Raw genomic sequence first — 141,563 nt, forward strand, 5'->3', positions numbered from 1 at the left:
CTTGCAGGTTAGGGATTTGCTTTTCTGCATCTCTATGTCTATATACATGTAAGTTAATTTTACACTGCATTATAGACTGAATCCCTAAAAAAATAAAGTTAAAAGGAAATTAATTACACATAAATTGATATGTATAGGAGCGCAGGGGGAAAGAGAGAGAGATAGACAGAGAGAGATAGAGAAAGAGGGAGGTAGGAAAATCCAATTTCCCGACTTGATATTCTATTAATCAAGAAAAAAAGGAGAAAACTTCTTTTCCAATGATAAATTATCTTGTTCCTTTGTCAAGAGTTTTGGATAATTCTGTACTCAGACAAATGTATAGCATTCAAAGTTTGTGAGGAGATCTCGATGTCTTTGCGAGGACGTAAAGATTAGTACAAGAACATGTTTAATGGTCTTCGATTCGAGCAACAAGTAAGGAAAGAGCACTAGTCAAATTGAATGTTTGAGAAATAACCATTCTTTCCATTTGTAGATGGTTCTGAATTCTAATGCTTTGTCAAATGTCTGCTTATAGTTCATGGCCTGTCAAGTGGGAGCGAGGATGCTGAGGTCTGGTTTATTAGTGATGGAGAGTGAAGTCTCTGAAAGATCATGTAAGACTCTCAAAGCGTATGCAATGCAGAACTGGAGCAGTGAGCTGAATTTTAGTGGACATACATCAAAATTTGGCGTAAAGTCTTTCCCTTTTCTCAGGAGGAGGTACACTTCAAACTTTTTGGACATTGAGATTGTCACTCAAAGGGGATTTTCTTTATTTGGATCCATGACCATGACATTGTATTGCAGTGTTCACATCAAGATAGTTAAGTATCAACACATAAGAAAATTCCGATAGTCACTTATTAGTGGTTAGTGGTTTTGTGCTACATATAAGACTTGGGCAAACGTCCTTCCTTTTAAGTTGGGCCCGGTCCTGGTATCAGTGTCGAGGTCATGGGCCAGAATGGCTGACAGGTGCTGAGAGAATTGTTGGAATTGAGTGGATAAGTGGATATCTGAAAGGAGAGATCTTTAGGTTACTCATAGAATCAGTTCAAGCATGACCTGTTCATTGATTTGAGGACTTTAGTGGAATGTGAGTTGGTCTGTTACTTGGTTTATTGACATTGCATCCTGTTCGTTTGATTTTTTTTTTTTTTTCCATTTGCTTCATTGGGTATTTTTCTTGTATCAGTGGACTAATGGAAAGGCATATGGATTATGATTCTATAAACATCCCATTCCTTACCTACTGTGGCAAATTAGGTTTTTACCTCCATAATTGCAAACCTGTTATGAGATGTTTGGTTTAGTATCCTGCACATTTATATCATGCCACTGATTCTCCTGCTTTGAAACAGGCTTCAATTGAGAAGACATGATTGGATAATACCATTTGCCTTGAACACAGGGGGGTTATCTGGAAATGGTGGACAAGAGAATCTTGATGGTGACAGTGGTCTTGGTGGCACGCGATTGGGAAGGATAGTAAGTGCAGGTGGCCAACAGCTACTACAGAAGCTGAATTCGGCAAGAAAGAACTTCCCCATGAAGATATTTCTCGTTCTATTGGGTTTCTACACCGCAAATGCACTTGCTACAATTCTTGGACAGACGGGTGACTGGGATGTATTGGTCGCAGGTGTTGTGGTTGCTGCCATTGAAGGGATTGGCATGCTAATGTACAGAAAGCCCTCTTCTCTATCCACTGGGAGATTGCAGTCTTTTGTAGTGATGATGAACTATTGGAAAGCAGGAGTGTGCTTAGGTCTTTTTGTGGATGCATTTAAATTAGGTAGTTGAACTCCTCTTCCTCATCCTTCCCCTTGAGGTTCTTTTTCAGACAATTTGACTGTTGTATCCCTAGCAATTGATCAGTTATCAATAATCATGCTTCAAATGTAATTATCTTTCACATTTGATTGATTACCTCTGTTGCTGTCATTGTTCACTGCACACACGAACACAGATTCCGGTTTATGTAGTTGATTGGAGTCAGAATTCAACACAGATATAAGGCCTTTTGACTTGGTATTTAGGCTGATAAAAGAGATTGAATGCCATTGAAAGAGCATTTGATTAGTCACTTTCAGACTTTATTTTGTTAATGCATTTTGCATGGGTGCTTGTTGGTGTTATCTCTGTAGGCAGGTCGATGATTAATAGATTGCAACTTACTTTATTGAAAGCAAAATTATCTTACAACTCAAAATATCTTTAGAATGCATTTGTTTCATAAATCTCTTTTACGTCAACTTTTACTTCATTTTTTGTATTATTAATATATGGGCATTGATTCGTTAGTGAAGCTGCTATTTATTCGTTTGTGGTAATTGACAATGTGGGCAGGCCACGCTTGTACCCATTTCACATCAATGGTTGATACCAGGCTTTTTCTTTCTTTCTTTCTTTCTTTCTTTCCCTGTTAAATTTTGGGGAAGGGATTGGTTTAGTTGGAGTGGGCACTCACCATTGTTTTTGCATCATCATAATTTAACGAGGAAAAGCAGACATCTCCTTGCTTTAAACCACCAAACAACATAATAATAATAATAATAATAATAATAATAATAATAATAATAATAATAATAATAATAATAATCCATATATTGCTTTAGACGAGCAACAGAATTCTGGTATTTCATTAAACAGCAAAATAGTAGACATTGTAACATTAAACTAGGCCTATATTCAAATTTGCAAAATTACACTAAATTGTGGGTGAGGTGGAGGAGGAGAAAAAGAAAAGAACGAGTAAGAAATTAGACTTTGTGCATTACAATGCCAAAGCTACCTCAAATTTAGATGGCTTTTTGCTTCAGACTCAATCTTGTTTACCTTTTCTACTATGTACTGAATGTTTTCTGACAAGCCTTGTGTGTGCTCATCAATGTGGTTGAAGAGAAGATTTATAAATTCTCTGAGGGAAGTAGACCGTTTTCTCTCCATTATCGGCTCTTGAGTTAGTTGATTGACTCCTTACAGCTCAATGCAATTTGAATCGTAAATATATGCAGTATGAGAAATTATTTAACAAAATCTTCTTACCAACAGCACAAACAAACTAAATAATTGATGCTACAGCCACCAAAACGATACCCGAAGGCGAGCAATGTATAATTAAGTAATAAGTAATGAAGCTCAAATCTGGTCCAAGTAACAACAAAGTACTTGAACAGGATGCTCGGACACTCGGACAAGAGTTACTCGCTCAAGCATATTCTTCAATGCTCGGACCAAGTGAAAAGATAATTCTGACTTCACAAATAGATAGGCATCTAACTATTGCCAAGAAAGCGCTCTTTCTTTTTACCACTCAAGTTTCTGGAAAGATATTGTCACGACCCAACCTATGGGCCGGACCGGCACTAGGACCTGGGCCAGCCTAAAGCCCCCGAGGCCCGTAATAAGCCTAACTGTTCATTTACCCAATTCTAAGGCCCATTTGGGCCCAATTTCAAGAAAACAAACGGACAGAGTCCGGCCATAAAATGGACTTTCCAACGGGGAGTTTTCGACTCACCCGACCTGTAAACACAATAAATACTCAATTGGGGAGCTCAGCTCACCCTCCACATACTCATCAGCATAAAAATAAATGGGAGCTCAGCTCCCTCATCCAATCCATCCAACATGCATAGAATATTAAGTTTACAGGTCCAAAAATAATAATTTAGTTTACAGACCCAAATCAAATAAACATTTCTAACACATGCGGAAATTCTAAGATTTAACAAGTTTATACAAACAGTAATAATTGACCTGCGAGGGAGAAAGCAGGTTAACCTCAAAAAAAGTATCTTCCTGTGGCCTGTAAAAATTTTTGAACAGGAGTGAGCGTTCGACTCAGAGAGTAAAATATCAATTTTAACCATAATCTCTATAACTATCTAAAACTAATGCACCCTGTAGAGTGAAATGCAACATCAACATCATTTTCACATCATAACATCAAAAAGGTAATTTGGAGCACTCACACACCCTGTAGTATCAATCATAACATATGGGAGCTGATCCCCTATACAGCTCTCTTAAATCCAACCTGGTGCCAGCGAATTACTCAAGCTCGGACTTCCACTTAATAACCAAATCGAGGGTCCCAGCGAATTACTCAAGCCGTGACTACCCCTCGAAGGATCGGGTCCCAGCGAATTACTCAAGCCGTGACTACCCCGTCCTATCCATAGTCCACACCACATCACACGCACGCCAACGCACGCACACTGCTCCAAATTACCACAACAACATCATGACACTTTAATAGTTATCATGCATCATAAATCGTGCCTAGAGTTTAACTACATAAATATATGCATATAAGTGATGCATGGGCATGCTGAACATATAATAATATCGAAATTACAATTAAAATTAATATTTTACTCACAGACTTGACGATGGTCACTGAGGCGGTTGGGCGGAGGAAGAAGGCTGTCCCGGCTCACCTGACAATTTTATTACAATCATTTAATACAAATGACTCAATACAAATCAAGAAAAGACCCAATACGTCCTAAGTCATGCCGAAAATCGCGAGTCTCCCTATACCTAGGACCTACCCAACCTGTAAAAGGGCTCAAAACACACTTCTATATCCACAATCCATATATCCACAACTCAATCACATCACACAGCCCCTCCTGGGCCCATCAAATCAATCATCCATCACAATATGTAAAATTTCAATTTAGTCCTTATAATTGATCATTTTTGCAAAAACTGCTCAAATAAGCTCTAAAAATTATAAAACTCTGCCCCGCGGTCCTTAGAAATATTACTAAACTATTGCAAAAAAAATCGTAATTTTCTAAGCTACCACGAATATTTTATGGATTTTTAATCCTATTTAAGCACTAGAAAATTACGAAAAAGCAAGGTTCGAGTTTACCTTTGCCGATTCCGACTTCGGGAACGTGCTCGGGATGCCTAACAATGGTGGGGTAGCCAAAATCTCGATCCAATTCGGAGACTTTTCCGTAGTGGTAGTCATTTGGCGGAAATTCACAAATCAGGACAAGCCGAATTTCCGAATTGAGATACCTACGAAGCCCAATAATAATATATAAAAATCAGGGGTGTTACATTCTTCCCCCCTTACAGAAAATTCGTCCTCGAATTTTACACAAGGCAGAATAAAGTATATGATTACACATTGAACAGATAAGGGTACTTGCTACGCATGTCCCGTTCTGACTCCCAGGTGCACTCTTCCACTGACTGGCTCTTCCACAAAACCTTAACCATAGGGATTTGTTTTGTTCTTAGCTGTCTCACTTGGTAGTCCACTATGGCTACAGGTTGCTCCTCAAATGTCAAGTTCTCTTTTAGCTCTATCACATCCGGCTGCAGTACATGAGAAGGATCTGGAATGTATTTCCTGAGCATGGAGATGTGAAACACGGGATGAACGTGAGAAAGGTTGGGTGGTAGCTCCAACCGGTAGGCAACTGCTCAAACTCTATCAGTAACCTCAAAAGGTCCAATATACCGAGCTGCCAACTTGCCCTTCTTTCCAAATCTCACGACTCCCTTCATTGGAGAAATCTTCAGGAATACATAGTCGCCCACTTCAAACTCCACATCCCTCCGTCTGGGGTCTGCATAACTCTTACGCCTCTTTGAAAGTTTTGATCGTTCCCTGATTAAAGGAACTACCTCTGAAGTGTACTGCACTAGGTCTACATCATGCACCTTCGCTTCCCCCATTTCCGTCCAACACAGAGGAGACCTACACTTTCTTCCATATAGTGCCTCATAGGGTGCCATCCCTATGCTGGAGTGATAACTGTTGTTGTAGGCAAACTCCACCAAAGCTAGCTGCTCATCCCATTGACCTCCAAAATCCAAAACACTCATGCGAAGCATGTCTTCCAGTGTTTGGATTGTCCTTTCAATTTGTCCGTGCATGCATGCGAGGTGGAAAGCCGTACTAAAGTTCAGCGTGTGCCAAGTGCCTCCTGCAACTTTCTCCAAAACCGAGAAGTGAGCGGGGCCCTCTGCCGGATATTATGGGCAGGAACTCCATGCAATCTGACTATTTCTCGAATGTAGAGCCGGACATACTATGCCACAGAGTATGTAGTCTTTACAGGTAAGAAGTGAGCTGATTTGGTCAAGAGGTCTACAATTACCCATATCGAATCATATCCTCGCGTGGTACGAGGCAACCCAGTCACAAAATCCATAGTGATCATTTCCCACTTTCCATCTGGGGATAGGGAGCTCTTGCACTTTCCCTGACGGTCTCTAGTGTTCAAACTTCACCTTCTGACAAGTCAAGCACTTGGACACAAAGTCTGCTATGTCTCTCTTCATGCCATTCCACCAGTAGCTATCTTTCACATCATGGTACATCTTGGTGGAACCTGGGTGGACACTATACAGTGTGTAGTGTGCCTCTCGCATGATTTCATTCCTGAGGTTGTCCACATCGGGCACACATATCCTAGAACCTTGCACTAGGGCGCCATCATTGGCAAATCCAAACTCACCACCTTCACCTTGCTGTACTCTTTCTATAATCTTCATTAATTGTTGGTTTCTGTGCTGGGAAACTCTAACTCTGCCCCTCAAGTCTGGCCTCACTGAAAAGTGAGCCAACAATACCCCCTCATCTGAAAGATCTAGGATTAAACCTTGATCCATCAACTCATGTACCTCCTGAATCAACAGTCTCTTCTCTGCTGAAATGTGCGCCAAACTGCCAGAAGATTTTCTGCTTAAAGCATCTGCTACTACATTGGCCTTCCCAGGGTGGTACTGGATGGGGCAATCATAGTCTTCCAGAAGCTCCATCCATCTCCTCTGTCTCAAGTTTAAATCCCTCTGTTGGAAGATGTACTTCAAACTCTTATGGTCGGTGTATATCTCGCACACTTCACCATACAGGTAGTGTCTCCAGATTTTTAGTGCAAAGACTACAGCCGCCATTTCCAAATCATGGGTGGGATAGTTCTGCTCATGCCTCTTCAGCTGCCTTGAAGCATAAGCCACTACTTTTCCATTCCGCATCAAAACACACCCTAGGCCAACTCTAGAGGCATCACAGTACACGGTGTATCCTTCACCGCTCATAGGTAGTGTTAACACAGGGGCAATGGTTAGACACTCCTTATCCTCATCATTATAACTGACTCTATCGAGCTCTCTTCCTGTCCTTTGCATCTTATCCACTTCCCTTTTCCTATTTTTGGTATTGTTGGTATCATTTCAACCTGCTGTACTTATTCCTTAATTTTAGTCCTATCTCATCCTTACACCTTTTCCTTCAAAGATGTCTATCCCATCATCAACTTTAACTTTCATTTTGTTTCTTAGTCTTATCTTGATTACTAGTTCTATTACTTCAGGAATTCTAACCTTACGATTTACTCCTACCAGCACATTCTTCACCTTATGTATCACTTGTAATTAACCATAGAAAATTCTTTTTGTATTCCCTTTTTCCAACTTAACTATCAGAACATTATCATTCCCCACTAACCTCAGTAGGAAATTGCTCATCCTGGATGGATAGGAGCCCCTGAAACTATAAGTTCCTTCTGAACTAACACTGCTATGGAAAATGTGTGCCATGCCTTAATTCTAAACAAGATACTTCACATGTTCATTCTCCTTAATATAATCACGTATACTGCCCATAGCTTTCTAAACTTCAACCTCAAATTATCCATCAGCAACAATTTCATCTATTGAAACTCATCCATAAATAGTACTTCATCTAGCTCATGGTTTAAAACAGTCGCAAGCCTTGGTAGCTAACTCAATTTAACTCCTGCCATTACTCTGATCGTCCTTTCATACTTAACATTAGGTATGCACTTACTGTCATTCTCATATCACGAAATTGTATATGAATTGGTGCTTACCAAACTCTCAAATAACTAGGTCTCCTTGACTCAGTCTCTGTTCCTTATATAACCTTCTAGAACGAAAAGCATAAGCTAAACTTGAAAAGAAAGAAAAATATCCTCTTATATTCAACTACGCCCGATTGTCCATATAATAACGTTTAATCTATGTTTCTTGGTCTTTCTCTTCAAATTTCATCATCTCTTAGCACAATTGTGCTCTACCTATAAGATATCATCTGCATGAACACTTTACCGTACCATTGTCCTTCCTGACATAATATTTTATAATTTATTAACTTTACTTATACTCGACCAATGATTCATATCTATCATCGTTTATATTGTGCCCTTAACTTTTGTTGATTCCTGAAAGATTTCTCTCACTAATAAATTCTTCCAACACTAATTCCACCCTTATCTATGGTCATTAATTTGATCCTTGAACTTTCTAGTGATTTATAACCACCCAGACTTGTCACTTTTCGTTCTACCCCTACTATTGTCCTGTCGTTATTGCTTCACTACAAAGTGATTCTATTAATCACACTAACAATGTTTGCCTGACATTCATAACGAACCTCTAACTACCTTCTCACTATCTCAAAAGTCTAAACTAAGCATATGTATCATTATCTATCATTCTTTTCCTATCATCATACCTATTTGATCCCTTCGATTGACCTTTAATCAACTTACTACTTACTAACTTCGTTTTCTCTGCCTAATTAGGTAGTCTGCAATACCATCGCATACCTTCTAGCATTTACTCATTATTATTGTATTCCATACCTCCATCACTTTTCTCACTAATGTGGTCCCATTTTGGGTTTTCCATCCTTGTCATTCTCCTTGCCAAGAATAACGCTTAGCCTATCCTATATCTTAACTTTGTTCCTTTTATTATGCGCTCTTTAGGTTGTCCTTTCATTTATTTCCTTTGTCTTACCCAAAATAGAACTTGACTATTCTATCCCTGGTTCCATTCTTTTTCCTAACATAATAGCAGTACTTGCTAACTATATCTTTCAGAGTCTCTATCGCGTTATCATATGTCTGTGCTACTCAGATTTGGTCCTTTGACCACTCTAGCTAGTACTTCCACTAGCATTTAGATTATATTGTATCTACAATCACTTGTCCAAACTTTCATTCTGCACTTTCTTTATCCATTGGCCTTCTGTGATTTATCTTCGCTAATTTATTACTCTTAACACTATTATAATTATTATTTTCCATGTTTACTCAACTAGCCAAAACTTAAGATTCCGGGCACCCAAACCTGTCATCCAATTCAAAGGACTTACATCCATCATGATCTGATTATATATGATTCCTATAATGGAACTTGTATCCTCTCCAGGATACCCGAGCCAACTACTCTCTACCACACTCTACAGTCCCATCTGGGACACTATTTTATTGGTCACCATTATTAGTAATAACTTTCGATCCCTTCTGAAAAGATAGGACTATACCATAACTTGCTGCAACAAAGGTACTACATTTACCACCTTGCCCAAAACCATGTCAAATTAATGTCTCATTTATTATATCATAGCTCCGTAAATCATCAATTCATAGTTTCGACCTTCCCTAGGTAGTAGGGTTGTACTTTATTCCATACTGATACACACAAAGTATACTATTCTCACTCTATAGGTATCACCTATACTATGCAACTAGTCCGAAACCTGCAGTCCGATGGCAACTCTTCTTGTAACTCTAGCTCATGCTAGGGTAATCGAGTCACCGACTCTAGTTACCACCCAACCGTGACCTTTCGATATTCTAGCTCTAGGCTCTTAACCAGGAGTTCCCAACTCCTCTGCAGATATAAAACTCTGTTCTGGTATTACTGTACCAAAACAGAGACTGCCTGCAACATCCTCATCATAAGCACTACAGGGAAGTACGCAGCTCTACACAATAATCTCATGTCGATGCATGTCTGCGACTACGAGCGGACATCGAGAACATTGTATAGTTACTACGATACGTCTTGACAGACTAGGTCTCCTAATTTCTTATCTCTCCTGAATCTTCTATTATCACAAACTTATTCTGACTGGGTCATCTACTGATGACTGCCAGTAGTGGTATCCTCATCCTTATCTAGGGCAACTGTACTTTTAAGACTCACTTTTATGTACTCGTGCCTTACACGAAATGGGCACACCATTTAAACCCATACTGACAAAAATATAATATTTCTTGGAGTACGTATCCTCATGATAGACCTCACACGTCTACTAACTCTATTTCACATTTCTATGTACTCCACGAAAATCAAGACACTAACTGAGGTAATCTTATATTTCCCGAGGTATAACGTAGAATCTAGAAACAAAGAATTACAGGAAAAGACGAAACAGAATCCTATACTCCGCATGTGACTCCTAGTAGACTCTTCCCAACACTTAGATGATTTTTCCCTATGAATCTGGAACCTGGCTCTAATACCACATCTGTCACGACCCAACCTATGGGCCGGACCGGCACTAGGACCTGGGCCAGCCTAAAGCCCCCGAGGCCCGTAGTAAGCCTAACTGTTCATTTACCCAATTCTAAGGCCCATTTGGGCCCAATTTCAAGAAAACAAACGGACAGAGTCCGGCCATAAAATGGACTTTCAAACGGGGAGTTTTCGACTCACCCGACCTGTAAACATAATAAATACTCAATTGGGGAGCTCAGCTCACCCTCCACATACTCATCAGCATAAAAATAAATGGGAGCTCAGCTCCCTCATCCAATCCATCCAACATGCATAGAATATTAAGTTTACAGGTCCAAAAATAATAATTTAGTTTACAGACCCAAATCAAATAAACATTTCTAACACATGCGGAAATTCTAAGATTTAACAAGTTTATACAAACAGTAATAATTGACCTGCGAGGGAGAAAGCAGGTTAACCTCAAAAAAAGTATCTTCTGTGGCTGTAAAATTTTTGAATGCAGTGAGCGTTCGACTCAGAGAGTAAAATATCAATTTTAACCATAATCTCTATAACTATCTAAAACTAATGCACCCTGTAGAGTGAAATGCAACATCAACATCATTTTCACATCATAACATCAAAAAAATAATTTGGAGCACTCACACACCCTGTAGTATCAATCATAACATATGGGAGCTGATCCCTATCTGACTCTCTTAAATCCAACTTTGGTGCCTGAATTACTCAAGCTCGGACTTCCACTTAATAACCAAATCGAGGGTCCCAGTGAATTACTCAAGCCGTGACTACCCCTCGAAGGATCGGGTCCCTGAATTACTCAAGCCGTGACTACCCGTCCTATCCATAGTCCACACCACATCACACGCACGCCAACGCACGCTGCTTGCTCCAAATTACCACAACAACATCATGACACTTTAATAGTTATCATGCATCATAAATCGTGCCTAGAGTTTAACTACATAAATATATGCATATAAGTGATGCATGGGCATGCTGAACATATAATAATATCGAAATTACAATTAAAATTAATATTTTACTCAAAGACTTGACGATGGTCACCGAGGCGGCGGAGGAAGAAAGGTCATCGGCTCACCTGACAATTTTATTACAATCATTTAATACAAATGACTCAATACAAATCAAGAAAAGACCCAATACGTCCTAAGTCATGCCGAAAATCTGGCAGAGTCTCCCCTATACCTAGGACCTACCCAACCTGTAAAAGGGCTCAAAACACACTTCTATATCCACAATCCATATATCCACAACTCAATCACATCACACAGCCCCTCCTGGGCCCATCAAATCAATCATCCATCACAATATGTAAAATTTCAATTTAGTCCTTATAATTGATCATTTTTGCAAAAACTGCTCAAATAAGCTCTAAAAATTATAAAACTCTGCCCCGCGGTCCTTAGAAATATTACTAAACTATTGCAAAAAAAATCGTAATTTTCTAAGCTACCACGAATATTTTATGGATTTTTAATCCTATTTAAGCACTAGAAAATTACGAAAAAGCAAGGTTCGAGTTTACCTTTGCCGATTCCGACTTCGGGAACGTGCTCGGGATGCCTAACAATGGTTGGGTAGCCAAAATCTCGATCCAATTCGGAGACTTTTCCGGTAGCTGGTCTGTTTGGCCGGAAATTCACAAATCCGGACAACTGTCGAATTTCCGCGAATTGAGATACCTACACGAAGCCCAATAATAATATATAAAAAAATCAGGGGTGTTACAGATATATTAGTTGACATTTAAATTTTGAACAAATTCTAACACTGCTCAGATAGTGCTTTACTAGCATTGGAACAAAGCTAACCACGGTGCACACATCAGCAAAATTTTGAAAGCGCCCGTGAAAGGTTGCAAGGCATTGATACAGACTCAAGACAAGTCCAAACAATGGTTCATCCTGAATCCAAAATTAGGAACTAGGGGAATGCAGATAAGAAGATATGTATCATTTCTGATTTCATAAATTTTAGTCCTCTTTGAACAATTCTAGCTAATCACAATTTTATTCCAGCATCGTTTGCAAATAGCTATTTTTCCGTATATTACTAAGACAAATCCTAAACTGTTCTACTTTATATTTGAAAAAGAATACAGGCGTAAAAGTGTGAATCAGCCAATGCAGTTTGTGTGTGTGAGATGGATTAGAACTGGACATCAAAACCATTCATTATATCCACCTATCATGCATAGTGCAAACTAAGCACAGTGATTTAAAAATCAAAATAACTGCAGAGGTAAGAACTGACTGGAATTTGATACACCGTGCCCTTTGATGTAGATCATCAGTCAATGGGTGAGAGTGCTCCTTTACCAAGCTTCTTATAAACCACTTCCCTGTACGCTGCTTTTGAGTGAAACCCTTGCTTTGCAGCCCACTGTAGTAGGAGTCAGTCCGTGTTCGTCGAGACCTTTTATATGTCATCTCATTCCTATTTTTGGGCTTTTGGTAACCCTCTCTACTACAAACAAGTGTTCGTGAAATGACAGATCCATCACGTTGAAAGGTTTGTTGATCCCTAATCCGGGTTAGTAAACCTACACGCATGGCATACGTAGAATAAAATTCAAGTGCAGCAGCTTCCGATTCAAATTCTTGCCCTACAGATGGTTCATCTACTGTTAAATCTGGCTGTGATACTGCTTCAATATAACTTCCATCCATCACCAGCAATATGAGGATTACTATCAGTTGAGTACTTCACTTGGAACATCTGTACTACGTTCAGAATCCACAACAGCACAGGAATTGCAGATGCAAGAAAGTAAGGGAATATCCAATGAAAGAACCAAAAAGCACATCATATTCAAAATTCAGTATTTATGCATTCAACAATGAAGAGAAACTGCAAAAGTCCAACTAAAGCTAGATACCAGTATCAAAACTTGGTAAGGCTAAGTCAGTGTTCAAACTTGGTGGTGACATAATTCTTTAGACCCATATAAATTGATGAATATAAGGATGAAAATAGAATTAACGTTGAAGATAAACGGGGAAAAAGTTGGATCATGCTTGAGCTAAAAAATTCACAACTACCAAGTGGCCAGTAAATAAATTATCAATTAAAAAAAAGGTACAATTTTCATGTAAAGAAAAGTCATCAGCTGAGATGGTTAAAAATTCATCATGTGATCAAAACTACCAAGGAAGAGAAAGATGAGAAAAAAGAAAATCTAAAGAATTGACTAAGACACTGTTTGGCATTAAGATTCCGAGTTAAAAAAAGCATTTTGCAGAAAAAGTTAGTTTAATTTTTTTTTTTTAAATAAAAATTTGTATTACAAGCTAAAGAGATAAAATGTCAAGCAATGCAAGCCCAGCTATGAAAGGGTGAACCTCTTCCATGAAAATCAACTCATCAAGGATAAAGCAAATTTGGCAATGGAATCAGTTATCACATTAGCAGCTTGAACTATGCGAGCAAATTGAAAAACATCGAGGGACTGAGCCTCATAAAACACCATCTGCACCCTGGAATCATAGTAGGAAGAGAAAAAAATAATTAAAGAGATACCAAGGGAAAAAAAAAATACCTTAAATATGTTAATGAAAAGCTATTAAAATTATTTTTTTATTAATTTAATTTATTTTAATAAATAAAATAAGCAAGTAATCCTTGTATTATATTTTTTTCTAAATACATTTAAAATAGACTTTTTTAAAAAAAAAATAGATTTTATTCTAAAAAAAAAAAATTAGATTTCAAACATCATGATATATAATCACTTTACTGTAGTTGGATTTGAATTCTAAATCAAATTATCTAATTCAGAATAAAAATCAATAATATTTAGATTAATTAAAAGTAAACTTTGAATTGAATCAAATAGATCAATTGATGCAGTTGAATTAAAATAAATTTTTTATGTAAAAAATTTTAACAAGCAATTTATTAAAATCAAATAAAAAATAAAGATCAGATTGAAACGAAAACTGAAATGAATAATTCATAATAATCTTAATTAAACCCTAATCTTATTAAATTTGAAATTAATGTTTTCCAATCAAAAGTTAGTCTAAATCCAACCACTAGTTATATTTACACAATACATGATGGAGAAACAGAAATATAGTAGCTCATTAGAGACTCAATATATAATATATACATGGTAAAGTCAACATATTTTTTTCTTGAGTTCATGATAACGACAAATGTCAAATCAACCTTTTAATTCTCATCCACATGCCAATTTAAATTACAAGGTATAAATTCAGGATCAATGTGCAATTAATCTGATATTAAAACTTAATTATTGTTATGCCATCCATTTCCTCGCATAATATTATTCATCAGCTTCAGAAATCCATAACATGGCCTTCTTTTTCATTACAAATTTGGTGCAGATTTTCATAATCTTTTTCACCACATGCAATGCTTCCAGGCATGTTCCATCTTCTTCAACATTCCCTGCCATTCTCGTCTTCGGTGATTCAACAGTCGACCTTGTTCTTTTCATGTTGCTAGGTAACTACTGTCTGCACGCATAAAAAGAACATAAAACAGCATGAAAAAAAAAAGCATAAAATAAAGTGAAGATGAGCTTGGATCTAGAGTACCAATGCATAACGGGATCAACGACATCTTGATGCAAAGGATCTGAAAGCCATAGTTTGGCAAGATGTTGAGGAGAAGAGAATTGTCTGTGAAACTGTTCAACAACCCAAATAGTAGCTTCAGCTTTAGCAGGATCAATAATATCTTCCAATGGCTTGTTTTCCTCGTTTGAGCCAATTCTTGATTCATCCCACTCTCTCAAAAGCTTGTGTGTGAGATAATGCAATGGCTGTTCATGCTTTTGCTTAATGGACTTGGCTAATCCTTGCCAGCTGATGAAGGATATTTCTTGCACCGTACCACTTGCTGGAATTGGAATCTCTTTCATGCGTTGCTGATATTTTTCTGCCTTTCTTGCTATCACTATTTCTGCATTGTTACAAGCTTTTACCAAAAAAAAAAAAAAATCATGATAAAAATTTTCTTAACAAATATGCTAAGATATGTATATATATAATTTAAAATTGCCGTTAGACAAAATATTAATAAAATGAATTATGTCTAAAAAAATATGTGGAATCAGTGGGACAAGAATATTTTCAGGGTAAATTTAAAAATTTAATGAGGCAAATCTAAAATGTTAGTGGGGCAAAATATTATTAAAATGAAATATCTATATCTAAGAGTACAGTGAGGTGAGATTATTTTGGAGCTAATTAATTTAAAAATTCATAAAAGCAAATTTAAAATATTAGTGGGGTAAAACAGTATTAAAATCATATATTTAAAGAAATAAGTAAGATCAATGTGAGTGAATTGGGACCATTTTTTGATTTGTGAATTCGTTGATGCTGAATATTTCTGTTGATTTTGTTTAAGTGAATTGGGAGCATATCTTAAAATTCCCTCTTTCTAGTTTTAATTCAATTCCTATTCAATTTAATTCGATTTTCGTTTAATTCAATGTCATTTTCAAAACCACATTGATCATGATCATATCAAATGTTGGATTACATATATATATATATATATATCTTCACAATCACCACACTTGATATAAATTTGTAATGATCAATTTTTACACTAGAAATAACATGCACAATTAAAAAAAAAAATCTCACTTACTTCCATTCCTATTAAAAAATTATTTTAAACTTAAATTTTATGAAAAAAAGGAAAAAATTTTCCAATATATTAAGAAAGGTAAATATTTTTTTAATGTTAAGCATACATGGACATTTTATCATTTAATTATGTAAAATTTACAAAATATTAATTAATGCAAATAAAAAAAAAAGATATCAAGTGAAAATTGATATATTGATACCTGATTTGTCCTCCAATGCTTTCATGTCCTCTTGATTTTCCTCATCAATAATAATCCCCTTCTTATTTCTCTTATTTTTGCATCTTTCCTCTCCGATATAAATTCCTCTGCTATTTCTTTTTCGACTCTGAACATTGAAGTATCCACATAGATCATCAGACTCTGTTTCTGAATCTGTTAAATAAAGATGATTATTCTGCAAAGGAACACATCTCCTCAACATTTTCAAATGATTGAAGTTATATGATCATCAAACTGATCAATATAGCATTCTTTTTGAAGGCTTATAATCACCAACAAGATAAAAGGGGTAAGTGAGGTCCACCTCTTCTGCATGTTCTACAAATGTTCATTATAATTATTAGCATTATTTATTTTCCATTTTTTTTTAAAGACTTTACTCTATTCCTTATGGATTTTCCAAGTTTAGGATCCTTCACCTTACAATAAGTAAGGTCAGCTATTCTTTTCCAGTCCTTAGTTATTACGTAATCTAAAGTAATATTCTATTAATGGCTTGGATAATGATCGTGAGTTATACAGTAAAAGATAATTTTTTTTATCGATAATATATATATATATATATATATTATTTTTAACTGCATAATTTCAATAATAATATTAAAAAAAAAAATCTAAAAATGGTGTATTGGCATCATCATGAGTAAAGACATTGATACAATGTGCATATAAAGAGATGGGCAACCATGGTAACCTAATAACCTTACTTAATACATTATTTTTTAAATAAATTAATGGTAATAATTTTAACGTTTCCTTTTTTATATATTATTATTATTATTAATTCTCAATCACATATTATCATTAAATTTGAATAAGATTATTAAGAAAATATATATATATATATATATATATATATATATATATATAAATTTATTTAATCTCTATTTATCCAAAATATAAATATATAAATTTCACTTAATTTGAATATATAATAAATTAAATTTTATTACATATAAATGTGTTTATTATAACCTCTCCCATAAATATATATTTTGAAAATTATTAATAAAAATTACAGATGATTCACAACTTGAATGCATCGAAATTATATTCTTATATTATTTTACACTAAAACTTCAAAGTTTTAATTAATTTACAGATTAATTTAATTTTGAAGTTAAATAACATCATCATATTTTAAAGTCATCTTGGTTGTGGAAGAGATGAATTCGTGATTGCCATGAACGCTTTTATATGTGGGGACTTGGTAAGAACATTGTTTACTGTTCTGTTTTGAGTGCTGAGTTATGAACAAAAGATTTAAGCTGGCGTGGAGTAGAGGTTTTCCACAAGTTCGGGTTCAACGCCTATCATTTAAAAAAAAAAAAAAAAAACTTATCAAAATTTGATATATTATAAATTAAAGACTTAAATATATTTATATGAATTTACCGAATTTTACATATAAATCTCATTGTCGTGGGCTCATCATAGATCTAATTTAGATAAGAATTTCTTCAAACTTATTTTAAATCCATCCTTTTAATAGTTAGCTTAAAATCAATTCATTAATTTTTCACTTAAAACTTAATTTCATCTCTATATTTATTAAAGAAATTCAATTTAGTTATTTTAAACTTTTTATTTAAATTATTTTAAAAGCTTCAATTTAAATTTTATATAAAAAATAAAAAAAATCAAAAAATTAAACTTTTTTTATTTTTTAGACTTAAATCAAGGAATTAATAAATTTAGCTTAAAAATAAAAAATTAAATTTCTTAATTTTTTATTTAAATCAAAAAATTTAGATCATAAATTTTAATTTTTAAGCTAAATTGAAATTCAATTTAAATTTTTGAGATGATTTAGGCAATAAATTTAAATTAGGCTAAATTAAATTCCTCCTATAAATACAGTGACAAAATTAAACATTTTGGCATCAATTTTATGCTCAATGAGAGAAGCGAATAATAATAATAATAATAATAATAATAATAATAATAATAATAATAATATTGAAGTTCTGGATAAGAAAAATGCTTTTCAAAAAATATTATTTTAAATATTATTAAAAAAATAAGTGAAAAAGACATCACTAATTTTAATTTTATAAGCTTTTTGTTTTTAATATTCATGATTGCAAAATTTTTCTGTAAATATAAGTTCATTTTATAAAGTAGTGATTTATTATCTACTATTATAAATATATAATCATTTTTATTAATTAATGATTTATTTACCTTTTCAATTTATATAATTAAAATAAGAAAATATAATATGAATATAAAATATAAATGTTTAAATTAAATTAAATTAAATGACAGTACAAAACTAAATGACTAGTTGATATAATGAGGCAAGCTCTAGTTGCTATGCAATTAGTCGTTTTAATATATCCTTGGCCCCATCTCATCTTTCTCTCTTCCCCTTCGTATATATATATATATATATATATATATATATATATATATATATATATATATATATATATATATATTTATTGTAATTCAAGCAAAATCTTAATTATGTATCAATTTAGCATACCCACAACATCAAATGGTAAGAGGGAAAGTCTTAAATTTGAATTTTACCTTAATGCGATCGTATATTTACATTTAATTAGTTTTATTTATGAAAATATTTTAAATTTTAATCTTGATATAAGTGTAAAGAGTGAAATTTTTTCATAAAAATATATTATCGATCATTACTTTCAATTCACAAAGTCCATAATTAAATATTAAATATAATAAAATATACATTAAACGGATTAACTTATCTTTACCACCACTGCTATCGATTTCATTACCCTTTCCTTTATAGCCTTCATTGGCTCTACTATCCCATCTTCCTCTACTGCCATGCACGATAGATTTTATCAAAACTATGCATGCATGGTCATGTGAATGATTAATACAAAAATAAAAGGAATTTAATAAGGCACCACCAAAGCAGCAATACAATATTAATAACATTTATGGCTATCCTCTGCCTTTATTTATTTCCCACTTCTGGCTGCAGCTGCCGCTTAAATCGCTCTGTAGAGACGCTCACCTAATTTTACAAGCATTTTTATAAAATTATTAAATTTTAATTTTTTTCATAAAATTCACTTAATTTCAATTTAATTTTAAAAAAGTTTAACAAAAAATTAAAGATTTTCAGATTAACCGGCTGACATGTTAACTACTATACAAATAAAATTATTTAGTTAGTGGTTTATTAATAAAAAAATAAAGAAAAAAAAAGAATTTAATGGCGAGAGAGTGACTGGATGCTTTTTATGCATCTTATTTTTTTTTTAAGAAGTTAAGAAAATAAAATAATTTTATTTATAAAATAATTTATAGATTAGTAGGTTAACCTGAAAATCTTTAATTTTCAGTCGCAATGACTTTTATAAAATTAAATTAAAGTTAAATGAATTTTTTGAAAAAAAATTAAAATTCAATGATTCTTATAAAAACACCACCGCGTGTGATATTTATCCATCAAATAGAAATACCCTTGATTTCTTCCATTCATACCAAATTGCAAGGTTTTAAAGGATATAAGACCTAAAATTGAAGCTAACTTAATAATTGGATACTCTTTTCCCTCCTATATATATGCATGGTGCCCAGATGATTATGAATGTAAGAGAGTTTAACTAAAAATGGCTGCCCCCATCAACTTGTGCCTTGTATGGGCAATCTTTTTCTTCTGCAATTGCAATTCTTTGCCATCTTTCCCATCCATCCTCATCTTTGGCGATTCGCTGGTGGACACTGGCAACAACAACTACATCAAGACAATTCTCAAGGCTAAATATCTCCCCTATGGTCAAGATTATCCAGGCAATCTTCCTACTGGAAGGTTTTCCAATGGGAAACTCATTCCTGACATTTTGGCTTCTGCTCTTGGGATCAAAGATTCTGTTCCACCATTCTTGGATCCAACACTTTCAGAGCATGACCTCATTACTGGTGTTAATTTCGCATCAGCTGGTGCTGGATTTGATGATTTAACAACTACTCTGTCCAACGCTATCCAAGTTTCAAAGCAAATTGAATTGTTTAAGGTGTATGTAGAGAAGCTTAAGGGAATTGTTGGAGAAGGAAAAGCCAAGGAGATCATTAATGGTGCTTTGGTGATTCTAAATGCTGGAACAAATGACTGGCTTCTTAACTACTATGACATCCCTACAAGAAAGCTGCAGTTCAATGCAACTGGGTACCGAGATTTTCTTTTGAACGATAAGCTTCAAATCTTTATTACGGTAAGAGACGTTACTCCATTACCTTTTTTTTTTTTTTAATTAAACTCCATTATCACTGAGCCAAAACTCGGTTCCATCACATCTTCTTTCATGTACATTTGCTTTACTAGTAACCTGTTCACCTTCAGGAATTGTATGAACTTGGTTGCCGTCGGATGGTTGTAAGTGGGCTTCCTCCAATTGGCGTGATACCTTTTCAAATGAAGACTGTAAAACTTGAGAACCCATTAGCAGGGGAAAGCTGGTTGGAGGATCAGAATAGAGATTCCGGAGTTTACAATGAAGAGCTTGTCAAGCTATTAACTCGATTACAGGCGACTCTTCCTGGTACCAAACTTGTCTATAACGACTTGTATGAACCAGTAATGGACATGATTACTCAACCCGATAAGTATGGTAAGTTTAAAGCAGATGACTATCAATAGTGAGAAATCATGAGACTCTGAAAAAGTTAATTATACATTAATTAATTAATACGATGAACAGGTTATGTGGAAACGAAGAAGGGGTGCTGTAAAAGTACGATATTGCTGTGCCATCCGCTTGCCTCAACATGTAAAAGCCCTTCTAAGTTCCTGTTTTGGGATATGATTCACCCAACTTTTACATCCAACCAATACCTTGTTAAATATATATTGAAGAATGTTATTCCCAAGTTCTTGTAGAATTAATCACAGCCATGCCTGAGGCTGACGGTTCTATCAATAAATATTTTATTAATAATTTGTTTATTCAAACAACGTAACTTGCTGCAGCATATGCCTTAATTGTATCGTATATTATTAAATTATGTCCAAATTAAAATTTGCTAATAATTTATACACCCTTTTATTTTATTTTTCTTTTAATACTCTTTATAATATGATTTCTTTCGTTGCATTTATTTGTTAGAAGAAACAAATTTTATGCATAAAATCAATAAGATCATAGAGTTTTGCATTATCCCAAGATTTAGTCATAATTATTAGTTACGATACTGATGTTGTTTTCTGTTCCAGAAGAAAATTTGTGTTGTTTTAATCAATGAATTTTATTTTAATAATATTGATAGACTAAAATAAATAAATAAGATGCATCTACTATAAGTTCAATCCAACTTTCATATGAAAATAATTTAAATAAATGTTAAATTAAATACTTATATTAAAATTTATAAAAAAATTAATTAAAAAATATATAATAAATATATAAATTTAAATACAAATATTTAATCTAATGCTCTCTATCTTACAAAGATAAATTTACATTTTTTTCACATGGATTAAGAAAATATATTTTTTCTTTTTTAAAAAGAAGAAAATGTAGTTAATATGGCTATGGAAATATAATTATTCTTAATATTTTTCTAATATATTATTCACCCATAATACTTCATTAAAAAATAAAAAATAAATTTTACTTTTTCAATGAATAAATAAGGGTATATTAATAAATTATTATTGTAAAAAATAAAATAACCTATAATTTAAAACAAATAAATAAAAAAAAAGTAAGAAGTAGAGCACGAGTTTTCAAATAAATATAATTTAATTTCGTTAATTATAAAACCTTTGCATTAAATATTGAGACTTTTTATGTTAGATATTAGGTTATTAAATAGATTGAGAATACTCTTTTAATTCCTAAAATGCCCGTAATATATTTCTTTATTTGTTGTTCTATTTAGATTTAATTAAAATTTGAACATCAAAAATAAAAGTGACTGCAGGATGAAAAGCTTAAGTTTTTTGACATTTATATGAGGCTAATAATCTTTTTTTTTTTTTTTTTTTTTCAGTATATGACGATAAAAATAGCCATTTATTATTAGCAAAAGGATTTTATAATTCAAATAAAAAATATAAAAATATTTTCGTTCCATTTTGAAACAACAGAAATTTAATAATAATTTTGACTAAACTATATATTATGGGTGAATATGAGTGCTTTGGTAGTGAACGACATGCTGTTTATCGTTTTAAACAAACTGCCTGTTAGAACTAACTGAGTCTTGGCGATAAACGACAACTTTTCATATTGTTGTCGATGTAGGGTCTATTTGGTATTGCTGTTAAAACTGCTGTTAAGAAAATCACTTTTTTAAATATACTAGTTAAAGAGTATTAAAAAATAATTAAAAATTAAATTTGATCAGTTTTAATAATAAAAATACTACAATAACAAAACAGCTTTTTCCAAACTGTTTTTTTAGTAATATCTTAAATAGTACTTTTATTCAAAAAAATAATTTCAACTCTAAAATTCAATGTCAAACAGGGCATGCTTGTACAGGAACGAAGTGCTAACTCATGGGCTGGGCTTTACTCAATTACTTTACCAGTGAATAATGTATAATTTTGAAGCAAAATTAATGTTTTTGATATTAAGAAGTTATTGGAAAGTTGATTTTGTATTTTTTTTAAAAGCTGTTAATTAAGATTATATATTTTAACAGTAACTCAATTGGTAATGCGAAATAGACTTTGTATAGATGAAAGAAATTTAAAAAAAAAATTCATTCATTGTTTAATATAATTTTATTTAAAAATTGAAAACACATCATTCAATTGATAAATTTATATTTGAATCTGTTGACCCCGTGTAGCTCAAAATGAGCATTGATTTTGATGATAACAAAACTCAAAGAGAATCTATCTAACCCAACTTCAAAGTGATGTGTAGATTCTTTGTCTTATGCATAAAGAACCTTTCAAGTTGTATCTAAGGAGAAAAGATACTCAAAGGCATTTCAAGACAAATTCAAAATGAGAAAAAGACTATGGAAGCCAAGACTCAAAGAAAATGTATGAAAGGCATAGTGTTAGAGTCTTAGGTCTTTTGTGAAAAGAATGGATGAGAATTTAGTCATATGGAGCTCAAAAATGAAAATTTATTTTCTGATTACTTTTTCTCATCATGACCTTGAACACAACTACTGAAACATTTTTTAAAGGTCTAAATCATTTTGCATTGCAAGTTGAGACATGCAGCTGTTGACTTAGTTTCCTAACTGGTTTGCTAAAATTTTCTGTTTGCTAATGTGTTTGCTAAAAATATTAGTTTACTAACCAGTTTACTGACTGCTACTAAAATTTCATTAGTTTGCTAATTTATCAGAGCTGCTCAACTTCGCACAAAAGGACAAAATAATGGCTATTTTGTCTTGGGCAGTGTGTATAACGTTCCAAAAGAGTTTCAAACGGTCTAAAATGATTTGGGACTATAAATACACCTCCTTCACTTCATTTATACTTAATGAAAGCTTACATTTGAACTCCAACATTGATTTTTCATTTATTGCTTTCATTCAAGAGTTTTAAAGATTTTGAGTTTCCATTGGCAAATCAACTCATCTCTTCTTTATAGTTTGATTTGTATTGAGTAAGAGTGAGTGTTGAAATATTGAATTGCATTCAAGAGAGGTTGTACAAGCACCTATTGAAGCTTGAGAGAGAAAGTGCTTGTGATAGCACTTGTGAAGGTTTCAAGCTACCTTGGTGTAAAAGCTTGGTGTTGAGAAATTGTAAAGGGCTTTTGGTCTCTTGTCTTCAAAAGAGCAAATAGTGAAGAGAAGACTCAAAGAGGGTTCTTTGAGAGAGTGGATGTAGGCTAGTTAAGCCGAACCACTATAAAAATCCTTGTGTTTGATTTCTCTAACCCTTACTTCCTTACTTTTGTGCAATTTTAAATTTTCCCTCATATACATGATATTGAATGTTGGTTAAATAGATTGAGTTGATAAATTTATTGACATTTTGAGTGACTTGAGAAATTGGTTGTATATTGTATGATAAATGCTTTGTTAGATATTGCCATATAAATTGATTGAGGATTGAATTGAAACTTAGGAACACATTGTTGAAGCACATATTACTTTTATTTTACATAGAGAAACACCTAGTTGAACAAAGCCACAATTTTTCATTAGGCTACAAGCAAGGGCCGAAAAATTATTAAAGTCCAATTCACCCCCCTCTTGGACTATTTTGGGACAACAGAATCTATTCTCTTATTTTTTTAATTAAAAAATAATAAAAAAAAAAAAGAAAATCACATTCATTCTTTGTATATGTTATTGAGCAAATGCAAAATTACAAAATCTAGTGTCAAAATACTATTCCGAGGATCTAATCAATTTGAAGTTCCCCAAAATTCATAGCAACTGAGAATTTTAACCTCTCATTTGCTATTGCTGAACTTCATCTTAGACCCATTCCTTAGAGAATTGTTTTCCTGCCACATTAGATTTCAAGGAACCAGCCCATGATCTTCCTTATAGGTCTATTACTGAATATAGAAGGAAGAAATGAGCAACAAAAATCAAAATTAGGAAAATCAGTTGTGTATACAATCCCATTTCCTTTACCCATCTCATTTTCTCTTCCAATCCAATCAAAATATCTTATTATTATGTATCATTCCACACTGTAAAAGTTGAAGCTCCATGGCAGACGGCCATATTGCTTGACCTTGGCAGAAGTGTAGGAACTGCTGTTGGCACCCAATTGTTGCATGCTGACCCCTGATCATATGCACTACCCTTCACCACACCTCCTCCTCCTCCTGCTGATTGCTGTGTAAGATAGTACAAATTTCTAGCATGATAAGGATCTGATGTTCCCAACATATTTTCATACCCAATTGCCTTCACTTCTCCATCTCCAAAACCATTCCCTTGATTTTGATCCCCATCATTGTTGCCTATAACTGTAGCCATTGGGATTGCATAGCTTCCACAACCCATTCCCTGATAGCTTCCATTGCCTCCACTATTACCATCTCCTCCTCCTCCACTATACATAATTGAATTAGACCCTGAGCTATGTTCCATTGAAGAAGAATCCATGTTCATCAGGTTATGAAAAACAGAAGGCTGAAAGAAATTGTGGGTGTTTCCCAATTGAAGTTGATGGAGATCTTGGAAGCTGTGGTTATTGGCTTCAGTATCTTGTTCTTGCTTGCACCAAAGCCTTTGCCCATATGGATAGTGCATGCTAAAAGGCTGATGATGAGGTTGTTGAAATGCAACAGTAGGCCAGCCATGATGTGCTGTGCCGTAGCTGCTGATTCCATCTGTAAGCTGTGAACTTATATTTTCATTGTCTGTTTTCTGAGTACCTATAGTCATTTCTGCCTGCTCTGCATCTTTCAACCGCTTAGCTGCTCCGCCAATTGGCAATGCGCTGCTCTCCAAGATGCTATTAACATCATATCTGCTCATGTCGAAGTTGGTTACTGCATTCAATCCACGAAATTTTATGGCTGCAATGTCATAGGCTTCTGCTGCTTCCTCTTGGGTGCCTTGAAAAAAAAAAGGGAATTTCAATCAAATTATATTTATTTATTCAAACCCTACACATGCAATCTATGTTGAATAATTTTGGTATACTGTTTAGCAACGCATTTTACTTATTTGAAAAGAAGAACATAAAGAGAAATCAAGAGAAAAATTAACTTACTGAAAGTTCCCAAGTAAAGGTCTTTGTTCCCAGCAACTCTTCCAATCCTTGCTTGCCATCTTCCATGTTGATGGTGTCTGATATGAAAACACAAATTACCAAGAAAAAAAACCATCAACTAGTATTTCTCCAAAACCAATGTTAATTTCTAGTGATAATAAATTGAAGTATAGTTTTTATCTTTTTTTTTAAAAAAAAAATAAAAGTATAATTTTCTTATAAATAAGGGCAGTTCGTTAAAATTATATTTGGGTAGATTTAGTTTGATTTGGAGTTAAGGTTTGAGAGGGTAAAAATGTTTTTTTTTTAATATTAATTTTTATAATTAAAACATATTAAATTTAATTTTAAATTAATTTTAATACCATCTAATTATTTATATATTAAAATGATTTTTTTTAAAATATAAACCATATTAAGTATATAAATCATATATATATAACCTGATTAATAAATTATAACCATATTGTTAAACAATTATAATCAAAATAATACAAAATAAAAGGGGTAGAAATCGAAGAAAAATACCTAGTAACACCTCGATAGATGGATGCACCCCGAGAAAAACCACTACTCTTCCTGCATTGATATAGAATTCCATGAGTGATAGTGTGAATTTGACTTTGTAAATTGAATTAAAGGAAGAAGACGATGGCATTTCTAAGTACCTTCGAAGGGATGCAACGTATTCCTGCCTGGTCATGTGCTTCATTTCTTCAATCTCTTTTTCATAGTTGCTAATCTGCAATTTTATTTACAAAACAAGTTCCAATATCACTAAACACAACCCAAATAAAAATCCAAATATTAATTTCTTCTGTATTAATTAGGACACATAATCCCTGTTAATGGGGTACTTTTGGGGAGCACAAGAGCACAAATTAAGTGGGTTGTTTTCAATATAATACTACTTCAATTCTCCACTAATGTGTCACATAATAGGACTGCATGTCAATGCAAATGCCTACATATCTGCCAAATTCTATACTATTCTTAGTGTTATTTCCCTGCAGGGTCTTTTTTTTCAAAAAAAAAAAAATAATACTACAAGAAAAAAGTGATGTTAATGGTTCAAAATTCCCTAAAAAGGGAAGAAAAGCATAAACTCACTGGGAAATTTGTCGTGGTGGTGGTGCCCCAGTACTTCAGTGCTGCTAAATCATATGCTCTTGCTGCCTTTTCTTCTTTATCATATCCACCTATAATTAAAAAATCAAGGCAAAAAATTAAAGTAAAGTATTTCAAGATATGTAGAATAAAGATCATTTAGAAGCTTAAATATAAGTATGATTTTGTTAAAATTTTTCAAAGGGAGAAAAAAAAAAAAGAACCTTACCTAAATAAACTGCAATGAGATTTGGCAATTAGCCCCACATCAAGATTTGTGAACATCCAAAAGGAAAATGCAAGTCATGAGTATAAGGAAACCATAAATAAAGGGGCAGAAAGAAGAAATGATTTTTCATTTCTACAGAATCTACAGATATGGAAGTAAAGTTTATTAATTATATATATGTAACCCCATACCTTGTCTTCCCTTTCGAGTTTGTCCTTCTCTTCTGCAACTATTATCCCATAGATGAGCCTCATATCTACCTGTCCATCTATGTCTGCAAAAAACAAAACCCAAAAATCATTCTCGCATATTAATTAACAACTAAAATGTAACAATAAAAGGAAACAAAGTACTTTAAAAAAAAAAAAAAAAGAACCTTTCATGTTTATAGAAGCAGAAGATTCATGGGTTATTGAGAGATACCTGGTTACACCACGGTATATAGAAGTTCTTTGGCCGAAAGTATCAATAGATTTCCTGGGAACTGCCTCAATAGTACTGGTTTGGCTATCGAGACCTGTTGTTGCCTTCTGCTGCTTGTTATCAGAAGAAGAACTGTGATCTCTACCATTATTGTTGCTTTCTCCAGTATTTGCTGCGAGAAGTGGCAAAGGCGAAGCTGATTGTGACCCAGTACTCATAGAAAGAGACAAACTTTGTGCAACACCGCCATTGTTGTTGGTCTCTTGTTGTTGTGTCGGTGCAGGCTGATTCCTAAGCCATGTCTTGATCATGGACAACCCGACAGAACTATTATTACTACCAATATTGATACTACTGGTATCTTCCCCGTTGCTTGTTCTATCATTTGGTATAGCTTGTTGCAAAGAGCAATTTTGGAACATATAATCTCCTGAAGTGTTGTACATAGTATTACAACCAGGAAGTTTGTGATCATGACTGGCAAGGGAGTGGCCGCCAAGGAAATTTTCCAACTTGGGTTCTTGGTTCTGATCAAGGTTTTGGCTACTGCATGAAGTACCCATGAGCATAGAGAGGTCTGAGTTTGTTTTGTAGGTGCTATCTGGGTTCATGCCTAAACCTTTCATATTCCAATCTGTGAAGAAAAGGCAAAGAACAAAAAGAACACGTTTTAATTTATTGCTTTAAGATTCTGAGTTCTGAGAAGTACTGCAAGGGTAGAAAAAAGAACTTTCGACCATTCAAAGATGCAACAGAAGACAAGTCATTTTCAATCTGTTATTTTCTTTTTAGTAGCCTCATGTGCTTTCTAAAAACTAAATAGAGTTAGGGTTTTAAAACTTTATCTTTCCAAGTAATTAAATGAGAATATATCAATTTTTTTGGCACAAACCTTGAGATTGATTGTTTCTGAAAGCTTCAAGAATACCAAAAGAGGCAGCGAGGTTGAGAGAAGGAGCAGTGGAGTCAGAAGCGAGATTGAAGCACTCGCCAGAGACATCTGTACCAGAGATTTCATCCGAGTGGAAGCCTAAGCGAGAGGCTGTGTTTTGAGAGTGATCTTGATGATGATCAGACTGTGATGAGAGTTCTTGAGGGTAAAGAGAGAAGCCCAACCAGTTGTTCATGGAGGCCATATATTGAAGGACGAAAGAGCGTGCAAATTTTGGGTTTCTTATAGCGAAGTGATAGGCACAGGGAGATGAGGTATTACTTCATGCATGGAGTAAGAACTCAAAGAAGTGATGAGAAGTCACCATGAGTTAAGAGTAGATAAGGGAAAAGAGGGAGAAGAGGAAAGGTCAAAAAATTTTGAAAGAGAAATTAATCATGTCTCCCAAAAACAAATGAAGATTCATATGAACACACACTCTCTCTCTCTATTTGAAAAAACCATAAATGGGGTACCTTTCTTAATGAGAAGGCACTTGAATCTTTCACCTTACAAATAAGAAAATGAATATATACAGTAGATGCTGGCCTATGGACAGTTGTGTATTTTTGCATGTAGCTAAATAAATAAATAAATAGTTACCAATAAGAAAGAAACAAAGTGCCCCAAATGACTTTGATAGTATGAAATCTCTCCGCCTAGCAATCTTTTCTGATTGAGGCACCTTCCCTATTATTGCACCAAATCCACTCTCTCTCTCTCAAATATATATATATATATATATATATATATATATATATATATATATATATATATATATATATATATATATAAATTGCTTACAAAGGAATGCCTAATAAGCATAAAAATAATAAAAAGGTGCACGAGGAGTACATAATGTGTAATGTACAATTGTAAATAGTTTAAAGGGCAGTCTAGATCATTTCAATCTAAAATTAGGCAAGTTGAACTTATCTTGAAGCCAGCCTTTGATATGGTTTAACTTATTTTAACAAGAGAGAGTATAGTCATATAAGGGCTAACACATGAGTCATGAACCTATAAAGCATGAGGTTTCGTAAACTTAAAACAAACCCTTTGAACATTCAAAGATGATTTAATTAAGCGTACAAATAAAACAAAAACTCTAATACCCTTTGCTAAATATCATCTAAACATCAAATGAACTAATCATGCATGTATAGCTATATCCATCATTTGCTTTGCTGTAGAACACCTGCACAAGATGATAGAGAAGAGTATCTGACAAAGTATATATGAGAAAAAACCCACACGCACCCCCTCCACTCTACAGACCCATTTCATTTATTCTTGCCCAGTTGGACACAAGTCATTTCATGTCAGTGCAACCTCTCTTTTCAATATATTTCTACCAGAGACTCCTCAGCCTCTGCCTACAAACACCCATAACTTGCTCACATTCCATCCATCCATGCTCTTTTTTTACCATTATCTCCTAGTCCTAATCATCAATCAGCTCCCCCGCCAGAAACGGGAGTCCCTCTTCTCTCTCTGTTCTGCACATAACAATAATTCATGCATACAGACATATTTTTTTTCCTATATTTTTTTTAATGCAGGGGAAGAGTCCTGTACACTATTATTCGTATTTCTTAGTAGTATAGTAATAGAAAGTAAAAATGAAAAACCCCACTTAAAATAAGAAGATGAGTACGCTTCATGCACCCCCATAAGAGGACATTAACCCCTGTCTTCCGGGTCCTTTTCCTTTGAGGTTATTTCTTTTCTTAATTTTCTTTCATGAGAGGGACAGATTGGAGGAAAATCTAATTTCCAAGGATCCAAATGGAATTCTCAGATACTTATCTCCCTTTTCAATGCTTTTGTCAACTGCTTGTCTCTCTCTATTCCCTCTTGTGTTCATTTATTTACATAATGTAACAACCATATATAGCTCATAGTTATTCTACATATATATACTATATGAACATAAATAAATATATACACATTCAAACATAGACTGTATTATTATATAGTATGAGTGGGCATGTAATATTAATTAATTACATGCATGCATGTACAAGTTTGGTTTCACATAATATATAGTGTCGTGGAGGGAGTAGAGTAGGGAAGGGAAAGGAAAGGAAAAGAAGGAAAGAGATTGATCTCGAAGGGTGCAAAAATCACAGTGCAAGTTTGACCGACTTCAAGAAAGGAATCAAAGAAGGGAAAAACCACATGGGCACAAAGATGTTAATATTATAGTATTAAAAGCCTGCTGCCTCCCATTGTAAAAAAAAAATAAATGCCCTCGGTAATCTAATCGTATGATCATACCCAACCTCTTATCTTAGACACGGAAAGTAAAATTAAAGTTTTAGACTTTTGACCTAGTAAAACCCTCTTTTAGGGTTGCCCTTGCCCTTCCCCTCCCTGCCCATTGCCTTACTAGTTAAGGGCATTTTCATTTTTCTATAGTAATATATATAACCCTCGTGTGTACGTGCTATGGTATGCACTATGCAGTATATATGCACCTGAATCATGTAAAGGGACTGACATTATATGAAGCCAAGAGAATGAATGACATGTGTTCAGATTGGGAAGTTGCCATCCCAAAATAGAATGCCATGTGTTCCTCATGCCAGTAGCTAGCTAGTCTTCTTCCTTAGTGATGTTATGTTATTTTAGCACCCATTTTGGATGATGCCATGTTGGTGTCCCATAATATCACTTAGTACACTATACGTAGTGCCCTAAAAGATAAGAATTTTCAGTGTCATGGTGACATGAACAAATTAATGTATGGCTCCATTCCATATATACTTGGGACTTTGAGATATATCCATGTTTTTTTGGGCAATGGCCATCAAGCGTTTCCGTTAATTTTTGATAATTTTCCTCCAGAAGAATGACAACAATTAATCATGGGATTTTCCCAAAGGTCATGAGAGACCAAAAATATAGAATACAATTAATACTATATAAAAATAATTAAATAATTAAATGTTTATAGTATAATTCATACAAGATATAATAGATGTTAATTTCTTCTGCTTTATATTTTTGAGCAAGATGTAATAATTAAAAATTTCAAACATATATGAAAGATGTTTAAAATAAAATTATATAATACATCAAAATATATCTTCTTTCACTCACACACATAAATAAGAGAATTATTTTTCACAATTTATAGAGTGTACATTTTTTTTATGAGTGTAAGAAATACTAAAATTTAATGCTTTGAATACATCTAATAATTTTTTATTTCTAATATTACAAAATTTCAAATTTAAATTTTAATAAAAATCAAATGAATAAAATAATTAAAAAAAAACTTTTACACCCTATATTTTTTCATATTTACTTATACATATGGGTATAACATAAATAAGATATGGGATGATTTAGTGCCTGTTTGGTAGTGTAGTGTAGGGCTAAGGCCTTTTTTTTAATTATTTTTTTAATTATTTTAGATATTATTAAAAAAATTTATTTTATACTGATAAAAAAAGTTTTTTTATTATTTTAATTTTCATTATAACTGCTTTATTGTTTTAATATTCTAAATACTAAAATTTATTAAATTTAATTTTAAATTATTTTTTAATAAATCTATTTAAAAAAATATTTTTCTTAAAAGACAATTTTGATAATAATTCCACTCAATAGTCATATAGTGTGTGGTGGTTTTTTTTAATTTATCTTAAAAAAAAAAAAGTAAAAAGAGTGGAGGTTAAGCCCATGACGTATGAAGTTGGGCCCCTGAGAGATGGGTTAAGTAGAAAAGCGACGTGTAGCGTAGTCCATTTACACATGGAGCCCATGCTTATTTCTCAGACCTTCTGATTTTGTGGGGCAGGCTCACCCTCCCCTCCCACCTGACTACTCCCTGACAACCCACCACTACCCATATTCTTGAATTAAAACTTGGATTAAATTAATTACAGTAATCAATTTTTATTTTATTTTATTTTATGAGGACAAAGTTAAATATATTTTATATACATTTTTTTTTCAGTGGGTAGCCGTAAAAATATTCATCCATTATTGTTAAACACATATGTACATGAAATTAATTAATAATTATGCACAAAACTTTCAACCACAAAGTCTAAAAATCATTGCCTTGATAAATATAATTATTTAGTGCAATTATTTTATATATATTATACCAACATTAAAATGGTTATAAATCGAAATTGATAGTTTTGAATTAATGTTTAAAAAGATCAAAATTAAATTGTAGATGTCTCAATCTCAGTTTAATTATGGTTTTGTTTAAATATAATGATTATTTTTCTAATTTTTAATTTGAAATTAAATCAATTAATTCTAATTTAATTTGAATTGCAATTGCATTGCATTACCAAGACTCAAAAGGAGAAGCATCTTGCCACCCCTCTCCCAATCTTCATCGAACTAGACCGTCGATGTGGATGAAAGCCACCAACAATCAAAGGTTTCAAAGAGACCTTACACAAGCACCAATCTTCATCAAACTAGACTGTCGACGTGGATGGAAACCACCAACAATCAAAAGTCTCAAAGAGACCTTACACAAGCACCATGGACCCACAGGTTCAAACCCCATTCAACAATAGACCTCCATCTACTCCACATGCATGGCCAGGAGAGGGACGCGATAGAGCACTCCCGTGTTCTCAATCTCATATAGCCTTCGTGATCACTTTCAGACAAAGAGGAAGGTTATAACCCTGGAGATACCGACATCAAGACATGTAGATACCCATCCCGTCAAAGCAATGGAAACTTCTAAACCCAGGATATAATAACACAACTAGAGCTTCAACTCAGCTTTTTCGTATGGCTGATCTTTCCCACTGTTAAACTCCAAGCCAAAATTAAAATAAGACTATCAACAACTAATCGGAGATGGAAAGGGAAAGCAAATCCAAGTCAGAACAAAAAGGGATAACCCTCCCCTATATAAAATTAAGGTGAGGGAAGCAACCAAGACCCACTCGACTAAACCCAAAAAAAGGAAGGAAATCAAAAGAAATTTGAGAGTAAATTCTCTCCCTAGAAGCCTTGAGTGAGACCCGATTCTTACCTTTGTATATACAATTAAAGGATTATTGATGAATTATTTGATTTACAATATTTTTAAATAATTAATTAATGAATCGTTTTGAAGTTAATTGGGTAGATAGTTTAAAGTATATCACATACGGCTTAAATGATGATTGCCACTCTCTCCACATACGACAAAAATTAATATTCTAATTTCCAATTTCTAATCTGCTGTATGCAAACACATGCACTTTAATTTGTAGTTTTATCTCTTTTATTATTATTATTATTATCCAATTAACCTAAAAAACAACAGAAATTCAAAAGTAGAAGAGAAAATCATCATCACCAACCCATTGTTTATTTATTTTATAACAAGCAACATGGTATTTAATTTCTAGTTAGTAAATTTATAAATGTAGAAAAGTAAAGTCTGGCAGGAGTTGGAGCTGGAAATTGAAAGGCTGTCACACAAGCTAATATTAGAGTTTGCATCTTTCAACCTTTTTGCATATGATTGTCGACAGTTTAATTAAATTTGTCATAACATGGTGTTTTTAGTTGAAACTCTATCTCCCAGCAGAATAAAGAAAGCCAGGGAAGAGTATGCCAATTCTTCTTTTTAAATGGAATACTTTTATTAATTTATATATTGGGAAGATACACATTCGTCTACTTTTGTGGCTACACATGCACATAAGACTACAAGGATAGGATTATATATATATATATATATGAAAGGGAAGGTGGGAACTGGGATATTGCATTGGAGAAATCAGCGGAGGAGCACCCATGCCTCCTTGAAAATAAGGCAAATTTTAAGATAAATTTGGTGTAATAAAAAATAGTATATAAGTTATTTATATAAATTCAATTTCTTCATAAATCATAGAGAAAGAATCGCATGTACTTAGAGCACATAATAAGTTTTTTAAAAAGAATTATATCTAATATCGAGTTTCAGTTTAATAATATTAAAGCCTAACCTGTGAAGTTTCAAATTTAAACATCTCAACAATCCCTTCCCTCTCCTTCCCACTAAAACCTCTCTCCCTCTGTCTTTTTGCAGCTGCTTTGCTTGCACCCTTATCCATGCAAGCATGTATTTTTCTTTGCATATGAAGCCCTATCGCTCAAAAGAAACAAGGGATTTCCAAGAAAAGGTGTACTTTATCAAAGCTGGAATGGATTCAACCCATGTCTTGTCCTCCATTTTTAATTCTTAAAAATGATTTTGCATGCATGGGTAATGGGTGTTGTTGAATTTGTTTATGGGATTATAAGCATAATATATAAGGTCAAGTCAAAGCAAAAGAGAGATTGATTTGGCTTATTTGTGGGATTAAAAAAATGGAAGCCTCATGCGTGTCTGTGATTGTCTCTCTCTACTCTCTGAAATAGAATCCTCTCTCATAAGCTAAAAAGCCCTAGGAATGCTCATTCTCGTCTCTTTCTCGGTGTCGCTCTTACTTTTCCTTTTTTTTTTTTTAGCCCAAAACCCTAAGTAGGGTTAGAAACTGTTTGGGATTCAAACCTTTTTGACTTGGACCTTGCTATATATCTCTCTTATTGCTTTGAAGAACCTATTAAATAAATGATGAAATCTATTTCTTGGATTTAAGAGTGTGTGTATATATATATATATATATATATTAATTGGTACCCCATGTTCTAAGTTGATCCTCTCTCTTCATCATGTGTGCCAAGGTAGGTGCGGATTGTTGCGTGTGACTTAGGGTACCATCTCCCTTAATGCTTTGATAAATGTTGAAAATTTCTTAAATACACTGATGCATCGAGCAATCATATTTTGTCCATATTTTGTAATAGATCAATGTTTATTGAGTGTGTGCATACACCTTAATATATATATATATATATATATATCGAATTAATACAAGTGCGAAGTCCAACTTTTTACTTAGTAAACAAGTGAATTTTTATTTTTTATCAATTAAATTAACCCTATTTAATATAAGTGTATTGTATAGGTTGCATATGTGCATGGCATGAATGTGCGTATCCATGTTTGTGTTCCCTTTATAAAACTAAACTAATAGTGGGGTGTATTCATGTCACGATCCAAACTATAGGCCGGACCGGCATTAAGATCTGTGCTGACATAAAGCTCCCGAAGCCCGTAATAAGCTTTATTGTTTTCAAACCCATGATCAGACCCACAATTTAGACCCAATATGCATATAAAATAATTTAAATTAAACTGTTATAATTTTATTTCGGACCAACTTAACCCAGTAATTATCAGAAACTAAAATTAGGGGAGCCCAGCTCAACCCTGTTACATCATTTACAAACTATTTAAAACTCATAAAAATTTTTCATTTGTTAATACAAAAACTTAAATTCATGCAGTCCCTGACAAGATTAATGCTACTACTAGTACATGCGGAGTTCTAAATTATAAATTTAGATAATAATAATAATAATACAGTTTAAGTAATTTTTTTATAACTTGCGAAACAAGGAACAGGTTATTCTGAAAAAGGTCTCCTCCTATAGCCTGGAAAAATATGGTGAACAGGAGTGAGCGTTCGACTTAGAGAGTAAAATACTAAATTTAACTACAATTTCTATAGCTATCTAAAGCTAATGCATCCTAAGTGAAATACAATACTATCAAAATTTTCATACACATCACATCATAACAGTAAAAAGGCAATTTGGAGCACTCACACACCTAACAATATCAAGCAATACATATATGGGAGTTGATCCCCTATACAGCCCTCTTAATCCAACCTCTACCAGCGAATGTCTCTCAAGCCAGACTTTCGCTTAATAAACCAAATGCAGGGTCTCAGCGAGTGTCTCTCAAGCCGTGTCTACCCGTCCTGTCCATATCCAATACCATACTACACGCACGCCAACGCACACACACTACTCCAAATTATCACAAACAACATCCATGACACTTCATCAATTATGAATGTAATATAGAACGTGCCTAGTGTTTAACTACATAGATACATATTTATAAGTAATGCATGAGTATGCTTGAACATATAATAATATCGAAATTATAATTAAAATTAATATTTTACTCACAGTACACCGATGACTATTATGGTTACTAGATGCAGGAAAATAGCTGACATCGATCACCTAATAATTATATTATAAATTTATTAGTAATAAATCAACATAAAACTCTAAAGAGACAACAAACAACCTAATTTATGCCGAAAATCCGGCAAAATTTCTCATGTACCTGGGACCTACCCAACCTGCAAAAGGTTTCAAAAGACACTTCTATATTTACAATTTCCACAATCACATCTCATTAACGTCATATGACCCCTCCTGAGCCCTCCAAATAAGATCATAGTCATAAACTTGAAAATTTACATATTAGTCCCTATAATTAACCCTTTTGCAAAAACTACCCAAATGAGCTCTACAAATTCAAAAATTTTATCCCGTGGTCCTTAATTGGGTTATAAGACTATTACAAAAAGAATTATAATTTTATAATCACCCATGAATATTTTATAAATTTTTATTCTAAATCAGTATTAGCCGAAAATGAGCAACTTGGAGTTAGGGTTTACCTATGCCAATTCTGACACTTGGAACGCGTCCAGAACGTCTGAAAATGCTATGATTGACTATAATATTAACCACGTTTTGATATGGGCCGTCAGGCAGCCGGATCTGACTGAAATGCAGTCCCAACGCCGGTGAGCCATCCTCGATCCGATTGCACTTAAATTAAGTCCAAATTGTATTAATAATTATCATAAATTTATTTTTAAATTTTTGGAAATAAAAAAAGTATGAAAATCTCACCAAGTGATCTGGATCATCCGATTATCACATTTATCAAACGATGTTCGATCGGAGCCGGACTGGTCCTATCTTGAAGATTTCGCCGTCCTGAGTCCATCGGTGGTCTCGAATTTTTTATCCGATGGTCGGATAGCCAGGGAAATGGTCGGAAAGCCACTGCACAATTTTTTTTCTCTCCTCTTTCTCTCTCTTCGAAACTCGCCGGAAACCTCCATGGAACGGAGCACCGCTGGTCGGGATGGGAAGCCCGTGGTCCCAGGAGTCAAGCGCCACCCTCCACTGGCCGGAATGCCACTAGAAATCGTTGGAATCACGCCTAAAAAGGACGCGGCGCATTGAGGCCTCCCTTCGCCGTCGATCGCTGTCCATGAGGGTTGCCGGCGCTGCTAGGAAACTGCTATAAGCTCACCGAACCTTTGGCGACTGTCGCCGGCCACTGGGTCGGCCGGAGACGTAGTGAACAGAGAGAAAGAGGGAGAGAGACGGGAGGAAGAGAGAGAGAGACATGAGGGGGGAGCTGTTTGCAAAATTTTTTTTTTTAACTCTGCTCTTTTTTTTAACTTTTAATTTTATTAAAATCCCTAAACTTTTCTTGTTTGTTCACATAGGTCCCTAATCTTCCTTTAATACATTTAAATTGATAATAATAACAATGTTAATAATAATTATTATTATTGTATAAAATTAATAATAATTTAATTAAACTATATTATGATAATTGATTTAATATTAATGTATAAAACTAACAATTTCAATTAAAATTGGACAATTTAGTAACTATAAATTAGGTGAATACTATTAAATTAATATTTTAATATCATATATAAAATTTTAAAACTTGTATTTTAAAATTCAAGTCATTACAATTCATTAATTATGACAATTTACAATCACCGACCAAATACAGCATGCAATTTATAATCTATTTCTCTACTAAACACGAGATCATCAAACTAATTGCATAAAGATTTTCTTGCTAATGTAATGTCAAAAATCACATGTATACACACTTTCTGCCAATGCAAACAACTTCTAATTCTTCTGGAGGTCCGGCGGCCACAGGTCTAGGCGGTTATGGTTCTTGAAACTGAGAACTTGAGATCAGACCACACAGGATTCCTTGATTTTGATTCAATTTGATTTGAATAGTTAAAATTTTTTTTTCAAATTTATAATGCATGTTTGAATCTCGATTCAAGTTGAAAGAGAAAAAGGTCCTGTTTTGGATCTGCACTGAATCATAGCCGGTGTAATTATAGGTAAGTTTCTCAACTAGACGCAGATTCTTTAATCTTGATGTGCTTTTAACTTTATAAACAACAAATTTTTGCCAAACTTTAACACCAGGAATCTTGCAATCAAATGTCATATAAATTTACACTACTCTGCAGTATTTGAATTTGGAATTCCAGCTCTTTTTCTCCTTTTCTTTTACTACAATATGTACATGTTGAAGCAGAACAACATATTCATACCTTAACATGTGAAATTAAAGAAGCATCCATTACTCTGGATGTCCTTGAATGCTTAGTGAGCTTCTGCTCAACTCCCAACCATTTCTGCATGAGTTGAAATACTGTGTTGTCTCGTAGCAGTCCACGGTGAGTAGCTATAACTCCTACTCTCTCAACTGCTTCAAATCCATCCGCCTGTGCAATAGAAAGATCATTTAGAATTTAACCCAAGTGCAGGAAAAACCTACAATCTGGGAAAAATGCTTGCATTATGCAGAACAAAGCTAATTTGATACTTAAACAAAAAATATGAATCACAAATTTCAATTCTCATATGAGATGATGTTAAATTAGGAGAAAAGACTGAGGGTTTAGCAGTAACTAATTTCAATACATGCATATGAATAAACAAGATTTTAATGGAATAGTGGGAACTAATTTCTAAAATAGACACGAGAAATTAACAATCTGGCGTACAATAATCCACCTCAAACAAAATTTTTTTTCACCTACTTTGAGTTATTTTAGATGATTTCCCGGCTAGACCGTAGGCAAAGATGAAATCTGGAGGCTGCCATTGCTGTTAGGAAGATTAGGTGCCATCTTGTGTTGCAGAATGCAGAAACTATTATTTTATCAGAGTTCAGTTGATCACTGATGTATTTAGGATTGTCAAGTTTTAGAATGATTGTCTTACAGTCAAAAGGATTTTGCCCTCTCATATAATCTTAAATGTCGATCTTTGGTCTGACCATCTGGATACTAATGAGCAATATGCTCCATCATTTAAGTAATAAGCATTTGAATTTTTCGCAATCAAGAGCCACATCTTTCATCACAGACCTTGCATAACATTGAAGTGAAAAGTTAGAGGAAAAACCTTAGCTGATTCTGCAGGAACTGTTCCATCACCATCCACATAAGAATACAGGGGCTGAGACAAACAACATGTTTTGAGAAAAACGCTAGTCATGAATTAAACAAGCATTACGAAACTGCAGATCCTGGATGTATGATAACTGGTAAAACAGGGATATGAACTGATACATCATGAGAAAATTAAATTATCAACTGAAGTATGAACTACAAGAATGATAACAATATCTGGAACAGATATAACAAGCTACTAGTTCTAGGCTCATGAGAAAATTACATTATCAACTGAAGTTTAAACTATAAGAATGATAATAATATCTGGAACAGATATAACAAGCCACTAGATCTAGGCAGTCAGAATCAAATCAAAGCTAAAAATAGTAATTTATGTAGGGTGACTTTTAGCAGCATTGTGTACTCATAGGCAAATACTCACCATAGTGTGGCAGACTTCAGACAGATCTTTGACTGGAGATGTCTCTGTACCATATCTGCATTTATCAGATCAGTTTCAATAGAGAAAATTTCATGGTATATTTAATCCAAATGTTGAAGAATATGACAAAGTTATAGATCACATGAATGTAATCCCATTCCCATGCTGATAAACTAAATTTCAGATTCTTCCATAATCATATTTACATGTAGTTTTCTCATTTCCTTTGAAAGAGATGAATCATTCAATAAGGATTTGTACATGCATCGATGGCTTAACCTTAGTTTTCTTAGAAATTTTAAAAATATCTAAGCCCTTCGTCAAATTCAGGAGTTAAACTAAGCAGCTCTTTAGTTATCACAAACTTTTGTGATACATGCGTACAAGTCCAACCAGATAAACACATTCCACTGAACTTGGCAAAATGAACCGTGGCCTCCAAGGTTCTTATGACTTATTTGATAAGATTATTACGATCACTTTAGACAAGTATATACTTCTTAATAGGAAATCATTTAGATGTCTGTATCTAATGCCAATGCAGACCAGATTATTCAAATTAATTAACCTCTAACTAGGTCAGCCCACAAAACAATTGTGTACATACCGAACATCAAAAGGTGTATCGTATGATGTCCCATAAATGTTATAGAAGGAAACCCCTTTTGGCAGTTGCACATCATTTAGAATCTGGCGAGTACCAGCAGCCCATTTGAGGATGTAAAAGTTGAAGGGTAGAGAAACTGTATTTCCATTATAAGTTAGCTGAAACAGAAGGGAAAGATAATCAATCTAGGTGGAATTTTAATAAGAAATGCAAATTACAGATTAAATATGTGGACAGAATGTGAAAAATTGCATATGGTTATCTGTGAAAACACGAAGTCAGATGATGATTGCATGTGGTTATCCTTCTCCCTATTTTTCTGTTCTTTCCTTTTTAACCAAAGTACATTTGCACCACTAATACTGAGGAATAAATCAATAATCACAGGAGCATCATCACAGACTATTTGTGTACCAGGGACATGAAAAAGAAGATTATGAAGCATGATCACAAGGGAAAGAACAACAACTACAACAGCTTATAAAGCGAGGCAATGTTCTTATTAGCCATCATGCTAGCTACATTGGTTACTATATTAACACAAGACATTTCCTGTACAGTCTATCTGCATATATGAATAGCTCACGTTCCTAATCCAGTATTATTCTACTAGAGAAACACAAACAGCATCTCCTGTGGTAGCTGCACTGTTAATATTATTTTACCACAAGAACACTTCCAAGTTCCAATACAGCAATTTGCCTGTCTCACAAAAGTAGTAGTTAAACTACCTACATAAGAACAAGCCTCCCTTCACTAATCCCCTGTGCCCCTTGTTTCTTTTTTCTTGCCTGCATTGTACAAAGTTTGCCTCTTATGTTTTAGCATTGGTTCTGCCAATCACCAACTATAACATCTGTTCAATAAAGATATAAATATATCAATCAAAAGAACATTTCCATGTCCTCAAATACTTCGATGGCTTTTTGTCCTTCTTTTCCTCATTTGCAGTAATTGAGTGAAAGTTCATTTAGCTGTAGCTTAGTCTTTAACTCGTCCTTCATTTAGCTGTAGCTTAGTCTTTAACTCGTCCATCCATCAACTAGAAGTAGATACAGAAATGTTGACATTAACTATATAATTTAAAGGAAACCCTCTAAAACACAACCAATGTAATGCCATGCACAGATCTAAGAATTTTGGGAGAAATTTCATTGGACTTAAGATTGAAGGTGTGTTACCTCATTATTCTTCAATGCTTCCTGAAAGAAAGTGATACTTTCAAGTGGGCCATAGGACTCCAACTTGACCAAAGTTTCCCCATTATCTGATTGCTCCCTCCAAACTTGAATTTGTGGTTGCCTTTCCCACTTAAAATTTGGATTTGCCAACATTTCATAGATTGATGGGCACTCAACCAACTATATGTAAAAGGAAAAGCATGTACAAGTATGAAGTTTTCAACCAATAACATCACACTATAGTATCATCACACACACACACACACACACACACACACACACAGTCACACACACATATGAGCATTTGATGAAATTATGAGATCATCTTACTGCAAAATTACATATCACCAGCCCAAGTATTCATAAAAAGGAAATTACCAGCTGGTGCATTGTCCATCTAGATACAAAAAAGTAGCTCTCAAAACCTTCAACAAACTGCAACCCAGTTAACAGGGAATCATTGATGCATCCTGGTGCACCTGTTAGCATCTAAAATCACTACTCAAGTTTGATTTAATAAGATATGACCAAGAAAAAGGAGGGAAATTTTCAAATTTGTAACAGTAAAAAACTGTAACTAAATTATTGGGATAAATCTTATTGACCTTGCCTACAATTTAGTCAGGTAGTTTCAATGCTAACAAATTACCACCACATACAGGAACCATTTATATAGATTTACCAAGCCATATTGTACATCAAAGGGTTCATAGGCAAGCTAATTTTGAATTTCTAGACAACAGATTATAATTTATGAAAATTGAGAGGTCTCCACAATTTGAAGTCACAGGAAAAGGCCGTTGGAAGTTACCCAAATACAAGAGGCCATTTCATGATTAGTCTAGTTTAATTGTTCTACAAACATATGTCATTAAGGTATATAAGTTCAATGTGATCCTATCCTAAACCTTGCAGTTCATTTCCATCCTCAATTTTAATGGTAAAATTATTTATTAATGAAGAATCAACCCAAAGAAGATAATAATTATATAGTCATTACTTAATTAGAGTAGGACATACAGATGGAGCTAGAAAAGTGCACATGCAGCCCATCATACCCAAGACGAAGAGCATCTATTTTATTGTAGTTTTTTTTTTTTAACCTTTTTTTCCTTTTCCATACAAGCTAATTATTTCATGTTGCACTTCAAAGCAAGTTAGCTCCTTCCTCTTTTGAATAACATTGCATCATCTGATATCACCAATGACCACAAGCAACCACTACAGCATGTTTGATTAACAAAAGGACAGGGTCTTATGAACAACTAAGTAGGAATTCCCAAACAAAATTTAATATGGGAAAGATATTTTAAAGCAACCAATATCTCTGTTTAATGAACAATTATTAGTCACAAAAAATGATGTGATTCATAATACCTTGGAAAGGGCATGCAATGCAGATCCATTTTTTAACAAACTTTGACACCACCTGACAACAAACAAGTTAAAATCATTGATGATGTCCTTGTGGCAAATGAAGGGATTATAATTTTTTCCATGGTATTCCATGAAATTTGATATCATTTCTGTCACCAAGAAAAACTTATGCTTACATCTGCATGAAGTGACATGAAACATGACACCAGCAGTCCACCCATTGAATGTGAAATTATATTAACTTTTCTATGTCCAGAAGCTTCATAAGCTGCTTCCAGCTTTGCTTTAAGCCCTTCCATTAATTTATCAATTCTGCCAAAAAAAAAAAAACTGAAGGTTATTGCATTAAGTACAGATATTATGTGACAATAGTAGTCAGGCATTATGACATTTATGTGATCCTGGGTAAAGGTAAAATCACATGACAAAATATGGCAAACAAAACAACGTCTTATATATAAGAAACAAAACAAGTGGAACATAGCTTACCTATTGCTTTGCCGGAAATCATAGCCATATCCAAACAATGTGCTTCCCTTCTTATATCCACAATTAATGAGCATATCAATCATATCATGGAACTGATACACCTCTGTCAAATGGAAAAATTTTACAAACTGGAACATCAAGGAAAATAAGATCAGCAACATACAACAGGAAAAGAACATACTGTTTGGCAGATGGAGTGACAAAAAGGATAATGGCAAATATAGAAACCAAAAATAATGATCAAGTAAATATTAATAGAACTGCATCAGCATGTTTCGATATGCCAATGGCAGTATAAAGAAAACCATTTCCAAGATCTCAAGAATTAACAAGCATTACAGCTGTACAGAATAGCAACTATGTTATTTCTATAAAGGTTCAACAGTGACGGTCTCGTAATTGGGTAAGTTCAATAATATTTATATGTATGATCACATAGATTCCCCAGAATCGACCATATTATACTTCATGGACAAATACCTTATTTGAAATTCCAGTTCACCCACGGGCTACTTATTATTGACACAGGCAAAACATATTGAGAATATGCATGAGGAGGCAACAAGAGAATTCCTGTTAATCAGGCAGCTACATAGTATACAATAACATGTGAATTACTTCAAATTCATATGGGAATTGGTCCTGCAATTATAATTTCATATTATCATCTAGACTCATCAATCTACAGTGACGATAAGCAAGAAGTAGAAGAAGAAGAAGAAGAAAGATTCCATTTTACTTGATAAATGAACAATTAGCAGGACCAGTCTTGACTCTCTAATTGTCAATAACGCTAGGCTTGTCTTACGTGGATCAATCATATGGTTCAAAATCTAATCATAGATTCATACAATCCAAAATGGAATAGGTGTTCAAGTGCGCAGGCCAAACACAGACATCAAGTTTGACGAAGAGAGAAGATGTATGTAACAAACAACAATTTGAGGAATTGCTAAGTTGAGGAAAATGAGAACCAACAATATGGTCTTACCAATGATGGATCTAAAATATCAATTGCATATAGCCCATAATCATCATCAGGGACCACAAGCTCAGTGCCGTCATCCAATAGCTCTGTATAACCTGGGGAAAAAAATGGAGAAACTTCAGAGACCAAATTGCTATGAAACATGAGCCAAGAAAATGGAGAAATTTAAGAGGAATATATATAACAGACAAGTCTGGTTGTGATCATGTCCCGGAGGATTCAAAATTAAATCAGAGGATAGTTAAACAGTATAATATCTACCAACCTAGGACGTTTAAATTAGATATGAGCAAATTCCATTCTCAAGAACACGCTTCATGCTAAGACTGCCTCCAAATTCTCCCTCCCAAGACACTGAATAGAACGGCATCATGACTAGATAATGACATTTTAACTGAGAAAACATTACAAAACGACAATTTAAGCAGCTACTTGTATTCATTACTTCAAATATATCTGGGAAATCACAAAAGATTCAAACTTTTTTGAATGAAAAAGAAAACCCGAAATATTGCTGATTATAAATATTACAGTAGCAACATCAGTGCATACTATCCAACTTCTTTCTCTCACCAGTTGTCTCTTTATGTACTTTGCTTCCAGCAACCAAAAGACATAAACCCAACTCATTTTCAAATAAAAACAATTCATTTCCTTTCTTACTCTCTCCCTTTCAGAGCAAAGAAATCAGAGATGCCAAAAACATGTAACCACATAACAAAACCGAATCAAGCAGAGAACTTAACAATTATCTGTAACAAGTTCACACACACGAAGTGTAAATGCATTGATAGAGGGAAGCGAATGAGAGAGACCTGTTTTGGGATTATAGAGAGACCAGATTCTCTTCTTGAACTCATAATCAGCTAAGAGAATCCGGACCCATACCCGAGTCTCGAACCCGAACTTCTTGCTCTTCGTCTTCGAATGCAGGATGGACCCTCCGATTCCAGACACTAGTAGGACGGGGTCGCGGTCAGGTTCAGTATCGACCGCACTCCGACTTCCGAAGCAAGGGCAGAAAGAGAAGTCTCCAACCATGACCCGATAATGAGACGGATTCGGGTCTCACTGGATCAGAGAAGGGAAAATGGAAGATTGCAGTACTTGAACTGCTTGGCGTTGGTTGGATACTTGTAATCATGTGAGGAATGAATGTGGATTAAAATTTTCACTTTAGCCCTTGGAATTTTGACTTATTTTCATTTCCTTTTTAATAATTTTTTAGTTCATTTATCTTCTATTAATACTCAAATTCGAAAATTTTATAATTTTAAAAACAGTTTTAATATTATTAAATTCATTAATCTTCTCGTTAGTAATTCATTGCTACGACTTAAATTTTTTTATTATTTTTATAATTTTTAATGAGTATAAATATATATCCATTAAATTTCATTTAATGCATTTTATTTACATAATTTTCATAACAATTTATATGAAAATTATGTTAAATGAGTGCAAATATATATTAATAAACCGCAAATTGTCATTTTCATACAAATAAGTGTCTATTTATAATAATTGAATATGTTATTTATTTTAATTTAAATATTTTAGCATATGAGAGTGTGGTGTCTTTAGATAGAGCTATAGAATAATTTGTTGCTTTTTATTTTCTAAAAAAATTAGAATTATAGATAAGGGGTGGTTAGTAAGCAAAATAAGAGATAAGGGCATGAAAATAAATTACGGAAAGTTAATGGGCTAATAGAGTAATAATTAGAATATGACAGTTTGGTTTTATTTATGGAAAAGCGGCTGCCACGTATTTGTCTGTGCATTGAATTTATTGCACTTATCCATGTACATATTCCACCACGACTGGTAGGTCATAATCATCTACAACCATGTGTATCCATTGATATTAAGATTTTGAAGTAAAAAAAAAATAATAAATTTATTTAATTATCCAAAATCTATTTTCATATTCAAATTATCCATGCTAAGCTGACAAAAAAGCATAAATAAAACCCATCAGATTTGGAGAAGATACCGTATATATGGTTTGGCATATGGATGTTGTCTCGCAGCAGCAATTCTGCCAATTTTAAGTTTTCCTCAAGGAGAAATAGGCATGGCTCTCTGTTTCAGATTCTCCTTCAGATAATAATTTCTAACTTTGAATTTCTTAAATGCACTAACAAAAGTTCATGCATTGAAACATTAAACATAACGATTCCTGAAATCATGACAACATTTCCCAGACAAAAAGAAAGAAATATGAAAAGCAATCATAAAATTTCACTTCTTATGCTTGAAGGCCCTTTGGCCATGAGTTTCAGCTCAGGACTCAGGAGTCAGGATCCACAGGCATTCTCAGTCTCTTGGAAGGCAATCCATTAGTCAGGTTGCCATTTTCATTAGCTTCCTCTCCACTGCCACAACAATAGTCTTCACGGCTTCTCTTGCTATTATCAAAATTATCAGTACAGGGGAAACCCAAATTCTGAAAGGAATTTCTGCATGAAATTAACTCATCAAGATCTCGACTGTATATTGCACGGAACCCACGATACTTGACTCTCAACTGGTTAGAGAAAAATGTAACCTTAAGCTGATTACATGCTTTCCACAAATCTAGACGTATTAAAGAGCTACGAGGCATGTAATTGAACAAAAGTTGATCTGATGTAACACTCATATCCTTAGAGATTTGTATAGTAGAGCTACCCAGAAACAAATCTTGATCAGAAGAAATGCATGCGTGCAAATCACAGGAAATAGGAGAAGAATCTGAAAAAGGCATATGGAATCCAAACTCCATACAAAAAGCAAATCCCATCCACTTGGTAGCCCACCAATATGGAGGCAAATGCAATTCTAACGAAGATCCTGGGGACTGAGAGTTGAACCAACCACGAATTTCACTTCCAGCTAAACACATGGATACGTGAGAACTTGGACTAAATAGTCCCTGCATCAAAACAAGTATTTATCATGTAACTACCTAAGTCTATATGCAGAAAACAGAAATGTTTATGGTGGAGGTGTGTGGAAAGAGACAGTGGGAAAGAGATAGAGATAGACCTGAGAGCTGTGCCTTAGCAAGTAATGCAGATAACTTATCAGCCTTGCAAATTTTGTAATGTTTTTGCTTTGAACCTCAAACAGTTTTACGCAATTTACCAAAGTCAAGGATGAAGGTCTTGTAATGTCTGTTCCGAATGGATTTGGAATGGTTTCTTTTGGAGTTGACCCATCCACACTCGGATATAAAATGCTTGATGAAAGACCCGGCAATAACTGAAGCCTCTTGCAATCAACGGCAGTGCAAAGATTTTCAAGTTCAAATTGTTTGCTGATGCTTCTAGGTAGCAAACTTTCCAAGGCAGTGCAACCATCCATACTGAGATATAAAATGCTTGATGGAAGATTTGGAAATGACTGAAGCCTCTTGCAATTAGCAAATCGAAAATCTTCGTTTAGAAAGTTGGTTAATGCTTGAAGGGATGCTAACAAAATCATTTCCGCTTAGATTGAGTGTTCTCAATGATGGGAAGCAGCTCATATCACTAGGAAGTGCTCCCTCTACCAGACTGTAGTAACTTAAATCTAATGACCTCAATGATCGTAAGACTAATAAAGAAGGCAACATCATAACCATTGGATTTGGATTTGAATTTGAATTTGGAGTCTTCCATGGCAAAAACCTTGAATGGAGAAACAAACCCCAAAATTTATTTAATGCAAGTTGTCTTGTACCAATTCCACCTGCATAAAGCTTCTCCAAGCTTGTCATATCACCCCACCCTTCTGGCAATTTCTCAAGTTTTGAGCATCCATGCAAATTGAGAAACTTAAGGGACTTCAAATCACATATGCTATTGGGAAGCCTTGCCAGGCTTTTGCAGTCCTTCAAGTTCAATAAAACAAGCCTTTCCAGATCTCCAATGGATTGGTGAACGTCTAACAGTCTTGTGCAACCTTCAAGATTCAACTTTCCAAGGTTGGGGGCATCCTGAAGTCTATGGTCTTAATTAAATTAACAGAGTAACTAAGATCAATGACCTTCAACATCTTTAGTGGCTGTGAAAATTTAAACATATAGAAAATTAAAATGGATGAAACTCTGAAAGGTAGCAATCTACTTCTTTTTCCTGGTTCTTTAGGTGATTCTTGGTGAACAATTTCTCGACCTATTTCTTGAAGTAAATCATGCATCCATATTCTCTCTTTTGAAATGGTTATTAGAGATTTATTGATGAGAACATTTATCCCAATATCCGGATAGAAACCACAACTTCCCAATACTTTCATCACAAGATCTTTATCCTCTCCATTGAAAAAACAAGCAATATCTCGGAATATTTTCTACTCAATGTCCTCTAATCCATTGAAACTTATATAAAGCTTACCCAAAATCTCTTGATTTGGAACTTCTTTCAAGGCAACAATACATTAAGTTCCTCATATACCCGTTTAAAATCCATAAAATAAGCTGTGAGAGACTTATCCTCTTTCTCAGCACGGTAGAATGCCTTACAAACATCATAAATACGGGAGATATTCCCTTTACCAAAATACAGAAAATCTAAGTAATCCATCAATTCCTTAACAAATTCACAGTGATTAATTAAACTAATTACCTCACTATGAATCGAGTTCCGAAGCTGCAAAAACAACCGAGCATCCTCCCTTAGCCAAGTTTGTCGTGTATCATCAATGGGTGGATCTTTAGTAAGGTGATCATCCTTATCAATGCTACGCAAATAGACCCTAACAGTCTTACTCCACTCCAGGTAATTCGAACCATTAAGTTTGTGTTCCGTGATCTTAGTCATCATCGGAATCACATCAGAAATAACATTCTTATTGTCTGCCATTTGTTGAGACAAAGAAAACTAATCGAAACGCTAATCCAAAGTGCTTATAGCAGCAAAATAATCCAAAATCACAAATCAAGCAAATACCGGATCTGAGAGCCAAACCTCAGAAGTCCTTTAATGGTGTACTGGATCAGGCAACAGCACACAGTGGTGGAATGAGGGGGTTGAAACGACGCCGGCGATGTTGATCGGGGTTGAAACGGCCGATCGGCGGCCAAGGTCTCTCCTGAGCTGGGTAGTGAGAACAAATAGTCACCTTAGATTGATTGATGACCTGCTCTGATACCATGTAGAAAGAGATGATTCTCGTTGATTTCAATTAATCTATATATGGGTATATATATACAATTGATTCCTATAATTGTGTTCTACTAATTAGGAAGAAATCCTAAATAAGAAATCCTAAATAAGAAATACAGAATACAGAATATACAGAGAAATAATATAGTGATTGACTTTCCATAACACTACCCAATGCACTTCTCCACTCATTTACAGATTTACCAACCAAAAAGGAACCAAGAACATCCAGAGCTAATGGAAGGCCAGTACAATAATTTACAAAGTGATTGCATAGCTCCACATAATCATCTGCAAGATAACCACTTTTAAAGGCTTTCAAACAAAAGAGATGAAGGGCTTCATCATCACTTAATCCCTCCTCAGCCCTATATATTTTATCTATTCCATGACATATCAACAAATGTTCATCTCTACTTGTTATGATTATCCTACTTCCCTTCCCAAACCAATCATGCATACCAGCTGGTAATCTTAACTGCTCCAATTGATCGACATCATCAAGAACTTTAAGGACTTTTTTCAGATGCAACCTATTTCTGATCTCATTGGTTCCACTATTAGCATCCCAAATAGTTATGTTTCTATTTAGAATTTCACTAAGAAGTTGTATTTGTAAAGGAACTAAATCATGCTTTTCATGAACTTCCCTAACATTTGCAAGGAAACTGCTACCTTCAAATTGAGAAGATAGTTCCTCATAGACAACCCTAGCAATTGTTGTTTTTCCAATACCACCCATGCCACAAATCCCTATAAAATGAACATCATCAGTTTGCTTCATGTCTAAATACATACTCATATCCGTCAAAAGTGAACTCATCCCATCTAAATTCTTAGCTGCACTTGTTACTAATCCTTCTCAATTTGCCTAGCACATCCTTAACTATATCTTCAATAAGCTCTGACTCATGCCTGTAAAGTAACAGTTGCTGGAATTAATGCTCACACAACAAGATGCATGATATATAGAGATTGAATGAGAGCCATATCTTGAGACCGTTCCCTAGAAAGAAAAGTTCACACAACAGAAGCAATTGATGTTTCTCATAAAGGGTTATTAGATATGATAAAATACAGGGTAAAAAGCAACAGTATCAGAAAGGATAAACCCGAGCCATTTTCTTAGCCACAAAGCTCAACAATCGCAAAAACCAGGCTTTCATCCGTAGATCAAACGATTGTCGAAATAAAAAGGAAAAATTAAATGATGCAGGAAATACCTGTCCTGTAAATCCCAACCGGAGAGATTAGCCAATTCAGTCATAGCAATTCTCCATTGTTGCACCTTCTGCAAGTTGTTGAAACAGTGTTCATGGTGAGCAAATGATATTCCATATGAACCTGTCTGTTTTCGGACGTCCGTTGGATTCACATGGTAGAAAACAGGCAAAACAGTTTGACCCTGGTTTTTCATGCATTTGAAAATCTGTACAAGCTCATCCAAGCACCAAGAGGAAGAAGCATAGCTTGTTGAAAAAACGACAATAGAAATTTTAGAATCTTGAATTGCTCTAAGTAGTTCTTGAGAAATGGTTTTCCCTCTCTTAAGTTCTTGATCATCCTTGAAGGTGATAATTCTTTTCTGACGTAAACCAGCAAAAAGATGGCTAGTAAAATTTTTTCGAGTATCTTCCCCTCTGAAGCTGAGGAAGACATCATATTTGCAGAAAGAAGAAGCAGCGGAAGCCATGAACAATCAGGAGAAGAGCATACAGCCGCTATCAGAATTTAAACTCTTAATACAGGCACTCAATTACTGTATTACAAGTTAAGTGAAAGAAATTTAAGGAAATGAAGCAGAAGGAGCGTATTAATGTGATTGTAATGAAGGTGTGCAATGCATGAGATTTATATACATGAGATTTATCTCTTTTGGACTAGAGGAAAATTATTCAATATAACGGTGTAATTTAGAATCAAAATCCAAACATTTTTAATGAAGAAACTTAATTTCTTATATATATATAGTTATGAGTTTTTATTGCAAGTTGCGATTGTATATTATAGAATTGTTTGGATTGGTGAGAAAGGGAAAAAAAAATGGTGGCATTCTGAGCGGACAACTTTGAAAGCGTGTAATAACCTGTTGAAAGGTCTTCAAATTTCTGTACGCATCAGATATTCTTCTAGGACTAGCTGAAGCTAGGCCTTGCTTTGAATTGATTCTGTTTTAAAGATATTAAAATTGGTGGTACAACTTTCTTTAATTTTAATTAAATTTAACTGTTGCATAACTCTTTTTTTTTTTTAACCCAAATTTGAGTCAAAGTCAGGTCAGACTGACCAAGTCTAATCTGAGTTGATTTCAATCAAAGTTTATACAAATCCATTTCAATTTCAAATTAAATCAGTCAGTTCAGGGACCTAACAGGGCTTAGCTTCAGCCTCAGGGCACCTACCAATGATATTAAACATATAATTTAATTAATTATTCTTGGAAATACTTTTGCTGCAACTCACATTCATTTTATAATCATGATTTTCAGCAGTATCAAGGTGTTGTCATACTATAGAATTAATTCAGCAGGAAAGTATGCACTTTCGTATCAATCAAGATTGAATTCTATTCAAACTATTTTAAAATCTAAATATATCAAATTGATACACTCCGAAATTATTGATTCTGAATGCAATCTAAGAGAAGAAATGCAACAACTGGCCATAGAATCAGCGAATTTCCAGTGCTTTCTTTACATAATTTTTTTCTTTTCATTGGAAAAAATGCTACATCCAGGATTATTTTCTTATGTATCTCATCCAATCTATCAAAACTTACTTTATCTTAAAATTTCTGCACTTGTCTATCCAACGCACTCTTCCATTCTTTTTTTACAAGGCCAAACCTAAAACACTGAGAGCTAATGGCCACTTCTCCTGTCATTGCAGCACTTAACTGTCTCAAGTTTTGGATCGTCGGAATAGGGTTTGCCCAGTGAAATTTCCTTGTTGCCAATCCCTCACCTACCTTGGAGATATTGTAAATGGGATTTTTGTTGGTGTGTGGTTGTTCTCTGCATGCTTTCAGGTTTGAATTTTAGAGAGAGGGCATATTGAAGACCTAATTTTGCCGAGCTCGATGAAGAGGTAATAGCGTATGGATCCAAGGAGGAATCTTTGTTACACCACAGCTGAGAAGGCCATCCTGTTGACATAGTTTGCTAGAGCTCTATTGCGGGTCCTTATTCTTTCGATCTCCGTCCTGCATCTCCAGGATCTCCTTCTACACCACGGCAGGAAGGGCCATCCTGTTGGCATTTTGCCAGAGCTCTATTGCGGCTCCTCTTCTCAATGCATAGTGTTTTCTTGTCCCTATTGTAGATTTGGTAGGCTCAGGTTGTTCTGTCAATATGCTGTGAGTGGATAGACATCCTTCGGAGCTTCTCGCATGACTTTCTTGTGTGGTCTAGCTTCGGTCTGCTTGCTGCTCGCAAAGATGGCAACTGTGTTTAGGGTTCTGAATTTGGGATTTGATTTGCTATTGTGAGTTTGGTTGGGTTGGGTTGGCTTGTATGTATTGTTTGGGCAGTTTATTATAGTTCAATATCGACGTCCCCTTCTTTTTCAGGACTTAGCCCAAATTGTATCTGTTTGACCTATGGGCCTTTAATGGATGCCTTTTCAAAAAAATGTTTTGGGTCGTCCTTAAAAGTGATGATTCCTTCCTGACACGGTTCCGTTAGCGAGACAACCACAAGCCAAAGCAAGCCCAATGATAGTCCACGACACGTTCACACTACCACTTAAATAACATCTTCTCTTGTGTTGTTGATTTACTTTCGACTAGGTTATTGAACACTCAAATAAATCAAGTGTCCCACCATCAAACTTGTATATTGTCATGCAAACTATACGAGAAAGATTTGAAAATCTTAATTTGCTTTTTAATTTTGAAAAATGAATTTTCTTTTCTTAGAAAGTAGGGGAAAAAATTGGCAATCATTCTCCCTTGGAGAAGGAATCAAAGACAAAACGAGAGAAATACCAACCACCAATTTGCAAATACCTTGTTGACATTCATAAATGGGAAAAAAGTACAAAGATCATAATAGCAATAAATCAAGTTCAAAGCATTAAGGAATTCCTATTAAGCTCTCCAACAACTCAAGTCTACATTCTCATGACAGGCATCAAAATATCTGACCACCAAAATCAAGAAAACATTTTTCAAAGAAGAAAAAACCAAGAAAGGTATAAATATTAGATCCTTCACTTCTCATGAGGCCAAAACTCAAGTGAGTCTGTTTCTTCACAGTTCTTGGACACTCAAACCTACAAACAAAACACATGAACAGATAATTAGACACGACCTCAAGCAATTTTGGAAGACCACAAAATCAACCCTCCCCACTGTCCAGGGACCTCAGAGCGAGAGAAAGACAGAAGCTAAAGAATAGTGAAGTTCTAAGCCAACAATCTATTGCTTTGAACAAAAAGAAAATAAACTACAAGCAAATCTAGCACATTTTGAGCATGTGGATTAAATTCATACATGTAAAAGAAGCTATTTGAGCTGAAGAAACTAGATCATAACAAAATAAATATCATGATCATAGAACATTATACATCTAGCTATTGAATCACAAAAATAAAATAAAAGGGAAAAAAGACGGTACCAGGGGGAAGAGACTGCTTCAACTTGTCAGCCTTCTCAGAGTCAAACACGCAAAGTGTGTAAAGGTACTTGGAGCAGCGAACCTTGAACTTCACCACATCTTTGCTTCGCTTGATCTTGACAGAACGGGCATCCTTCCTTCTTGCTGTGAGAAGGAAATCCTTGATTTCATGGATCTGTTTCGGCTGTTGAGGAGAAAGCAAAGCATAATCAGAAGGAATTAGAAAATGCCGATTATTGGGTGCTACAAAAGTTTGATAAGACATTGGAAAAAAGAAATAGCATATGTACAAAAAGAAACTATCAGGAGACGGTGAAAAAGCAAAGCATTTGTTTAGCAAGTAGCAACCACACAGAAATGTCATCAGATATTACATAGCCAAGCCATGCTGCAAATAAAAAAAAAATGTAGGCTCTGCTGGAAGGGTATCCAATTTCCTCAAGAAAAACCCATCTAACATTTGGCTTACTTAAGGCACTGCATTTGGGCCCTATCTTGCAGTTGTTGAAGCTTTCTAACTATGATTATAGAAATAACATCTTGTTTAGATGAACAGATTCCAAATACTGAAGCGAACTGAAATGTAGCTCTCCAACAAGAAAGCTAAATTAGCTGAATCAAACCATTTCCTGAAGCTCATTGTTTGAATCATTACTTCTAAACCCACTCACAACAACGTTGCCTTGATTGCATGTCAACTACTAGCATTGAGGAAACGTCAAACTACGTATCAAGCTGTCTTCTTCTCATCCAAAATGTCAAATTTCCAAATTAACTTCAAATGCCATCTAAAAATTCCCAATTCCATAAACGTTGATAAAATTTTCACATATCTATCACTTCTCAAGTTAAAGTGAGGTGAAAACTCTTGATGGATATACGTTATTCATACTGTGTTACAATTATGTTTAAACATGATTTCATTCACCAATTGCTCTTAAGAAAACTATATAAAAAAAAAAAAAATCTAGCTTAACTAAGAAAGCCCACAAGAGATAGCACTACTAATGATAGCAACTGAAAGGCATAATACATTTTCACGAACAAATAGGACCAACGAAAATAAAAAAGATAAACCCACCAATACATACAAAAGAACAGCCAATAAAGTTGAAACAAGGTAATGAAAGACCATTAAATGACATGTTCATCACTGTTTAGCATCCAACAAAGAGAAAAATTAGCATAAGGCTCCTGCCAGTGCAGCTTTATCTACTCCAAAGACCTAAACTAGGAAAATATTATAGAATTTTTCTGCTTATCCCAATTATTTTCGCAGCGCAATCACATTAAATAGAGGTGAAATGGGGCAGACAGATCAACAGACATTACCATTTTCTTCCTTCTTGTCGTCAAAAGGAAATCAGTTCGTGAAGCAGCGAAGCAGCGTCGTCCGTTAGAGCTGCTTTCGTATTTAAAGCGAATATATATATGTGTGGGTTAAAACCCTAATTTCCATATTGATATATTTCCGTAAATGCCCCTACTTTATTTTATTGGTTTGGGCCACTACACTTGGCCCAGATGATTATGGATTCTGTCTCATCTCAAAAGGACCTAAATTTCAAAGGCCCAAATAGAAAGTGGCCAAGGTATAGTTTCGGTACAGAACCAGCGATTTCGAGTGGTAGCTTGAAAGGTTTTAAATCAGACCACATAGATTCAATTCAAAGAAGATTTAAAATTCATAATTTCGGTTGGATACAAAAAAATTCAGAAGTCGAATATTAATCTGTTGTTCTTGTAAACATATCTAAAGTCATAAAAACTCCAATGGATGCTATGACTGCAATGATGAAATTGGCAAAGCTTCCATAACATTACCACTGTCAATCTGCTTTATTCTTTCCTCCAAAATCTCTGCCTTCTGCTCCAACAACTTCTAAGTATCCATTAAAGATTCCTCAGGTAAGTAATCAAGCCTTGTGTTCCATGTTTCAAACACTTTCGTCACTGCCTTCTGCTTCTTCTTCTTTTCTTCACAGTTATCGTTCTTGACCACCAAATCCTGATTCTTGTTCTTTGCATCCATAAACGTTAACCCTAGCTGCAGGTTTATGTTTCTTTACGTATATATTTCATGAGAATATCATCAACCTTCTTCTTCTCTTCAGGCCATGCATCGATCTTCCCATCCGGCTCAAAACAGACTAAGCAAAGTGGAACACCGCACAGCGTGGAGAGTTCTTCTGCTTTCCTCTTTAAAGTTCTCTCTCTTCTTGAAGATGACCTTGGGAGACATCGACGCGTCGTTTGGGATTAGGTTTTGCTTACAGCGTCCGATTAGTTTTTTTTTTTTTTTTGTATATATACATCTTTTCTAAAAATATTAATAACGTATATATATGAGAAAGAGTATCAAAATAAGGAATAATTTTTTGAAAACAAATAAAAAAATGAATTTTTTTGTGGCAAAAGGATTTTCATCCTATTTAATATATTTTTTTACGCATAATTACACATATTTTTAGCTATTTTAATAAATTAAGTTATTTTTAAATACATCTTAATTAAATATTTAAATCATTTAAAAATATCTTTTAAATAGTTTTATTAAATAATTATTTATATATTTTTAAATTAACTTATAATATGTGGGAACACATTCGCAATACCATATAATATGTCCGCTCAAAAGTTAACACCAACGCCGTTCTTCTTGGAAAACATTTATAATAAGAATTAAATAGAGTTAATTAATTTTATTTATAAGTTAATAAAAATTATTTATAAATAAAAAATTAAAAAAATAATATTTAATCTAATTTATAAATAAAAAAAATTATTTAAAATAAGTTATTCTCGTGAACAACCCCTCCTCCGTTGCCATTCTTGTGGAAGTGGTTTTCTCACGAGATATAATAACTTTTATGGAATCTTAACAAATTTATATAAAGTGGTTTTTTTTAATGAGATATAATAAATTTCTGATTTTGATTTTCTAAACTATAATTTATTTATTTTAATTTGTAAGTCAATTAAATTTATTTATAAATAAAAAATTATAAATAAATTAATATTTAATTTATCTTATAAATACAAAATTATTTAAAATTAATTAAATTATAAATAAAATACTCACATTATAAAATGTGTTGTGAAATTTTATGTACAAATTTTCATTATCCTTGATGATTTATCATCGGTAAAGAGATTATTTGGTTTGACCTATAAGTAAGCCAAATCTAATTATAAATTAAAAGTTATAAATAAATTATTTGGTTTAACTTGTAAATAAAAATTTATTAAAAAAAAAATAAAACATCATAAATAAAACATCATAACTTATTACTTATTTATTTATTTTAAAATTACCATCTAAATAAGTAAAAAGTTATATTTTCTTAATAACTTTTAAAAATATTAATATTATTATTATTTTAATAATCACAATACTTAATTACATATATTTTTTATCATATTGATAAATTAAATTACTTTTAAATACTTTTTAATCAAATAATTAAATTATTTAAGAGTTACTTTTAAATAGTTCATCAAATAATTAAAAATATTTATTTTTAAATTAACTTATAAATTAAAAATTATATATTTTCAATCAAAAGTTAAAATAAACTATTTTCTCTAAATTGTTGCCAAATTATTGCCACATTAGTGTGAGATTCCTAAAATGCCCTCAGTTACAATCCTTGTGAATAGGATGTAAATGAATTAAGCCACTCATGAGTTACTAAAGGTTTGACTCGATAAAAGCTCAAGCTCGGCTCGATTCGATTTCTAAATGAGCCGAACTCGAACTCAGCAGTATTTGACTCGAATTCAAGTTCAACCTTGGCTCGTTTATAAGTTCGCTAGCTGGCTCATTGAACAGGTTTACAAGTTGGCTCATTGAACAGGCTCGTGAGCTAACTCATTAAATAGGTTTGTAAGTAAGCTTGTTTATAGGCTCATTTACAAAAATATTTTTATTAATTATTATAGTTTTATAATATTATAAATATATTTATTTTGTTTATAATTAATTTTAAAATAATATATTCTTTAAAAATATGATATAAATAATAAATAAAATATATTTATAATTATATAGTTATTTATGCTTTAAATTTATTTTTTTTAAATTAAATTAATTTTTAATGAGAATAATTTTAGAATATTACTATTTTGTTTATATTAAATTACTATTACATACTTTTAGCATTAGTGTGATCTCGCACTATGAAGCACATTAAATAAATCGAGACCCAATTGTGAGTGTATATATTATGGTTTTAATTTTTTAAAAATAATATTTTAATTACAATTGTATAAATTTATTAAAAATAATATATTTGTTTTAATAAATTACATATATTTAATCATTAATTTTAATTTTGATCATAAAATAAATTAACCTTTAAATTTGAAACAAATTTAGTATTAGGGCTTTTGAATAAAGCCAGTGCGAACAAACCCTAGTAAAGTATGTGATTCCATTACAGCTTACAAAGAAAGTTGACAACTTCTTTGAAAAGAAAAAGGCTAGACAGTAATTTATCCCTCTAATTCCAAACCTTAGTGCAAAGAAAACTATAGGTCTGATCCACAAACCACACGGCAAAGGATTTTGGGGATTATTGGATCATTTTAATTATTTAATTTTAATTTATTAAAAAATATATAATTTTATATTCATCTAAAAAAATTATTTAAAAAAATAAAATTATCATAATTTTACTCTCCATCTCTTCTTCTGTCTTACTTTCTCTCTCACACATTTTTTATGAGTAAGTTAATTTACATTTGTTTATTAATTAATAGTTTATGATTATTAATTTAAACTTTATTTAATTAATTTTTTGTATATATCATAATTGATTATTTTTATTAAATCTGTTAATATAATGATAAAAAGCTCGCAACACATAAATTGAGAGTGGAATTTTCTCGATCAATATAAATTCAGCACCCCCCTCATTGCATAATTAAGCAAGAGCATGAGATGGAGATTAAGTGTAAATATTTAAAATAATTATTACATTTATAGTATTAAATTTTATTTACAAATTAATGTATAAAATTTATTTATTTCAATAAGAAGATAAAATGATTATTCCATTTGGGAAACCTGAAGGAACACGCTGACACACCTTCAACCTACCACTCCTGCTTGGTTTCATTCTTTTTTTTTTTAATAATTTTTCTTTAAACACATTCACAGAGGGAGATTGGAAAAAGACCCTTCTGTCACTCTACTTGTTTTTTTTTTGTCAGTCTTACTCCTCTCCCCGCAAGTTCAAGCTACTTCCTTGCTAAGTTGAACGCCCCCTCTACCTTTTTCACTGTTATTTCCAATCCCTTGCTTCATTTCTCATTTTCTTTCTCATTATATGAACTTACCACAACCATAAACAAGGACATTGGACATTGTTCTCTTACTGATCGTTGATCACTGCAATCTTGATTTTCAAGCTCTCTGATCTTCCCACCTCTTGAATCACTTGGTGGGTTTATGTTATTCAATTATTGATTTTTTTTTCTGCTCTTAATTTTCAATTTTACATTGATCATGGGTTTTGTTTTCTTTTTTGGTGGAGAGAAAGAGAGATTGATTTTCTTTTACTTCGTTTTGGTTCTTCGTTTTAATTTTCATTAATGCCGAGTTCATTGATCATTCAGCTGTTATGGAACCTGCCTACATGGACATCGATGATGCCCAGAAACTTGGTGCTGATCCTCTACCCTCTGCTAGAAGGTAAATTCATTGTTTTTCTTCCTTATTCTTCATTGTTGAATGCGAAGACATAAATATTTTTCACTCCTCTGACTACTACATTCATTCAATTCCTGCCTTTTTATTGATCAGGCTCCTATATATTGTTTTGAGGTGTTAAATATGTGGGGTTTTTGCAGCTATCAACTAGAGGCACTGGAGATGGCATTAAAGCAAAACACAGTGCTGTTCTTGGAGACTGGTTCTGGCAAGACTTTGGTTGCAATCATGCTTCTGCGCAGTTACGCCTATCTTATTCGCAAACCTTCACATTTCATCGCTGTCTTCTTGGTTCCCCATGTTGTTCTGGTCCAACAAGTATGCTAAATTTCACACATTCGTCTCTTTTTTCACATAAACTGTATGTGTTTATTGAAAATACCTCGTTTATGCTTAACAATAAAATTGTTCAGAAGGGTAGATGTGGGAGTTGAAGATGAACCTTTTAATGATTTCAAGTCCTTCCTATTCAAATTTAATAATTTATACCTCTAGACTGATGGTTTTAAGATGTTAGATTTGGCAGGTCCAGTGTTGAAGGTGGAATTTTTCAAATTTCAAAGAGTTCTAATATGAGGTTTTGAAAATGTTAGATATTGATGCTCAAGTTAGTTTTGAAAAAAAAATGTTTATTTTTAACAATTTATTGAAATTTGTAGAATTCTCAGATATCAAAGCACTATACATAATTTACTGTAATTTTGGTAACTGGAGGTGAAGTTGTACAAATATTTTACATTCAAATGGAATATGAAAGTAAGAAAAAAAAGGAAGAGTCTCCTGTACAAAATTGTATGTCAATAATTACATATAAAACTAACAAGTTATTGTTATTTTTAACTGAACCGTGTTTCCTGTACGAATTCTACCTCAATGTTAGAAGTCTGGGACTTAGACATGATTACTGGAGCTAAATTTTAAAACAAGAAATTTATTTTCAGTTTTAATAAATTTTCTTCTTCTGTAGCAAGCCGAAGCTGTGGAAATGCACACTGACTTCAATGTGGGTCAGCTCTATGGAGAAAAGGGAGTTGACTGCTGGGATGCTGCTATTTGGAAGCAACATTTAGAAAAACATGAGGTAGTGTTTTCTATATGTATATTAAACCAAATAACTTGGGGAGCAATTCAAGTATTTGACTTAGGAACCTGTGCCCTCCTGGATTAGATTTTTCTCTTTTCTCTTGTGATGATTTGCATTGGATATGCCCCATATTTTTTGTATCTTTGATTTTGTCTTATTGGATCTCCTTCAATTTCTTGGTTTTAAAGTCCCATATTCATTCCAAAATTTTTATCAACCAGGTTACTGTTTGTGTATATTTTAAATCCAGTTCAGACATATGATATGCTGTGACTGTCAAAACTGGTTTAAAAAAATATGAGTAGCCAAAATAGTGTGGTTTTTAAGTTATTGATTGGTTTGCTGATGATTGTTATGAATGAGTAGTGCTGGTTGTGGGTACTGGGCTATACATAAATCACATGGTAATAATCTTGTTACTAATTTCTTTGACTGCTTCTATATGGATATTATATTTCAATCCTTTCTTTGTGACTATGCTCCAGTTATTTCAAATGTGTACTTTGGGCTTTTAAAACATGGAAAAATATTCATAATTCATTCAGCAATGCTAGCCCTATAGGCTGTAGTAAGAGACTAAGAGTTCTAAACTTCTAGTCCGACTTTTATATATCTAGTTACACCTCTACTTAAATTGTGATGGCTGTTCATGCCAATTTAATTCGAATTACCTAAGATTGCTAGGTGTCCATTTCTATTTGGGAAGTGTTTCATGCTTGCGTGATGGTGCTCCTCATCTTGACAGCAACTGGTGTAATTTGTAACGTTGCCTTTGAGTTTATATGTGCTAGGAGCAATGATCTTTTATTTAACACATTTTCAGGTGCTTGTGATGACACCACAAATTTTGCTCGATGGTTTGAAGCATTCCTTTTTCAAGCTAGACTTGATAAAGGTTTTGATATTTGATGAATGCCATCACGCAAGGGGTAATCACCCTTATGCTTGTATTTTGACAGTGAGCACTCTCTCTCTCTCTCTCTCTCTCTCTCTCTCTCTCTCTCTCTCTGTGATCTGTTTTCAAACACAATGATTTTCATTGTGATTAGCTGATAAATTCTTTGTGATGGTAAATGTTTTCCACCCTTTTCTCCCAGGGAGAGATGCATTACTGTTTTTGAGAACTCTACTCCAGTGGAGATTTGAGCTCCAATTGCCTCTCCATTACATTATATAAAATACGATTTTTTTTAGCATGATTCTTCTGCATTTTTAACTCAAGTTGGAATAAAGTGAAGCATTTGTTGCATAAGGAAACTTGTAGCAGCAGATGATCATGGCAGCTCTTGCCCGTTGTGCATGTATATGGTGTGTTTACCTTATATGCATTTGACATGCAAGAAACCATTTAGGGTATCAAACTGGGAAACTTTAACCTAATTATAGGCACTTATGTTGGATATATGGTGGAGGTATACTCCGCAACCATTGATCTGTTTGTTATGCTCTGGACACAGCCCATTTTATTCTCCCTGGCTGATCAGGGAGCTGCTTACTTTTTTCCCTTTTCCTTTTTCTGTTATGACAAGGTTGTGAATTTGTTGTGGTTAATGAACCAAGTACATTGGAATAATAATTTTTTATCAAATATTGTTAAGATCTTATCAAAACTCAGATATAAACAACTTTGTTATTGATTGTGTCTGGAACTAATATCCAGCTATATTTGATTGACTACATTTACAGGAATTCTATCACCGCCAGTTAAGCTGTGGTAATTTTAATCTTCCAAGGATATTTGGAATGACAGCTTCTCCAATTAAATCGAAGGGTATGCATTTGCTACATATAATTATTTGACGATGTTTACATTTTGTGCCACCTATCAATATGTGTTAGTTTTTAATTTTGACCTTTGTTTCTTCATCATCTAGGTGCAAACTCAGAACAGGCGTATGGGCAAAAGATTTGTGACCTTGAGAATATGATGCACTCAAAGGTTTTTTTGTCTTTCTTCCTGTTAGGTTTTGCCCCACAAAGATTTTTATGTTCCCTTAATTCTATTGATTTCTCTGGGTTAATGATTTATATATGGACTGATGCTAGTGGATTCATTGTCAATAAGATATTTTATTCAAGAGAAGTCAGTGTTCTCTCTCCCTTTTCTCAAAATAATATTTCCCTCGCTATTTTTCTTTCTAACAAAAATAAATTGTGTTAAAATTTGAGCAGTTAATAAGTTTTATGGTGATGAAAATTTCAAGGTCTAGATTAATTGTAATAGTTTGTGTTGCAATCCTTTTCGGGGAAAAAAAATCCTGAGCACGGTCATCAAAACAATTTCTTCTATGAGAGATGTAACTTATTGGGCATCCACTTGTAAATGTTAGTATGTATGCAATGACCTCATTTTCTCAGTAATTTTGGTATTCTGTATCCCTTTTCATGTTTACATTTGTTAGGCTCAATTGATACATTAGATAAACTCAACTCAACTCAACTCAACTAAGCCTTTATTCCAAAAATTTGGGGTCGGCTATATGGATTCGCTTTCTCCACTCTGAACAATTTTGAGTTAAATCCTCAGAAATGTGTAATGCTTCTAGGTCATGTTGTACTACTCTCCTCCAAGTCAATTTAGGTCTACCCATTTTTTTCTTTCTATCCTCTAACCTAATGTGCTCTACTTGTCTAACTGGAGCCTCCGTATGTCTACGCTTCACATGACCAAACCACCTCAATCTCCCTTCTCTCAACTTATCTTCAATTGGCACCACTCCTACCTTTTCTCTAATACTCTCATTACGGACTTTATCTAGTCTAGTATGGCCACTCATTCACCTTAATATTCTCATCTCTGCAACTCTTATCTTAGATGCATACGACTCTTTCAGTGCCCAACACTCACTACCATATAACATAGCCTATGTATGGTCATGCGGTAAAATTTTCCTTTCAATTTATTAGGAATCTTACGATCACATAAAACTCCCGTGGCACGTCTCCACTTCAACCATCCGGCTTTAATCCTATGACTAACATCCTCCTCACATCCCCCATCTACTTGAAGGACTGAGCCTAGATATTTATAGTGATTACTTTGGGGCAGTATCACTCTATTTAAACTAACTCCTTCCCTATCACCAGTTTGGCCTTCACTGAACTTGCAATGCATGTATTCTGTCTTCGTTCTACTTAACTTAAAACCCTTTGACTCTAGAGTACTTCTCCAAAGTTCTAGCTTTCTATTGACTCCTTCTCGTGTCTCATCTATCAGAACAATATCATCCCCAAACATCATGCACCAAGGAATACTCTCTTGTATATGTTTCGTCATTTCATCTAAAACTAATGTAAAAAGGTAAGGGCTTATGGCTGATCCTTGGTGTAATCCAATTGAGGAAAACATTTTAATGATATTTTCGCATCACAGACAATGGGGAGGTTTTCTAGATGTTGAAAATGTGAGATAGAAATGATCTGCCCCTCCTTAAAATTTTCTATTATCGTTATTTTAAATTTATTTTGGTGCAGGAATATCTGTTTTAATTTCTAGATAATTATTTGGATACTCAGCTCTGTATTCTAAATCCATTCAAACGGAATGATTACGTGTGTACTTTAAGACCATTCAGTGTCCTTTCTGGGTACAACTATATTTTCATAGGTTCTTAAGCCAACCTTCGTTAATTTTGCCTTTTCTTAATCCTTTTCTCACATTAATAATTAGTATATAATACTATACATTGTCCCAGTTCATCTATGTATTGTACGAATGACCAAACTATATAAGCTGATGTTCATTTGCCATATACACAATTATTAGAAACACCAAGCTTTTACAAGTGTATTTCTTTGTTCTTTTGTTCCACTTTTGTTGCCATATCTGTCTTTCTATTTTCTCTTGTTTTCTTGGTTTGACTTCTATAGGTTTAAATAGCAACATATCATATTTTAATATGCATTTAATTTGTACATACTATTTCCCTTCTTTCTCTTGAAATTATGAGAACATATATCCTGGTTACTTCTTTTTCTTTTTGTCATCTTATTCATACAGTGTATGTTAGCTTTCATAACTGGCTCATCTCAAGTAATTTGATGATGCTTTCTCAAATTTGAAGGTACTGTATGAAAATTTTAAAGTCTCTGCTATCATGGTTGTAAGCTAGGTTAGTGAAAGAAGCACCGTAAACCTGGAAAATCTGTTTACAATATGATTTGGTTGGGCTTGGAGGGAAAGTTGGGGGTTAACCCTGTGGCATATATATTGGACCCAAGATATAGAAACAGGATTTCCCTTTATTTTTATGGTATTTTTGAGCTGCAATAATTTTGCTCAATTTCAATAGGGAAAAATTTGATAAACCAGTTCTATATGCGGACTTGGCCAAAAATTTCCATGTATTGATCATTATGTTCCATATGATATCGTAATACGTTGACCTTCTTTTTGTTTTATAATTTGTTTTGGGTTAATCAATAAATAATTTGTTCTGTTGTTGTTTTTGTATTGAAGGTCTATACATGTGTTAGTGATTCTGTACTCGCTGAGTTTATACCATTTTCAACTCCAAAGTTTAAATTTTACAATCACAAGGACATCCCTTATGCTATATATGTGAGTTTAGTAGAAAAATTGAAGATTTTGAAAGCAAAGGTGTGCCACTCTTTGTTTTTTGGATTTAATTATATATCATTAATTTGGTTGATTCATCAAATATATTGACAATGTGTATGACTTTCCAGCATGAATGCAAATTGAAGCAATTGGATCTCACTGATTCTGTGGTAGAATCTACAAGCAAGAACATATCAAAAATGCATTCTACGTTGATGTATTGTTTGGATGAACTTGGTGTTTGGCTGGCTTTTAAGGTATTTTTAGTCTCTAGAATACAATACTCTGTTGTCATGATTGCAATGTTATCAAGATAACTGGCATAATTTAATTTAGATTTCTTCAACAGGCTGCACAGATCATATCATCCCATGGAAGTAACTTTCCTTCATGGGATAAATTGGATGTGTTCGGGGACAATATTGTTAAAGAGTTCGGTTTTGTAGCCTCACAGGAATTTGATAATTGCATTAGAACCGGTATTTCTTTTTTAACTCGGTGACAGAATTAGTGGAGATCTATATAGTCAAATTAATGATTATTCTCTTGCACATTTTCTTTTTCTTGGTTCAGCTATTGAACATCTAGGTCCAAAATGGTCTATTGGTGATAATGCTAAATATGATGTAGATGCTGGGCTTTTGACTACAAAAATCTTTTGCCTCATTGATTCACTTCTTGAATACAGGTTGGTGTGTATGCACACTCAATTACCTTTGTCAAATATAATTAATGCTTTTTCAACCTCTCTTAATATTATGCACAGGGTTATTGGAAGATTGATAAAGTTTTTCATTGTCAGTTCTTTGTCATCCATAGAAATGTTCTAATACCGTATCAAAATTGTGTCAAATACTATTGAGTTTAATGGCTTACATATTATTTCAAATTTAATGCACTTTTTTTCCTAATAAACCACTTCAAAGAAGTAAAGATGAAAGAGAAATGGAAAATCAGAATTGATTTATGCAGAACAAAGTTGGGATGAATTCTGATAGGTTGTCAGTTTTATAGATCCCTTTTCTATAGGACGACAACAACAACAACAACTAAGCCTTAATCTCTCTTCCATAGTAATCTCAAGGAATTTAAAAAAAGAAAAATAATAGGTCAATGAGATTTATTTATATGAATCATTGAATTCATGCAGCTAAATTTTCACAGTAAGGTGTCAATTAGTTCACCTTAAGCATCAGGCATGTTAAAGGAGTGCCATCTATGTTTTGTTTATCACATATCAAAAATTCGAGTTTAATTCTTATTCTTTTGTCACAAGCTTATATGAAGGTGTGCCATTTTCTATTTATATAATTGGTCTTAAGTCTTTCAAACTTTATGCTTATGTGAAAATTTGACCTGATATAATGATTATTTTGTATTTAAATTCTTCATTGCAAATAGTTGCCACTGGGGTCCAAAATGTTGCAAATAATTGAAATTCCAATTTAGATTTATTTTTGTTGTTCCAATTAAAAATCTTTTTGTGCTGATGGATATATATGTATTTAAACACAGTGATTTAAAGGACATAAGATGTATAGTGTTTGTGGAAAGGGTCATCACAGCCATTGTCCTTCAATATCTTCTCAGTGAGCTGCTTCCAAGGTATAATGGCTGGAAGAGTGAATATATAGCAGGAAATAACTTAGGGTTGCAAACCCAGACACGGAAAACACAGAATGAAATTGTGGAAGAATTTCGTAAGGGCAAGGTATATCATGTGTCTTCTAACATCCACAATAAACTATTTATTACATTTCTTGTGTTTGTTGAGTGGAAAAGACAACGCTACCTGTGATGTAACAGGTGAATATAATCATTGCAACCTCAATTCTTGAGGAAGGTTTAGATGTACCAAGTTGCAACTTGGTAATTAGATTTGATCCTTCAGCTACAGTTAGCAGTTTCATACAGTCCCGAGGTCGTGCTAGGATGCGTAATTCGGACTATTTGTTAATGGTGAAGAGGTAAGTTTCTATTGGAATGCCAACTTTCTAATTCTAGAGCTGCAAATTATAAAGTTCTAGATTCTTCATTTTCTTGTTAAATACATTATACACACACACACACAATCCTTTGATCTTTTCTGTTAAATTTGTAGTGGGGATCTTTCTACATGTTCTCGACTACAGAACTATCTTTCTAGCGGAGATATAATGAGAAAGGAGTCCATACGCCTTGCTTCTGTTCCTTGTTCACCTCTTAAGATTGAATTACATGATGATGAGTTTTATTGTGTTGAAAGCACTGGAGCAGTTGTGACTCTGACCTCTAGCGTCCGTTTGATATATTTCTATTGCTCACGTCTCCCTTCTGATGGGTTAGTCATTAATGCTTTTTACTGTAAATGTTGCTATGCTCTTCATTAACAATTAATTATAGTATTATCTGTCTTATATATTTGTTTAACCTACTGACTTACAAATGCGATTATGTTTTCTATAGGTATTTTAAACCTGCCCCAAGGTGTGTTATTGACAAGGAGAGGGAGGTTTGCACATTGCATCTGCCAAAGAGTTGTGATATACAGAATATTTGTGTACAAGGAAACATTAAAACTTTAAAGCAGAAGGCTTGCCTTGAAGCATGCAAGGAACTTCACAAGATTGGTGCTTTAACTGATAATCTTGTTCCTGATATTGTTATGGAAGAAGTTGTTGCTCAAGAAGTTGGTAATGTTATATTTAGCAATTATTTTCTCTCTTACAACTTCAAAAATGATTTCATATTTTTCCCGTATTCTCTTAGTTCTCTTTTGATTGATTGTTATCATATTGGGAGTTGTTGTATGTTAATACTTTTATGATTGTTAATTGTACAGGGAACATGCCCTATGATGATGAACAGCCTATGTACTTCCCACCTGAGCTGGTCAGCCAAGGTTCAAAGGAGTCAAAAGGAACGTACTACTGCTACTTAATTGAATTAAACCAGAATTTTCATTCTGACATTCCTGTACATAATATTATACTTGTCATGGGGAGTGAGCTGGAATCAGATATCTTAAGTCTGGATTTTGAGTTAGAAGTTGATAGAGGACTATTGACTGTGAAATTAAAGTATATTGGAGAGATTGATCTTACTACAGAGATGGTAAGCAAGTTTTCCTCTTTTTGGTCAGGGGTATAATATTTGTAAAATAATGTAACTCACTCTTTGATGTAGAACAACAAGGAATAAAAACAAATCAAGGACCAATCATTGGAGAAGATAACTAATTCTCAATGATTTTATTAATCTCAAATAATAATCATGGTCAAAGCTACTGAATAACAGAAAATTAGCTCTATTTATAGAGCTTATAACTCTAATCAAATTAGGCATAAAAACCCTAATAAACTCTAATTAGGAATACTAAATAAGTTAAGATAGGAAATAATAGACCTAATAATAATAAAATTCCTAAGCAATAAAAACTCTTTAAATTTTCTAATTCTATAATAATTAAAATTCTTAGATAAAATTCTAAGCTTCCTATACTGCATTACTCTTGTTTCTGTCTCCTTGATTTTTTATTTTTATTTTTATTTATTTATTATTTTTACTGTTGGTTTATATTGCCAGGTCCTTATATGTAGGAAGTTTTTGATCGCTCTTTCCAAAGTTCTTGTGGATCATAATGTAAATGAACTAGAAGAGATTTTGAATGGTTTGCGGCTGAGGAAAGACCCCGAGATTGATTATTTCCTGCTTCCATCCATGGCCTCATGCCAGAAACCTGTCATTGACTGGAGTTCCATTGTGTCTGTACTGTTCTCATATGCTAATGCATGGGAAGATCATGTGAAATGTCCTCTGAAGGACTCTGCACATATTATATGGACGAAAAATGGTCAGGTATGCAAATGCATGCTTGAGAACTCCTTAGTCTACACTCCACATAATGGAGAAGTATATTGCATAAAAGGCATATTCAATCATTTGGATGGACGGTCACTTTTGAGGTTGAAGAATGGAGATTGTAAAACTTACAAGGAATATTACAAAGATAAGTATGTATTTTTTATTTCTGTTCTCCTCTTTTATGGGTTTTTGTTGCAATTTTAGTTAAGTTCTATAACATTTTTGTTGCCCAATCTAAATGAAATTTCAGGCATGGCATCAATCTGAGTTTTGATCAACAATTACTTCTTCGTGGACGGCATATTTTTCCATTGCAGAATTACCTTGATAGATGCAGACAACACAAGGGGAAAGGTCTTATAATTTCATTTTCTCACTTGTCTTATTAATATGAGCAAAATTTGTATGATTCATATATCATGATCTTATATTCTCACTTCATTTTGTCCTTTCGCTATGAGCATAGCGTTTGTATGCATATCTGGATTTTCACACCCAATATTGTCTCATTGGGAGAAGCAAACTATTTATTCAAAGATATCAAACTATATTTTCAGTTCTTTGCATTGCTTTTCTGCCCTCAATCTGAAAAATTATAACTATCGGCAATTGAGCACTTTTCATTTACTTCTCTGGGCTTAATATTTTTTCATTTTTCTGCAATCATATCAAGCACTTCTTTTTTTCACATTCACTTATCATTTATTTTAAGTTTGTAGAGTATCGTTAATGGTTGTAACCTTAAGTGTTTTCTTCCTGGAAAACTCAAGAGAAAAAGCCAGCTCCTCTTTCTCTTATTATCTATAACATATATCAGTACTCTGTGGTTGGTCTTGCTATTGATGTTTTCTCAGAAAGAGACCGGACTGGTAAAAGCACCTGTTACTGTTGGTTATATTCATTTTGGTATTTCACTTGTGGAGCTGAAAGTGGGCCCTTAAGGTTGCTTTTGGGTAGGAAATTTGAAATATATGGACTTGAACTTTTAACTTTCAATTCTATTAAAAATAAGAAAAAGTTTTAGTTCAAATTAGATAAATGAATTCTTTGACTGATAAAGAATGAGAACAGAAACATTAATTGACCAAATTCATTGTTCGAAATAAACCTTTTTGTTAGTATTTCAAATTCACCCTGAACAAGCTGTCATCTGCATTCACTGGTCTAAAGAATCAAACCTTAGAAACCTTGTTCACATAATTTATCCTAAATGATGAAATTCAAATTTTTTTTATTCCAATTGCTCCTTACCCAAAAGCAACTGCAATTCTAGTTCTAGTTTATTAGTTGTGCTCAATAACTATTTTGTTTTTATTGATCATATTGTAATTATTTTTTTTTCTGTTGCTGCAGATTCACAAAATGCATATGTCCAGTTACCTCCTGAACTTTGTTGCATTAAAATGTCACCTATATCCATAAGTACTTTCTATTCGTTTACATTTGTTCCATCAATCATGCATCGGCTTGAGTCTTTGCTCATTGCTGTCAACTTGAAGAAATTGCATTTGGATCAAATGCGAAATGTCATTATTCCAACCATCAAGGTACTCATTCTGCTTCACCAGATTTGAATTAAGCCTATTACCTTACCAAATAAATTCATCAGTGCTGCTCTACTGTGCTGAACACTATGATCCTTGTTGTGTACTTGTGTTATTTATGAAAAGAGATGCGCAATGACAATTTCATTTTTGTGCTATTTCTCCACATTCCACAATCTTTAAATTGCAAACTCATCAGTAAATGTGAGATGTAAAGTTGTTATACTATTACTGTACTAAAGTTGCCAATGTTGTCAAGGTGGATTATTGTGTTTCCTTAGTTGGCTATATGTGTGGCACATGCAGAAATGATATTCAGTGATGATTTATATTCAAGCAATAATACAGGCATCCCATGTGTGAGTAGAGACTGATACACATAATGTAAGACCACTAAGCAGAAGTTTAAAGTGCCATTTGTAGCAGACACCTATAGCTTCAAATAACTGGTTTCAATTCTATTATTTAGTATTGACTGTGGTATCCTGTTTTTTGGTTTTACTCAAGTGTGTACAATAGTTGCAAGCAATTATATGGGTGTGTTGTTATGGCCAGAGCCATAATTCTTGAGCATTCACTTAAATCATCGATTATTCTGTATATGAAGTTATTCCTGACAATTATTGATTCTTTCTTTTTTGTATACTAGTTCAGTTGAGAATATGCTGCTTAGTTTTGATTTTGATTTGATCAGATGTTAGCCAATCAGGTCTGGTAGATTGCTAGGTCAATGCTTATTTTCCTTTTTTTTTTTTTTTATCTTTTTCTATTTTCCATCTTTAATGCATGTCTTGTTTGAAATATTTTGTTTGGAACTATCCTAACCCAATTTTATACGGTAGGTTTTGGAAGCAATTACCACAAAAAAGTGTCAAGAGAAATTTCATTTGGAATCACTAGAGACTCTTGGAGATTCTTTTCTTAAATATGCTGCTAGTCAGCAGCTATTCAAAACATATCAAAATTATCATGAGGGCCTTCTCAGTATTAAGAAGGAAAAGCTTATTAGTAATGCTACACTTTGCAAATTAGGATGCGACCGCAAACTTCCGGTAATCTTTTCTTGTAAATGTTATTCTTATGGTTCCTGTATACTAAATTATATTCATCCTTGGCCTTCTAATGTATTATTCTACTTCCGAAGTGGGTGAGAATACAAATTTTGCATTATTATTGTTATTTTCATTTTTCTAGTTTTCTTTTTGACTAGATGGATAACTTACATTTCATATTGCCCCAAAGTAATCACTTTAAATATCTCGGCTTAATCCTTCACGTAGATGGGGGATGTGAGAAAGATGTTAGTCATAGGATTAAAGCCGGATGGTTGAAGTGGAGACGTGCCACGGGAGTTTTATGTAATCGCAAGATTCCCAATAAGTTGAAAGAAAAATTTTACCGTACAGTCATATGACTGGCCATGTTATATGGCAGTGAGTGTTAGGCAATGAAGTAGTCGTATATGTCTAAGATAAGAGTTGTGGAGATGAGAATGTTAAGATGGATGAGTGGTCATACTAGACTACATAAAGTCCGTAATGAGAGTATTAGAGAAAAGGTAGGAGTGGTGCCAATTGAGGATAAGTTGAGAGAAGGGAGATTGAGTTGTTTTGGTCATGTGAAGCATAGATACACGGAGGCTCCAGTTAGACAGGTAGAGTACATTGGGTTAGAGGATAGAAAGAAAAGAAGAGGTAGACCTAAACTGACTTGAAGGAGAGTAGTACAACATGACCTAGAAACATTACACATTTCTGAGGATTTAACTCAAAATCGTTTAGAGTGGAGAAAGAGAATCCATATAACTGACTTCAATAAATTTTTGGAATAAAAGCTTAGTTGAGTTGAGTTGAGTTGAGTTGAGTGGAGATTGTTACCATTATTTCTTGTCAAGAAAATTATTAACTGCATGGAACAAGAATGTTAGTTTAATGAATTTACGGAAATACCGAGGATAGCATGATCATCAAAACTGAATGAATTTATGGAAATACCTTTATTAGATATAATCTAGCATTATTTTGCAATATCTAAGCAATTCAAAACTCTGCATCACTTATCCTTCTCAATTGCAGGGATTCATCCGCAATGAGTCTTTTGATCCTAAAAACTGGATGATTCCTGGTGATACTCATGGATATTCATTACATGAGGAGTTTCTCTCCAATGCAAGGAGTATATACATAATAAGAAGAAGAAAACTAAAAAGGAAGGTTGTTGCTGATGTTGTTGAGGCACTTATTGGCGCTTACCTTAGTGCAGGTGGTGAAACAGCTGCCTTATTATTTCTGAATTGGATTGGTATAGAGGTAGATTTTTTGAATACACCATATGAACCGCAATTCAAAGTGAACCCAGAGAAGTACATTAATATCCGCCGCTTAGAGTCGCTATTGAATTACTCTTTTAAAAATCCTTCTCTGTTATTGGAAGCACTTACTCATGGTTCTTACATGCTTCCTGAGATTCCAAGATGTTATCAGGTATTTTTAATCACAATTGTGATCATATTTCTGCCATTTATGCTATTTGTATTGCTATAGAATCTAATATTTATCTATTTCTGTCATAGTATTAATTGATGATATAAAGGGTTTCTATATCATATAATCTTGCAGGCAATTTCAATTTCACAGTAATTGCTTTAATTTCTGTTGATGTCTTAGTAAGTTCTACTGCCATTGATCTAACTTCAACTATAATGTCTTTAATGGTTGCCCAGCGGCTGGAATTTCTTGGAGACTCAGTGTTAGATTACCTTATCACAGTTTATTTGTATGAAAAGTATCCTGGGATGTCGCCAGGACTATTAACTGACATGAGATCTGCTTCTGTCAACAATGACTGCTATGCATTTTCAGCTGTTAGGGAAGGACTTCATAAGCATATCCTCCATTTATCTCAAATACTTCACAAGGATATAGCTGTTGCAGTAGAAAATTTTGAGAATTGTTCTTCAGAATCAACTTTTGGATGGGAGTCTGACGTATCTTTTCCCAAGGTCAGTTGATAGTATTACTGCATTTAGTTTAATGTTTGGTTTCTTCAAGTTAGTTTAGCTATCTTTGTCTTGCAATTGCACTATACTCTGACAGTAATTTTTGTCTGTTTATGTTTAAGGTTTTGCTTATCAAGGTCATAAATTTAGTTTGTACTAGAATTTTGCCTCATTCTTGAATTATTGTTTGCATTAGTTTCTCTAGAATGAGTTGGATTTCATTATATGATTCTTTTTTTTTTTCTTTTTGTTAAAAAACTAAACAGCTTGATTCTGCATTTTCCTTTTTGTTATTTTGTGATGAGTTGTTGCTTGTTATGGCCAATGATTGCAGTTATTCTCTGCAATTGATTGCTGATTTAATCATGTCAATATCATGGTCTACTTGTTAATGAGAGAGAAGATAAAAAGATTCCAAGTGTAGGAAAATGCCAATAAGACATGTTTGGAAATGGATTGGATTAATGGGATGTTTCTTTATTGTTTTATTAAAAAAAAAAAAGAATAAGAAATTGGTAGCCGTGTTCAAATTTCAAAAATTAAAAACAGTTAGCGAGAAGTTTGCCAAAATTTAATATCCCTGTTAAATACTTATGCAGTTGCTGAGTTTAGCTTATACCCTGGTTATTCTTATTAGAGATACTGATCCAATTTTTTCCCATGTTACAACAGGTTCTTGGAGATGTGATTGAATCTCTAGCGGGAGCTATTTTTGTAGATTCTGGATACGACAAAGAGGTGGTCTTTCAGAGCATAAAGCCACTTTTGGAGCCTTTGATTACTCCAGAGACACTTAAATTGCATCCTGCGAGAGAGCTTAATGAATTATGTCAAGTACAACATTTTGAAGAGAGAAAACCTGTTTCTTCCCGCAGCAATGGCATGTCTTCTGTCACTGTTGAGGTTGAAGCTAATGGGTTAATATTTAAACACACATCTTCAGCTGGAGACAAGAGAACAGCTAAAAAATTAGCTTCCAAAGAGGTTTTGAAGGCCTTGAAGGATGCATTTAACATCTAGAGCAAATTAGATTGGTGTGCAATAACCATTCAAACTCTTCCTTTGTGCATTCAAAATTTTCAAAATCCCCCACCTGGAATTCTCAGTTGTCTGCTTCATTTTTTGATGCTTGGCGGCTCTTTTATGATGATGCATAAGCAGCAGCTAGCATCCATTGGTGTTCCTGTCAAATTTTGGGGTTATAAGAGCTACAATTCTGCCATATTGTGCTGTATTAGATGCTGCATATTGTTTAATTCAAAGTGTAATTCGGACTTTTGTTTAAAAAAATTTTTTTTTTCTTATCATTGGTGTCATGAACGTAAATATGAATCCATTTATATCTTGCTTATAATCTCCTTTTCCATATTTAAAAAGAAAAACAAAACTGCTTAAATTGATTAATGTAATGAGTTACATTTATCTGTTCTGACAATAATTTCATATTTTGTTATTGTTAAATAATTTAATAATAAGTAAAAAAAAAAAGCCGCATAAATTATTGAAAAATAATGTTTATTCACATATGTTTGGAAGGCTTCATCTGTTTTGGCTTATTTTTTAAAAACAAATATATATTATTTTAATTTTAAAACAAATATTTAATTTAAATGATTATTAAAAAATTTTTTTTTATTTATGTAAATTTCTGAACTCAAAAGGATTGAGGCAGTGTCTCCTCTTGCCACTGAGGCTTTAAACGACATGCAGCGTCCAAACCAATCGAAGCGGAATTGTCAGCTTTATCCGTTCATTTTGTGCATTTAGAAAAGAGAGACAGCAAGCTCCCGTCGTCCGTAGAGCCATGGATGGCCTAGTGTGCCCTTTGTTCAGCTCAACTGCTGTACTAGGACCACCAAAGCTATCGTATAACAACAATAAACCATCATTTTTGCTGCCCCAGAAGCCTCTCCTCGCTCTACCAAACTCTACCATATTCACCTTCTCTTCTTTTCTCTCTACCTCTTCTCGCTTACCCTCTTCGGGTACGTGGATTTCATGCTAGTTTCGTCTTACTCGCTCCTTAAAGTTTTGTATGTGAGTTTATCTGCTGCTTGTCTGAATATTAATGGGATTTTGTTTAATATCATGTTCGTGAGAAAGAGAGAGAGAGGGGTTGATATTTTTCGAATTGTGAGAAAAAATTTATGGGTTTCTTATGCTTTCTTCAAATTATTGATTAATTTTGGTTGTGGTTTTACTCACCCCCAATTCCTGTCCAAAATTTCGAGAAAATGTGGAAACTTTAGCGTTGATTGTTGTATGAAGATTCATTTCTGTTCTGTTACGGACTGTGCGCTTTTCGAAGTAATTATTGTTTGATTGATTCGTAAGTCTTTTTAAACGTATATGGTTGCCTAGATACTACTACTATCATAATTTGATATTCAAATTTCTTTTATTCATTTCTTGGCATTATATTTTGGATTTGACACAGTTATTTATGCGGCACCAGAGAGCCAGTTGAATGTTGGGATTGACACGGAGACAACAGAATGGGCAATGCAAGGTATGTCCTGAGCAATGACCATTTTAATCCAAGCTCATTTTAGCTTAAGCGTTTAGATTTTCAGGTAATTCTTAATGTTTTGTTATGGGGATAACGGGGTCCTCTGGAAGCAAGAGGCTTTATTAAAAAAGCGAAAAATGATTTTAAAAGGCTACGCTTTTATGAAATAACGATAATTCTTTTCTTTAATGTCTTTTACTTTTCTCATATGAAATGAAACCCATAGTTTTACCAAGTATATTTTATTACTTTATGTTTTCTTAATAATAAAATCAAAGTTTATTATTTAATATTATCTTTTAGAAGGAAAAAGTTAGAAGCAAAAACTTTATCAAACGGAGCCTGAATTTGTTATATGTACTTGTAAAATATTTTTCATAGATACTTCTTAGCTCCACAGATTGGTGAGCTGGTGTGCTTCGGGTGTTTCTGTCTTGGTTTGGAATCCCCGGATTGACCTGTTGATGGGTTAGTGGTATCTCAATTACTTGAGGGTCTATATGTGCCCTGAAATTGTGGATGTTTATAATGATTATTATTTACTGTTGTCATTGCTATCTGGAACAAATTGATGCTTGGAAAGGGCAAGACTCTTATGTTATGTACACTTAACACTTGCTGATACAATTTGATCATCCATCCTGGAATTGCATCTAGACTTTCATATAATAAAACCTTGAAAATTTTGTCCAATATCGTTGTTGCTGGCAGATTTCTATAGCCTAAGGAGCGATGTTGAAGCAGCCTCAGAGCGTGTGGAAGAGATTAGAGCTTCGGCTGGTATCCAGCAATTAGAACAAGAACTTGCAGATTTAGAATTGAGAGCTGCTGATACCTTCTTTTGGGATGACCGTGCTAGAGCTCAAGAAACCCTTTTGGCTCTTACAGATGTCAAAGATAAGATAAAACTGCTCAACGAGTTCAAAATCAAGGTCTGGTTTCTCTTCATCATTTTATTTTAGAGATTGCTTGAAGCATGATGCTAACGTTCTTTGTTCAAGACTCCTTAATGATATTGTTTGTTTATTTGACTGGACCACCTTAATGCCAACTTGTCATCATTTTTATTTTATAAATTATAACACTTGTAGAAATCCTTGTAAACAGAAGTTACATTGCATGGGAGTCATTTAACCTTTAATGGTGAAATAATTGAGGAGGCACAATTGTGCTAGTTTATTCAAAAGAAGGGTTACCTATGGTTGCATTAAGGTTAGTAATTATTGGAATTTTGAAAATGGAAATGCTAGGGAATTAAAACTATATGATTTATATATGGTAAAATGTAGCTGATTTCTCTTTGTCCAACCAAATAGTAAATTGACTACTATCTATGTTCTGGTTTGTAGATCCTTAGAGGATGTCATCGAGTGTTTGGTATTTGCATAATTTTGATCTGACTGGTGTAGCTGGCTTTCTAAGATTTGCTGTTTTGTCATGCAATAAAAAGTGATTGTTGCAGTTCAGAAAGTTAGTTTCACCTTCAGATGTTAACGCAGTACACTTCTTCTGTCTATAATTTTTAGATATTATGCACTGGATGCAGGCTGAAGATGCAGAAACTATAGTCATGCTGACAGAAGAGATGGACTCTGTAGATATTGGACTTTTTGAAGAGGCAACAAGTATAGTTAAAGAATTAAATAAGTCAATGGATCAATTTGAGTTGAGTCAACTTCTTTCAGGTCCCTATGATAAAGAAGGTGCTGTTATATCTATCACAGCTGGTGCTGGAGGAACTGATGCACAGGTAAATAGTTAATTTATGTAGAGGACAATGGTTAAAAGTGTGTTTTTGCTCACTTCAATCTGATGGAAGTATTGATTCGTTTATGGACTAGAGTGGGGCAAATTTTAGTATTTGCCACAAGAAATTGCCATTATCTCTTACCAATTTCATAAATTTCCTGGCAAGCAAAGTGAACTAAGACTCTGCACTTCCTTGCCACTTTGGCCCATTAATTTATGATGATTGATGACTTAGACTTGCTCTTGTTCAGTAATGATCAATATATGTTTATGCCTAAGGGTTCTGATGGCTTAACTAAGGTGTTTAGACAGCCAGAAAATAAAGGGAAAATGGGTCAAAGGGAAGAAGAAAGGAGAGAGGAGGAGGAGGAGGAGGAAGAAGAGAGAGAGAGAAAGAGAGAGAGAGAGAGAGAGAGAGTTTGTTTAAAGAGAGAATGAATCTTGTTTTATTCAATGATGATTTCCTGATACCGTTCTAATAGATTTTATATAAATCTTACTCAGCTACTTCCTTCTAGAATTTGTTACAATTTCAGTTACAACTGTCAAGCTATAATGATTCCCTCTAACTAATTATTGCCATCAGCTGGACTAACAACTAGCCCGAGCTCTTATCCTCTGCTACACACTCCACACTACCATTCACAACAATATGGATTCAGTTTGATGACTTGCAAGGTTACAGGTAGATGGGCTCAATGAACATAATTTATTTACTCTAATAAAATTGTTTATATCATTCATGATCATGGTAAAGAGGGATATGAGAAGTGGAAAAATGAACAATAATGCAGTTGACCTTATTTTCAAACCCATACTTTTGCAAATTAGTAAATCTAAAATGCTAACTGGCAGTCTGATGGGATACTTATTGCAGATAGTATGCTCTCTTCTTTCTACCAAGACCTTAATTTTCCTTAAAATGATTTTAGTTTTCTCTTTCTTGTTGCTATCTCTTGAATGCGTTTCTCTTTACTTCCCTTCTTTCCACCAAAACCATTCGTCCGGTGATTAATTTCTTGAGTCCTTTTTTCTATTATATCTATTGCTTTGCCTAGCTTCATGCTAGAGCCAGGGGGAGGAGGTTTATCAAAAAAATTAACAAGAAATAATAATGTTGCTGGATTTCTGAAAACCATGTTCCATTTTCAGTTGAATGTTGTGAAACTTAATTCTCAACAGTGAACTCAAAGTTAAAGGCCCCTTTTTTGTTGTAAAAATCTATCATCATTTCCAGCGCAGGACTGGGCTGACATGCTTCTCAGGATGTATATGAGATGGGGAGAGAAACAGCGATACAAGACGAGGGTAGTTGAAAAATCCCCAGGGGAGGAAGCTGGAATTAAGTCGGCTATGATTGAGGTTGAAGGCCGTTATGCTTATGGGTATTTGTCAGGGGAGAAAGGAACACATAGAATTGTACGACAATCTCCTTTTAATGCTAAAGGTCTTCGTCAGGTAACTCTATTGTGATCCTCCTGTAAGTTTGTCCTTCTTCTTAGAGGATTGCATACTTGAAAAAGGATCACTCCCTAAAACTATTCTGCTGAAATGTTAGAAAATTTGAGCAAAGAGCACTTTTCTTGTTTATGTAATTATGTTGTGGATAACTAATGGCAACTTCTTAAAGTCATACATCTGACAATTTTTTGCTTGCTAATTGATTTTACATCAATTATCCAAACACTTACTGAAAGGGGGGGATTTTTACTGGAAATGGGATATTTCTTATATATTGGCACAGCTTGCCCTTCACTTGTTGAGAGATGTTTCCTTCCTTACTTGTCCTGGTAGGCATTATGTAATAATTGATACGATATCATTGTAATGTAATGAAGACATGAGGCCAACGTAAAAGTGTGTTTCTGTCATATTCTTTAAGTTAATAATGTAAGTATTTATCATAAAAGCATTATGGATGATTATGTAATGCAATGAGCAAGCACACACAAAACGAACTTTGGTTTTCACCACACGAGGAAATGTATTGTTAGTGGAATGATATTAGCAATCTAAAAAGTCTGCCAACATCCCCTTCGTCACTTCTCCATTGCTTTTCTCACGCTTCTTTTTGGTGAGCTGCTCTCAAGATACATGCATATGTAAGTATGTGGTCTATTCATGTTTTCATGATCTATAAGTAAAGCTTGAAGCTGATTCTTTTAACAAACTTCAAACATCTAAAGAAATGATACTCTCCTTGGAAGCAAGTGATTTATGATTGACAATGTTGGAATTCAGAATGAAATTTAAACAGTGGCAAAAGGCCAATAATAATTGAATATTATGCCATATGCTGAGGTTGGCCTACAATTCATCCCCCACATACCCCAAAGGACAATGTTTTACCACGATATTCTAACATTAAGTTATATGTACAGACAAGCTTTTCTGGTGTTGAAGTAATGCCTCTTCTTCCTGAAGAGTCTATGGTCGTTGAACTACCTGAGGAAGACCTGGAAATCAGTTTTTCAAGGGCAGGTGGGAAAGGAGGCCAGAATGTAAATAAGGTTGAAACTGCTGTCAGGATTACTCACATCCCCACCGGTGTCACTGTTCGCTGCACAGGTATGCATGTATGCTTGACTGCATAAGTTCTTCATTATGGGAATTCCTTTTAGAAGTTTTACTCTTGGAGGGAAATAGTGAAGTATATTACCAAAAGCATTTGAAGCTTCAATGGTGCACACATTTAGTTTAAGAGGGGAAGAGGAGAGAATTGGTAGAGAGGGGAAAAGAGGGTAGAGCGTCTCTTTCATAATTGTGGGGCCTACTGCCAAGGGCAGTAGAGATTGGAGTGAATATCAACATGGTGGTTCTGCAATCTAAGTTTGGAGTTTTTTCTTCAATGTTTCAGCTTCCATCTGAACTTTATCTCTATCCGGCCTTTTGGTCTACTTACCTGAACAGTGTCAATTTTAGAACAGCTTTGTCAGGCTTTCCTCCTTTTTTTTTACTGCATTGCAGAAGAGAGATCCCAGCTAGCAAACAAGATCAAGGCTCTTAGCCGGTTAAAAGCAAAGCTATTGGTCATAGCCGAGGAGCAAAGGGCATCTGAAATCAAGCAAATAAGGGGAGATGCAGTGAAAGCTGAGTGGGGCCAACAGATAAGAAACTATGTATTCCATCCGTACAAACTTGTCAAGGACGTGAGGACAGGATTTGAGACATCAGATATTACCTCTGTGATGGATGGCGAATTGGAGCCCTTCATCAAAGCTTACCTCAAGTACAAATACAACATGACATTGTCTGCTTCTGGGATTAATTGACAGACTTATTCATTTTATTTACTCCGTGCTTATATTATATATACATATGTGTGTAAAACGAAGCAGATTATCATCATATTATAGGAGTCCGAGATGGCAAAACTATATTCTTCAGGATTGTGTGCTTTTCAGAGTACATATTGGCTGCAGATGAAGCATCCGTTACTAGTACGAAAATTAGGACATTTCGAAAAAAAAAAATCTATTTCCGTTCCTCAAATATTTATCATTGAATGTTCATCATCCTCAGATGAAGCCTGGGATTGCAGCAACACATCAAATAGGGAGACATGGCTCTAGGGGACTGGGGAAAAGAAGAGGCCAAATTATATGCTAGTCCTCTTGAGGGAGAGGGGGGCAGAACATTAAAGACCCTGTTATCTTCTGTTTAAAATTATTTTATGGGGGAAAACAATGACTTATGTGTCATTTTTGTAGGCTGTATTATGTGATAATAATATTTTTTTCATTTAATTTAGTTAAAATTCAAACTCAATTTTTTTTTATTCATTTAACTCTAGTTGGTACTCTAATTCAAAGTCTACGGTTTTGAAGATAAAACTAAGTAATGCAAGTTTAAGTTACACGTGTTATATCCCATCATCTATTAAGTACTGAATTTCGTTGCCTCTCACCCGTTTCCCTATCGCATTTGTCACCATGGTGACTGCAGTTTCAACAAAGAATCTCCCAGGCTCAGCAGTCAATGTAAGGGAGGTGTCATTGGGAAAATATTCCTGGATTGAATCATTTACTGTTTTAGCCATCTCATCAAAATAATGGGTTAGCCCTAAACCCTCCACCGATGTTAAGAATGCGCATTCGAGGCATTTTGAGCTGAGCTGACGCTTTGTAACCCACATGGAATGTAACTCCAAGAACTTCTAGACCAGCCTGATGTGCATGTTGGAGCAGTGGCACCACCATCTCATCAGGAAATGCACCAAATTTGTCAGCAATTGAACGCGAGGAGATCTTATCAACTTCTTTGGAATCAAAGGTTGTGAGATTTACTCCAACACTGGCTGCATGCTTGATGTGGGAAACAGCTTTGCTTGGATTGGCATAAAGAATCCCGTCAGGACTAAAATCAAGGCCAAGAACGGTCTCAATCTCAGCCTCACTACCACAGTCGAAGTTTACACCAGGCTCTGCAGCCTCGTCATTGCATTTAGCAGCATAAAAGGCTTAACATTGGGTAGGAATTGATTCCATTTCTCTTCGAGTCCTATTACAACCCCAAAATCAAGAGCATCTTGATTCTCATAAATAGACCTCATTTGACCGTTGAAAGCATCGCTTGGAACTGTAAACACTTCTTGGCCTCTCACCCTGCTAACCTCTGATATGACTGCCAGGGCTGAGACCATTGGCCTAAACTGGATTGAAAGGCAAGGGGTAAGGTTTTGAAGTAATTAATTAAGAGTACATAGAAGAGTTGGTATGATGGACCCCAGAATCATACCCATATTTAAAGCTGCTGTGCTGATTCTGCTAAATTAAACTGGGAAATGAGAGATTATATTAATTTCATGTAGAATTTTTAATATAAATTTGGGATAAGCGAAGGCCAACTTAATTGATTGGTTTAATGGTTTTTTTTTTTTTTTCAATAGTTGGGTATGAATTGACGTTTATATTATCCAAGAATGATGTTTTATCAAACTGAAAAGATTTTAAAGAAAATGTTTTTCATAAAATCTTAAAAAATAGTAAGAGATTTAAACAGCACTTTTATCAAATTTAAAGATTTCAAAGATAATAAGATATGCTAATCATCGTGTCATTGAACGAGTTCTGTAACTACAAAACACGAGTTTTGATGGGCTTGCATTTGTTGACAAGCATCTCTGCATGAACCCAATTCCTATCAGAAGAAATTTAGGCCTCCTTCTTTCCAAACAGTAAGTTCCACGAGTATGTGTTGCCTCTCTGTGCAGCCACTTCAACTCGCTTCCCCCCAATCTAAAGTCAGTCAATCATGAATTCTATTAAATTACAGCTCAAAATACATGCAAGTAATAAGAAATGAGAAGCACTTAATAGCATCAGGCTTGATAAAACAAGATGTTGCAACTGAAAATTAGACAAAATGGGCCACAAACATATAGGACATGTTGTACGGAACACATTATTTTCAAGTTCGAAGATACCTTATCCATGAACCAGTAGCCAATGGTTGGCATGTATTGTACTAGATACAAAACAGCTAGTACAGGCTGAAAGAAAGATCAAATTATTAATATTTGCACATATCTAGAATATGCTACAAATTTATACTAGAAAACATAAAAATTCGCAGCATTCTATTATGAAGTAAATAAAGAAAATAGAATTCCTACAAATTCATCACCTAGGTGAATTTATACAACAAAATACTGTATCATGCCTATTGAAGTACCTGAATTAAATATAAATAAAAGTCGAAGGAATATAGCTAAGAAATTTCTAACAGGAAAGCAAATACCTGGCGTGATATCCAAGCTTCTTTTAATCCGTGAGTTGCTGCAATTATTGTCAATTCTGCACACCTTTCTGACGACACACGTTTCTGTAAACATGAATCATTCAGTTAAAATCAAAGAGGCAGAATACAAGTAATCAAACATCACCATGGATGGAAATATGCTCTAAAAGAATGAAAGATAGCAACTTCCAATCTGCCTTGTTCTTCATTATTGCACAACACTAGCTATTATGCAACATTTGGTTTGTCCAAAACAGAGTGATGTAGAACAAAAGAAAGAATCGAAAGCAAAGAATGAAAAAATCAAGGACCAATACTTGAAAAAGAGAATTAATTCTCAATAATTTTATTTAATCTCAATAATAATCATGATCCAAAGCTATTAAATAATAGAAAATTAGCTCTATTTATAGAGCTTACAACCCTAATCAAATTAGGAATAGAAATTCTAATTCAACTCTGATTAGGAATACTAAATAAGATAAATAAAAAAATAATAGACCTAATAATAATAAAATTCCTAAACAATAAAAACTCTTTAAATTTCCTAATTCTATAATAATTAAAATTCCTAAATAAAATTATAAACTTCCTATTCTGCATTACAGAGTGAGAAAAGAAGTTGCAAGTGAAGGCCAGTTTTAATAATGCAATTGCAGCAAGAAGTTCACCTCAGAACCCTTCCTCGCTGGGGTTGTCACTCCATAGCCATTTGAAGTTTCTACTGGCCCAGGACAAACAACGGTCACCTTAATTCCTTTTTGATAGAGCTGCAATGATACAAGATTAAAAAGGCAGTAAGAACTAGACACAACAAAATTGAGACTGGGGTGAAGTATTATATTCTTGAGTATTTTTTTCATGGTTAGAATATTAATCTTGAATACGAAGTAACATAACCCAGAAACACAATGGACACTAAACAGCAGTAGCCCAAAACACAGTCAATCATATGTCTGCCATATGTAGTTTACTTCATTTATTCATTTGTTTTGCATTTCATTTTAGGTTTGCCGGAAAGGATAGCAACACCCTCAAATAGTTTTGTTTTGACTGTTACAAAAAGGCTGTCTACTTCATTGAGGATATGATCATTAATTGATAAAGTTATATAATCAAACAGTACCACTATAACCCATTGATACTGCCTAAAACATCATCACAAAATGAATTAAAGCATACAAAGGTGAGATTCAATCAATTAAAAGTTAATGATTTTATACTCTTCAGGGCAACTGAGAAACCATCAATTATCATTAGCCTGCCATCTCAGAAAAAAAAATGAATAAAAGAAAACCTTTTATCTTTGTGATGTAGTGGCCTGTGGAAATTCAACCTTTGCCATTTTTATAGGCATGTGTTTCTTCTTTACCCAAAACCCAACCGTCTCAAGCTAGCCCCAAATGGCTATAATTAAGTTGTAAGATGGACATTGCTACAATGCAAGAAAAGAATAACATGACACTTCCCAATTCTTTGCTCAAGATATTAATTATTTACGTACCTCAGAACGCAAGGACTGAAAATAACCATTTAGAGCGAATTTAGAAGCAGAGTATACTGCCTGTCCTGGGGCAGGCACCTTGCCAGCGGCACTGCTCATCTGCCCACAAGATACAACTGGTCTCATATGAATGTCAATTACAGTAATGTAAAAATAGACTGTCTAACAGCCTGATTAAATTATTAAAGGCAAAGGTTATCCATGTGATAGATTTATCTCAAGATCCATCACTAAGATGCCAAAATTTACATGTCAAACTGCACACAAAGTAGGTGCATACTCAAAGCAGATACTAGTAAAGATATTGTTGATCACATACCACAACAAAATGGCCCCTCCCTCGCTTAAGCATGAAAGTTGCCAGTAGCCTTGTAAGAGATATTGTCCCCAGAACATTAATGTTGAATGTAGCCTTATTCAAAAAGAAATGTACCTTTGTAAGTTTAGATCAAAAGAAAAAAGACCAGGTAGTACATTAGCAATCCTTGCATAAATATATCCTGTTGATTAGACTTAAAGTGTGACTGTTCAGGCAGTATATAGCTGACTGATTAATGGGTAAGCTGTTTCAGAAATAATGATTGCAATAGATCTAATCATCAGATGCCTTAGAGTTTCATTCATATGTTACCTTGAGACTTTCTTCAGTTACATCTAGAGCTGTTGATTTCTGCTCAAAAGAAAAAAGATGAATCACTAAGAAGTCATTATCTGCTCAAAATATAAACCACTCCATACGAATATTAGCAAAGGTACATTTATGCATAAAAGACAAAGCACGAATAATGTTACTGTAACCTGATAACTGCTGAATATTCAATGTATAGCCAAGAATGCATGTGCTTGTTTTGTCAGTTGCTTTTTTGGACAAATACTTGATCTTTCATGTTAAGATGTAGAATGTAGATTTGCATTTGTCAGACTAATGGACTAGCATGAAAACAGTTAAATCCAAATATAACATATTTGATCATTTAACAAATCTACTCAGACTCATCAGCATTTATGGAAGTCAGGCCTAGCAAAACATTTCTAGGAACCTGATGCGTGGCATGTTTCTTCAAACCAGCAAACCACACACCCACCCGCTGTGAAGAGCCCATTCACATGCCCAGGGCATGTGTCCTTCAGTCCAACAACGTGAAGACTTGTTTTTCAGTCCGAAGATCCATCCCAAGCAGCCCAAACACTTTATGACTTCCTATTTTGTTTGGTTAAAGATGCAGGAGTAGTTTTAGGTGTTTCCTATTCCAAATGCAACTTATTTTAGTTTTCCTATTCTATCTAGGATTAGTTATTTAAGTTTTCTGTTTTAATTAGGGTTTAGTTTTTTTTCTATTTAATTTAGGATTCCTATTGCAATTTACTTTATCTAAACTTCCTAGTTAGTATATTAATTTTCCTATTAGGATTAGGAGATCAAAATCTCTATTAATAGGCCTTAATTCTATGTATTTCAGTTTAGTTTTTGATGAATAATATTACTTTCAGCAGAATTTTCTCTCAATACTTGTGCATTGTGTGTGGGAGTGTTCTACTTGAGCTTCACGATGCTCCAGAACATAAAAGGACTTGCACTTTGTAACATATACCCCATAACTTGGCTGCTAATATACATTTTGTATGCATTAAAAGATAAAATAGATTAATTTATAATAGCATGTTGGCATCAAAATCACACATTTCATTCAATGGTAAATCATGTTTTTTCTTTTAAAAAAGTTTCTGTTTTTGTTTGCAAACTTATGCAATCATGACAGACGTAATGCTAATTAATTCTTGGCAATAGTATGCTAAAGAACACAAGGTTCAGCTAAAATCCATTTCTCTACCAAAGGTTTACCCCATACTATACTGTCCTTTTCAAATAGATATTTACTCTTCTATCGCCAATATCATCTTCTCACATCTGTTCTACTCATATGTAATTCACTCACTCTTCCCCACCAAACATACACACAGTTGTATGGCTTCTTTAAGATCTTTCAAGACCTCATGAAAAACTATTGGTTTGTCTTACACATCTGCAAACAACATTTCCAACATGTTATATGCATGAATAGTGAGATCTTAACATCCCAAAGTAGAAATATCTACTTACAGGGCGCTCATAGGCTGCATTATGGACCATGTAATCAACACCGGCTCCAGAGAAAAAGGACTCTGCTTTTTCCACTGCCTCTCTAAGAGAATCTTCACTAGATGCCAAATCCAAAGGTAAAATCTTCACTTCATCAGGAGCATGTTTGCCTGTGGATGTGGCAACCACATGTCAAGAATAGTAAAGAACTAATAAGAAAATGAGAGGTTTCCTGTAGCTTCAAAATGTACAGACCCGTAAGTTCCTTCTTAACTCGCTCTAATTCAGCTTCGTTCCGAGCAGAAAGAATGAGTTTGGCACCCAAACTCGCCAATTGTTTAGCAAGAATCTCACCTGAAATCCACCATCGAATGGAAAATTTTAAAAAATGGATAAAAGAACATAAAGGAGCGAGTGGCGAGCTTCATAAACATAGCTTGGACCAGTTATCCTTAATATGGCCACAACTGTCTTCCAGATATTAAGAGTTAAAGACACAAAGAAAAGCACAACATTGTGCATTTTAATTGCAACGTTTAAGGTCTACCAAATTAGATACAATACAATCACCTATCAGCAATGAAATAAGTTCATCCAACATTTTTGGTATTTGGAAGGATCCTTAGAACTGTTCTTAATTTAAACCCCCCCCCCCCCCCCCCCCAAACAAAAAAAAAAAAGGAGTTATATCCCTAAATTGCAATACAAAATAAATCGCTTCCTCCATTTGGAAGACAATATATGACATTTGCTTTCCCAAGAAACAGAATCTTAAGTTCCACCATTCAAGTAATAACAGAATTCCTCTTAACTATGAAAGCAAAAGCAAGATTCCAAGTCAGTTCATCGTTAACACCAATGAAATTTAGATAGGACAAACTGCATACCTAACTACAACAATGCCATATATTCTAAAGAAATAGATAATTATTAGAATCAGTCGTCCTTGTCAAGTGAAAAAATGACTCCGGTGACAATAACAATGATGGACAACGACAACGGCAGCTAAAATAGTTGCAAGAAACCCTTGAATTACAACGCATAAATGCGCTTCTAAATATTTTGTACACAGTAAATCCAGGAATTTGATGTTTTTGTATATTAATTGCACATAGCCTGGTAAATTAATATCAGGACTATCACGCAACAAAGAACAAGACGAACTCGATAATACTAGATTAGAATTACATGAATTCGAAGCCAAAACAAAATTAAGTTAGTACCTATTCCACGGCTAGCTCCAGTAATCCAAACAATCTGAAAATCAAAAGAAAAAAAAGAAAAGAAAAAGAAAAAAGAAAGAAATGAAGTGAGGCAAAGAAGAGACTACGGTTCATATGCATCGAAAATTCAGGATACCTTATCTTCAATTTCTTCGCGCTTTACATGCCTCCTAGACATCAACGTGAAGTCCCCTGAAATTTACATAAAAATTTCATCAAAAAGAAGGAACAGTAAAGCAGTTGCTTAATAGGTAAAAGCTAGAGTTTGGAGAAGTACCATCAGCAGTAAGGAACTTGATGAGCAAAGCAATAATAAGAAAGAGGGAAAGAGAAATGATGAGCAGAGGCAGCATCCGTGCTCGCGCTTTGGTTCAGTTATCGTTAGCCACAGGCAATTCGAGCCAGCTTGTTTTGGCCTTTTATAGCTGTGTCTTGGAGCTGGGATCTCATGCGATATGTTTCAGCCTGTATCCATCCTTGTGCCATGTCAGCGCCACTATCTTTTCCTTAATTTTCTTTTTTTTTTTACACAAAAATACTAAAAAAATAAAATAATTTTAGTAATAATTTTATTTTTTTTATCACCATAATAAATAAAATAAGATTTTATTTCATTATTTAAAAAAAAAAATTTAAGTATAACATGTTCATTAAATACTGTAATAAAAGAAAAATACTGATTTATTAGCTAAATATTTAACTAAATATGATCATTCAGTTCTTATATTCTTATAGAACTTATTAAAATAATCCTAGAAGAGAATAGGGCTAAGCTTACTACATTTTAGTTTGGATTAAAACTAAATAAATATAATTTTAAGTAATTTAAAAAAATTGAACCAAATTAATATTAAATTAGAATTGAAATTGGAGGAGACCTTGAGCCCAATCTCAATCTCTTCAAATTATTGAATAAAAGCCGTTGACTTCGGCTCGGATCGAACCACGGCCACCCCTCCTTTCCTATAATGTTCAGCCCATCCATAATTTGGCTATGGTTAAATTTTCTTTTTAATTCATATTTTATATTACCTATATTACTTTAATTTATAATTGAAAATGTATAAGAAAATAAATCAAACCTAAAATTTTAATATTGTCACGACCCAATCTATGGGCTGGACTGACACTAGGACCTGGGTCAGTTTAAAGCCCCCGAGGCCTATTCCTCAACCCAACTCTAAGGCCCATTTGGGCCCAATTTCAAGAATTCAACCGGACAAAGTCCGGCCATAAAATGAACCATTTAATAGGGAGTTTTTAATTCGCCCAACCTATAAACACAATATATAATAAATTGAGGAGCTCAGCTCACCCTCCTCATAATCAAATTATCATAATTCAAATAGGAGTTCAGCTTCCTCATCCAATCCCATCACGCATGCAAATAATAATTTTACAGGTCCAACATAATTTTTATAATATAGTCCAAAAATAAAGTAAGTGCTTCTAACACATGCAGAGTCTAAGAATTTAGCTCAATAGAATAAAATACATTAAAAACTATCGATGTACCTGCGAAGAAGAAGAGCAGGTTAAGCACGACAAAAATCCTCCCGTAGCCATGCATGCAAATGATAATTTTACAGGTCCAACATAATTTTTATAATACAGGCCCAAAATAAAGTAAGTACTTATAACACATGCGGAGTCTAAGAATTTAGCTCAATAGAATAAAATACATTAAAAACTATCGATGTACCTGCGAAGAAGAAGAGCAGGTTAAGCACAACAAAAATCCTCCTGTAGCCTGGAAAATAAATGAACATGAGTGAGCGTTCGACTCAGAGAGTAAAATATTAATTTTAACTATAATCTCTATAGTTATCTAAAGCTAATGCACCTTGTGGAGTGAAATGCAACATCGTCATAAATTTCATACAAATCACATCAAAAAGGTAATTTGGAGCACTCACACACCAAATACTGTCACGACCCAACCTATGGGCCTGACCGGCACTAGGACCTGGGCCAGCCTAAAGCCCCCGAGGCCCGTAGTAAGCCTTAACTGTTCATTTACCCAATTCTAAGGCCCATTTGGGCCCAATTTCAAGAAAACAAACGGACAGAGTCCGGCCATAAAAATGGACTTTCCAACGGGGAGTTTTTGACTCACCCGACCTGTAAACACAATATATAGTCATTTGGGGAGCTCAGCTCACCCTCCACATACTCATCAACATAATAATAAATGGGAGCTCAGCTCCCTCATCCAATCCATCAAACATGCATAGCATATTAAGTTTACAGGTCCCAAAATAATAATTTTGTTTACAGACCCAAATCAAATAAACGTTTCTAACACATGCGGAAATTCTAAGATTTAACAAGTTTATACAACAGTAATAATTGACCTGCGAGGGAGAAAAGCAGGTTAACCAAAATAAAATCCTCCTGTAGCCTGAAAAAATATTGAACAGGAGTGAGCGTTCAACTCAGAGAGTAAAATATCAATTTTAACCATAATCTCTATAACTATCTATAACTAATGCACCCTGTAGAGTGAAATGCAACATCAACATCATTTTCACATCATAACATCAAAAATGTAATTTGGAGCACTCACGCACCCTGTAACATCAATCATAATATATGGGAGCTGATCCCCTATACAGCTCTCTTAAATCCAACCTGGTGCCAGCGAAGAACTCAGCTCGGACTTCCACTTAATAACCAAATCGGGGGTCCCAGTGAAGAACTCAAGCCGTGACTACCCCCCGAAGGATCGGGTCCCAACGAAGAACTCAAGCCGTGACTACCCCCCGAAGGATCGGGTCCCAGCGAAGAACTCAAGCCGTGACTACCCGTCCTATCCATAGTCCACACCACATCCCACGCACGCCAACGCACGCACACTGCTCCAAATTACCACAACAACACTCATGGCACTTTAACAGTTATCAATGCAACATAAATCGTGCCTAGAGTTTAACTACATAAATATATGCATATAAGTGATGCATGGGCATGCTGAACATATAATAATACCGAAATTACAATTAAAATTAATATTTTACTCACAGACTTGACGATGGTCACTAAGGCGGCTGGGCGGAGGAAGAAGGCTGTCCCGGCTCACCTGACAATTATATTACAATTATTTAATACAATCTGACTCAATACAAACAAAGAAAAAGACCAATTACGTCCTAAGTCGTGCCGAAAATCCGGCAGAGTCTCCCTTGTACCTAGGACCTACCCAACCTGCAAAAGGGTTCAAAACACACTTCTATACTCACAATCCATATATCCACAACTCAATCATATCACACAGCCCCTCCTGGGCCCATCAAATCAGTCATCCATCACAATACGCAAAATTTCAATTTAGTCCTTATTATTGATCATTTTTGCAAAAACTGGCCAAACAAGCTCTAAAAATTATAAAACTTTGCCCCGCGGTCCTTAGCAATATTACTAAGCTATTGCAAAAAGAATCGTAATTTTCTAAGCTACCACGAATATTTTACGGATTTTTAACCCTATTTAAGCACCAGAAAATTACGTAGAAACAAGGTTCGGGTTTACCTTTGCCGATTCCGACTTCGGGAACGCGCTCGGGACGTCTGACAATGGGGGGCTAGCCAAAACCTCGGTCCAATTCGGAGACTTTTCCGGTAACGGGTCCGTTCGCCCGAATTTGCGTATCCGGCCAATCGCCGAATTTCCGGGAATCGATGATACCTACACGAAGCCCATAACACGGGGGTTAGTACATAAATTTTTTAGAATTTTCTAAGCTCATTAAATGCTCGGAAAAACACTGCGAAGTTTCGTGGGACCCACCGAAAAACGGTGTCGAAAAAATTTGAAATTTATGTCGTTGCGAAGCTCTCGACGAATGGAGCGTGCTGGTGGCCTCGGTTTTCTCGTGGGATTCACGGTTTTCGAGAAATCTAGCCCAAAAGTTGAAATGGGCTAAAATCTTCCCGAGCAAAAATCGGACAAACCGCTCGATGGATTTCAGCGTTCTTGGTGTCTATGGAAAGCTCTCGCCGAGTAGATGATTTTGGACATAAGACCCGGTCCAATTGGTGGCCGGATCGGCCGGATTTGGCCGGGGAAGCTGAATCGACGCCAGCATAGGAGGCATTTCGCGTTTATCCCATTGTTTGGGAGGCTGCCACGGGCCGGGGTGGGGAGGAGAGAGAAAAGAGAGAGAAAAGGGAGAGGGACGACGCGCGCGGGGAAGAAAAAGGGAAGAAGGAAAAGGCCGGTCCGATTCGACCGATCCGGTCCGGTTCGATTCGGCCGGTTCGATTCAAAATACAAAATTTTGAATTTTTACTCTGCCTCGGGACCGAAAACGAGGTCCAAAAATTCTTAAAAAATTCCAGAAAACTCAGAAAAATACATAGACTCCAAATATATTTTTAGTTTTACCACGTGGTCTTTAAATTAATTTTTAAAAATCATCAAAGTTTTTATTTTCAGAAAATCGAACCCGATTTTTAAAATCCAAAAAATCTCAAAAAAATTTCTAAAATTTAAATAAAATTAAAATACCAAAAATGCTCATAAAATTTAAAATTTTGGGGTGTTACAAATACTGTCAAACAATACATATATGGGAGCTGATTCTCTATACAGCCCTCTTAATCCATCATCTGCCAGCGAGTGTCTCTCAAGCCGGACTTTTGCTTAATAAACCAAATACGAGGTCCTAGCGAGTGTCTCTTAAGCTGTGTCTACCCCGCAGAACCGGGTCCCAGTGAGTGTCTCTTGAGCCGTGTCTACCCGTCCTGTCTATATCGAATACCATATCACACGCACACCATGCTCACTCACTGCTTCAAATTACCACAAACAACATTCATGGCACTTTAACATTTATGAATGCGATATAAAACGTGCCTAGTGTTTAACTACATAGATACATATTTATAAGTGATGCATGAGCATGCTTGAACACATAATAATATCGAAATTACAATTAAAATTAATATTTTACTCACAAACTCAACCGAAGTTACTTTGGCGGCTGGGCGGAGGAGGAAGGCTGTTCTGACTCACCTGATAATTTTATTACAATTATTTAATACATTTGACTCAATACAAACTAAGAAAAGACCAAAGATGCCCTAAGTTGTGCCGAAAATTTGGCAAAGTCTCCCCTATACCTAGGACCTGTCCAACCTGCAAAAAAGCTTAAAACGCACTTCTATATCCACAAACCATACACCCACAACTCAATCACATCACATAGCCCCTCCTGAGCTCATCCAAATAGTCATCAATCACAATATGTAAAATTACAGTTTAGTTTTTATAATTAACCCTTTTTGCAAAAACTACCCAAATGAGCTCTAAAAATTCTAAAACTTTGCCCCGAGGTCCTTAGCATTATTACTAAGCTAATGCAAAAGGAATTATAATTTTCTGAGCTATCACAAATATTTTATGAATTTTTAATCCAATTTAAGTACTAGACAATTAAGAAAAAGTAAGGTTCGGATTTATCTATGCCGATTCCAACCCTGGGGACGCGCTCGGGATGTTTGACAATAGTGGGATAGCCAAAATCTCGACCCAATTTTCAAGACTTTTTCGATAGCCTGTCTGTCTGGTCGGAAATTTACAGACCCGGGCAATCGCTGAATTTCCATGAATTGAAGATACCTACACGAAGCCCACAACACGGGGGGTTAGTACATAATTTTTACGAAATTTTCTAAGCTCATTTAGTGCTCGAAAAAATACTACGAAGTTTCGTGGGATTCACCGAAAAATTGTGTCGAAAAATTTTAAAATTTATATTACAGTGAAGCTCTCAACTAGTGGTGTCACACCTTACCCCTCTGTAAGGCATAACATGATCCCGTAGAATACCTAATAAACTACTGAACTTCACCTACCGATAACTCATTAAGTACCCTACAAGGGATTTTAAAACAATTTTCTTATTTTTGATAAGTGGTGAGCATTTCTAATAAGTATTTTAAACATGTAATTAAGTTGAAAGCTAGTTGGAAATTTTGGCCCATTTTATTTTTTCGCAAATTTTATAAAAATTTTGACAGAGTTCCCTCTGTATTTTGAGAAAACAGTTCTTCAAATACCTGTAAAAAGCACTTCTAAAAATTTTCTCAACAACTGCTTCAATTTCAAACTCAATCTCAAACAATTTCTCAACACATTTATCAACTTTCAATTTCAAATCCAGTATCCAATGATCATCAAAATAATAATAATCAATTTCATTCAAATTAAATAAAATAGTTCCATTCATATTTCATTAGAAACAAAACAATTTGAATAGATCATTACAAAATTTACATTAAGAGAATTTCAAACTACAATATATATTACAACTTTATACAAAATTTATACAAACTGCTTAAGACCCATTTTTACATGTCCATATATTTATGTGCAATATATACATCAAAAGAAATATTTACAGTTACGGTATAAATTATACTCGAAGACTTCAAGCTGAATGATCCTCAATCCTTAGCAAATCACCACGCTTCTTCTAGTCTCAGATCTGCATGACAATAGAAGTTATCGCTGAGTACTAGGACTCAGTGGTGCACAACATAATAAATAATTTTTATGCAAAAATAAAATCATATTTATTCAAAAATTTGACTAAATATGAGCATTAAACACAAAACATGAATTATGATATTTTAATGCAAACCACGTTCATTTCGAAGTATCAAAACACATTTCATAAAACCCACAGTTAAATCATGCCATTCGAAACAAATAGAATCTCAATAATCAGAGGCTAAAGAGAAATCACATCACAAGGCTAGCTAGTTCAAATATATGGATATCCATTCACATCCTCTTCTACTGGCACACCTCAACACTTCTCCAGAGAAGGAATCAAAATTAGAAACTAATTACCCCCACTAGTCGTGCTAGTGAGGTGTTCAAATATATGGTCATGACACTGTGGTTTCAAAACTTATCTTAACAATTTGCTAAACATTGTCATTTCAAATATACACAATAACTTTTACAGTTTAAATCAAAACATCATAAATAATATCACAAATAAACTTTCAACAATTCCAAAGCACAAGTAAAATACATATTTCGTTCACTTTATCAATGAATTTTAAAGCATGGAGATGTTGTGCACAAACCTCAAGCGAGTCGTCCCTTAGCCTTGACTCGGTTCCTCGGGTTCCTTCCCGATATTCTTTTCAACTGAAACACACAATTTTATAATGTTTCAGTACTAGAACTTAACACAAATCCAAAATAAATTTAGCTTCACATTTACCTAGTTCTAACGTGTTAAATTCGACGTTCTCGAAATTTTTGTATTTCGGGTTACTATTCACTACACTATTCAAGTCAAATAGTTGACTTTCTAAGACTTAATAGGTATGGAAACTCCAACTTCACCCACATACCACATTTTGGTCATTAAATTTATTGGTTTGGGTCATTTTCTCAAAACTTAGGTATTTTAGGCAAAATTGCCAATTTTTGGTTTTGGAGTCCTAAGTTGCACTGTTTCATTGGCCCTTTTACTGTTGGAATTTGGCAAAACTTCCTTCATAGAAAATGTTCCTTATTGTCTTAAGTGTATTCTCATTTTTGGATCACCCCAATTGGAGTTTTGTAGCTCAAGGTATAGCCAAAATACAATTACTGTTCACGTGCACTGTTCATGCTGCAATTTAGGTTCTGGTAGACTTTTAATCCAACTTCATTCAATAATTTGATCAAGTTAAGTCCATAATTTGTCTAATTTCCTTCATACAAAATGTTCTACTATGTCTTAGGTTTCCATCGGTTCAAGAATCACCCAAATCGGAGTTTTCTAGAGAGAGTTATAGCCATTGGAACTTTACTGTTCAAATAGAAATCTGCAGTTTTGTAGGTTCAGTAACTCAACTTTGCTCAATCATTTGATTAGGTTAATGGCATAATTTGGGGTGGTATTCTTCATAAAAGTTTTAGATCTATGTCTTATCTAATTACTGGTAAAATTTCAGGTCATTTTGACCTTTCTAGCTCGAGTTATGACCAAATGAACAATTACTGTTCATTTGGTCAGTTTGTGCAGTGGCAGCCTGCTCTCATTTCACTTTGGTCAATTGGTTCACTAAGTTTTGGTCAGTTTTCGGCCATGGTTCCTTAATGAAAATTGTGCTATTTTATGTCTATTTTCATCCCCAATTAGTGGCATATCAATTGGACTTGTAAAATTTCCGTTTTGATCCTTCAAAGTTGGCTTGGTCATGCTGCCAGCAGCATGACCATTTGCCCTACGAATTTAACTTCCATTCTCACAATTTCCACACATCTCTTTTGGTCATTTTTTATCATTTTTCATCTAACATTAGGTCAAAGTCATCATTTATGCATTTCTCCAAAATTTGCCTCAAAACCCTAGGCCTCCAAACCCTAACCTCACTAAATTGTTGCATTTGATTAATTCCATGCATACATACATGTTTCTTCATCTCAAACAAGCTCACCTATGTATTTAAATCTAACAAACCATGCAAATATACCCCTATACACATGCTGGCCGAATTTCACTTTAGTCCCTCACACATATTTTTTTTATTATAAGTTTATTTCTATGCTCTTGATGCTATACATACACTAATTAAACTAAAAACTTGAAGTTTGCATTACTTACCTTGTTAGGTGTCTTTGAACTTTCACTTTCTCTCAATTTTCTTCAATTCTTTGATGACCAATCTTCCTCTCAAGTGATTAAATCAAGTTTTTATGAAGCAAGTATGGGAGGATTTGGGGTTTAATGGTGGTTTCAAAGCTTGAAGCAAGCTTTAATGGAGGTTTACAATGGTGAGGGAGAGAGAAACGTAAATGGGAGGAAGATGAGGTTTTTTTTACTTTTTTTTTCTTTTCTTTTCTTTTGTTTTTATCCTTATGGAAGACTTAAAAATCCATTTAATTAATTTATTAATTATATGACTTATGGCATCATGCATGATATCATGCATGATGTCATCTTCCTACACTTTTTTAACTTTTCCATTTTCTCTTTTTTTTTTTTCTATTAGTTATTTAATTTAATTCTCGATCCCAAAGTTTTCTTTCCTCCGATTTTATTTGACAGTTAGGTCAGGAGTCAGCTCTCGGGGTCAATTGACCAAATTGCCCTTCGCCGGTTCAACCCGGTTTGCAATTAATTCCATATTTCTTTCGGCTTCCTAACCTAATTATTTGACTGGATTAACAGATCTTTTTCGTGATTTTCTTTTTTCCACTGTGTTTATAAGGGTCCTAAGGACCGCAGCGTCACTTTTTACGGTTCGAAATTTGAGTTTAAAATGACTTCTCAGTCGTTCCCAAGGAGGTCACCCATCGCTGTGACTCTCAGTTCGTTTAACTTCTTATGTTCTGTTTTTCTTATTTATACTTAATTAATTGAACATTACTAATTATTTGTGTTTGTGCTTATCTAGTTGTCTTAAGTGTGGTTCTAATCCCCTTAACTGTCCGGACCAACACCGGTCACCGGAACAGTGAAATCTACCAGGCTATGCAAACGGGGTGTTACAAGTGGAGTGCTTCGGTACTCTCAGTTTTCTCTTAGGGTTCACGGTTTGCGAGAAATCTAGCTCATAAGTCAAAATGGACTAAAACTTTTCGGACAAAAATTGGCCAAACCACTCGATGAATTTTAGTATTTTTAGTGTCTATAAAAAGCTCTCGAGGTGTAGAGGAGCTTTGACACAAGACTCGGTCTGATCGGTGGCCGAATCGGCCGGATTTTGGCCGGGAAGGCGAAGCGAAGCACGCATAGGGGAGGACTTCGCGCGCATTTTTCAGCGGCCTGGTGCGTCGGCCGCGATGGGGAGAGTCTTTGAGGCGGAGGGTCAGTGAGAGAGGAGACGTTAGGCACGCGCGAGAGGAGGAAGAAGAAAAAGAAAAGGTCAGTCTGATTCGATAGATCCGATCCAATCCGATCAGGTTTGATTCTGCTGATCCGATTCAAAATACAAAATTTTGAATTTTTACTCTGCTTTGGAATCGAAAACGAGATCCAAAAATTTCGAAAAAATTATAGAAAACTCAGAAAAATTCGTAGATTCTAAATATTTTTAGTTTTGCCACGTGGTTTTTAAATTAATTTTTAAAAATCATCAAAGTTTTATATTTTCGAAAAATCGAACCCGATTTCTAAAATCTAAAAAATTTTAAATAATTTCTTAAAATTTAAATAAAATAAAATATTAATATTTACCCACCAAAATAATAAATTTAAAAATGAGGGGGTGTTACAAATATATAATTCACAAAATTTACTATATGTGGTGTGGAAATGTGATTAGTTTAATAATAAACTCCACTAATATATTTCGGAGATTAGAGGATTTTTTTCTCCTAAAGTTCATATATAAGTAAATTATAATGATTATTTTACAAAATACCCCTTAAAATTTTTCTTAAATCACAAATTTTTATATTTTTACTTTGATTAATAAAATAGTACTTTTGTCTAAATTAGATATTAAGATTCTATTTATTTTATAAAAAAATATTTTTTATCATTTAGAGCACTTAAAAATTTAGTCAATAAAAAATATTTTTTCAATTAAAAAAATTAAATATTTTTAAGAAAAATGATTTTATTTTTTTAAAAGTAATTTTCTATATTTTAATAATTTTACTAAACTATTAATTTAACATTACTATTAAAATAGTCAAAAATATTTTCATAGAAAATAATTTTTATAAAAATTTTTTATATATAAATTATTTTTCATAAAATAAACAGAGTCTAAATACATTAATGAATATTAGAAAAATAAATTAAATCTTTATTTTTATAAAAAAAATAATTAAATTAACCGATCAAAACAATTAAATATAATAAGAATAATTGATCAATAAAAAAAATATTGCTTTTCACATCTTCCACCCCAACCACTATTGTTATAATGATAATAATAATAAAAAAAGGGAACTAATAATATCAACCTTGCATTTTGCAAAAGCAACTATCCTTTTCCTTTTGTGTTGTTTTTCCTCAATGGTGTTGATGGCCAAATATTGATTAGGAATAAAGGGATTTCTCATGATTCACGATTTGTCTAAAATCTAATATTGTTTTAGAAAATAATGATTTTTAATTTTTTTTTTCTTTTAACTTCTTCATGGTTGAAAAAAAAAATAATGGTTATACCTTGATGTATAATTTTTTTAATATAAATATAAAATTAAATTTAAATATAATTAAATAATAAAAATAATTTTATAATTGATCTCTAGTAGTTTGAAATTAATATTTAATTATTATTATTATTATTATTAACAAATTTATTTTATATAAAAATTAAATTTATATTAAACTCATGAAAATGTACTTTGTCATTAATTTTTACTTTTGAAAATTAATTATACTGAAAGCATACATAACCCCATTTATGTAATTAGTTATCAATCAATTAAAATGAAAATAAAGAAATAGTCTAACCCAGTGCCAACTTTCAAACCACAGCCCCTAGATTCTAAGTAAAGTCAAAGTAAATAATAAATGGGAATAATTAAAAAATAATAATAAAAAAAAGGAAATAGAAGTGCCAAAAGGAACCCTTTTTCACAAATTCTGCTCAATCTCACATGTCTTTTACATCTAGACATATATTCTGATAAACATTTCTCTTTCTCCATTATCTCCCTCTCTATAAGCCCTCTGTGTTCTTTTCCTGCCAAAAGCAGGAGTTACATAGCTGTGCAGAGAGAAAATCAATCAGCAGGTATTGGGTAAGAAAATTTTCTGGGAGAGATGTGCACAACCTTTGCCACTATGAGACTTTTGTTAACCACTGCATCAACTTCCTTTCTTTTTTCTTCTCACTCTTTAGATTTCCCCTCTAAATCCCATAAAACAGGAAACCCTATCCTCAGCCATACATGTCCTGCTAGAAGGAAGTCTTCATCTCTCTCCAAACTGACGGTAACTCCCTTTCTCTGCAAATGCTCTCTCTATGTAATGGAATTTGTGTGTTGGGTTTTTGTTGACTAGTTATTTTAGATTAAAAATTGTGTAATTTTATTTTATTTATTTTATTTTTGTTTTCAATTGGATTTTACACTATTTCTTTGCATCCAAAATGACAGTGCTCCCTTTGGCCATTTTGTTTAAAATGTGAATTTTGGAGGTTTGGAGCTATATCTTGTTTGTTGTAGTGTCAAACTTCTAAATATTACCCTTTGAAAAAGATACTGATTCTCTTTAAGGAAGGTCAATTCATTTGCTTCAAAGTTTGTCCTATTTAAGGTTGTCAAATCCAGTGAATGTTTTATGCAATTAGAAATGGTAAGGAAGTTATATTGAAATATCAAATTTGTCCATATGAATTTATATTGGCGGGTATGTGAAAATAAGTGATTTACATTGTGGAGCAGCTCAATAAGAGATTTAGACCATGTGTTCAGTTTATTATGTTTTTTCATTTCTACTAATTTGCCCGCTATCACAAATTTCCATCCTGTAAGTCTCATTATCATATTAGTTTAGGTTTTACACCTCTTCTCTAGGTGAGCTTGTCCTTCATCATTTTTTTTTTCTTTTTTTTTTTTTGTAATGAAATTAACCTCCGCAACGATTATGTGGGTACTTTTTGGTCTACTAAATTAAGTACTATTCTGATAAACATATATACCTATTGATACATGTCCAGTTATGTCATAATCTTTCAATTTCCTCTATTCATATTCCAAAAACCTTTGATTTTTCACATTTGATGCAAGTGCTGTGATTTAAAGCTTTGCTGAGTTGAGTTGATATCATGATCAAGCAGTCACAAGCTTTATATACATGTGCTAGGCATTAAAGTATATAATTTTGAGCAAAAAAAAAAGTAGTAATATTAGGACTAATGAAAATGTGGCTTGAAGCTCATGTGAGCTTGAGGTTGTCTGATCACCACTATTTATGTTCAGTTGGTTTTCACTAATGATTTACTACCAGGTCCTCTGTTTTCATGTACTGGCAATAGTGGCTTTGTGGACATGTGAGAAGAGATCAAGACATGGATTGTTGGAAAGCTGAAGATGAAAATATGGTGTCCATGTTTGGTGGTACTGATGAAGATACTGGCACCCAAATTCCAACCCAAGCCCAATCTATTGTGGAAGGATCAAGCACAGTTGTAGTGTCAGAGTATAAGCCTGTTCCCGACGTAGACTATTTACAGGTATATAATCTTTCCATTGAAAAATTTTGCTTCAACTAAGAAATTATTTTCTATGGTTGATGATGAAAAGTGAACATCTGAACTGATCCAACCCTTTTTGATGTCAATAAAATCTCTCCATCGCTTTGGTATTTTGGTTTTGGCTGTGGAGAAAATTTAACCACAATAATCAAGGGTGTCGCTTAGATGTTACCACTGGAGTGATCAAATGACATTAAATATCTCATGTTAGTACGTTATTATAGATGATAGATTTTTTCCCTCTTCCCAATATAATTGTTAAAAAATTCAGATTTTTAGTCCATTTCTTTATGACTTTATTCTAGGTGTGTTGTATCTCAATTATATAATTTCTTTTAAGCTATGCCATATGAGTGGTGATTTGATTGCACATGAGATCACAACTTTACAGTTTGAAATATTTCCAACTGTTTCTTCTTCTTTTTCGTTTATTTAATTCTTCAGGACTTTGAAATCTGTATTCAACATTGAAGTTTTACATGGTCACATGCATTTTTGCAGGAGTTATTAGCCATTCAACAACAGGGGCCTAGAGCTATTGGCTTTTTTGGTACACGGAATATGGGATTCATGCATCAAGAACTCATTGAGATTCTTAGTTATGCTCTGGTTATAACAGTAAGATGCATTAACTTCAGTACAGTACATCTTAATTTTACATGCGTTGTATGGGTACTTGTTCAGTCTCAACTTGTAAATGTGGACATATTTAATTCCTATATTCCTGAAGTTGCTTCATAAATTTTGGTTGCAGAAAAATCACATTTTTACATCAGGTGCATCAGGGACTAATGCAGCTGTTATCAGAGGTGCTTTAAGAGCAGAAAAGCCAGAGCTGCTTACAGTAATATTGCCTCAGAGTTTGAAAAAACAATCGCCCGAGAGCCAGGAATTATTGGCAAAAGTAAGGGTTTAATTATGACATTCATTCGTGCCATACTTTGTCAGTCTGCCTATTCTTGTGATTATTGCACCTTCGGAGGTTTCCTTTTTGTATTGTATTCTGTTTCTATCTTTTATGGAAGGAAGTTAAAGTTTATGACCTGTATAAATGGTGTATCACATAATTCTCTTTGGCTGAAATTAATTCTTATTAGGGAGGATTCTGAATTGTAGCCTTGAGCATTACTTTCATTGGAGGATTTTGAATACATGCATACAGAAATTTTGGTTGGTCTCATAAGTTTTTGGGTGAAGTAAAATGTCTAAATATTTGCTTTATCTCAATATTTTATGATTGTGAACTTTTAATTAGGCCTGTTGTTTGTAATTTGGTTTTGAAATCATCTATGTGAAAGTCACAATTTTTTTATGGAGCCAGTGCATGCTGTTGGTATGGCTAGTCAAAAGAAAGATTTCTGTTCCATACAAGGGTTTTAACCCCTTGTTCATTCTCTCAAACTACAACACAAGCTTATATACTGAAATATTCTTGTAGCCGGCCTGTTTGATAGTCATCTTTCTAGGATTATTTTCTATTAAGATGATAATGCAATCATGAGGGATTGGTTGTGGCTGAAGGTTTTATGGTTTATGCTTCATACATGCAACTTTCTTGTAATTGAGGACTGAATATGTTTAATCTATTATTTATTCTGCCTATATTTGAACTCACTGATTATAGGAACTAAATGGAGTTGTATAGGAAGATGATACTGGGCATTGACGGGCATAGTAGCAAAAATCTAGCTTTGAAGGCAACTTGTAGTGTTATACTAATTTTTTTGGTGATTTTGGGTTTGCAGGTGCAAAATGTGATAGAGAAGCCTCACTATGATCAACTACCACTGATTGAAGCCAGCAGGTGTGTGCTAACATTGTTATTCTTCTAGCGTGTAAATAACTTGTGGCCTTCAGTTTGTTGTGCCTACTGATATTGTTTTTCTTCTTAAATTTTCATCAACTAGCAAGCCTGTCAAACTAAGAAAATTATAATTAGTTTCAGAGGCAGACTGATAATGGACATTTCCTCTTGATCTTGGTAAAATGCTGAAGTTGCTTGTGAAGCATTGAATGACTGAAAATAACACTTTTAGAGTTTCTATATTAGACTATTAATAGAAGAATAGCCATGTTGTATTCTCCTTACCTTCCTCTTTTTCCCTGAACACCGCCATTCTAGACTGTATTTGCCACTATAATTTGTTTTTATTATAAGCCCCTTAAGAATGAAAAGAACAAAAATGACATGAGTTAATGACTTCATGGCTTGAGTTGAGATTGGAGCCTAGAATTCTTTGTTGAAAATGGTGGATGTTGCTGTATTGAATTTAATTCACTGATTCAGGGATTTGTTGATCATTACCTAGTTAATTTCTTAACAAACTTAATGAAGCTTGCAAGTGAGCCTGATTTTTAATCAATCTCAGTTGGAGCTGTAAATGAATGTGAGCCTGCGTATTGTTCTAAATCAGTTTCTGCAACATACCTTGCAAGTATCCGAGGGAGAACTGCAAGCTTTAAACAAAACAGATGCAACTGATACTTAGTAGCTGTTGAATTTTGCATTAGTGTGAAGTTATATCAGCATTAGTTGCAGTGAAGTTCTTTATCAAACGTTTTATGCAGTTCAATAAATTTGAATTTGCCTAATGGTTTATTTTCTTTTCTTTTCTTTTTTGTTATGACAAAATTGCAGGCTGTGTAATATGGACATTATTTCTCATGTACAACAAGTCATTTGCTTTGCCTTCCATGATAGCAAGTTGCTCATGGAAACTTGTCAAGAAGCAAAAAACCTCCGGAAAATTGTGACTCTCTTTTACCTGGACTGAAGCAATCGGTTCATTTGTCTATATGATGATTAGAGAGAGAGATTTTGCTTATTCTTTTGTCTGTAAATTAGGAGATGAATTGAAAAATTGCTTTACTTTGCATATTGTAACAGTGGTGAAGGGAGCCAATTTGCTCCTCTTCATTGGAAAGATGAGAAATAGGTTCTTATTCACTATTTTAGCAGAATATGTGGGAATAAGCAAATCAAATATTCACATTCAATAATGTCTTCATGCATATGATGCATTTGACAAGTTTGAATATGTTTATTTCAAGCAACACCTTAAGGGCCTCATTGACATTGTTGTTAGAGTTGTTGAGGAAAACATCTCTTTAAATATATTTGTTAGAGTTATTAAAAATTATTTTGGAGTTAAATTTAATTTATCTAAGTCATAAAAATTTAAAAATAACTAAAATTTTTTTAATCCGTTTAAAATGATAGTTTTTTTAAAAAAATATTTTTTAATCTTTCAACTCGACTTCAAATAGATATTAAGTTGTTCTAAATTGAGCAGTTTTTTGTAGAATTGTTAAATTTTAATATCTAAATTGCTATTTTATAAAAATATTTCAATCCTTTAAAATTTTTTATTTTTCAAAAAAAAAAGGATGAAACTATATATTTTTTTTAACAGTGGTAAAGTACTTAAATGCGGTGAGTAATTATTTTCCAAGCTCCGTTAACAGTAAGCTTGTTTTTTGTGACTAAAACGGTGTCGGTCTACAACCACATGAATGTTTATCTTTCTTTTCGCATTTCTCCCACTTCACTGCAAGTGAGAAAGCAAAGAACCTTCTTTCAACAAACGCACAGAGAGAGAGAGAGAGAGAGAGAGAGAGAGGGAGAAGCACTGAAATGGCGGCGAGAGGAGCTTTGCTAAAGTACTTTAGAGTTAATGTTCAGACCGTACCTCAAAACCCTAGACTCAATACCGGCCTCTCTGCCCTTTCATTCAATGCAATATTTCGCCGTTTCTCTGAGGAGGTGAGGGGCTCCTTCCTCGACAAATCCGAGGTCGCGGATCGTGTCATCAGTGTCGTCAAGAACTTCCAGAAGGTCGATCCTTCCAAGGTAATTCCTCTTTGTTTTCAGGACTAGTACCTATGATTTCGCTATTTTAAAAAATCCTTATTTTTATGGATTGAGCTTTGTTTAATAATCAAAAAACAATTGTTAAGAGGCTTTAAAAAAAAATTGTTAAATTGATTTTGCCGAGACCAACTTGTTAAACCCACTGAATTCAAAGCTATGGGGTTTTATGGGACTTAATTTTTCAAGGTAAATTTGTTACCTAGAAGAATTTTTTTTTTTCAGGTATGATTTATTTTGCTTGGATTGTTTGTGCCTTCTTTTGGGGAATTTGGTTTATTTAATCATTGGAATATCAAAGTGAAAATGGTACTGATAGTGTTCATTTATAAGTGAAATGAAAGGATTTTCCGAGCAGCTCCCTTCTTGGAGGGAAGAAGGGCCACTTTGGCTTATTTTGGTTTTCTTTTTTCTTACAGGGCCTTCACTTACTTTCTGAGAATCTTTATTGTTATTTTTAAGTTTGGAAGCTACCTGAATACATTGTGATTGTTGTCAATGCCGCCACACACCCCCCTCACCCACACACCACCAACCCCTCTCCCCCTCCCCCCCCCCCCTCTTCTTTTTTTTCTTTGCTGCTGTTATTCAATCAATGTGCTTCCATTGGTTGAGAGTTTCCAGGTTATACTAGCCATTAGTTCAGATATGTTGTTTTCTTATTACTGGTTTACTGATGATTTGAGTTCCTTTCCGTAAGAAATTTATGGCTTATTGCAAGATTGACAATGCACCAAACAGTATGTGTGCAAGCGAACAGTAATGTAGTGAAAATAGAGCAAACTCGAAATTGTGAAAATTTCAGTCTTTCTGCTGAGATTTAGGAATACTGAATTAGATAGACATTACAAAACCAAAGCAAAGGTCTTGTATTTGAACTGGACACAGTTATGCTTTTTGTGTAGATTGATAATTTGTTAAAGTGGCATTATTTCTTTAACTTGTGATTCATTAAGTTGTGGCATTTTTATGGCTTTTTTTTTCATACTTATGGCTTGCTTGTGTTACGCATTGCTGCATTTGATTATCTGAAGTGAGCAGGACCTATTATGATGCTGATTTGAAACCAACTTCTTATTGCCATGTCATATTTGGTTTGAAGGATTTTTTTTCCCTCTGTTTCTTATTAGATACTGATGTCAATGCTGTTTTCTTTTGGATTATTAACTTACTGAGAAACTGTGGATCAGAAGTAGATTCTCTGGTAGATTTCGGAATTAATTATCTATAGTACTTAAGAGGGAATTGGATACATTGGGTAGAAGAATAGTTTCACTATGATTTTGATTTTCTTCTTGCTTGTTTGTCTTCCCTTCATCCCAAGAATAATCATTTCGATGACCTGGATGTGATATCTTTTCTTTCTTTTTTTCTTTTTCTTTGAGGATAACCTGGATCTGCTATCCTTAGGGCCGGTTTACTTGTATTAAATTGAACTAAATAAAAATATGGAAAATGTGTTCACTTGTAGATGATAGAAAACAATTTTCTAATTCAAGAAAATAAAAAAAAATTATTCATATCTTTCATAATTAAAAAAAATCATTGTGGAATATATTTAAAAACTTATTTAATTTTAAAATTTTTAATATGTGCTACTTATTTATTTTATAATAATATAATTAAATTTTTATTATTGTAAATAAATATTTTTCTAAATAATTACTTAATTTTATAGTTTAATTTTGGCTATAAAAGTTATTGTTTTCCATTTTGAAAAGTGTGGAAAACAAGATTTTTGTTATAAAGGAAAACAATGGAAAATAACTTAAAAGTTATTTTCTAAACCTTAGTTAAATTTTGGAAAACTGGTTTTTCAATTCTCCATTTGGAAAACTGGCATATGTAACATGAGATTCAGTTTTCCAGTTTTCATGGAAATTTTTTTTAGAAACCTACCCTAGTTTTCCACAAGGGAACAGACCCTTAGTGATACATTATATGATGGGATCAGAATTGACAAAATGAAATGAGTGCTTATGGAGTATTTCTGCATGGCGTGTAAATTGATTTGGTGAAATAATAGAAGCATTATATCCTCATCCTTTATGGATTTTTTTTTTGGTACTTAGAATAGAAATTTGATTCGTGTGCTGGATAGTGGATATTGAAGTAAAAGCTATATTTTCAGGTGGATGTGGATGTGGATGTGGATTTTTGAGTTAGTTGTTAATGAGAAATACTTGAGAAAAATAAAGGAAGAAATATGTATAGCTTCTTCTCCTGCACTCAACTCAACTAAGCCTTTATCCAAAAAATTTGAGGTCGGCTATATGGATTCTCTTGCTCCACTCTAAACGATTTTGGGTTAAATCTTCGGAAATGTGTAATGCTTCTAGGTCATGTTATACTACTCTTCTCCAAGTTAGTTTAGGTCTGGCCCTTCTTTTCTTTCTATCCTCTACTCTAATGTGCTCTACTTGTCTAACTGGAACTTTCGTATGTCTACGCTTCACATAACTAAACCACTTCAATCTCCCTTCTCTCAACTTATCCTCAATTGATACCACTTCTACCTTTTTTCTAATACTCTCATTACGGACTTTATCTAATCTAGTATGGCCATTCATTCACCTTAACATTCTCATATCTGTAACTCTCATCTTAGACACATACGACTTCTTCAGTGCCCAACACTCACTACCATATAACATGGCTGGTCGTATGGCTGTACGGTAAAATTTTCCTTTCAACTTATTGGGAATCTTGTGATCACATAAACCTCCCGTGGCACGTCTCCACTTCAACCATCCGGCTTTAATCCTATGACTAACATCCTCCTTACATTCCCCATCTACTTAAAAGACTGAGCCGAGATATTTAAAGTGATTACTTTGGGACAGTATCACTTCATCCAAACTAACTCATTCCCTATCACCAGTTCGGCCTTCATTGAACTTGCAATGCATGTATTCTGTCTTCGTTCTACTTGACTTAAAGCCCTTTGACTCTAGAGTACTTCTCCAAAGCTCTAGCTTTCTATTGACTCCTTCTTGCGTCTCATCTGTCAGAACTATATTATCTGCAAATATCATACACCAAGGGTTACTCTCTTGTATATGTTTCATTAATTCATTTAAAACTAATGTAAAAAAGTAACTGAATCTTGGTGTAATCCAATTGAGATAGGAAAATCTCTGGTGTCCCCTTTCACTGTGCGCACAATAGTAGTTGCTATTTCATACATGTCTTTCAACACTTGTATGTACCTAATAGATACCCTCTTTTGTTCTAACACTCTCCATAAGACATCTCTTGGAACACTATCATAAGCTTTCTCCAAATCGATAAAAATCATGTGTAAATCTTTACTCACATTTCTATATTTTTCCATCAAGTTTCTAATAAGAAAGATCGCTTCCATAGTTGAACAATCAGGCATGAAGTCAAATTGATTGGGAGAGATAGAAGTATCATGACGTAGTCGATGTTTCACAACTCTCTCCCACAACTTCATGGTATGGCTCGTGAGTTTAATTCTTCTATAGTTTGAACAACTCTATATGTCTCCCTTATTTTTAAAAATAGGTACTAAAATACTCCTCCTTCATTCATCAGGCATTTTCTTTGAATTTAGAATTTTATTAAACAATTTAGTTAACCATGTCACTCCTATATCTCTCAAACACTTCCACACTTCAATTGGTATTCCATTGGGTCCACAGGCTTTACCAACTTTCATTCTTTTAAGTGCTTCCTTTACTTCAAAAGATCTAATCTTTTTATTATAATTCACATTCTTTTCTATTGCTCTGTAGTCTATATTTACGCTATTACCATTTTGACTATTATTAAAGAGATCATCAAAATAATTTCTCCATCTTTCTTTAATGTCCTTATCTTCACTAACACTTTTCCTTCTTTATCTTTAATGCACCTAACTTGATTGAGATCTTGACATTTTTTTCCTCTCCTCTTTGCTAATCTATAAATATCTTTCTCCCCTTCTTTAGTTTCAAGTTTTTCATATAAGTTTTCAAAGGCCTGCGCTTTTGCTTGACTAACTGCCTTTTTTACTTCTTTCTTTGCTATCTTGTACTGTTCATATGCCTCGTTATTAACACACTTAGGTACTTTCTTATACCATTCTCTCTTTCTCTTCACTGCTTTTTGTACTTCCTCATTCCACCACCATTTCTCTTTTAAGGGTGGTCCATGTCATTTAGACTCTCCAAGTATTTTTCTAGCTATTTCTCTAATCTTTGATGTCATTTGTATACACATACTATTGGCTTCCATATCCAGCTTTCATATTTCAGACTCGAGAAGCTCATTTTTGAACTTCACTAGCTTTACTCCTTTGAATTCCTACCACTTTGTTCGAGCTACACCATTTCTTCTAACCTTACTTGAATTATTTCTAAACTTGACATCCAAGACCACTAACGGATGTTGACTTGTTAAAGCCTCTCCCAGAATGACTTTACAATCCTTGCATGGAGCTCTATTTGTCTTCCTGGTTAAGAAGAAATCAATTTGGCTTTTATGTTGTCCACTTTTGAAAGTCACTAAATGTGACTCTTTTTATAAAGTAGGTATTTGCTAGTATTAGGTTGTATGACATAGCAAAATTCAGAATGTTTTTTCTCTCCTCATTTCGGTTGCCAAATCCAAAATCTCCATGAACATTCTCATAGCCTTGCCTATCACTTTTTACGTATCCATTCAAATCTCTACCGATGAAAACATTCTCTTCATTTGGTATGCTTTGCATTAGATCATCCATATCTTCCCAAAACTTTTGTTTACTCTCACTATCTAGTCCTATTTGTGGAGCATGAGCACTAACTACATTTATTGTTTCTCCTTCTAGTACTAGCTTTACTAGTATAATTCTATCTCCTACTCTTTTCACAGCTATCACAACATCTTTCAATGTCCTGTCTATGATTATGTCCACACCATTCTTATTTCTCTCCTTTCCGGTAAAACACAGTTTGTACCCTGAATTACCTACTTTCTTATTTTTCTCTCCTACCCATTTAGTCTCCTGAATGCAAGCAGTATTCACCCTTCTTCTTTTCAAGGTATCCACAAGCTCCGTCAATTTTCTTATAAGTGATCCAATATTCCAAGTACCAACCCTGATATTCCTTCCTAATTGATCTCCTTCTATCATGTTCCTTCCTAATTGATCTCCTTCTATGATATCTTCTCTTTTTATCTATGCCTATCTGGTGTTCTATTTCACTATCTGTTCTGCTATCTGCCCTATGGACTAACTTCTTTATCTACACTCGTCCATGATGTGGGAACTCTTGCTCATTTAAACACTATACCCGGACGCCGGCATGGGGCGTCGCTTTCGATGAACGCTCTACACCCTTGCATATTTCTCACTACACTCGGGCTCCGATGTAACGCGTCGTAAGTAGAGGACGCCTCAATGTTTATATCATTTGAATCCATATCATAAGATGTGACGAAATTTTTATGCTTGTTAAATCAATATTTGTAACTCATTCTCAATTTCATTGGTGATTTAGAAATGTAAGTGATGAATCCTTATAGTGGTTACCACATTCCAGTTTATACTTGGAATTCTTTACCAAAATGTCCCTGACCTGGGATTTTGATTGAATTGTATTTTTGTTACTTTCACTGCTAGCAAAGAGTGTGCAATGATTGGCAAGTGACAACTTTGATTGATTAAGATTCGAGTGGAAAAGCAATATCATATGGTCACTCATTCACAATTGAAATGTTGCTTTTAGAAAGAAAGTACCTCAATCCTTAACGTGTCCACATTTGAATCCAAAATGTGATGTAAGCTAACTATTCTTGCCTTGTGCTCTTTTGGTGTTTTCCTTTTGAATCTTTTGCAAGTTTCTCTGTGTGTGTGTGTGTGTGTTTAATTTTTTTTTCATTATGGACTCGCTTTTGCCTTTTAGTACTATCAGCTGAAAAAGCTATGCATTTCCTTTTCAGGTCACACCAAATGCCCATTTCCAAAATGATCTTGGGTTAGATAGTTTGGACAGCGTGGAGGTTGTGATGGCCCTTGAAGAAGAGTTTGGCTTTGAGATCCCAGATAACGAAGCAGATAAGATCAGTTCCGTCAACCTTGCTGTTGACTTTATAGCTTCACACCCTCAGGCGAAATAGGGAGAACTATGAAGTTCTAAGTAGTATTTTTGTTCTTTTCTATGAAGAATTAGCAACATTAGTTAAAAATTCTCAAATCTTGGTCTCTATTTTTCTTTCGAACAAAAATGTTTGAGACACCTTGGATTTGTCCATTCCCGAATCTGTTTGAAGAGGATTGTTTTTGATATCTGTGACTGAAATGAAATGGTGCGCATCCACTTGAAGGGATTTGTAATGGTCCAATGAGCAGGAACTATTGGTTGACACTAGTTGTTCATTGCCTCTATGAAAGTTTCTTTTCAATAAAAATTTCTTTAATTTCCTCACAGATGTAATTGGTGTGGAAATATAATGTGCATCTGAAATGCAACTACAATCGGGCAATATATTATTTTGGTATTGCATGGAGAATTAGCAATGATAGGTGACAACACATTGCTGCATGAGATTTGCATTTTAGCTATTCAGAAATTATTTTTACTTGGTGCTGATATTATTTTGCCCTGAGGTTAGATGTTCTTTTGTCCAGTTTCTCAATTAATTCTTACTTTAACCAAGTTCAGGAATCATTTGGTCTTCTCTATTTAGTAATCCAGATTGCATATTTTGTTTGAAGGAAACTCATGATTTGGCAGAGATGGTAATACTGTAATGCATATGAAAAGGCTAGATTTGTGAAATAGAGAAAATGCAGTGGAGTTTTTGGACCAAGCTTGCCAATGTGCACAAAGATGCATGGCCAGTCGGCTCAATACTTGATTATTTTTGTCAGAAGGAGATCGAGAGTGGGAACAAATGAATTTTAAGCTTTCAGTGATTGGATCAAACTAGACTAGCGGCTAAATACTTAATTAGTATTCTGCAGTTAAACTATTTTCTATTATTCCTGAAACTTAATTGGCTGGTACACCAGTAACAATTTAGATTGGCTAATTGATGGGTCCCATGAGTTTCTGATTGGTCCCCTTCAATCTTTATGCATCACTAGCCCCCTTCCTTGAGCATTCATAGTCTTGCCTTGTGGACTTAGAGATGACTTTGAAAATGTCAAGGTGAATGGAGCTTATACTTCAGAAACTGCCCTTGTTTTTGAACAATTGACGCCAATGTTCATTGCCCATAGAAGGGGTTGGAGTTGGAGCCCCTATAATGTAATAAATAAAATAAATTGAGATTTTTGCTTTTGGATGTATGCTTCAATTTTTATCACAATGTTTAAGCACACAATCTACCTAGTTTCCTTTAGATGGGAAAAGGACAATTTGGAAACGTCTTTGGAAATAGGCTTAGTGATGGTGGGATTTGGAATCAAACCAAAATCAATCTGAATCAAATTGTTTCTTTCTTTTTTAAAATTGAATTAAAATCGGATAGTTTTATTTAGTTGAATTTATGGTTAAATCTAAAATTTTCCTTTCAAAAAAATGTTTAACTGTTAAATTAAATAAAAGTTAGATTAAATTAGTATCAAATCAAAATTGAAACTTACAGAGGCTCTATAATATAATTTTAGGTCCCTTAATCTTTAAATTGAAATTGATTCAAACTGAATTAACCGTGAAATCTACTTAAAAGGATATCTTTGATAATTTTTTTTCCTTCCTTTTAATTGGTTTCACTCATGAAAGTTTGATGCCTAAATAATATTTATTTTAATTACTAACTTTTTGTTTATATAGCTAATCATAAAATTATTAGTCCAACAATATCTACTATTTTAACTTGATATTTTTTTTAAATACATCCCTTTATATTTAAAAATCATTGAATAAAATTAATATTAGTAAGAGTCAATAATTTCTCATATAAATTTTTTCAATAATCAAGAAATTACTGAAATTTTTGTCACTAATGAACAAATTTATCAAATAAAATATAATTGGGCATTGCAACGTCCAACTGAGTTCTAATTGGTAGCATGAAGAAAGTAGCTTTCCTAATCTCATCCCAGTAATCCAATAACGACACATAAAAATTCACTAGCAGCAGACCAGACCCAACCCACCCCACTTGAAACGCCAAGCACTTGGTCCAAGGTCAATGAAACAAGTAATGGCATTGGCAATGGCCGCATTACCCAGTCGATGGCACAAATTGTAATTGAACCAGAAACCCATGTCAATCATGTATTAAGCTTTCTATAACTAGTCAGCATCTTAGCTTCTTTCTAGCAATTGGAGCACCGCCGTTTTCTTCATAATGGCTCAACTTGGTTTAGATAGGATTTTTACTACACTTGAGCTTTCACTTTTGTTTCTTTTTGTCCAGTGTTCAGTTGCTGAGATTATTTTTGAGGAAAAATTTGATGGTAAATTTTGTTCTCTCTTTGTCTACGCTTTTATTATAGTTGTTGGCTTCCTTTCTTATTTTGGCACAGTCCTCAGTATATGTTTCTTGAACTGTCATCCATGGTTAAAAGCCCAAGAAAAGAAAATATTCAACTATGTTTCTGTTGTTTGTTATTTTAGTAAGTTGTTTTGCAATGTCATCAACTGAAAAATCCATGCTTGGTTAACTAACCCATGGGAAGTTTAATGTTTTTTTTTTTATTATTATTTTTTTTTGCCATATGTTCTGTTTGGTTGTTGGGAAAATGCAAGAAACGGATGGAAAACAATAGGAAGAAAAGAGTAAGAATTTGAGGTGAAATTTGAATTTTGTCATACCCATTTTGCTATAGTGTTGGTGCAAGTAATGATTTTCGCTAAATGCCCTGTTTTGTTGCTGATTAAGCTCAAGCAACTAAGATGTTTGATACACAGTTTAAGAAATTATTGGAAATGAAAATGAAGATTTTTTTTTTTTTTTTTAACTAGCCCTTCCATAAGACTAATCTGGTACTTGTTCGTTGTTTCTTCTTTAAATTTCTCTGAGAGAACAAGAGAAATCGAGTGGAAATGAAAGTTTTGAGATTTGTGGCCTTTCAAATTCGTTGTATTTTTTCATGCTTCATAGGCACTAAGCTCTGGTAGAACTGTATGTCTGCCTACTTCTGTCATATTAAAAGCTAGACATCCCGTACTATCATTCTTTTAATTGTTTAGGATTAATCTTAAATTCCACTACCTTTTCTGATATCTTTTGTTTTCTTGGTGGAAAAAGATGGGTGGCAAAGCCGTTGGGTTAAATCTGACTGGAAGAAAAGTGAAGGAAAGGCTGGCTCGTTCAAACACACCGCTGGGAAGTGGTCTGGAGATCCAGATGATAAAGGTATGCTCTTTCTATTTTTAGTTGTTGATTTGATTCCAAAGCAAAGATGTTTATGTACATGAATCCTTTGACAAACTGCATGCCCATTGCCATTTTTCGTATGGTACAATACTATTAGACCAAAACCAAAGGTAATGGCAATGTGAGTCATGCTCAACTTGGAACTTTCATGAACTTAATTAAACTATGAGGTGCACAGAACGAATAATGCATTTCCAATAATTACAATTTATTTTTGTAATTTTGATGTTACTTTGTCACAACATTCAATTTTTAGTCATCTTCTCAAACCCAAAAAAAAAAAATTTCTAAAATGTAAACTATAGGTGTGACTTCCACTGTGTTGCAAGCAGAAAGTTATTTAACTCTTGATTTGGATATTTTATAGGTATTCAAACAAGTGGTGATGCCAAACATTATGCAATATCTGCAAAGATACCAGAGTTCAGTAACAAGAACAGAACATTGGTTCTCCAATATTCAGTTAGGTTTGAGCAGGAAATTGAGTGTGGTGGTGGTTACATAAAGCTTCTCTCTGGGTTTGTAAATCAAAAGAAATTCGGTGGAGACACCCCATACAGGTTTTTCTTTTATACAAGCTTTTCATGTTATTGCCATTTGGAACTGATGAATCAGTTATATCGTCTGCTAAAATTGCACATATTACAAACATTTACATTTCCTTAACGGTAACATAATTTGAGGATTATTTATCCTATTTCTAATTTCCTATTAAATGATGGTCAGAAAATGGCCTTCCTAAACCATACAGAAAGTAACTGGGCTTTGTTTTGCTATGTGATAAGAGCTAGAAATTCACCAGTTACAGCCATATGGATGCCAACTGCCACCTCATGTCTCATGAAGGTTGCATGATCTCCCTGGTTCTCCTAACTTGGCAAAACTCTCATCCAGTAATGTTAATGAAAATGTAGTTGATTTCTAATCCTTTGCTGCAGTTTATATTCTTGTAAGTAGCCAATCATTTGTTCCATTAATCCTTTGGGCAATCTTTTTTTCCTAGAAAAGAATAATTTATCTAGTGCATCTCTTTTTTTTTTTTTTTTTTTCCTTTGAACATTAAATCTTCAAGGTCACCGAAACCTGAACTCTAGCTCAAAAGATATCTTTACCATGCACATGGTACCTAGTCAAATTCACATATGAACACATGATTAATTTCAAAATGGAATTTTTTATGGTCTGGGATATTGTTATAAATGGGATTTGAAACCCATGGCTTTAGTACTGGTCTTAACAATTGGAAATAGGCTATAATTTTGAGTGACTGGATTGGAATCAACTTACAAATGTCTCAAAACCTAAGCCTCAGCCAATTAATTTTCATCAACAATGCACTATCTTAAGAAGCATATGTTTGCACGAAACTTTACATGGTTAGAGCACAACAATTTCAGTTCTTGCAAGATGGGACTTGAGGTGGATTCCTTCAAAATATGAACACAAGCCTATTGTATATCTGAATGACACATTTTACTTTCCCATATATTCTAAGGTTGCTGTTGTTTTTTCTTCTAAGTTAATATGTTTTGGCCTATATTTCTGTAATGTTCACGATTAACATATCAATTGCCTATTGCTTTCATCACCTGTAATACCTTCTTTGAGGATATCTACTAAGCACCTATTTTCCAGTTTTTGGCCTTTCCTATTTGTTTCACTAGTATAGGCGTTGTATTGATGTCAAATTCTTTTCTGCAGTTTAATGTTTGGACCAGATATATGTGGCACACAAACAAAGAAGCTGCACGTCATACTCTCATACCAGGGCCAAAATTATCCGTTAAAGAAGGATTTAGAATGTGAAACTGACAAATTGACTCATTTCTACGCATTTATTCTAAGGCCTGATGCAAGTTATAGCATCCTTATTGATGGCCGGGAAAGGGATTCTGGAAGCATGTACACAGATTGGGATATTCTTCCTCCACGAAAAATTAAAGATGTCAATGCCAAAAAGGTTTCAGTTTAAGCTTTGAGCAGCTCCATATATGTCTGGCTTTGAATTGCCTAAATGATTAAAATCTGGTAATTTTTGGTTTTCCTTATCCACATTTATTTCAATTTCTCACAGCCTAAAGACTGGGAATATAGAGAGTATATTGATGATCCTAATGCTGTAAAACCCGAGGTATGAAACCATGTATATTCTTCTTATTGATCATTCATTGTATATGTAATTGCAATGCTTAAAGTGCACTCTCACTTTTTTTATACTTTTAATATTGCAGGGATATGATAAAATTCCAAAAGAAATTCCTGACCCAAATGCTAAAGAGGTTAGTTGTTTACTTGTGATTTTTACTTTTTGATGAAAACGAACAGTATGAATGCTGCCTGCGTCTTTGATGTTGATGTAACCACTTAGCTGATTTTTGCGTCAGTTGTGCCCTCCAAAGGCTGCTTTGTTATGCTGTACTTTTTGTTTTTTTGGCTTGGATGAATATGCAAAACACAATAAAATAAGAAAAGCTGATACACCTCATTTTCTTTTCCTTATTAGCCTGATGATTGGGATGATGAAGTAAATGGTATATGGAAGCCAGCAATGATACCAAATCCAGCATACAAAGGACCATGGAAGCCCAAGGTATTTTTATTAATTAAAGCTTAAACCTTTTGTTTATTTTAGTTTCTTAATTGGTGTAACTTTTGATGATACTGGCAGAGAATCAAGAACCCTAATTATAAGGGGAAATGGAAGGTTCCTTATATTGATAATCCAGGTATTCTTGTGATATCTTTGATGGAAAGTAATTAAAATTTTTGGTCTGAAAATTTGATATAAAGAACTAATCCACCCACCTTTTTTTTTTTCATTTTCTGCTTAATATCTCCAGAGTTTGAAGATGATCCTGATCTTTACGTTCTTAAGCCAATAAAATATGTGGGGATTGAAGTTTGGCAGGTAGGAATTACTAAATATGCTGATCTGGACATGCCCTGATCTTCATGTTTCAACCAGTGATTTTATTTATAATATGAGCATGTCTTATCATGTGCTGGAATGCAGGTTAAGGCCGGGTCAGTGTTTGACAATGTTTTGATATGTGATGATCCAGAATATGCAAAAGAAGTGGTCCAGGAAGTATTTGCCAATAGGGAGGTGTGTTGATGCTGGTGGATGCTAGCTTCATAATGTCATATGTTAGTTACTTCAATGATGAGTTTTATCATATAATGCAGTTGCTAATTTAGATTTATCTTTTGGAACTTCAGATAGAAAAGGAAGCTTTTGAGGAAGCAGAAAAAATCCGAAAAGCTAGGGAGGAAGAGGTTAGTTTTTCTTGTCATCTGTTACTTTTGTAGTGAGCTTTTAATTTTATCAATGATTTCTAAGTACTTTTGAGTCCTTGCATGTGCAGGAAGCTCAAAGAGCTAGAGAGGAAGGTGAAAGGAGGAGAAGAGAGAGAGGGTATGATCGTCGCCACCAAGACAGATATAGAGATAAATACAGAAGGGTTCGTACTTCATATGCCTGAATATTATTCCGTATATTTGGTGCATTGCTTACCTTACTACTGCAATATCTAGTTTCGTTCATGGATACAAATTCTGACTTATGATGTCTTATTTTTGCAGCATCCCCGTGATTACATGGATGATTATCATGTAAGCCTCAACCTTGCCTTTTTTACCTAATTGGATGTTGTCCATTCCACAGCTAAAACTTCTGAAAATACTGCACAAAAAAAAAAAAAAAAAAAATCTTGAAAAGAATAAATGTTTCTTTTTTATTTCATACCTTCTCTTTCGGGGCGATCACTCAGTTATCTTCAAGCTATTATTTCTAAAAAGAATCTTTTGTGTAACTAATATATTTCAAGTTCTGTTTTTCCCAACAGCAGGTTTAACAATAGTATCAAACAAACCCTATATTGATTCACTGAATTTCACTCTATATAGTATAGACATAGAGCACATGACCTTTTATTGTCTGGATTACTGTTAAGCACCTATTTAACAACATACATTTTTTTCTTAATCTGATATTCAGGATGAGCTGTGAATGGTTTTCATCTTCCTTCTTCCTTCTTCAAGCTCCACATGCTGCAGCCACTGCCTGGAATCTGAATTGAAACACAAATACCTTGCAATAATGTTATTTTGGCTTGATTCTTGTAGAATTTTCAGCTGCAATTGTACTAGAAGAAAAAAAAAATGAATATATATATGTACTCTTTTATGCATCAACTTAGTATGGATTAAGAGATGTTTGACCTAATTTATAAAACTTAGCTTATAAGTACCATGAACTTATAAGTTAATTTGAGTTTATAAGTTAAAATTAAGTGCTTGTTAGACATTGCATTTGGAGGGCTAAAACTGTTTTTTTGAATAAAAATACTATTTTATATACGGTTAAAAAAAGCAGTTTGGAAAAAATATTATTTTGTTATTTTAATGTTTTTATTATTAAAATTTATTAAATTTAATTTTAAATTATTTTTTAATATTCTCTAATTAATATATTTAAAAAAGTGATTTTCTAAATATCAATTCTAACAACAATGCTAAACAGGTTCTAAGATGGGCCCAATATATAAAAATTTAGGTCTATTATACAATTACCAAACAAACGCACAAGAAAAATATTTTTTTTATTTGAGATCAAAGGTAATACCAATATTTTCAAAATTGATCCAGTTAAAGAATCGATAAAAGCAAAGGGTTTAATGTTTAATCAAGGTAGAATTAAGGTTAAACAAGTATAATATTAAATAAATATTAATTATATTATAAAATAATAATTTATTTAAAATTATTGCAAGTTTGATGTATTATATAAATAATAGATAATAAATTTCTTTAGAAATACTTTTATAATAAAAAATATTTAGATTAAAATAATATGATAATAAATTCACTCATATCAATAAAAAAAATTTTAACAAATTAAAATTTTATCAAATATTAAACAGAGAAAATTTATAACATAAAAATAATAAAATAAAAAATGAATGCAATTAAATTTATAGAAGAAAAAATTAAATATAGTTTTTACACTGATTTTTCATTTGTGTGTGCATATATACTTTTATTAAAAAAAAAATTAATCAATTAAGTTAATCATTTTATCGGTTTAATTTAATTAAATTTTCAATTCTTTTAATCAATATAATTTGGTTTGTGTAATGAATCTAGTTTGAAGTTGAAGTTTACCTTTTAAATTAATTATATCACATTATATTATATTAATTTTGTTTTGCTTTTACATAAATTGAAAAAGTGGATGATCTGATTACACGTAGATACATATGGGGATTCAATACAAATAGAGAACTTCTAAAGCCCGTTTACAGTAAAATCATCTAAATACAAGGGTATATAGATAATATATATATATAATTGGGAATTGTTCGTGCATTTAGTTATTAATAATTTTATAATACATATATATAAAATTGTAATTCAAAAAATTATGAGATTAAAAATTTTATTTACAACAATATATGTATATAGCTAAATATAGAAAAGTATTAAAATATAATTTTCTTTTTTCTAGCAAATCATTTATTTAATAAATTAGTATTTATTAAAAATTATTTTTGAATAAACTCTAATTAAAATTCTTTATATCGTTAATTATCATAAAAATTAATTGATTATTCATAATAAATATTACTTTGTTATTTAATTTTAATTATTTATAATAATTATTAATATATTTATTTTTTCAATTTGATTTATGATTGAAAATTATGTCAAAAATTATTAATAACAAAATATTTATATGTAAAATTATAATTCTATAACTATAATTATAGTTATAATTCTAATACAATTATAAGTTAACTTTTAAAAGTTTAGAATTTAATATAACACATTTATGATAACAAAATTTAAATAAATTATATATGTATTATGAAACTAAATTCACATAAAATTATAGTAATGTTAGAATTCTTATTTTAGTTTGATAATTTCTCTAATATGATATTACATTGTTTTGATATATTTATTTATTTATTATAAATTAATAATTAAATTTAATTATAACCAAAAACTTTTCATAAAAATATAATATAATTAAAGACATAATAAATTTTAATTTGATAAATATTTTTTAATTTTTAATTTAGAAAATATTTTTATTTATAAAATTAAATAAATTAATATTAATATTATTATTTTAATTTAAATAATGAAATTTAATATTTAATATTTATATGTAAATTATAAAGAAAATAATTGAAAGTGTATAGAGAAAAATTTATTATTGGTATTTATAACACCCCTAATTTTTAAATTTATTATTTTGTGGATAAATATTAATATTTTATTTTATTTAAATTTTAGGAAATTATTTGAGATTTTTTAGGTTTTAGAAATCAGGTTCGATTTTCCGAAAATATAAAACTTTGATTTTTTTAAAAATTAATTTAAAAACCACGTGGCAAAACTGAAAATATATTTGGACTCTACGAATTTTTCTGAGTTTTCTGAAATTTTTTTAAAATTTTTGGACCTCGTTTTTTATCCCAAGGCAGAGTAAAAATTTAATTTCGGGTACCCTTAATCGAACCGGACCGGCCTCTTTCTACATTTTCTTTCTTCCCCGCGCGCGTCCCGTCTCTCTTTCTCTCTCTCCCGTTCTCTCTCTCCTCCCTCCTCCTCACGCCGGCTAGCCACCACCCCAGCCTTCCCAGCTCACCGGCGCCCCTCTAGCAACCATCTCCCTCACCAGCCGCCGCCTAGAACGCACGAAGACACGTGATGTGCAGCGCAACGCCTCACCTTTCCGACCAAAATTCGATCGATCCGGCCATCGATTGGGCCGGGTCTTGTGTCAAACACCATTTATACCTTGTGAACTTTCCAAGAACACCAAAATCCATAGAGCGGTTTGCCCAATTTTTATCCGGGAAGTTTTAGCCCATTTGGATTTTTGGGCTAGATTTCTCACAAACCGTGAACCCCACGAGAAAACCGAGAGTACTAGAGCGCTCCACTCATCGAGAGCTTCGCGGCAATATAAATTTCAAAATTTTTCGACACCATTTTTCTGTGGGTCCACGAAATTTCGTAGTGTTTTTCCGAGTACTAAATGAGCTTAAAAAATTTCGTAAAAATTATATACTAACCCCCATGTTGTGGGCTTCGTGTAGGTACCTTCAATTCGCGAAAAATTCAACGGTTGCCTAGTCTGTAAATTTCTGGCCAGACAGACAGGCTACCAAAAAAGTCTTGGAATTGAGTCGAGATTTTGGCTACCCCACCATTGTCAGACGTCCCGAGCACGTTCCTGGGATCGGAATCGGCATAGGTAAACCCGAACCTTACTTTTTTTTAATTTTTTAGTACTTAAATGGAACTAAAAATTCATAAAATATTCGTGGTAACTCAAAAAATTATGATTCTTTTTGCATTAGCTTATTAATATTGCTAAAGACCGCGGGGTAAAGTTTTAGAATTTTTAGAGCTTATTTGGGTAGTTTTTGCAAAAAGGGTTAATTATAAGGACTAAACTGTAATTTTACATATTGCGATTGATGACTGTTTGGATGGGCCCAAGAGGGGCTGTGTGATGTGATTGAGTTGTGGATATATGGTTTGTGGATATAGAAGTGTGTTTTAATTCTTTTTGCATGTTGGGTAGGTCCTAGGTATAGGAGAGACTCTGTCGGATTTTCGATACGACTTAGGACATCTTTGATCTTTTTCTTAGCTTGTATTGAGTCAAATGTACTAAATAATTATAATAAAAATTGTCAAGTGAACCGGGACAACCTTCCTCCTCCGCCCAGCCTCCACAATGACTTCGATTGAGTTTGTGAGTAAAATATTAATTTTAATTGTAATTTCGATATTATTATATGCTCAAGCATGTCCATGCATCACTTATATATATGTATCTATATAGTTAAACAGTAGGCACATTTTACATTGTATTTATAAATGTTGAAATGCCATGGATGTTGTTTGTGGTGATTTGGAGCAGTGTGTATGCGTTGGCGTGCGTGTGGTATAGTGTTGGATATGGACAGGACGGGTAGACACGGCTTGAGATCTTCGCTGGGACCCGGTCCTTCGGGGTAGACACGGCTTGAGTTCTTCGCTGGGACCCCATATTGGTTTATTAAGCGAAAGTCCGGCTTGAGATCTTCGCTGGCAGAGGTTGGATTAAGAGGGCTGTATAGGGGATCAGCTCCCATATATGTATTGTTTGACAGTGTTGGGTGTGTGAGTGCTCCAAATTGCCTTTTTGATGTGATTTGTATGAAATTTATGACGGTGTTACATTTCACTTCACAGGGTGCATTAGTTTTAGATAGCTATAGAGATTATGGTTAAAATTGATATTTTACTCTCTGAGTCGAACGCTCACTCCTGTTCATTATTTTTCCAGGCTACAGGAGGATTATTGCTGTGGTTTACCTGCCTTTCTTCTTCACAGGTCATCTATTAATGTCTGTAATATTTGTTTAATTCTGTTCACTCCTAGAATTTCTGCATGTGTTAGAAATATTTATTTGATTTGGGTCTGTAATGTAATTTGCCATGTTGGACCTGTAAACTTATTATATACATGTATGCTGGACTAGATGAGGGAGCTAAGCTCCCATTTGACTTTATGTTATTATGAGTATGTGGAGGGTGAGCTGAGCTCCAAAATTGATTATATATTGTGTTTACAGGTCGAGTGAGTCAAAAACTCCCCGTTAAAAGGTTCATTTTATAGTCGGACTCTATCAGGTTGAATTCTTAAAATTAGGCCCAAATGGGTCTTAGAGTTGGGTTGAGGAATAGTTAGGCTTACTACGGGCCTCAGGGGCTTTAGGTTGGCCCAGGTCCTAGTACCGGTCTGGCCCATAGGTTTGGTCATGACAAATGTAGTATCAGAGCTTAGGCTCCAAATTCATAGGGATTATTTGTCTAAAGTATTGGGAAGAGTTTAATAGGAGTCACATGCGGAAAATAGGGTCCACATTCGTCTTGCATTGTCATCTTTGCTTTTAGTTTCTGCCTTACATAATTGTGTGTAAATATGAGTCTATAGAGTTGTGTAACATGCTGTTTTGAATTTTTGTGGGCTAATGCTACTGAATTTCAGGAAAATGCGTAGAAGCAGGAGAGCTGGCACTTCACCAGAACCAGTTGTGCTTGACTAGGTGTCGGCACAGGATGAGGTGCTTGCCCCAAGGAGGCGGGGTAGGTGGCCTAGAGCTGCTCAAGTAGAAGAGCAGCTGCCATCAGTTCAGGATCAGTCTTTTATGGCACAAAGTCCCATGGACCTAATGGCAGCTACTCTAATTGGTTTGCAGAGAACCATCGATATGATGGCACAGTATATGGTCCACCCTCCCCAACAGCAGCAGTTCACTGCACCAAGGGGGGAACCTCACAAACAGATAATTAATTTCAAGAAACTGGTACTTATGATGTGTCAAACGATGCCTATCGATTTTTGGATTCCTGTAAACAGGCAGGGATGGAGTTGCAGTTGACTGATAGGAGGCTTATAGAGTGTGTGTAGCATATCATGGGGCTTATGCCTAGACAATGGATGAATGACTACATATTACCTCGGATGGAAGGTTTGTTATGGACCCAGTTTATGGAACTGTTTATCAACAGGTTTGTGCCAAAAAGTTTCAGAGATCAAAAGCAGTGGGCCTTTGAGGCCTTAAGGCAGAATGACAGGTCTGTAGATGAATATGCTACAGAATTTATGGAATTGAGCAGATATGCCCCTACAGCAGTAGCTACAGAAAGTATAAAGGTAAAAAGGTTCCTAAAGGGCTGGACGGGAGGTATGCAAACCTGGCCATGATGTCTGATCAGTCTTTTGATGTAGTAGTTGATCGAGCCTGACAGATTGAGATTAGCTATACTGGAGATGACGGTAGAAGGGGAAAGAAAAATAGAGCAGAGGGTTCTTCAGGTGTTCCCCACATGGGTACTACGGATAGCGAAAGCCAAAGTTGTTACAGAGGAAGAAGTAGGAACAAGAAGAGTGGTTTTAGACACAAATCTCGAGGATTCAGACCAGGGTATGGATCTAATAGTGGTCACAGTTCGGGGTACAGTAGTTCTGGATCTGGTTCAGGATCCTCCTTGGCACCTTGCGCATAGTGTGGAAGAGGACATTCAGGACCTTGTATGATGGGTTCAAGAGCATGTTTCAGGTGTGGCCAGTAGGGTTACTTTGCTAGAGAATGTCCAGTGTTCAGTGAGCCACAGATGGGATCATAGGGTTCTGTTATAAATGTTCCTCGTCAGTTGTATCCTGGTGCTTCCAGCATGGCAGGCAGTCAGTTTAGTGGCCAACAGGGCTGAGGATAAGGAGGACATGGATTTGGAGGCAAATTAGGAGGTAGAAGTCAGTATCAAGGTTCTGCAATGCAGGGTAGGGGTCAAGCTCGGGTTTTCACCCTGACCCACCAGGATGCTCAGGCTTCCAATGCAGTTGTGACAAGTATTCTTCTAGTTTGTTCCTATGAGGCTCGTGTTTTGATAGATCCGGGTGCTACACACTCATTTGTCTCCCTAGTGTTTGCCATGAGATTGGATAGAAACCCTACAACTTTAGAATGCCCTTTGTCTATAGCTACCCCGCTTAGTGACAACATAGATGTAGATATGATTTTTCTGGGTAGCCTAGTAGTAGTGGATGAAAAGATCCTCCCAGCAGACTTGGTTCCTCTACTAGTAATGGATTTCGATGTAATATTGGGAATGGATTGGTTGGCAACTCATTATGCCACTTTAGACTGCAGGAACAAAAAGGTGTATTTCCACATACCTGGTGTGGAAGAGTTTAGCTTTGATGGTGACAGGAGCGTGGCTCCATATAATTTGGTGTCAGCAATTAGTGCTAGAAAAATGTTGAGGCGTGGATGTCAAGGGTATTTGGCATTGGTGAGAGATATATCTATACAAGATGTCAACATGGAAAATGTTCCTGTTGTCAGAGAATTCATGGATGTTTTCCCTGAGGAGCTTCCAGGGTTGCCACCAGGAAGGGAAATAGAGTCCTGCATTGATGTTATTCCAGGTACAAATCCCATATAAATGCCGCCTTACAGGATGGCACCATCAGAATTAAAAGAGCTGAAGGAGCAACTACAGGAGCTTTTGGACAAGGGTTTCATATGTCTGAGCACTTCACCCTGGGGCGCTCCTGTTCTATTCGTGAGAAAGAAAGATGGGTTATTGAGGTTGTGTATTGATTATAGACAGCTGAACAAGGTGACTGTGAAGAACAAGTATCCACTTCCTCGGATCGATGATCTGTTTGATTAGCTCCAAGAAGCTAGATTCTTTTCTAAGATAGACCTGCGATCAAGCTACCATCAGTTGAGAATCAGGAATGAGGATGTGTCCAAAACAACATTCAGGACAAGATATGGTCATTATGAGTTCTTGGTGATGTCTTTTGGACTCACTAATGCAACAGCAGCCTTCATGGACTTGATGAACAGGGTGTTCAGGCCATTCTTAGACCGTTTTGTCATTGTATTCATAGATGACATTTTGGTATACTCTCGGACCAAGGAAGAACACATGTGGCATTTGAGGATGGTATTGCAGACTTTGAGGGAGCACCAACTATATGCCAAATTTTTAAAATGTGAATTTTGGCTAGAAAGCATCTCATTCTTGGGACAAGTGGTTTCTAGTGAAGGCATTCAAGTGGATCCCAAGAAAATTGAGGCTGTAACTGATTGGCTTAGGCCTACAACAGTCATTGAGGTGCGAAGTTTTCTGGGCCTAGCTGGCTATTATAGGCGTTTTGTGCAGGATTTTTCTAGGATAGCAGCTCCCCTAACTAAGTTAACTCGGAAGAATGTTCCATTCATTTAGACAGATGATTGTGAGGAGAGTTTCCATAAGTTTAAGGAGTGTCTAACCACCGCCCCTGTGTTGATACTACCGATGAGTGGTGAAGGATATACCATGTACTGTGACACCTTCAAAGTTGGCTTAGGGTGTGTTTTGATGCAGAATGGAAAAGTAGTGGCTGATGCTTCAAGGCAGCTGAAGAGGCATGAGCAGAACTACCCCACCCATGATTTGGAAATGGCGGCTGTAGTCTTTGCACTAAAGATCTGGAGACACTACCTGTATGGTGAAGTGTGCAAGATATACACCGACCATAATAGTTTGAAGTACATCTTTCAACAGAGGGATTTAAACTTGAGACAGAGGAGATGGATGGAGCTTCTGAAGGACTATGATTGTACCATCTAGTACCACCCTGGGAAGGCCAATGTAGTAACATATGCTTTGAGCATAAAATCTTCTAGCAGCTTGGCGCACATATCAGCGGAGAAGAGACAGTTGATTCAGGGAGTACATGAGTTGATGGATCAAGGTATGATCTTAGATCTTTCAGATGAGGGGGTATTGTTGGCTCATTTTTCAATGAGACCAGACTTGCGAGACAGAGTTAGAGTTTCCCAGCACAGAGACCAGCAATTGATGAAGATCATAGAAAGAGTACAGCAGGGTGAAGGTAGTGAGTTTGGATTTGCCAATGATGGCGCCCTTATGTAAGGTTCCAGGATATGTGTGCCCGACGTGGACAATCTCAAAAATGAAATCATGCGAGAGGCACACTATACACTGTACAATATCCACCCAGGCTCCACCAAGATATACCATGATGTGAAAGATAGCTATTAGTGGAATGGCATGAAGAGAGACATAGCAGACTTTGGGTCTAAGTGCTTGACTTGTCAGAAGGTAAAATTTGAACATCAGAGGCCGTCAGGGAAGCTGCAAGAGCTCCCTATCCTAGAATAGAAGTGGGAAATGATTACTATGGATTTTGTGACTGGGTTGCCTCATACCACGTGAGGATATGATTCGATATGGATAATTATAAACCGTCTGACTAAATCAGCTCATTTCTTGCCTGTGAAGACCACACATTCTGTTGCACAGTATGCTCGGCTCTATATTTGAGAAATAGTCAGATTGCATGGAGTTCTTGCTTCCATAATATTTGATAGAGGGCCCCAGTTCACTTCTCGATTTTGGAGGAAGTTGCAAGAGGCACTTGGCACACAGTTAAACTTTAGTACCACTTTCCACCCTGAGACAGACCGGCAGTCTAAAAGGACAATCCAAACACTGGAAGACATGCTTCGCATGTGTGTTTTGGATTTTGGAGGTCAATGGGATGATCAACTACCTTTGGTGGAGTTTGCCTACAACAACAGTTATCATTCCAGCATAGGGATGGCACCCTATGAGGTACTATATGGGAGAAAGTATAGGTCTCCTTTGTGTTGGACGGAAATGGGAGAAGCGAAGGTGCATGATGTAGACCTAGTATAGTACACTTCAGAGATAGTTCCTTTAATCAGGGAACGATTGAAAACAGCTTCAGTAGGCAGAAGAGTTATGCAGACCCCAGACGGAGGGATGTAGAGTTTGCAGTAGGCGACTACGTATTTCTAAAGGTTTCTCCGATGAAGGGAGTCATGAGATTTGGAAAGAAGGACAAGTTGACACCTCTGTATATTGGACTTTTGAGGTTACTGATAGAGTTGGAGTAGTTGCCTACCGGTTGGAGTTACCATCCAACCTTTCTCATGTTCATCCTGTATTTTACATCTCCATGCTCAGGAAATACATACCTGATTCTTCTCGTGTGCTACAGCAGGATGTAGTAGAGCTGAAAGAAAACCTGACGTTTGACGAGCAACCTGTAGCCATAGTGGACTACCAAGTGAGGCAGCTAAGATCAAAACAGATCCCTATGGTTAAGGTTTTATGGAGGAGCCAGTCAGTGGAAGAGTGCATTTGGGAGTCAGAGCGGGACATGCGTAGTAAGTACCCTTATCTATTTAATGTGTAATTTTATACTTTATTTTGCCTTGTATAAAATTCAAGGACGAATTTTCTGTAAGGGGGGAAGAATGTAACACCCCTAATTTTTAAATTTATTATTTTATGGATAAATATTAATATTTTATTTTATTTAAATTTTGAAAAATTATTTGAGATTTTTCGGATTTTAGAAATCGGGTTCGATTTTTCGAAAATATAAAACTTTGATGATTTTTAAAAATTAATTTAAAGACCACGTAGTAAAACCAAAAATATATTTAGAATCTACGAATTTTTCTGAGTTTTCTAGAATTTTTTCGAAATTTTTGGACTTCGTTTTTAGTCCTAAGGTAAAGTAAAAATTCAATTTTGGGTACCCTAAATCTAACCGGACCGGATCGGACCGACCTCTTTCTTCCTTTTCTTTCTTCCCCGCGCCCCTCCAGCAACCATCCCCCTCGTCTGACGTCGCCTGGAATGCCGGGAAAGCATAGAGCGACACCTCAACTTCCCAGCCAAAATTCGGCGGATCCAGCCACCGATTGGGCCGATTCTTGTGTCAAATACCATCTACACCTCGAGAGCTTTCCATAGACACCAAGAACACTAAAATCCATAGAGCCGTTTGCCCAATTTTTATCCGGAAAGTTTTAGCCCATTTCGACTTTTGGGCTAGATTTCTCGCAAACCATGAACCCCATGAGAAAACTGAGAGTACCAGAGCGCTCCACTTGTCGAGAGTTTCGCGGCAATATAAATTTCAAAATTTTACAATACTGTTTTTCGGTGGGTCCCACGAAACTTCGTAGTGTTTTTCCAAGCACTAAATGAGCTTAGAAAATTCCGTAAAAATTATATACTAACCCCCATGTTGTGAGCTTCGTGTAGGTACCTTCAATTCATAAAAATTCGACGGTTGCACGAGTCTGCAAATTTCCGGTCAGACAGACAAGCTACCGAAAAAGTCTAGGAATTGGGTCGAGATTTTGGCCACCCACCATTGTCAGACGTCCCGAGCACGTTCCCGAGATCGGAATCGGCATAGGTAAACCTGAACCTTATTTTTTCTTAATTTTCTAGTGCTTAAATGGGATTAAAAATCCATAAAATATTCGTGGTAGCTCAGAAAATTATGATTCTTTTTGCATTAGCTTAGTAATATTGCTAAGGACCGCGGGGCAAAGTTTTAGAATTTTTAGAGCTTATTTGGATAGTTTTTGCAAAAAGGGTCAATTATAAGGACTAAACTGTAATTTTACATATTGCGATTGATGACTATTTGGATGGGCCTAGGAGGGGCTGTGTGATGTGATTGAGTTATGGATATAGAAATGTGTTTTAAGCCTTTTTGTAGGTTGGGTAGGTTCTACATGTAGGGGAGACTCTGCCGGATTTTCGGCATGACTTAGAACATCTTTGATCTTTTTCTTAGCTTGTATTGAGTCAAATGTACTAAATAATTGTAATAAAAATTGTCAGGTGAGCCGAGACAACCTTCCTCCTCCGCCCAACCTCCACAGTGACGTCGGTTGAGTTTGTAAATAAAATATTAATTTTAATTGTAATTTCGATATTATTATATATTTAAGCATGTCCATGCATCACTTATATGTATGTATCTATGTAGTTAAACACTAGGCACATTTTACATTGCATCGATAAATGTTGAAGTGCCATGGATATTGTTTGTGGTGATTTGGAGCTGTGTGTGTGCGTTGGCGTGCGTGTGGTATAGTGTTGGATATGGACAGGACGGGTAGACACGGCTTGAGATCTTCTCTGGGACCCGGTCCTTCAGGTTAGACACGGCTTGAGTTCTTCAGTGGGACCCCGTATTGGTTTATTAAGCGAAAGTCCAGCTTGAGATCTTCGCTGGCAGAGGTTGGATTAAGAGGGCTGTATAGGGGATCAGCTCCAATATATGTATTGTTTGACAGTGTTGGGTGTGTGAGTGCTCCAAATTGCCTTTTGATGTGATTTGTATGAAATTTATGATGGTGTTGCATTTGACTTCACAGGGTGCATTAATTTTAGATAGCTATAGAGATTATTTATTGTTGTAATTAACCTTCTTTTCTTCTTTGCAGGTCATCTATTAATATCTGTAATATTTGTTTAATTCTGTTAACTCCTAGAATTTTCGCATGTGTTAGAAATATTTATTTGATTTGGGTCTGTAATATAATTTACCACGTTGGACCTGTAAACTTATTATATGTATGTATGTTGTACTATATGAGAGCTGAGCTCTCATTTGACTTTATGTTATTATGAGTATATGGAGGGTGAGCTGAGCTACCCAATTGATTATATATTGTGTTTACAGGTCGGGTGAGTCAAAAACTCTCCGTTAAAATGTCTATTTTATGGCCGGACTATGTCCGTTTTAATTCTTGAAATTAGAGTTGGGTTGAGGAATAATTAGGCTTATTACTGGCCTCGGGGCTTTAGGCTGGTCCAGATCCTAGTGCCAGTCCGGCCCATAGGTTGGGTCGTGACAGTATTATTATGTGATAGAGCTAAAAATTGTTTTTATTTTTTATTATAAAATTTTACAAAATTTAATATTTTAAAATATTATAATTTTAAGATTTTTTATATTTAATGAATTATTTGTTTTTAATTAAGTGATAATAATTTAATATGATATATTAAAGGTTATTAAAAAATTATATATGAATAAAATTAGATTATAAATATTATTAACGGGTATTAATAATGTGTATAATAAGTATAAATATATAAATTAATTAATATATTCAATATTTATAATAAACGAAATAATATTATAAAAAAAATCCGCCTCTTCAAATAACTTTGTGTTTACATATAGAGCCCCGAATAAGGGTTTCTTCGTTTTGCCAAAAAAAACTCAGAATTACAAACCCTAATCTCACTCCAGCTCAGAAAGAGTGTAGGTGTGTAGGCCCTGCTGAAGAGTTTGAGCTTGGGGAAGCTGGAGAGACAGAGGGAGGAGAGATGGACGCGATGAGGAAACAGCTGGATGTGCTCATGGGAGCCAATCGGAACGGCGACGTTACGGAGGTGAATCGCAAGTACTACGATCGTGATGTGTGTCGCATGTACTTGGTTGGCCTTTGCCCCCATGAACTCTTCCAATTAACGGTACTCTCAGTTTAATTGCCCAATAATTTTTGTTTACTTGTCTTTTTTTGGTTATTGAAACCCTAGTGCCTCAGTATGAGGAATTTACAGTAGAGAAAGATGTTGGGGTGTTTGCTAAGAAAGCGAAGGAAAGGAATGAAGGAAGTAAATGAGTTATGCTTGGAATTTGCTTTCTATTGCTCGTTTCTGTGCATTTTTCAGGTTAACAAAGCAGAGAGCTGGTGATTTTTTACATTCTATTTAGAGATTGGAGGATGGGATCAAACTAGTTAGAGGTGCATGTCTGCATAACATCAGAAATATTTTCTGAATCAAACCAAACCTCAGTCACAAAGTGACTGGAGTGTCTTTGTCTGAAAGCATATACTGAACACTATTAAAAATTATGCAACTTTGTATCCTTTGACGTGATAAGTTATTATTCACAAATAACTTGAAATTTTTTACTTTGGGGAGATAATTGCTGAATTTCTAGTGAGAGAGGGCTGTCAGATTTAATTGAATGGATGTTTGACACCTTGCTTGAAGTTCATTGGTGGTGCTTAATGCTGATTGTTGTTATTTTTGTGATTATAATGATTCTGATTTTTTTTCTTAGTTTATTTTTTTTTTTAATATTCTTGTTGTATTTTGGTTTCAGAAAATGGATATGGGGCCATGTCCTAAGGTCCATTCACTGCAGCTGAGGAAAGAGTATCCTTATTAGCTTTGTAATAATTTTTGTTCTCTCTCTCTCTCTCTCTCTCTCTCTCTCTCTCTCTCTCTCTATGCAGACGCTTGTGTGTGAAATTGCATGCATGCAATGTTGTCAACCTCGCTTTTCTGACCTAGAATCGGTGAAGGGGCTGTAAAATCGTATAGTATCGTATTGTGAAATCATAAGATTTTACAACTTTCTAAAAATACCTTTAAAAAAATATAATACAAAAATAAATTTTTATGTACATTTAAGTATAAGAAGTTATAAAAAAGCTTTCTAATATATTTTTAAACTTTATATTCAAATTATTTTAATTTTAAGTGAAATATTTTTTCACAAGTTATCAATATGAGAATAATTAAGATTATGCACACATTCACATATATATACATATATAAATTTCATATTTGAAAGTATAATTCCAAGTTTTCAACTCTGAAAATATGTAAATACAAATAATAGAAATATTTGATTAATAATATATAGAAATTAGATCATATTTATAATAATTGAAATATAACAAAAGTTGTTCAAAAAATAATATAAAAATTACAATGTATGCATAATAATTGTAGTAGCAAAAATAATAGTTATTACTTTATTTAAAAACTTAAAAAAATTTGAAAATATGTTAAAATAAGCAAATGATAATAATTTTGATGAATTATAAGGAAATATTTTAAATTGTAAACTTTTTAAATATTTAAAATTGTAAAATCGTAGAAACGTAAACTTGTGTTGTTTTTAATCCGATTTTAGTATTTAAAATCATGATTTTACCTCGATTTTACATACGTTTTGAGGTGATCCTAGCTCCTTAAATCGTATGAGTTAACTCGCCATTTTAACAACTATGCATGCATGCTTTGTTTCTCTATGTTCAATTATGTTCAGTTTAAAGAGCCAATGCTGAACCAAAGCAAATTTCATCCAGTGGTTTATTCCGGTAGTTTTTAGGTTCCTTATCTTTACATAGATATGAAGAGGCAAGGGCAAAGGGTATTGATAACTATGACAGAGAGTTGGAGGATGTTATAGATCGGCTCATTGTTGAGTGTGATAAAAAAATCAGCAGAGCTCTTAAGCGTCTTGAGGCTGAGGATGCAAAGGCTGCTATTGCAATATCGGTCTCTGAGGTCACACAGGTGATGTCAGAGTTTCCAATGTACATTTGATAAATTTTTTAATGTTTGATAATTATATTTAGTTGGAGAGAATTCTTTATTGAAATCGCAGTCACCAGAGATAATTGAGTTATCAAAGCAGATCAAGGAGAAGTTGAAAGAAGCTGATAAATATGGTAAGAACTGTTTTGCCTTGATTTTATTTCAAGTCTTTTTTTTAGACTCCTTGATGCCGCCTAGAGAGTGAATTAATAATGATTGTAATTCTTATGTAAAACTTAGAATGAAGTCAATTTTTACGTGAAAAAGGATTTAGTTTGTTGAAATCATGGTTTTGGATGCATTACTAGTTTGGAGGCTCCTTTTCTACAGAATTGGTGGTTCAATACTGAAATAATCTAAATGATATGAAAATAAGGAAATATGACCTATTCTTTAGCATGTGATGTGCTATTGGATATGGAGGCCAATTAGACAATAATAGTCTTTCTCATAGTGTTCCTAAACATTTGTATTTGAGTGGTTTTGAATGCTTTGAATGTCTAATAATGCTCATTGGTTTCTTGAATGTGCCACTAAGTTACTGTGACTAGTAAATCTTAGTGGTTTATAAAATGCATATATTAGTTTCTAACAAGATAAATGCTGGTATAAATTTGCAGATCTTGAAGGCAAGACAGATTTTAAGATTCAAGCTTTGGAAGAGGTGGAAAAACTTAGAAGTGAAAGAGCAGAGAAGCAGGTGCGAATTGTCTTCTTTTAGGCTTAGAATTTGTGGCAAATTGCTGATTTTTTCCATTGTTTTTTGTGTGTGTGTGTGTGTGTGTGTGTGTGTGTGTATTCACTGTCAAAAGAGTTCTGTGACATTAAATAATGTGCAATACTCTTTGACAGTCTGCACTCCTTTTGGAAGCCTTCAACAAAGATAGGGCGTCTTTGCCTCAACCATTGCCAAACCCACCTCCATTGGCACCCTTGCCTGTACCCACTCCTGATCCTCGTACCCAGGAAATGATTAATGAGAAGCTGAAGAAGGCAGAGGATCTTGGTAAGGGACTGCTTGGACATGCTTGTTAGATTATTATGTTAAACTAGACCTTTCTTGTGCACTCTTTACAATTTTAATATACCCATAATTTTCTCTTCCTTGAACTTATTGTATGTGTATTCAGAAAGAAGTGCCTTGTGAATTATATAATTTATTTTGCTAGCGTTTTTAGAGACACGTGGCCATATATATGGATTGTAAATGGTCATATAATACTTGTGATAGATTGAATTGTTTCAGATATGAAAACTTTGTTGGACTTTAGAAGCTTTTAATTATTTTCCATTCTGTATCTTGTGGATTTACATGATCAATGATTTATGTTTCACCCAGTTCTACTTCTACTTTTTTTATTCTAGTCTCAAGGCCCTGTGCGTTCTTCAGGTGAGCAAGGAATGGTAGATGAGGCTCAAAAGGCTTTGGAAGAGGCCGAGGCACTTAAGAAGGTTTTTTATTTTCAAAATCTTGGTTTTACAATGATTTTGCTTTTATTCTTTGTTTTCTGTTTTTCTTTTCTTCCCTCTGTCTGTTTTTTGCTTCCCAACCCCTCTCCTTTCTATTGCCCTTCACTTTGGTTTATTTACCTCTTATTTAATAATTCTACTTATTCTCTTCAGCTTCCTGCAAGGCAAGAGCCTACGTTGGATTCCTCCAAGTATACTGCTGCTGATGTCCGCATTGTAAGTCTATTTTCTTATTATTTTACTTTTTTCTTTGTGATAACATAAACAGCAAAGAATCACACATTGAAATTATTAAACAAGATCAGGTGCTTACAAGGAATCATGTCATATTATACATGCATCAGACAACAATCCAATTCAGCCCAATGTTTTTGTAATACCCGGTGGACTATGAGGACAACATTTACTTTTATGAATTAAGATATACTTCACTCAAAATAATCTGTTTATTTTGCTCTCTCTAAATCTAAATAGTCAAAATAATTTGACTATTTCACTTAAATGTTATCAGAAGTTTCATGCTAGATACACTTCTATCACTTGTAAATGGAAAAATGCGTCTTTTGGAGTGCCAGTATCATCCATTTGAGCAATATTTTGATCTTAGACTCAGACATTCTTCAAATGCTTCTTCTCAATCATTTACATGTTGCTTTCTATAGTTGAGAGGATCACATTTGTAGATCAATGGTAGCAATAGCATTCTAGGGCTGCATGCATTTAAAGGAAATTAAGAATAGATAATTATAATTATTGGGGTATGATTTGACATGTATCTGTTTCAATGTTCTATTGTGTGACTGAAATGTTAGAGATGGCCGGTCATTCATCTGTGTCCATGTCCAATTTTTCCCCATATATGCTTAATTTATGTGGACAGTAAAACTTAGTCCTTATTGTTTTTAATGTTTTTCAGACTGATCAGAAGTTGCGTGTTTGTGACATTTGTGGAGCCTTTTTGAGCGTATATGACAGGTATAATTTAATCTTATCTCTCCAAATATGTATAGTTTTTTTATTTTTCCTGAGGGAAACAAAAGAATTTGTATTTGGGGTTTCAAGTGGTTCAGCTTTTGATCCAACTATTATACCTCCTTGTTACCAGCAGGCTTTTGGGCCCAGTTTTACGAGGATAACTTTTGCAGCTAAAGAATGTGCGTCTTTTTCTGTTTTATATGCTGGCAGATCATGATATAGTTAGAAAATTATGGGGCAACTTACTATACATGTACTTATCTTTCGCCTTTTTTTGGAGCCCAAAGCATTTTGATCTTTGTTTCTGCTTTCAGCGATCGACGTTTAGCAGACCATTTTGGAGGGAAGCTTCATCTAGGCTATATGCAAATCCGTGAGAAACTCACTGAGCTTCAGGTATGGAAATACAAGTAGTTGCTTTATCATATACTTTTAGCTGATTCATTTTCTTACTTATGTTGTTGTCTTTGTAGAAAATGGTTAAGCAGGGATTGCAGAAAAGGAATGTAGTGAAAATACTGAAAATTCATCATATCCTTAGTTGATTTCTCATTTTCCATCAGTTAATATATGATTATAATTTTTTCCCATTTGAAGGAAATGGCTCAAACTGATGGATTGTGTTAAGTGGGATAAATCTATTGTTTGACCTATCCTGTCTTTTGGAAGTCCTTAAGTTGGTCTTGTGGTTATGTTGGTTCTGGTGCTTGTATAATGTTTCACATTATCCTATATAGATTCCCTGTTAGTATGCATCTGTGTGTTTTTCTTACCCGGAGAAGAATAATTTCTTAATTTCCCCCTTTTTAGATTTGACAGATGTTGGACTTTAAGACAGAAATAACTATGTAAAAAAAAATTGTCTTATTCATATTGGTGGTGACACTAACCATGCATCATATCCAGTCTGATAATTGTCAATGCATGTCATGCAATACTAGAAAGTGCTTCCTCTTCTAATTTTGCCAGGGTGGGCAAAGGATCATCTGTTATGTGCAGCCTGATTGTGTGGGTTAGAACTAATTAAGGGTCCCAATCATACTGTTTAAATACAAGCTGGCTTCCTTGAAGGTTGTGCTGTATTCAAAAGATTGTCATGAATACATTTTGTTGAATTCATTCTAGAACTTGGTTGGCAATGTTGATTTGTTATCGGCATTAGAAATTTCTTTGAGATGTCTGATTCTGAAAGTCTTGTGCAATTTGGCATCTAAGGTGGAATAATAGGAAATCGAGAGGGGAAAATGCTACAAAAAGACCTAGTAACTTAAATCCTCTTGATGTATTTTAAGGCCAATTGCTTTTGAATTTGTGCAGATTACTTTTTGTGTGCATGCGTGTGTATCAACAGTTGCATGTATGTGTTGTTGAGAAAGGAGAGTTTGTTTGGATGCTGTGTAGAGGTATTTGCAATGGTTTTGAGCTGCTTTGCTGTTAAAAAAGGTGGCACATTCCATTGGGTTCAATGGAATAGAGCTTGCTGATGATGCCTTCTTTTGTAAAACTTGTTCTGGTTGCCTTTTATGAATTCTACTCTTTAGCTCAACTGGAGTGGTAGTTCATGTTTTAAAGAATGGCCTTCATTAAATTTGTCAGGAAGAGAGAAACAAGCTCCTCAAAGGTGATCGGTGTGATGATCGAAGGTATTATTATTCAAGTTTCTTCTCTTTTTAACCATTTAGTACAAGAGGCTTGTATTTGTATCTTTCTTATATTTTCCCCTCTCATACTTGCTATTATTATAGATCAAAAGAGCGAAGTAGAGACCGTGAAAGAGAATCAAACAAGGAAAGAGATCGGGGAGATAGCCGTGACCGGGAGAGGGACCATGATCGTAGGAGCAGAGATCGTGACAGGCATTATGATCGAGATCGTGGATATGATCGGGACCGTGATAGAGATTCTGATCGTTCCCGTTGCCGTAGTTATGATTCAAGAAGTCGCCACAGGTCGCGCTCTCGGTCTAGAGAACGTTCTAGGGACTATGATCGTCACAGGTATTCTTTCACCCTAGTGCTTGCTGATCATTAGAGCTTCCACATATTTTGAGCAGTTAGCACTGGCCTTATACCTTTATCCTAATTTTTATCTTTTTTTCAGAATACTCCCAAGTATGTTCGTGTTTTACATGTGAGAATAATGACATTGGAGTTTTAGCCAATTGTGATGCATTTGTGTTGTGACATTAGGAAATAACATTGAATTATTTTTAATTGAAAATATTAAATAATTATGCTTTTTGCCTTTTTTCAATGTGCGAGGAGAAAGATTCTTGTCACCATTAAAATAGAAGTGGCTTTTAATCAAGTGAAACTCAAGTCTGTTCTTGTAGTCCTTTATTTCCCTGCATCTCAGAAACGAGAACCCTTCTTCTGCTGCTGCTTCAATTAAATTTGTTAGCATGTTTTAAATCAAGATAGTAATTAATATAACATTATATGCTACAAATGAACACTTCTTAATCATTGAATTAAAAATGGTAGCATGTGGTAACAACATCATTGATATAATCTATTCCTAGGTCTTTGGTGCTTAGTTTTAGTAGGCAGTTTTGAGGATTGTTCATTTTTCTAATTCGTTATTAATCACTTTATTATTCAACTCATCAGCAGGCGCCATGATCGGTACTAGGACGGTTGCTGTGGAGTGTTTTGGTATGGAAGTATGCACTTTTTTTTTTTTTAATTTAATTACCTAGGTCAATGAAGTTGTGGAGAAAAGAATGATTTTATGTACTTGTTCTGATAATTTTAGTGGAGTTTGATAGTATGTGGAATTTGGGTGCATAGATTTTCTTGACATGCGTGTATGTTTAAGAGGTAAGCTTTTACAATGTTTTTATCTAATTTTCATGTTCAGTTAACCCTCAAAACTCTGCTCAAGTTTATCTTACCTGAACTGATATCCTTGTTCAGAATGGTTATCCTTGTGGACTGCTACTTTTTGTTTAAAAAATTATTTTTTGGCCTTCTGCTTTCAGAAAGAAGAGGGCAAATTTCTCAACATTTTTGTCAATGAACCAAGCAATACTTTAAATTTATTTTAAGTTTAAACCTCTTTTTTTTTTTTTTTTTTTTTTTTGAAAAAACATCCTTTTACTGTTTAGATATTTTTATTATATGTAAAAATTATGTGAAATTTAATTTAAAATTAATTTTTGACTAGTTTTATTTAAGCTATTATTTTTCTTAATATCAGTAATGCAGAATTATAATTGTGGCCATGATGTTTAAGGTCGTTGAAGCTGTTAAAAAAAAAAAAAAAAGCATCACTGAAGCAGAATTATCCAAAAAATCATTTGAGTGATAACAGTCAAATTTTGCAGATATTAAAATGTACAGAAAAAAAGGTCCTTGATGGAAAAAAAAAGCATTAAAATTGCATGGTTTAAAACATATTATCTTTTTTCAATATAATTATGTGTATATACTATATTTAATTAAAATTATACCCTTGACGAAAAAAATTAAATCAAACTTATCATAAATTTTTCTGAAAAAAAAAAAAAAACTTATCATAAATTTATTAAAAGAAATATAACTCGCAAAGTTCAATGGGAAAGTGAAAAAGAAATCATGCTTTTTAAATTTTTTTTTTGCGGTTATATGCATATTAAAAAATTGTTGATTAAATTCTGTATTTTTTAATTTTAATCAATTTCACCCTATCATCAATTAAACTGCGAATAATTTATTAAGCAGAGACTCCAAAAGTATATGTTTTTATTTTTAATTTCTTTTAAAATTATTAAATTTTAAAATATAAGTTATTAATTATAAATATATTTTATATCGATTATTAATTAAAATATATACATTTAAATATATTAGAGTATTATTTTAATAATATAATTAAATTTAAAAAGAATTCAGATATTTAAAATATTAATTAGATTTAATCTTTACAGAATATTTTGTGGATTGTTACTCTTAACATAATATAAAGACTTAAAAAATAAAAATTTTTCAATATGTACAATAATAATAATAATAATAATAATAATAATAATAATAATAACAACAACTATTATGTCTTGCAAACTAATTAACATGATTAAATTTTATGGATTGATTAATATATTTTTTTTAAAATATAAAAATTAATTAATTAATTTTATTAAAATAAAAAAATTAAATAATCATTAAAATTAATTAATGAAAAAATTAATTGAAGAATTAAAAATTTAATATAAATAAAATATAAAAATTAAATAATATATTTTTTAAATATAAAATAAAATAATTTATTTTATTAAAATATAAAAATTAAATAATAATTTACCGTACGTACTAAAATTTTGTTTTTGTAAAAGTACATAGATGTTTTTCTTTTGCAATTTACCCAAGTATGTTTTGATATCTCTTCCAACATGAGCATGAGAATGGGCTGGATTTTGAACATATTGTAAGAGTTATCAGAGAATGTTTAAAGCCCGATAGGTAAAGTGGAGCTCTACCCTCTGGTTCAGCTTCAGCTTTAAAGCAAACTATCTTTAGCTTCTGCAGAGGAGCTTCGCTCTCCCTCGAAAATGGCTTCCGTTTCTTTTCTTCGGCTTTCCCCGATTACCTCTCCCAAAACCCTAGCCAAACCCTATCCTTTTTCTTCCTTTGCCCCTCCTTTACTTGTCTTTCTCAAATCACCTCCTCTGACCGTTCCCTCACTAAAGCCCACCACCACACGTATGTCTTACAATCCCACTCCAGCCACTGAACGCTTAATCTCAGCCGTTGCTTACACTCTTCCTTTCTTCAATTCTCTCCAATATGGCCGCTTCCTTTTCGCTCAATACCCATCTCTGGGTCTTCTTTTTGACCCCCTTATCCCTCTCTTAAACCTCTATAGATCAATTCCATATGCTAGTTTTGTGGCTTTTTTCGCTCTTTATTTGGGTGTTGTTAGAAACCCAAGCTTTAGCCAGTATGTCAGGTTCAATTCAATGCAAGCTGTCACTTTAGATGTGCTTTTGGTGGTGCCCTTGCTTTTGGCCCGAATCTTCAATCCAGGTCG

At 34.0% G+C, this 141,563-nt stretch overlaps 13 protein-coding genes and 2 pseudogenes across 27 annotated transcripts in view; 9 read left to right on the forward strand and 6 right to left on the reverse strand.

Annotated features, from left to right (window-relative positions):
- LOC131181447 (ycf20-like protein) overlaps positions 1 to 1,900 on the forward strand; it is a 2,016-nt gene extending 116 nt beyond the window's left edge. The window contains exons 1-5 of one of the 4 annotated variants that reach the window (XM_058149539.1): positions 1 to 7; positions 138 to 191; positions 314 to 417; positions 521 to 705; positions 1,347 to 1,900. The exon at positions 1 to 7 is cut by the window's left edge and continues 100 nt beyond it. In XM_058149539.1, the coding sequence (XP_058005522.1) occupies positions 388 to 417; positions 521 to 705; positions 1,347 to 1,788 (657 nt within the window). In that variant the 5' untranslated portion in view covers positions 1 to 7; positions 138 to 191; positions 314 to 387 and the 3' untranslated portion in view covers positions 1,789 to 1,900. Of the gene's footprint in view, positions 8 to 137; positions 192 to 289; positions 418 to 520; positions 706 to 1,346 lie in introns of all 4 variants that reach the window. The other 3 variants (XM_058149540.1, XM_058149541.1, XM_058149542.1) reach the window with 3 other exon arrangements.
- A 17,830-nt stretch (positions 1,901 to 19,730) lies between these two features.
- LOC110642699 (GDSL esterase/lipase At2g30310) lies at positions 19,731 to 21,093 on the forward strand. The gene is made up of 3 exons (XM_021794818.2): positions 19,731 to 20,370; positions 20,499 to 20,766; positions 20,857 to 21,093. Exons 1-3 carry the CDS (start codon positions 19,768 to 19,770, stop codon positions 21,033 to 21,035), a joined length of 1,050 nt encoding a protein of 349 aa, XP_021650510.2. The 5' UTR covers positions 19,731 to 19,767; the 3' UTR covers positions 21,036 to 21,093.
- A 3,298-nt stretch (positions 21,094 to 24,391) lies between these two features.
- LOC110642700 (AP2-like ethylene-responsive transcription factor BBM) lies at positions 24,392 to 29,110 on the reverse strand. Its single transcript, XM_021794819.2, has 9 exons — positions 28,460 to 29,110; positions 27,568 to 28,201; positions 27,336 to 27,418; positions 27,145 to 27,153; positions 26,919 to 27,007; positions 26,477 to 26,550; positions 26,337 to 26,387; positions 25,809 to 25,885; positions 24,392 to 25,650 (listed from the first exon to the last, which is right to left on the reverse strand). Exons 1-9 carry the CDS (start codon positions 28,701 to 28,703, stop codon positions 24,758 to 24,760), a joined length of 2,154 nt encoding a protein of 717 aa, XP_021650511.2. The 5' UTR covers positions 28,704 to 29,110; the 3' UTR covers positions 24,392 to 24,757.
- Positions 29,111 to 38,635: 9,525 nt separating this feature from the next.
- LOC110659933 (phospholipase A(1) LCAT3) lies at positions 38,636 to 45,878 on the reverse strand. 6 transcript variants are annotated; one of them, XM_021818028.2, is made up of 11 exons: positions 45,440 to 45,865; positions 44,697 to 44,788; positions 43,706 to 43,833; positions 43,393 to 43,528; positions 43,217 to 43,268; positions 42,218 to 42,318; positions 41,840 to 42,019; positions 40,659 to 40,816; positions 40,052 to 40,106; positions 39,620 to 39,673; positions 38,636 to 38,934 (listed from the first exon to the last, which is right to left on the reverse strand). In XM_021818028.2, the coding sequence occupies exons 1-11, from the start codon at positions 45,732 to 45,734 to the stop codon at positions 38,755 to 38,757; spliced, it is 1,431 nt and encodes a 476-aa protein (XP_021673720.2). In that variant the 5' UTR covers positions 45,735 to 45,865; the 3' UTR covers positions 38,636 to 38,754. The 6 variants fall into 6 exon arrangements, with proteins under 6 accessions (XP_021673720.2, XP_021673723.2, XP_021673722.2 ...); XM_021818031.2 differs by having other exon boundaries at positions 45,509 to 45,854; XM_021818030.2 differs by lacking the exon at positions 39,620 to 39,673 and having other exon boundaries at positions 45,440 to 45,875.
- A 491-nt stretch (positions 45,879 to 46,369) lies between these two features.
- Positions 46,370 to 51,676, reverse strand: LOC110659883 (disease resistance protein RUN1-like; annotated as a pseudogene).
- Positions 51,677 to 53,881: 2,205 nt separating this feature from the next.
- Positions 53,882 to 55,893, reverse strand: LOC110659932 (60S ribosomal protein L38). The gene is made up of 3 exons (XM_021818027.2): positions 55,771 to 55,893; positions 54,439 to 54,622; positions 53,882 to 54,094 (listed from the first exon to the last, which is right to left on the reverse strand). The coding sequence occupies exons 1-3, from the start codon at positions 55,771 to 55,773 to the stop codon at positions 54,072 to 54,074; spliced, it is 210 nt and encodes a 69-aa protein (XP_021673719.1). The 5' UTR covers positions 55,774 to 55,893; the 3' UTR covers positions 53,882 to 54,071.
- Positions 55,894 to 59,536: 3,643 nt separating this feature from the next.
- Positions 59,537 to 75,535, forward strand: LOC110659931 (endoribonuclease Dicer homolog 2). Its single transcript, XM_021818025.2, has 23 exons — positions 59,537 to 59,882; positions 60,058 to 60,133; positions 60,292 to 60,469; positions 61,119 to 61,232; positions 62,059 to 62,193; positions 62,922 to 63,006; positions 63,110 to 63,174; positions 65,695 to 65,835; positions 65,925 to 66,053; positions 66,146 to 66,275; positions 66,370 to 66,484; positions 67,312 to 67,507; positions 67,603 to 67,763; positions 67,898 to 68,116; positions 68,242 to 68,468; positions 68,618 to 68,889; positions 69,361 to 69,788; positions 69,890 to 69,993; positions 70,993 to 71,186; positions 72,026 to 72,235; positions 73,259 to 73,666; positions 73,906 to 74,184; positions 74,854 to 75,535. Exons 2-23 carry the CDS (start codon positions 60,063 to 60,065, stop codon positions 75,199 to 75,201), a joined length of 4,209 nt encoding a protein of 1,402 aa, XP_021673717.2. The 5' UTR covers positions 59,537 to 59,882; positions 60,058 to 60,062; the 3' UTR covers positions 75,202 to 75,535.
- Positions 75,536 to 75,855: 320 nt separating this feature from the next.
- Positions 75,856 to 81,825, forward strand: LOC110659927 (peptide chain release factor PrfB1, chloroplastic). Of its 3 annotated transcripts, none has more exons than XM_021818018.2 (7): positions 75,857 to 76,166; positions 76,619 to 76,690; positions 77,402 to 77,622; positions 78,237 to 78,440; positions 79,682 to 79,897; positions 80,821 to 81,007; positions 81,407 to 81,825. In XM_021818018.2, the coding sequence occupies exons 1-7, from the start codon at positions 75,986 to 75,988 to the stop codon at positions 81,709 to 81,711; spliced, it is 1,386 nt and encodes a 461-aa protein (XP_021673710.2). In that variant the 5' UTR covers positions 75,857 to 75,985; the 3' UTR covers positions 81,712 to 81,825. The 3 variants fall into 3 exon arrangements, with proteins under 3 accessions (XP_021673711.2, XP_021673710.2, XP_021673712.2); XM_021818020.2 differs by having other exon boundaries at positions 76,073 to 76,218; XM_021818019.2 differs by lacking the exon at positions 79,682 to 79,897 and having other exon boundaries at positions 75,856 to 76,166.
- A 246-nt stretch (positions 81,826 to 82,071) lies between these two features.
- On the reverse strand, positions 82,072 to 83,263 carry LOC110659930 (ornithine decarboxylase-like; annotated as a pseudogene).
- A 122-nt stretch (positions 83,264 to 83,385) lies between these two features.
- Positions 83,386 to 89,395, reverse strand: LOC110659928 (uncharacterized). The gene is made up of 12 exons (XM_021818021.2): positions 89,263 to 89,395; positions 89,122 to 89,177; positions 88,986 to 89,019; positions 88,018 to 88,116; positions 87,784 to 87,932; positions 86,314 to 86,352; positions 86,002 to 86,094; positions 85,683 to 85,781; positions 84,850 to 84,948; positions 84,179 to 84,262; positions 83,865 to 83,930; positions 83,386 to 83,676 (listed from the first exon to the last, which is right to left on the reverse strand). The coding sequence occupies exons 1-12, from the start codon at positions 89,336 to 89,338 to the stop codon at positions 83,593 to 83,595; spliced, it is 978 nt and encodes a 325-aa protein (XP_021673713.2). The 5' UTR covers positions 89,339 to 89,395; the 3' UTR covers positions 83,386 to 83,592.
- An 11,134-nt stretch (positions 89,396 to 100,529) lies between these two features.
- LOC110659926 (uncharacterized) lies at positions 100,530 to 105,151 on the forward strand. 2 transcript variants are annotated; one of them, XM_021818015.2, is made up of 6 exons: positions 100,530 to 100,887; positions 101,933 to 102,130; positions 102,653 to 102,769; positions 102,906 to 103,055; positions 103,897 to 103,955; positions 104,790 to 105,151. In XM_021818015.2, exons 1-6 carry the CDS (start codon positions 100,717 to 100,719, stop codon positions 104,923 to 104,925), a joined length of 831 nt encoding a protein of 276 aa, XP_021673707.2. In that variant the 5' UTR covers positions 100,530 to 100,716; the 3' UTR covers positions 104,926 to 105,151. The 2 variants fall into 2 exon arrangements, with proteins under 2 accessions (XP_021673707.2, XP_021673709.1); XM_021818017.2 differs by having other exon boundaries at positions 100,531 to 100,887; positions 101,905 to 102,130.
- A 531-nt stretch (positions 105,152 to 105,682) lies between these two features.
- LOC110659925 (acyl carrier protein 2, mitochondrial) lies at positions 105,683 to 112,428 on the forward strand. Its single transcript, XM_021818014.2, has 2 exons — positions 105,683 to 106,001; positions 111,948 to 112,428. Exons 1-2 carry the CDS (start codon positions 105,786 to 105,788, stop codon positions 112,122 to 112,124), a joined length of 393 nt encoding a protein of 130 aa, XP_021673706.2. The 5' UTR covers positions 105,683 to 105,785; the 3' UTR covers positions 112,125 to 112,428.
- A 1,769-nt stretch (positions 112,429 to 114,197) lies between these two features.
- On the forward strand, positions 114,198 to 119,629 carry LOC110659924 (calreticulin-3). Of its 2 annotated transcripts, XM_021818013.2 has the most exons (14): positions 114,198 to 114,414; positions 115,209 to 115,316; positions 115,705 to 115,897; positions 117,039 to 117,297; positions 117,412 to 117,468; positions 117,569 to 117,616; positions 117,841 to 117,927; positions 118,006 to 118,063; positions 118,178 to 118,245; positions 118,351 to 118,443; positions 118,557 to 118,613; positions 118,703 to 118,798; positions 118,920 to 118,949; positions 119,335 to 119,629. In XM_021818013.2, exons 1-14 carry the CDS (start codon positions 114,306 to 114,308, stop codon positions 119,344 to 119,346), a joined length of 1,275 nt encoding a protein of 424 aa, XP_021673705.2. In that variant the 5' UTR covers positions 114,198 to 114,305; the 3' UTR covers positions 119,347 to 119,629. The 2 variants fall into 2 exon arrangements, with proteins under 2 accessions (XP_021673705.2, XP_058005531.1); XM_058149548.1 differs by lacking the exon at positions 118,920 to 118,949 and having other exon boundaries at positions 114,200 to 114,414.
- Positions 119,630 to 131,955: 12,326 nt separating this feature from the next.
- LOC110659923 (uncharacterized) lies at positions 131,956 to 139,428 on the forward strand. Of its 3 annotated transcripts, none has more exons than XM_021818012.2 (13): positions 131,957 to 132,245; positions 132,886 to 132,938; positions 133,922 to 134,090; positions 134,182 to 134,245; positions 134,732 to 134,811; positions 134,964 to 135,117; positions 135,502 to 135,563; positions 135,735 to 135,797; positions 136,498 to 136,556; positions 136,871 to 136,952; positions 138,153 to 138,199; positions 138,302 to 138,553; positions 139,166 to 139,428. In XM_021818012.2, exons 1-13 carry the CDS (start codon positions 132,099 to 132,101, stop codon positions 139,185 to 139,187), a joined length of 1,254 nt encoding a protein of 417 aa, XP_021673704.1. In that variant the 5' UTR covers positions 131,957 to 132,098; the 3' UTR covers positions 139,188 to 139,428. The 3 variants fall into 3 exon arrangements, with proteins under 3 accessions (XP_058005533.1, XP_021673704.1, XP_058005532.1); XM_058149549.1 differs by having other exon boundaries at positions 139,169 to 139,428; XM_058149550.1 differs by lacking the exons at positions 138,302 to 138,553; positions 139,166 to 139,428 and having other exon boundaries at positions 131,956 to 132,245; positions 137,030 to 138,199.
- Positions 139,429 to 141,084: 1,656 nt separating this feature from the next.
- Positions 141,085 to 141,563, forward strand: part of LOC110659922 (protein TIC 20-II, chloroplastic) — a 972-nt gene continuing 493 nt past the window's right edge. The window contains exon 1 of the mRNA XM_021818011.2: positions 141,085 to 141,563. This exon is cut by the window's right edge and continues 493 nt beyond it. Coding sequence (XP_021673703.2) covers positions 141,085 to 141,563 — 479 coding nt within the window.

This window comes from Hevea brasiliensis, chromosome 7 (genome assembly GCF_030052815.1).
Source record: "Hevea brasiliensis isolate MT/VB/25A 57/8 chromosome 7, ASM3005281v1, whole genome shotgun sequence".
NCBI classification, from domain to species: domain Eukaryota; kingdom Viridiplantae; phylum Streptophyta; class Magnoliopsida; order Malpighiales; family Euphorbiaceae; genus Hevea; species Hevea brasiliensis.

What these genes read in the sequence shown, in the direction of transcription:
- LOC110642699 (XM_021794818.2), top strand. Translation starts at nt 19,768, where the DNA reads ATGGCTGCCCCCATCAACTTGTGCCTTGTATGGGCAATCTTTTTCTTC. An exon ending in AGCTTCAAATCTTTATTACG is followed by an intron (nt 20,371 to 20,498) that starts GTAAGAGACGTT and finishes GTTCACCTTCAG; the next exon opens with GAATTGTATGAACTTGGTTG. An exon ending in TACTCAACCCGATAAGTATG is followed by an intron (nt 20,767 to 20,856) that starts GTAAGTTTAAAG and finishes TACGATGAACAG; the next exon opens with GTTATGTGGAAACGAAGAAG.
- LOC110642700 (XM_021794819.2), bottom strand. Translation starts at nt 28,703, where the DNA reads ATGGCCTCCATGAACAACTGGTTGGGCTTCTCTCTTTACCCTCAAGAA. An exon ending in CAGAAACAATCAATCTCAAG is followed by an intron (nt 28,202 to 28,459) that starts GTTTGTGCCAAA and finishes TTTTCTTCACAG; the next exon opens with ATTGGAATATGAAAGGTTTA. An exon ending in CCTTTACTTGGGAACTTTCA is followed by an intron (nt 25,651 to 25,808) that starts GTAAGTTAATTT and finishes TTTTTTTTCAAG; the next exon opens with GCACCCAAGAGGAAGCAGCA.
- LOC110659933 (XM_021818028.2), bottom strand. Translation starts at nt 45,734, where the DNA reads ATGGTTGGAGACTTCTCTTTCTGCCCTTGCTTCGGAAGTCGGAGTGCG. An exon ending in TCATGTCACTTCATGCAGAT is followed by an intron (nt 43,269 to 43,392) that starts GTAAGCATAAGT and finishes GTTTGTTGTCAG; the next exon opens with GTGGTGTCAAAGTTTGTTAA. An exon ending in CTGAAGTCTGCCACACTATG is followed by an intron (nt 39,674 to 40,051) that starts GTGAGTATTTGC and finishes TGTTTGTCTCAG; the next exon opens with CCCCTGTATTCTTATGTGGA.
- LOC110659932 (XM_021818027.2), bottom strand. An exon ending in GAAGCAGTCTCTTCCCCCTG is followed by an intron (nt 54,095 to 54,438) that starts GTACCGTCTTTT and finishes TTTTGTTTGTAG; the next exon opens with GTTTGAGTGTCCAAGAACTG.
- LOC110659931 (XM_021818025.2), top strand. Translation starts at nt 60,063, where the DNA reads ATGGAACCTGCCTACATGGACATCGATGATGCCCAGAAACTTGGTGCT. An exon ending in AAGGAATATTACAAAGATAA is followed by an intron (nt 69,789 to 69,889) that starts GTATGTATTTTT and finishes ATGAAATTTCAG; the next exon opens with GCATGGCATCAATCTGAGTT. An exon ending in CAGACAACACAAGGGGAAAG is followed by an intron (nt 69,994 to 70,992) that starts GTCTTATAATTT and finishes CTGTTGCTGCAG; the next exon opens with ATTCACAAAATGCATATGTC.
- LOC110659927 (XM_021818018.2), top strand. Translation starts at nt 75,986, where the DNA reads ATGGATGGCCTAGTGTGCCCTTTGTTCAGCTCAACTGCTGTACTAGGA. An exon ending in TTCTCGCTTACCCTCTTCGG is followed by an intron (nt 76,167 to 76,618) that starts GTACGTGGATTT and finishes GATTTGACACAG; the next exon opens with TTATTTATGCGGCACCAGAG. An exon ending in TGTCACTGTTCGCTGCACAG is followed by an intron (nt 81,008 to 81,406) that starts GTATGCATGTAT and finishes ACTGCATTGCAG; the next exon opens with AAGAGAGATCCCAGCTAGCA.
- LOC110659928 (XM_021818021.2), bottom strand. Translation starts at nt 89,338, where the DNA reads ATGCTGCCTCTGCTCATCATTTCTCTTTCCCTCTTTCTTATTATTGCT. An exon ending in TAACTGAAGAAAGTCTCAAG is followed by an intron (nt 86,095 to 86,313) that starts GTAACATATGAA and finishes TTTTTGAATAAG; the next exon opens with GCTACATTCAACATTAATGT. An exon ending in TTCAGTCCTTGCGTTCTGAG is followed by an intron (nt 84,949 to 85,682) that starts GTACGTAAATAA and finishes GTATCATTGCAG; the next exon opens with CTCTATCAAAAAGGAATTAA.
- LOC110659926 (XM_021818015.2), top strand. Translation starts at nt 100,717, where the DNA reads ATGTGCACAACCTTTGCCACTATGAGACTTTTGTTAACCACTGCATCA. An exon ending in CATCTCTCTCCAAACTGACG is followed by an intron (nt 100,888 to 101,932) that starts GTAACTCCCTTT and finishes TACTGGCAATAG; the next exon opens with TGGCTTTGTGGACATGTGAG. An exon ending in CCACTGATTGAAGCCAGCAG is followed by an intron (nt 103,956 to 104,789) that starts GTGTGTGCTAAC and finishes ACAAAATTGCAG; the next exon opens with GCTGTGTAATATGGACATTA.
- LOC110659925 (XM_021818014.2), top strand. Translation starts at nt 105,786, where the DNA reads ATGGCGGCGAGAGGAGCTTTGCTAAAGTACTTTAGAGTTAATGTTCAG. An exon ending in AGAAGGTCGATCCTTCCAAG is followed by an intron (nt 106,002 to 111,947) that starts GTAATTCCTCTT and finishes TTTCCTTTTCAG; the next exon opens with GTCACACCAAATGCCCATTT.
- LOC110659924 (XM_021818013.2), top strand. Translation starts at nt 114,306, where the DNA reads ATGGCTCAACTTGGTTTAGATAGGATTTTTACTACACTTGAGCTTTCA. An exon ending in TTTTGAGGAAAAATTTGATG is followed by an intron (nt 114,415 to 115,208) that starts GTAAATTTTGTT and finishes TGGTGGAAAAAG; the next exon opens with ATGGGTGGCAAAGCCGTTGG. An exon ending in GAAAAGCTAGGGAGGAAGAG is followed by an intron (nt 118,614 to 118,702) that starts GTTAGTTTTTCT and finishes TTGCATGTGCAG; the next exon opens with GAAGCTCAAAGAGCTAGAGA.
- LOC110659923 (XM_021818012.2), top strand. Translation starts at nt 132,099, where the DNA reads ATGGACGCGATGAGGAAACAGCTGGATGTGCTCATGGGAGCCAATCGG. An exon ending in ATGAACTCTTCCAATTAACG is followed by an intron (nt 132,246 to 132,885) that starts GTACTCTCAGTT and finishes TTTTGGTTTCAG; the next exon opens with AAAATGGATATGGGGCCATG. An exon ending in AGAAACTCACTGAGCTTCAG is followed by an intron (nt 136,953 to 138,152) that starts GTATGGAAATAC and finishes TAAATTTGTCAG; the next exon opens with GAAGAGAGAAACAAGCTCCT.